We start from the raw sequence: 144,179 nt of genomic DNA on the forward strand, positions 1-144,179 counted from the left end.
GAATCAAATTCAGTTTAGTTTCTGGTTTTAACATCAGTTTAATTAAACCATCCTCTAATTTCGGTATTCGTTATTCCGTAGAAGCAGCTTGGTTTGCGGTCCGTAAGAAGCCTTATGATGAAGGAAAGGTGATTTAGATTGCGTTTATAGAGATTTCGCTAATTTTCGCAAAACTGTTCAACAATTTTCCTGAGTCAAATAGTCTTCAAAGTCGGGCAAAAACCCGACCGGTGGTCTCTATGAGAGTGGCGCTTAAGCCACCGAATTATAAAAACCTTGAGGATATTCGCTGAACAGTTACATTTGGCAGAACGAGCATTTGGCCGAAAAGGTCATTTGGCTGAATGGGCTTATAGCGAACAGGTCATTTGGCGAACAGGTGATGCAAAATAGGACATTTGGCCGAAGTCATTCGGACGAAAAGTTGCGCATTTCTGTTGAAATGAATGTAAAAGAGAGGTAATAATGCACCTCTTTCTTCCGCAATATGGGTTTTATTTAACAACACTCACTGCATCTGAAACACTGCCGATGAACGAAGGAAGCATCCTCATTTCACGCTGCCTCGGCACTACCCAGCTTGTGAAGATGCCACTTTCAAAACTCCCCATTTAAAGTGTATAAACGATTGCTTTGTATTTGCCTTGCTCGTAAGCTTATCAAACAAAATATCGATTCGCGCTAGAGTCAAGGCGATTGATGGCCAGCAAAGCGTACATCCACTGCAAGGGTCAGGATTTTCCTGCAAGCACTGCACTGGCCTTTCTTGTGTACAAAACAAGAAACTGTTGGTCCAAAAAGCTTAGCGCCAACGTGGACGAAACTGGAGCACCGACAAGCGTGCTGAAGTTAAAGACGAGCGAGCGAAAACCCTGATCGCAAAAAACCAGTTGGTCAGGGGATTCTTTCTTACGCTGTCCACCCTCCAGCATCGCTGGAGGCCTTCCCCGAGCTACCGAAGCCGGTGAGTGTGAATCAGACAGAAACGTCTGGGTAAAAAAAAACAGCCAGCAAGCCAGCCCATTGCATTTTTTTATTCTTTATTAACGTGATTTATAAGTTGCACGAATTTCATCACTACAGCCTGTTGCAAGCACCGCAAGGACGGTGTCTCCTATCCCGCTGCAAAAGCAAAACGCGCGCTGCTCATCATCGTCGTCGTTACGCACACAACCAAGCAATTCTTCGCGGATTCCTTGAAGCTTATCGGTCATTGGGATTCCTTATCGTCTAGGAGATCCCCAACGCGCAAGATCATTTGGTAAGAAAACGTCGAGGAGATTCCAGCAGAATTAAATCTTCAAAGCGATTACGTAGAAAATCGTTGAAGAATTTTGATTTGTCAAGGAATTCCTAAACCAATCTTAAAATGAATCTGGAGATATTCCGGAGCAAATCAACGAGATATTCTAAAGAAAATCCTCAATGGATTTTAAAGCGGTATTTTCACAGATTCCTAAGGGTATTGCTTAACAATACTGGAAAGAATCCAGTAGGAATTCTTCTAGATTACGATTGAATACTTCTCTTGATGAATCTGAAAAGAATTCTTTAGAGATTGACGGAGAATTCTTCTCGGATTCTGATGAGAATCCTTCTCGGATGCTGATGGGAATCTTTTCAGAATTCAGAAACAAGCTAATTTTTTCTTCCACTATTTCTATTAAGTGCATGATAGGTGAATATGAGAGATAACTCTTTAGTCTTCAAACTTTTCGGTAATTCATTATGCTAAAAGTTGAAAACTGATATCACTGCTAACTAACTTATCAAACCTAGGGGGTTAATTTTTTTCTAGGGAGTGGGCTAAGCCCCCCTTATTTACGCCAATGGAGGGAACCCATACTAACCTTCATAAATGTCTCTGGAAGGAAATTTGTGTTAGTGAGTTGGGTAAATGGTGCGTTTTAACTATACGCATAAACGCATGAGTAAAGTTTCTTTGCAGTGCCAGCATTTCACCTTTAAGGCTCAAGACTCCATCACAATGTTTTGAAAATAATGACTGTATCGCTTGTTTGCTCTTGTCCCAGCAAGGGGAGACGGAGTCTTATCGTTAGCGCCTTGTGGTCCGTGAAGCAACAGACGTGCGTGTATGCGGACTGTAGGTTGTTTAGCAGACCGGCGCTTACGTAGATACGATCAAGTCGAGATTGTGCGTTTCGATTGGCGTATGCAATACGCGGACACAGTTTTCCCACGCATCATGCAGCTGCAGCTGTTGGACGGCTTCTTTTAGGGACGGGCTTGTATTCGGGCTGGACGAGTCGCATGCACGCAGTACGCAGTCGAAATCGCCAGCGAGAATGACGTTTGTGGTGTTGTGGCGAAGGTAGTACGGTAGCGTGCCATTAAAAAAATCTTCTCTGGCCGCTCGATGCGCAGTACTGGAGGGAGCGTAGACGTTGGAGATAGTCGTGTCGTACACCAGCAGCGCGATAAACCGGCTATCTAGACTCTTTCTGGATGTGCTCCTTCACCGCAACAGCTGTGCCTCTCCTCGTGTGGTCTACATTAGCGAAAACGACAAAGCCAGGCAAGGAAAGCTGTTCGTTCTCGACTTTGTTGTTGTTTATTGAGTGATTTCATCAACAGACTACAATTGGCCCTAATGATGTATGTAAATATTAATTAATGCTAATGACATAAACGCACATAGTAAAGGAAATGTAACATAGTAGCACTGCCCATGATCGCATATTTGTAACACTCGCATTTTTGTCCAATTAGTAGAAAGCCTGCGTATCGTTCAGAAAACTCAATTTACTGCATCTAATCCCACAAAAATAAAATAGACTTTACAATCTTGCTTATCTATGGTAAACTTGACATAATTGAGTTTGTGGGAAGGATTGACACACGATTTACAAAATCAACCAAAATGCAAATGTTACAAATATGCGATCATGGGCAGAGCATTGTCAAGATAAAAAATTAAAACAAATAAAATGCAGCCTTATCGCATACAATCAACGAAAAAATTTAGAAAATCTACGACGAAGAAGATTCCGTGTCAAGTTGAAGTCGAACATGGAAGAAACTCTATTAAACCTTCTCTGGAGGCCATAGATTGCAGTCTCTGCACCGTAGTTAGTACGACGAGCCTCAACATCTAACTGTTCTGTAGCAATCTTGGTTGAACGTTCATGTTGATTTGTTGTAAAATTCTTTCGCAATCTATTCTTCCTTCAAGTACATCAGCTACACAGGGTCCTCCTTAGCCGTGCGGTAAGACGCGCGGCTACAAAGCAAGACCATGCTGAGGGTGGCTGGGTTCGATTCCCGGTGCCGGTCTAGGCAATTTTCGGATTTGAAATTGTCTCGACTCCCCTGGGCATAAAAGTATCATCGTGTTAGCCTCATGATAATACGAATGCAAAAATGGTAACCTGGTTTAGAAAGCTCGCAGTTAATAACTGTGGAAGTGCTTAATGAACACTAAGCTGCGAGGCGGCTCTGTCCCAGTGTGGGGATGTAATGCCTATAAGAAGAAGAAGGGCTCTGCCCACATCCCGGCGAATACACACTGGCTCTGAGGCAATCAAGCGACAGCGATCCTCGTAACTAGGAAGATGCAGCGGTTCTCTCCAGTTTAGTCTTCGAAGCGCAAACCGCAGGAAACGCCGTTGAATAGATTCAATACGTTCTACGCCGTTGTTGTAATACGGGCTCCATACTAACGAACAATACTCTAATGTAGAGCGCACCAAAGAACAGTACAGCGACTTCAGACAATAGACGTTCGTGGAATTTTTCGCTGTTTTCATGACAAAGCCCAGGGTTCTAGACGCTTTGTCGACAACGTATGAAAGGTGATGTGAAAATGTCAGTTTTGAGTCTAAAATCACACCCAAATCCTTCACGTGATTCACCCGTTCGATTGTAGTCGGCTCTTTTTTGCGTGGAAATGTGATAAAGGCAGGGATGCCAGATACAATTTTTAAATGTCTGTGTTAATCTCAGTAAAATGTCTGTATTTGTCTGTATGGGGCTTCAGAGGTATTATACATATACTAGATATAGAAAATTACTCAAAACCATACATTTTCGATATCATCGAATATCAAGGCTTCAATAATCTGAAATTCGAAATAAGTTTTCGTTCCATGAAATAATTAATAATGTATAATAAAAATAATTGTAATTAATTTAGTTTCCGTTTGCGATTATCCAGCTGAAATTCAGCGGCCACTCTCCATCTTTCGAGTCCTCCAGGATTCACAAAACGCCAATTTCAATTCTGAGTTTTCAGCCTCAGAGCTGCCTTCGCCCTCTCAATGAGTAATGGAAAATCATCAGGTCTCGGTAAGGTTGGTTATTTCCTCATCAAAAACTCTCCCAACTCAGCCAAAATCTGGTTTTGGGGTTGATCAACCAAGCATGGTCTGATCGAATCTTTCCGGATGAATGGCAGAAAACCCAGACAACCACACATCGCATAAGAATGTAGGATTAAAATCGTTTACCGATCCAAATTTCATCAAAATCGCATTGTGGTGCGAAGCTCATCAGTTATTTATGAATTTTCCTGCACTGTAGGCTATTTTATGAGTTTCAGATACATCTGTTGACATCGCATATTCCTACAAACAATCTCAAATTAAATCGGATTATCTGTCAAACAGAGATTGTTATCACAAACTACATCGTAAATGTATAACGAACAAACGCGCATAAAAATCGTGCTTATCGCATACACTACCGTGCAACGTCGGATAAAAAATACATATATATCGCCACATATATATCTTGGAATGGTAGTCCGAAGCACCTTCTTTCCCCGCAAAAATATCCACAAGGCCACATGGAGATCACCTAACCAAGAAACGGAAAACCAAATCGACCACGTTCTAATCGACGGTAAATTCTTCTCCGACATCACGAACGTCCGCACTTACCGCAGTGCGAATATTGAATCCGACCACTACCTCGTTGCAGGTATGCCTGCGCTCAAAACTCTCGACGGTGTACAACACGCGTCGAAGTCGGACGCCGCGGCTTAACATTGGGCTGGCTACAAGACGGTAGACTAGCCCAAGAATACGCGCAGCAGCTGGAAGTGGCACTTCCAACGAAGAGCAGCTAGGCGCAGCATCTCTTGAAGATGGCTGGAGAGATATTCGATCTGCCATTGGTAGCACCGCAACCGCTGCACTTGCACGGTGCCCCGGATCAGAGAAACGACTGGTATGATGGCGAATGTGAGCAGTTAGTGGAAGAGAAGAATGCAGCATGGGCGAGATTGCTGCAACACCGCACGAGGGCGAACGAGGCATCGATATAAACAGGCGCGTGAACAGACAAAACTCGATCGATTTTCCGGAGGAAAAAGCGCCAGCAGGAAGATCGAGACCGTGAAGAAACGGAGCAACTGTACCGCGCTAATAACACACGAAGTAGTAGTAGTAGTTCTATGAGAAGTTAAACCGTTCACGTAAGGGCCACGTGCCACAGCCCGATATGTGTAAGGACATAAACGGGAACCCTACGAACGAGTGTGAGGTGGATCCAAAGGTGGCGGCAGCACTACGAAGAACACCTTGAATGGCGATGTGGCAGACGAAGATGGCGGTATGGTGATGGACCTGGGAGAACGCGCGCAGGACATAATTCTACCGGCTCCGGATCTCCAGGAAGGAGGAGATTGGCCGGCTCAAGAACAACAAAGCCCCTGGGGTTGACCAACTACCAGGAGAGCTATTTAAACACGGTGGTAACGCACTGGCTAGAGCGCTGCACTGGGTCATTACCAAGATTTGGGAGGAGGAAGTTTTGCTGCAAGAGTGGATGGAAAGTGTCGTGTGTCCCATCTACAAAAAGGGCGATAAGCTGGATTGTAGCAACTACTGCGCAATCACATTGCTGAACGCCGCCTACAAGGTACTCTCCCAAATTTTATGCCGTCGACTGCAAGGGAGTTCGTGGGTCAGTACCAGGCGGGTTTTATGGGCGAACGCTCCACCACGGACCAGGTGTTTGCCATTCGCCAAGTACTGCAGAAATGCCGCGAATACAACGTGCCCACATCATCTATTCATAGACTTCAAAGCCGCATATGATACAATCGATCGGGACCAGCTATGGCAGCTAATGCACGAACACGGTTTTCCCGATAAACTGACACGGTTGATCAAAGCGACGATGGATCGGGTGATGTGCGTAGTTTGATTTTCAGGGGCATTCTCGAGTCCCTTCGAAACCCGCAGAGGGTTACGGCAAGGTGATGGTCTTTCGTGTCTGCTATTCAACATCGCTTTGGAAGGGGTAATACGAAGAGCAGGGATTAACACGAGTGGTACAATTTCAATAAGTCCGTCCAGCTATTTGGTTTCGCCGACGACATAGATATTATGGCACGTAATTTTTAGAAGATGGAGGAAGCCACATCAGACTGGAAGAGGGAAGCTAAGCGGATCGGACTAGTCATCAACACGTCGAAGACGATGTACATGATAGGAAGAGGTTCAAGAGAAGACAATGTGAGCCACCCACCGCGAGTTTGCATCGGTGGTGACGAAATCGAGGTGGTAGAAGAATTTGTGTACTTGGGCTCACTGGTGACCGCCGATAACGATACCAGCAGAGAAATTCGGAGACGCATAGTGGCTGGAAATCGTACGTACTTTGGACTCCGCAAGGAGCGTCTTCGAATAGATCGAATAGAGTTCGCCGCCGTACCAAACTGACAATCTACAAAACGCTAATTAGACCGGTAGTCCTCTACGGACACGAGACCTGGACGATGCTCGTGGAGGACCAACGCGCACTTGGAGTTTTCGAAAGGAAAGTGCTGCGTACCATCTATGGTGGGGTGCAGATGGCGGACGGTACGTGGGGGAGGCGAATGAACCACGAACTGCCTCAGCTGTTGGGAGAACCATCCATCGTTCACACCGCGAAAATCGGACGACTGCGATGGGCCGGGCACGTAGCCAGAATGTCGGACAGTAACCCGGTGAAAATGGTTCTCGACAACGATCCGACGGGCACAAGAAGGCGAGGTGCGCAGCGGGCAAGGTGGATCGATCAGGTGGAAGATGACTTGCAGGACCCTTCGTAGACTGCGTGGTTGGCGTCGTGTAGCCATGGACCGAGCCGAATGGAGAAGACTCTTATATACCGCACAGGCCACTCCGGCCTTAGTCTGAATAAATAATAATAATAATATATCGCCTCCACTTTTGTACGCAAAAAGCGTTTTCGCGACTGGTAAGCGATGAAATTTGTGCGCATAGGCATTGCATAACAGAAAAACAATTCTATTATGCATGCATTCTGGTTGTCTGGGAAGCTTCGTTGTACCCATCCACAAAACCAACATTTCCTCTCGAGATGTCACAATGTACCGGCCTATTTCTCTGACAAGAGGTGTGGCAAGGTTTGTAAATCAGCGGCTGTAAATTAGAAGTCTATAATATGTTCGGCTTTCGCTAACAAGAGTTCTATCTGGAAGATGAACTGCACAACGCCTACAACAAGAGCAAGCACGCGGATCTAGAATATTCCCAAGGCCTTCATCAGAATTTCTAACAGTGGCAAGAATGGGGATTTTTCGGCAATCTTCTTGCTTTTGTCCGGAACTTGGTAGACTCTGACAACTAGCAAATACGTTCGAGGACACGTCCTCATTCCGCTGGTTGGGTGACTAACCCATCTCCAACAAAAAGATTGTGGAAGTTCTCGGAGTCTCCATTGATCGGAGACTTTCGTTCCTTTCGCACTTCCGCGAACTCAAAGTAAATAGTCGGACCAGAGACAACGTGGTTCGGACATCCTCATCGAACCAACAACAAGAAGTCCTTCAATTCCTACGTTCGAGCCCCTCAGAATTGTTACTCGCAACACCAGCCGCGTCTGCCTGTGCCGAAGCTGGCGTGCTGCCTTTTTGACACCGTGCTGTGGCGGCCATCTGCCGCTAGCCGGCTCGTTTGACGTAGCCACTGCAGGAGAATAAAAGATTCCTCTCTTAGCTGAAGGGGGCCGGAATCGACACACTACGGCCTGCGGAGAATATAAATAGTTTGCAATTTCCGCAGGGGTGACAATTCCGTGGCTCTTAGAAGGTCGGTGGTTGAGCCACAGATAGCCACAACTATGAACACAGGTTTACGGATGGGTGAAGTCGGCATTGGGGTCACTGGGGCCGGTTTCACTATCTCGGACCGCCTCCCAGATATGTGCTGCATTTTTTCGGCTGAAGCAGCCATGGCGCCGTCATCTACCTGTCCAGGGAGTCCATCCTCGTACTTTTAGACTCTGCCAGCGCCATCTCCACATTCCAGAATGATAAGCCTAAGCACAACAGGATCCAAAGCATCTTAGCGAACATGCTCTCGAACACGACCTTCCCTTGGATCCTGGGGCACTGCGGAGTGCCTGGCAACAACAAGGCGGGTCTCCTTGCCGAAGTCGGACATCAGGGCCGGCATTTCACGACATCCATCCCGTTTGGTGATGTCAAAACCTGCATGAAGATAATCATTTGAGAAAACTGGGAAAAACTGGACAACTACATCCGTTTACCTCCGGAAAATTAAAGGGACCACAACGGCGTGGACATAGGTTCCCTATTCTAAAGAACAGCAGATCATCTCCCGGCTCCGAATCGGACATAGGCGGCCTATTTCCAATGTCTGTGACGTTAGCAACTCTGTGGAGCATTTTGTCAGCGGTTGCTTTTAAAATCAAGTTTTTCCATTCAAGTGTCCAAGTTCACGTTCGAATGACTTATAAAATCTTTATGACGTTTGTACAATTATTCCAAAGAATATACATTTAAGCATATTCCAGGCTTAATACTTCAAGAATTCCGAACGAAAAAATCTGGGGTCCTCAGAAAAATTGATTCGATTTTCTTTGGTGTTGTTCTTTCAGGATTCCTTACGTAATGTTTTCAGAAGCTACATTAGGTTTTAATTTATACTGGAATCATCGTCGAAGATTCTCAGGTTTTCATTATTTTTTCTGCTTCGGTTTTCCTCCAAAGATAACAAATGTCTGTAAAAGTCTGTAACATCAATCAAAAGTCTGTATAATGTCTGTAATCTGCATGATGTCTGTATGCAAGACCAAAAGTCTGTATAAATACAGACATGTCTGTATATCTGGCATCCCTGGATAAAGGAACATTTTGTCGGATTAACAACCATCCGGTTCGTAGTGCACCAATCAGCGAAAGCATTGATTTGACATAGGAGAGTATGCCAATCAGTAACCGAGCAGATACGTAGGAATATCTTGAGATCATCAGCAAATGATAATTGTGGACCCTTAACAGCATGATGGACATTATTGAAGTACATGATAAAAATCAGCGGTCCTTGTGGTATACCCGACGATGCACGAAAGTACGTTGATCGATTGTCGCCTAATGCGACCGTTAGTTGGCGGTCAGTAAGATACGAGCGAAACCATTTCAAAAAATTCCCACCGATACCTAATCGGTCCAGTTCTTGCAGACACACGATATCGAGGCTTTGGCTACTGATGAAAGTACGGATCGGTTTGAGTTTCGTGGGGTTCGTGATGGTTCCGATGTTTATCGAGGCGAGATTGTACGACGTACAACGAGAGCCATTTATGGAAGAGAATCCATGTCCTGCTCGTCGTCACCATCGCAGACGACCTTCCGAACGAGCGATGCATCGAAGAGATAACGACGGCAGAAATATTATCTGCTATCAGAGCAAGTGCGCCAAGAAGATCCCCCGGTACCGATGGGAACCCACGAGAGTTCTACATCCGCATGTTCAACGTCACCCAACGAGAGTTGAACTTGCTTCTCAATGAAGCACTCAACGGAAACCAACGTTGCAACGGTGAAGAAGAAAGGTGTTGACAACACGGCACGCGCATGTCGCTGCTCAACAGCGATTATAAACTTCTCTCCCACATACTGAAACACCGGCTAGAGAGCCCATCGTGTTTTGAGCGACGGAAAGAAATCTAGACCAGCATTTGAAAAGGGGGTAACAGCCAAAATTTATTCCTTCTGATTCTTTGTCTAGATATATAGCTTTATATAGGAATAAATTTTGGCTGTTACGCCCTTTTCAAATGTTTGTCTAGAAATGTTCGAACTCAGAGAGTAACACTTTCCAAACCACTCTTGCTCTTAAAGATCGAATCACCAGTCTCCGTCATCACCGTCGCGTTGGTAAGCTCATTAGCTTTGATCTCGAGAACAGGGACGGGAATGGTTGATTTTTCATTTTACCATTAATTCTCGCTTAACAATTGATTAGGGCCTACAATGAAAAGTAAACAAATTCAATTTTAACACCCTTCGATAAAACAGGACACATCGAAGAAGATGACATAATGGTATCATTCGAAGTAGCGGCATTGTTCCCTAGCGTTCCAGTGAAAGATGATCTGAATCTTCTAGAGGATTGGCTGCTAACACAAAGGACGGAAACAACATGGCGAGGAAAGGTGAAGATGTACCTAAATCTGGCAAGGCTATGCATGACGGAGAACTACTTCACATTTCGTGGCAACTACTACAAACAGACGAAAGGAGCACTGTGCGAACTGTTCATGGCGAATCTGGAGAACAACCTACAAGAACAAGGAATACTACCCCAGAAGTGGTGGAGATACGTCGACGACATTTTCAGCATCATCAACCGAAAGGATCTACCCAGGATTTTGGAAGCGATAAACAACGTGCATAAGGACATCAATAGGGAAGCAAATACAACATTGAGCCTCGAAATCTACAGGAAGCCCACGAACACCATGAGAGTCATCCCATATACATCGAACCATTCGTACCAACATAAAATGGCAGCATTTCATCACATGATCCACAGGATGCAGACGATACCCCTGAGCGAAGAAGGAAAAACGAAGGAACTACAATACATCTTGGAAACAGCGAAGATCAACGGATACCAGGAGAGGACTATACGAGCGATCATCAACAAGAAGGAAAGGACCATACGACGAAATGGACATACAACGCTGACACCGGTAGAGGAGCCACTCAAAAGAGTTTCGGTCCCATATGATAAACACATCACCAACCAGCTACGCCCTCGTCTAAGGAAATTCGGCATCGATCTAGTATTCTCCAGTAGAAGCAACCAACTCAAGTCTCTATTGGATTCAACGAAGGATAAAGTAGAAATGTTGAATAAGGCAGGCGTTTATAAGATAAGTTGTTCCCAATGTGAAAAAATCTATGTAGGCCAAACAAAAAGATCATTAGATATAAGGTTCAAGGAACATATGGCGGAAGTGAGTAAGGCGAAAAGAGAAACGATAAGGGATTACATTACGAATTTAGATCTAAGGTAGCAGAGCATGTGTATAAGGAAAATCACCCAATTACGGCATCAAATATTAAAATCTTAAGAAATGTCTCTTCCCCATGGAAACGATGTAGCTCAGAGTTTGGAAATCCACCGACAGGTGGATATCTGGGATAAGCCTTCCCCAACTTCGGGCCGATAACGGGATTTTTTTCCGAACCGTCATCGGCCCGACCTCAGAGAGAGAAAATTTCCCCTCCCGAAAAGCCTTATCCCGTGTTTACTTTCGAAAAATGGCATAAACAAAGGGTCTATGAATGACAAGCAAATGCAGAATGATTTATCAAGAAGGCCTATTCCGGAGAAAAAATGAAAAAAGACTTAAAATTTTATTTTAACGATTTCGACACATTTTTGCATGTATTCGATGCAATTAAGGTTGTGGATGGATAGATAGTGTTGATTATGTGCTTTTAGGAGTATTTGCTGCCTAAAATATCATAAACTTGGGAAATAGGAATAGAAATTGTGATGCATTTTTTTCGAACGGCATTTTCTCAATGTTTACGTTTTGGCTGTAGGCCCTTTTCAAATGTTACGCGAGAATTCTACTATACGCAAAATAATCTTCACGTCATGTCTACGTGAAAACCTACGTGGTTTTTTTCCACAGCACTTTTCACGTAACGGATAAGTGATTCAATGGTGAAGGAACTCAGTACCACTAAATCGGATGTCACAGGCATTCAACTTAAAGTCTACGTGACTTTTTCAATGGGTTATATGAGGAACATGAATAAATAATATTTGTTTTGTTTTTATTAAAAAAAAATGAAACAGCAATATTTTTGATTTCTCTCTTTGATTTGTATTTCTATTTATGTATTAAAAAAAACTTTCCCACATTCGAATTAATTATTACATCATCAATAATAGTTTGCGATGATTCTTATGTTCGGCCACCGTATGTCGCAAAAGAAATTGATCCAGACACATATGAGAAACGCGATGTTGTATTTTGGATGAATATGAGTACGATGCTGGCGAATGCGAGGGCGAGGAGCGTGTGAAAATTGTACACATGGCAGTTAATGATGTGTATTGTTGAGCTGCAGCTGGAAAATGTCCATCCATGTTCTAGCGATATTTTCCTGCAACATGTTTTTTGAAACTAGATGAATACAATTATCGCCACACGAATAACATGGACATCTGTAGCAGCATTCAGCAATACATACCTTATGAATCTCGATGAACAATTAATTCACGCTATTTAGAATTTTTCAAAAATAATAGATTTATAGAAAGCACTGATTTGATGAAAACTTTTGACATACGAAAAGTTTTGACATGTAAACATTAAGCTGAGTGAGGTTCTCTCTCAGCTTATGCTTCAGTGAAGTGAAATTCACGTAAATCATATCGTTTATTTAGGTTAATTTCAAAAAGTTTCAGTCAAGGTTCATGTTACACTCCTTACTTTTCATAGTCATCCGGTAAATTGAGTGGAGTGAGTGAATTTAGTGGGTACGTGATTTTTCACGTACTATTAATGTGTAGATTATTTTGAGTTAATAACAGAAAAACAAAACGACGGCAGCCGCAGCAGCAGCCACGCCAAGTAGACGGCAGTCAGCTCATGTTGTTGCCTTTCTCGTACAACTAAGTTGCACCGAAAGGCTATCATTTCACTCCAAATTCGAACTTTTGATAGAAGTCCCGGAGACCCATAGTGTTATCACAGACAAACAGACATATCACTTGTGAAAATCTCATCGTTCACTGATTTACTGGCTAATTTAAATAATTATTAGTTGGCCAATCGATCACTCGTGGCGCGCGCATCGGGTTTGCTCGAGTTTGACGTTCGCTCATTACCGCCATCTGGTTCGTGATTTGCCCAACATAGTAAAAACAACAGATGTCGTTAGTGTGTGTACGACGATGAATTTGATGAGTGAATGTTCAATGTGTTATGTCTGTTTGTCTGTGGTGTTATATACCATTCGACTCAGCTCGATGAGCTGAACAAATGTCTGTCTGTCCGTGTGTGCGTGTGTGTGCACAAAATGCCATAAAAAACATTAGCCAAATTTTCACATAGAAACTCTTAACCGATTTTCTTGCAACAAGTTGCATCCGACAGAGACTAAAGCGCTGTTGATCACTATTGAATTTGATAATGATTGCAAATTGCAAAAATTAGATAATATTAAAATAGTGATGAGACATAGTCACATAGAACAATAATGTGTTATAAAAATGCCTTGCATCTATGAATATTTTTAGTTTATCCGTGGCTTGCTCCCATTACAAGTTTCATCGTACTATGAAGATGCTCGTGTTGCACGCATTTAGGCGTAAGTATACTCTTCGTTCAGTTTCATAGTTACTATGAAATTGTCCGAAATTAAAAATTCGAACATAGGAAATTCGAGAGACTTTTGGCAGCGCCATCTATCGTCTACTAGTGTAAATTTTCTATCACAACATTAGACGGCGTAATTGTTTTGCCTTTCTTGTACATCATCGAGGTGTAAGCGTAAAGGCTACATTTATTACCTTTTTGCGCGAGAAAGGTACCATCGCCGCTAAGTGGATTAATCTGTTTTTTTTTCTGTTTTCTCTCCCCACAATTAATGTTTTCGTACAATAATTTCACAACGTATAACCGTTTTTGGTGAGAAATAGTCATTTCATTACTCCTTGCTCATTTTAGAGGTAAGAACAAAAGATATTTTAGTTACCAGCTAAACATTGTCACTGTCGTCGTTGTCCGGAACATCTTTTGCTGGCGAGGATAGGGGATCTAAATATCAATGAAGGAAAAATACATACGATTTGACAGTTAGGTACCACACATGTTTCGGACAGCAGAACAAAGGGAACCGAAGCGACAATCTTTATCTTGTAACTAAAATATCATTTGTAAGAACGAATAAATAAGTACCTACGGATAGCACAACTAGTAGGCTTTGCGCCACATGTAATTAAACTCGATTCTGTGCTGTTTGCTCTGCGCACGAGCCGAAACAAAAAATCTCATCCAAATGGTGACCGCACGCCGGCACGACTCTAACGTAGCAGCAAACAGTTTGCCATATCAGCAAAAAAAAAATGTCACGGTGTCGCGTACATTTTTTTGAAAAACTGTTTCGGCTTGTTTGGTGCATGAAATTTGACTGGATAAAATGTAAATATTCGCATAATCAGAGTGTTTTAATGTACATTTAACATCACTGCTCGAAAACGCCTACGATCGGGTGCGCCATTCATTCCTATTCGACACCATGCGGTCGCTCGGGTTCAACGAAGAACTCATCGCTCTTTTTGTGCGCATCGCCAGTCGGTCCACATCAATATATGGTGTCCACATCCCGGCTACTCATCAACGGGCGTCTCTCTCGTTCGTTCGAGATTTCTCGTTCGATGCGGCAAGGGGACCCGTTGTCCATGCACCCGATGTGCTTTACTACAGGTGTGAGCCAAACCCTAAAGTAGTATTTGTTCAACGAACATTCGCTCTTTTGGCCCACACCTTTACTGAGTGTATGTCTCATTTGGAGAATTAAACTGAAATTAAACTTAAAAGTGACATTTCAATAATTATCGAATAACCCTGCTCGCAGAGCAAGATTACTTTTGACAGATATCGAATAATTTTCTGGCAAGACTGGCCAGATATATCAGCTTCCACACTGATATTCTTCCCTCCCCCTTCATACCGGAGCTTGGCAGAAGGAAGGTCGTGCGATATGTGCCATCACAAATATTGCCCTCCGCTCGCTTTCAAATTGACTTCTATAAAAACATTCTTCTTGCCTGCCGTATCCTAACGGAACTATCAATTCTAGGGTGAAACGTCCTATCGTTGTGGTATGTCCTAATGTTGCGGTAGTGTTAAAATAGTCCATTCTGGGTATAATAGCATTAAAAACAATAAGGGATACGCTAAAACTCTTCGAATTAACGACTAGAACAGCTTTTGTTTGACAAAAAACTGTTGTTTGCGATGCAACGGGTGGTAGACGAGAACTGCACACACTGTGGAAACCAAACGGTCGAAACACTCCATCATAAATTTTGTTCCTGCGCTCGTGTCGTCCAGGCATGGACAGTTTTACAACGAACGAAGGCTAACAAGAACAACGAATGGGTGTCTTCACCCAATTTTCCTTCGAAGAACTTTCTTAACCTGTACTGGCTGGTATAGGAAAACCTATGCGAGTGGAAATTCTTAGGATTTTTATAAATTACATAAACTTTGTTAACCAGTGTAACGATAGGATCGATGTGAATGTGAGAGAATCAAAGATCTTAGGTGAATCGCATAAAATGTCTTGAAAACTGTCAGGTTTTTTCTGTCTACTGAGCTTCATTGTAAGGTACAGTATGGTAAGTAGCTAAAGGAAATCGTATACTATTACCATTAAATATAAAATTAAGTAAATTTTACAAATTATTTATTAAACGTGGATTACTTAATAGGTACACTCACACGATTTGCACTTTTTACACGGCCTTGTAAAACAAAAATCCGTGTAAAACCAGAATCGGGTGTAATATAGTTTGCTGAACATCACCGAGCAAGTTCGATTTTGACGTTTATTTAACTATCTGTAATAAAAAATACTGGAAACCAGAAAACCGTTCTATCTGACATTCATCAATCAAAATTAATGAAACATGTTCAAACATATTTTTCTATGTATGAAGACTAAGGTCAACTCTTTATCTTTATCGATTGAACTGCACTTCTTTGTACAGTCGACTCTACATCTCGATGTTCCATATGGGTCTTCCACGAAAGGCTGAATCACATAAGGCTGAAAACTCGTAAGGCTGAACACGAAAGGCTTAAAAAGTAAAAATCTCACATAAGGCTGAAATAACAAAAGGCTGGAACTCGAGAGGCTGAAAAATCGTGAGAAACCAATTTTAGTGGAAGAATTCACATTTGACGTTATTAGGGGCACAAAATAAAATGATCCGCAACCTTCTTGCAACTTCTTGTTGTCTTTCAATTCTTTCAATACCGAATTCTTATTTTTTAGTCTACACAGCTAAAGAAATGTTGAGGTAACATAGAAACGAACAAGACTTTATTGTTCTTGGTTCTTGTATTTGGTTTTTGATTCTTGCCAAAATTACTTTCTTATTTTTATTTTTAATTTATTCTTTGTTCTCCTCTCTTCTTTTTTTTGCTTCTTTATTCTCCCTTTTTTCTTCTTCCTACTTTTTTATTCTTTTTTTTCATTTTTTCTTCTTCAACCCTTCCTAGTTCCTTCTTTCTGTTTCTTTCTTGCTTTTTCGTTCTACCTTTCTTCTTAGTTCTTCCTTCATAGTTCTTATTTTTTAATCCCTCGTTCCTTCTTCTGCCTTCCTTGTTCCTTCTTGCTTCTTCTTTTTTTTTGGTTTCTTCTTCCTTTATTTTTATGTTCATTCATTTCTTTTGCTTTCTTATTTCTTCCTTTTCCTTGTTTTTTTTTCTTTTTCTTCTTTCTTCCTTCTTTCATTATCTTGTCTTTCCTCTCTTTCTGTCTTCTTTCCTCTACCTTATTCCTATTTCAAGTTTCTTCTTCTTATTTCCTTATTATTTTTTCTCTATTCTTTTTTCATTCTACCTTCTTCCTTCTTCTTACTTCTTTCAACCTTTTTTCTTTGCCTTTTTTCGTCCTCTCTTCTTCTTTCTTTTCTTCCTTCTCCTTGTCCTTTGTTTATTCATCTTTCTTTCTTCTTTTGTTCTGTTTTCTTCCTCTATTTTCCTTCCATTTCCCTTTTTGCTTCTTTTTTCTTTTACCTTCTTCCTTTTCTTTTTTCTTCATTCTTGTTCCTTCTTCATTCTTCTTTCTTCTTTTTCCCTTCATCATTCTTCCATCTTTATGCTTCCTGCTTCCTGCTTCCTTCTTGCTTCTTCTTCTTCTTGCTTCATCATTATTCCTTCTTCTACCTTTATTTTACTTATTCCTTCTTTTTTTTTCTTCTGTGGTTTTTCTTTAATCTTTCATCCTTTTTCCTTCTACCTTCTTCCGTCTTCTCTCTCATTTCTTCCATTTTCTTCTTTCTTTTTCCTTCTTCCTTGATTCCCCTTGCTTCATAATTATTCATTCTTCCATCTTTATCTTACTTTTTCCTTCTTCCTTCTACTATGTTCTTTCTTCAATCTCTCATCTTTTTTCTTATTCCATTCTCCATCTTCTTTCTCTCTTCTTCCGCCATCTTCCTTCTTCTTTGCTCCTTCCCTTTTTCCGTGCAATTTTCATTATTTATTCTTTATTGTTTACTCTTTTTTTCTTTATTCTTTGCTCTTTATTCTTTATTATTTATTCTTTATTCTTTATTCCTTATTCCTTATTCCTTATTCTTGATTCTTTATTCTTTATTTTTTATTCTTTATTTTTTATTCTTTATTCTCTATTCTTTATTATTTATTCATTATTCTTTATTATTTTTTCTTTACTTTTTATTCTTTATTTTTTATCATTAAACATAGTTGGTACCGCATATCGTATAGTTGCAATTCATTTCATCAAAAGATATTTTAGTTACTAGATAAAGATTGTCGCTGTCGTCGCTGTCCGGAACATCTCTTGCTGGCGAGGATAGGGGAGCTAAATGTCAAAGAAGGAAAATCCATACGATTTGACAGGTATGTACCACACATGTTTCGGACAGCAGAACAAAGGGAACAGTAGCGACAATCTTTATCTAGTAACTAAAATATCTTTTATTTCATCCCATCAATTTCAGCCTTTCGATACATTTCAGCCTTCTGATACTTTCAGCCTTATGTGATTTTCAGCCTTTTGAGACTTTCAGCCTTCCGGGATTTCAGCCTTTTGAGTTCAGCCTTATGAGTATTCAGCCTTATGTGTTTCAGCCTTTCGTAGGACACCCGTTCCATATATCTATCTCTTCCTATGTCTATGGTTTTATCGGTCCCTTCAATCCACGTACATTTTTGTTGCTACAGTTCGATGTGTTCCTATCACATTTGGTTAGGGATTTTACTCTCCCCATGTCGATACATTCAAATTTCCAGACCTGTTTGGACAAATCGACGTTTGAATCTTTGTTTAAAAAATCACATACGTCCTTTTGAATAAGTACTCTAGAAAGGGCTTATTTATAGCTAAAAATTGGATTCTTCCGCTAAAAAACTATCTCAGCTTAAGAATTAAGCGGAGGTGAAGATATTGGCCCTAAGTGTTTGCACTGCAGAACAGAATGGACCTTACCTGTACAAAATTTCAATTCTGTAAATTCTTTGACTTATTTGATGTTATCTTTTTTTTTTGCATGCCCTATTCATAAGCATTATTTTTTTCAATTACAACGTCCTTCAATGATTTCTCACATATATTTCCTAATAACAAAACACTGTTTACACCTATAATAAAAGATATATTATGTTTACTTTCTAATGTATATTCTAGCGTGTTACAAACGGTTACAATGAATATTCAAAGTAGTCGTATGAATCACTTTTTCCAAAACTAAACATACATTTTCATCGACTCTTCAAATTATACAAACTGGAATTATTCCAACAGTGGACAACTTTACCCACTATTCCGACAAACAAATCAGCATTGTTATGAAACTGAGCTTTGAGACACTATGTGAAGCAATTCCGGTATACTAAAATTGATGTCACGCTGTCTAGCAGAAGTTACCAATACCAGAGTTTGATAAATAGAAGTCATACTGAGAGAAAAGCGACGTGTACACAAAGCTGCTTGTGTTTGAATTAAATAAATCGTCTACTTCAATAAAAGCCTTTGTGTCACAATGGTTGCTTTGCCTAATTTAACGATTTAAGAAGAAGGTGGAGGAATAGGCCCGCTGGTAACGGGTGGACCTGGAGGACCTTGCGGAGGTCCGGATATTGGAGCGCCTCCGGGACCGGGCTGGGGTGGTGGCCCTTGGGTAGGAGGCAGAGGTGCCTGCTGTGGGGGTAAGGGTGGTGGCTGTTGGGACATTGCCCCTGGTGGAGGATGATGTGGGCCACCAGGCGGACCGCCAGGCATTGGTGCACCAGCTGCGGGATGTCCCGGATGCGGCGCCATTGTCGGAGGCTGCGGTGATGGACCCGACACATGCTGCGAGGACGGCGGTTGACCAGGCACCGTCTGAGACATGATGCTATTTGGAGTAGAACCGTCGGTAGGCATCGTAGTAGGGGGAGCAGAGATTATTCCGTTGCTGTTGGGAGTGCTGGCGCTCGGTTGAACTGGAGCTCCAGGATGTCCACCGGTAGATGGCACTGGTGGCTGCTGCTGAGAGTCTAGAAAACGGGTAAAGTAGGGATGTTATTATGGTTCGTTGAATGTGAATGGTAGTTTATATTTCTATATCAGACTCACTAGTTCCAGGTGTTTGACCTGGGGCGGGTGTTCCTTGCGGAGCAGCTGCACCTGGAGGCTGCTGCCATTGACCTTGCTCTAATTGGAATCGCTGATGGGCCTGCTGACGAGCACGGAACTCGGCAGCTTTAAGTTGTTCCAAATGGAATTGTTGACGTTCTTGAATTAATTGCTGTCGCTGGTATTCCAGACCTTCACGTTCACGTTCCATCGTCGTTTCGAGTTCTTCAAAGTGTCGTAGTTTGATCTCAAGTTTCTTCATTTGTGTTTCAACCAACAATGCAACCAAACTTTTAATTTTTCTCTCCTCGACAGCAGCCAAGTGCTTAGCTTTGACGGCTGCCGCAGCCAAGGCAGCTGCAGCGGCTGATTGAAGATTACCTTCGTTAAATACCTTTGGATCACCATTTTCCTTGGACAGTTCTAACGAAGTTTCCTTCTCCTTACCCTTGTCTGCATCTAGGCCCCCATCTGGTTTTTGCTGATCATTTCCTGCCGCAGCATTAGAATCAGTTGATTTAGAATCATCTTCTTGTAAGGATTTATCGGTTATATCTTTGTCTTAGAACGACAATTCAATAATAAGCAAAGACATCAATAAACCAAACCAATTGAAAATGAAATGAGTATGAATTGAAGATAAGCACAGTAGAATCAATGAAACGAGAGTGAAAACAAATAGAGTTACGAAATAAAAACCTTGAAAGCCGAAAGATGTTTAATAAAAGAAACCCAAACAGCCAAGTTGGGAAGAAGTCTGCAGCATTTGCAGATATTCGTAGTCAAAAACTCACCATCATCCTTCTTGGAGGCATCCTTCATTTCTACATCGGTTGATCCGGAAGCTGCAGAAATCCCCGGTGTAGAAGCCGCTCCGGGTAATTTACCTTCTTCATCGTCTTTATCCTTGTCAGAATCAGTGCCGGCTATGCCGCTCGTTGCCAGTCCTGCGTACGGATCAAATTTACCACCGAAGCTCGTTTTTTCAACGTTCTTCAAATGGGCATCCATCATCGTGGCAGGGACTTCATCCTGGAAAGCAAGCAAAACGGAATAAGCGAACAAAAATCGTTCCGAGGTCGAGTCAGAATGATGCCAACTTTGCGATTTTATTGAAGTCAATTTTCCTATAAAGTTCCTATGTTATAATGCAATGAAGAGCAGTGGCAAGTTTTCGTATTTAATAATCAGGTTTACCTTGATTGCAGCAAACTCTTCCATGGCTGCTTTGGCCGCACTAGCAGCTATTCTTGGGTCGACCACTGAAGCCAGGAACGCAACCGTAGACATAATTGGGTTGCCGGCCTTGCTGAATGGGATTGGTTGATACGACAACGGTCCCAAATAAGTGTTGTCATCCTCCAGGTAGGGGTCTTCGATCGGAAGTCTCAAAAAGTGGAGTATGCACTCGTCTTGGGTACGTGATCCAACATGCTCGCAAACTTTATTCCAATCATCCTTGTACATTTCCAGTCCTTCCAGCAGTAGAAGCGTTTCTTGTTCTGTCCAATCGCGAGACATGCTTGCGGCGGTTTTGTTGCGCATTGCGGACGGTTTCTTGGCATATTGATCCAAACGAAGCCCAAACTGACCACTCGGATCTACAGCAATTGCTCCAGGTTCAGATTTGACGATTTCCGAAGAAAGCCCAGGGGTAGCAGCTGCAGGAGTACCTGGTGTAGCAGGATCATCTTTCTTATCGGATTTCTTATCCAAATCTAACAGGTTCTTTGCAGCAGATGGTTGAGCAGTTTTAGGAGGATTGAGGGGTTGCAACCCTGATGGAGTGTCACTTAGGACATGGAAATGAGAGGTGGGCGGAGGACCCATAGGAGTTGGACGGGAATCAGCATCGATTTGATAGTTGACCAAGCCCCATTGCTCGAGGAACGCGTGCACTCTCATGATGGCACAAACATCCCCCGCAAGATTTCGTCGACAGGCCGTACTTGTTAGGTATTCAGTTGGGTTTAGTCTGTAAGTGTCGATCATAAAGTTGCGATAAGCCAAATAGATTTCCGGTGTTTTTGATTTATTTTTTCCATTGAAGAACTCCGGAAGCGCTCGCTTCTCAACGACATGGATCGAATTGTAATCAAACCAAGCCGAATATGATGGGACAATAATGTGATGAGTTTGTTCGGTAACGTTATCCTCCAAATCATCTTTTCCATGCGGAAACTCTTGAGTATTGCTATTGTCGCTGGTCTTGCCTGCTTGACTGTCATCACCGGCTCGATCAGCATTAGCCCTGTCAATTTCTTCATCCAAATCCGTCATAGTAGCATACTTTATGGGCATCATCTCTGGATCCCGTTTCGGTTGCGGAGTTGCAGGACCAGAGGCAGAATTGCTTGAACTTGCTTTCACCTCAGTCAGATTCGTTTCTGGCTGTGGGTCGTCCATGTCCTTGGTCATATCTTCTGATTCTTCATCATCCGCACGAGGCTTCTTCTGAAAAACAGCAGGTGATCGACCGCTTTTTCTTTTACCACCTTTAAGGGGAGGAGAGGGAGATCGTTTGCGTTTCTGGTGAACAACTTTCGCTTTCTTTATTTTATCGTCAGGTCCAGACATCAAATCTTCTACACCGAGTCTAAGTTTATGAATCTTTTTACGACCTGCTTCGTCAACCTCATAATCCTCTTCTGTCATCCATTCATTGTACTCATCCAAATCCGTAACCCACGACAGAGAAACACGCCAACGATCTCCAGGGGACATTGGAGAATCCGGTACATTATCCTATCGAAAAATAGTAAAGATCATTATCATGCTATCAAAGTACACCCGATTCTGTTTTTAAACGGATTTTACACGGCCGTGTAAAAAAATAATTACATACAAAAATTTTGCAAAGTTGCTCCATTTTGCATGATTCGTCGAGAAATCATAAAACTTTTTTCACACGGATTTTAAAATTTTGAACTGAAAACTTTTTTACACGGAACGTATCCCCCGTGTGAAAAAAGAATCGGGTGTATACCCATTTGAATCACAACTCACAGGTAAATCAAAAGTATTAGGCACCCAGGTATCGTACGACTCTGGGAAATAATACCAATGAATCATCACATGTTTATCGCGGCGAAACATTGGCCGTGCATAATCCTCTGGCAGTGGGTCCACCGCCGGATAAATGATATGCGTCGCTTCCTCTTCGTCGAGGGTCATTTCACCCTGATGATTCGTGACGATGTCCGTTATCCGATTTGCGGTGGTTTTGTCCACTTCCGGCCGCACGTACACAATCGGCAAACGCATGCATTCGGCTTCAATCAGTGCCGTTTCCATATCCAGCAGCATTTGGATTATAGGGTCCTTGCGCATCGGGTTCTAAAAGTGTGAATCATTTGATCAAAAGGAAAATAACTCATAAATGGAACATGCTAACCTTGTTTACTGTGAAGTCGAACTTTCGCCAGCGTTGTTCGGCCTTGTAGCGATACATCGTGGCAAGGATGTGACACAGCGCTCCACCCGGCTTGAAATCCATGAAACACCGCATCTGTACATAATGAAAATGAAAGATGTATTTCAACCATTAATAAGTAAATGAAATTAAGGGTCCTTCGAAACGTAGGGAATATTATCGATCGAATGGGTAATTATGTATGCATGCTGAATTATGTAAAATGGCTTAGGTCGAAATAAAAACCAATCAGTGCCTGTTTTGTCGTGTTTCTGCTCAGTAAACAGATAGTTCGCGCGGAAAGCAAAACGATCGGCCGATCACCGAAATTCTGTTCCGCATTGTGTGGGTGAGTAAATTAATCAGAAAGTTAAAATTTGTTTCTTGTCCAGTCGTGGTTCTCCAGTAAGCAGAGCGATCGGCCATCGGTAGGTCATCGAAATTTAGTTCTGCTTTGTGCAGAAAGCAAAACAATCGGCCGGACACAGCAATTTTGTTCTGCATTATGAGGGTGAGTAAATTCATCAGAAATAAATTGAAAATTTAACCGTCTAAGACGAGTTTAGTACTCTCAATTTAATTCCACCAATTATTTCGATATCTTTGCAGATACGTATTTCGACCACAACTGTGTGGTCGAAATAATTGGTGGAATTAAATGGAGAGTACTAAACTCGTCTAAGACGATTAAATACATTCCACTAAAAAGAGCTTAAAATATCCCACAGACCGTTTACCAAAACGAACCCTGCCACACTCCCTACCCCATATTTCCAACATCCCAGTGATTTCTCGTGGAAGTGCAGATGACTCGTCGGCTTCTATCAAAGCGAGTATCACGTCAACAATTTCCTACCTATTCCTTGATTGACCTACATTCAAACACATTGACGATGATGTTAGTCCCAAACTTCATCTGTTGGTTCTCTGTGTGATTACAGCTGACCTGGCAATAACGGAGTAGCGTGGGCGGTCAATCATGCTCATGCTCTTGCGCTAGAACTTCTCCATTATCCTGCATGCTGCAAACATGACCGATTTGCAGGGAAATTGTGCAGTGCCCATGGGGGCTGTCAACGGATGTTCCAAAGGTGCGACCTTTCGCCTGACATGAGTTGTATTTCTGCTAATCCGTTCGAGCATCTGGTAGGATAGCGTTTATGACTACTAAATGGCTGATTTTAGATGGAATAGCGTTAGTTAATAACCGTTTCCCAACTGCACTTTCTGACAAACACCGTGAGTTGTCGTCCGGTTCCGGTAAGCTTGGGATATTCTGCTGGTATCTTCTTCTTCTTCTTATTGACATTACATCCCCACACTGGGACAGAGCCGCCTCGCAGATTAGTGTTCATTAAGCACTTCCACAGTTATTAACTGCGAGGTTTCTAAGCCAGGTTACCATTTTTGCATTCGTATATCATGAGGCTAACACGATGATACTTTTATGTCCAGGGAAGTCGAGACAATTTCCAAACTGAAAATTGCCTAGACCGACACCGGGATTTGAACCCAGCAACCCTCAGCATGGTCTTGCTTTGTAGCCGCGCCTCTTACCGCACGGCTAAGGAGTGCCCCTGCTGGTATAATGGATTTGGTTGTTCCTGTGCATCGATGTCCACATGAGGGGAAGTGAGGTTATCACGCGACCCATTTCGTTCATGAATTTGTTTGACATTGTCTTCCTGGAAATCCTTGTGAGGAGAGCGAAGTTATCACGCGACCCGATAGAGCATTCATTAATTTTTATTTTGGAGGCTGCTAACGGGAACTGGTGAGAAGTTCTTGATCAGGGCTGACTTTGACCATCAGCTTTTTTATCAGCTTTATCGGGTATATGAGCTCCGAATTCAAGAGGTGACTGCTGCAGTTGTTGATTTCTGTTATTTGAATCGTCTTCTCGATTTTGCTTATTGAGATGTTCGACTCCGATGTGCTTTTTGGGATACATTGTAGAAATATAAGGGATTACGAGTAGGGGAGAAGCAGTGACAAGTACGGTCATTTAAGACAGCGTTTTACTCTCCTCGGACGGTTTGATTGACGAAATATCATAGTCATCGGAGGACGAACGTTCGTCAATTATGTTGAAGATGACGGGGGAAGGTTGGGAGATGTAGTTGTTTTGGGAAATAAGCATATCTTCTGTGTCGGAAATATACATAGCTGAATTATCGGGTTTCATCCGTTTTGCTTCTGACTCAAGGCTGTTTGTTACTGCAAGTTTCTTTCTCAGTTTTGGTTTGGCTCCCGTGTTTAATGTTCCTGTAGATTGGTAAATGCTCGGATTTACTTTTCGGGAGTTTTCAGCGATGGAATCCGAAAATGTCTTCGTTGTTGACACTGACGATGTATTTTGATCGCCTTTTCTTCTGTTTTTCGCTTGTGCGGGATGACTGGTTGAAGGAAGCGTAAAGTTTCTTGAATGCATCGTTCTCATTTCTAAGGGCATGAATCTGCTCCTATTTCTTCGCCGCTGATGATTCGAGTGAGGACACCCTATCAACGATAGTGCCATGCTTCCTCACGGTGTCTAATCTGGACCCTTTTCGGATGGTCTCTTTCCCAGGTCTCTTCCAGCGTGAGAATCCTTTGATCTCGGAAATCTGTTTGAGTTCTCAGAACGTCATGTTGTCCTGCTTACATCTTGCCTTGGTATGACCGAATTGGTAACATTAGTATCACATCATGGGTGCGGGGTAGAAGGGCCGAGCCTTAATTCTCATATAAATAACCGAAATCAATGTGTTCGAGGCGTGTTGTCCCAATGACGGTGAGTATTACCGTGGGAGTTGATTCTCTGCCCTCACTGGTCTTACGGGTAATACGTTTGACATCGATTATGTTCTGGTCCTTCAAGCATGCTAATATTTCTGCTTCCTCGTAGATCTTCAAAAGCGCCTGGCAACTCATTACACAACGGGTAGAATTTAGTCCTGGATGGAGGGTTACTTTAACCATTGTGCCGTCATGTAAAAGGGTTGTGGAGAGCAGTTTATCGATATGCTGTTGACTCCTAAATTTTAGTGCGATAGAACGCCCCTGCGCTTCAAAAAAAGTAATCCTACCATTGATGAACTTTTCGATTGATTGCCTTACCACGAAAGGATGATCAGGCTGCTATCGTTAACTGGTTCCATTTGCAATAGGGGAACAGGTGGTAAAATGAACACGTTAAGGACTTGCGTTGAATTCAATCATATAACGAGCATAATTTGCAATTTTCACCACTTGGTTCAGCAGTTTAACTCATATTCTTATTGCACTGAACAATTTTTTCGCAAAAAAACATTGTTTTATATAGTTTTTCATCGAAATAGAAAACATCGAAATTTCGTATGTACAAAAATAGTGCGGGTAAAATGAACACTGCCTGGTGGTAAAATGAACATCGCTTCTAAAACCCTTTTGAAACATTTAATTTTCTTTTTTATCTCTAGCACTGTATATATAACTAGTTAAGGTTATGAGTGCCTTTTGAAAAACCTGGTATAACTTTTGAAAAGCGCTTAATTATCAATATAATAAAAAATAGAAAAAAAGGTTTGAAATATAGATTTTTTTAAAATTAAATTTACATATTCAAAGTTTTATCTTGGTTATTTGATATGGTTTGTTTCTTGAACTTCCGCTTCACAATTGCACAACTTTTATCATAAATTTGTGAAAGTTTGATACAAGTGTTCATTTTACCCCCATACGTACCTTGTAATAAATAACTCTTTCTCTAACTATGCAAACCAATAATTTTACTATTTACCCCTGCAACATCTTTGTGAAGGTTGTCCTATATGCCGCTGTGGTTAGAAAACCTCTTCCCCTATAGCGAACTTCCCATGCTTGCTGAACGGGTGCATAGGGAAGGTGACTATAGGGAAGCAAATTCCTATTATGGACCCCCAGGGGGTCTACTATAGGGCGAATTCAGTCAGACTTTAAAATGTTAATTTCAACGAATAACATCGTGTATTTGAGTGTTTTATGTATGTATCGTGAAGAGGAGATGCAGAACTTGGTATTAGATGTCAAGCAGAATAATTATGTTGAAAATTTCTATACCTTATGACAAAACCCAGATTAATCCACCTAGCAGTGATGATGCCTTTCTCGTGCATTATAAAATATATTGAAAAAATCACATTAGAAAGGTCAAAAAAGCTCTTTGGGGGAATAGATCACATTTTTTCGATCATTTTTAATATTTTTGCCTTGCCACCATTCAAAAAAAAATTGTTCTTTGAATTTTCAAGGGGGACCTTTGGGGAAAAACAATGATTTTTCAATAATTCCAAAAAGCAATGATCAGGCCCATTTCCAATAGCAAACAATTACCCGTCGAATGCAATTTGTTGCGAGAAAATCGAATAATTCTAAGTTCTAAAAAGTGTGCCTACAAAATTTGTACACATACACACACATACACAAAAAAAAACAGACGTCACCTCAGTTTGTCGAGCTGAGTCGATCGGTATATAACACTATGGGTCTCCGGGCCTTCTATCAAGTTTTTTTTAGCAATCATATAGCCTTTCGGTACAACTTTGTTGTACGAGAAAGGAAAAAATGCATATGTTACAAAATATGCGATCGTGCGATAGTACAATGATTAGCGATAGTAAATACAATGATTAGCGCAACGGCGCGTTTTGAAAAATACATATGGATTAACTTTCCAGACGCGTTGCTGCGCCTACAATTGTTTTAGGGCTGATTCCCACGTAGTGTTTTTTCACCAATGTAATATTAAAGTTCAATAAAACTAGTTGTATGTCATACATTGATTTTGCATCCCTTTGTGTAATAATTGTTCAAGTAAATTTGTGAAAATGAAACCAACAATTCACATAAATATAAATGAAAAAAAGCCGCATAATATGGAAATAAGGAGGTGTATGAAAACGAATGTTATGTTCGAATCACCCATATGCCCAAACTACACCATCATTCCACCCAAACCAAAAAGCAGTTAGCCTTAATGACACGCCTCTTCTTTCCTTCCAAAGCATGAAACAAAATGGCAGCAAACGTAACGAGCGCACGAGAAAGCATGTACGTAGGTATGCGATTTTTATTTCCAACGATGAAACTTTTACAGCTGTGTTGATGCGAGCGGATAAAGTCATCGGCTTCGGGTCTCTAGCGCGTGTATGTTCGTCCATTAGTTTTCGTGTTCCACATTTGAAGCTTTGGAAAACTTTGCTTGAGAGGTTATAGCCTATTCAGATTACGCCATTAATGACATAATAATTGGCGTTTCAGGGTAAATACGCTTTATGATGTCATTATTTACGTAATATTCCATACATTTTGCGCTGTCAAAAGATACCCGCTAAAAAGAGTCATGAAGAATTTATTACGAACAATTATTACGAGAGAGCTTTCGTTCTAACTGGGATGCAGGAAGAAATTCAACAAAACCTGAGACGAGACCTGCAAAGACGGCTTCTTTTTCCTTGTTTTGACACTTGTTCTTCTTTTCATCACAGTTGATCATCGATTCTCAACTGTTTCCTTGAGTGTTTCACCTAAATCCCGGGTAGAATCTTCTGAGCACAATAAAAGTGTTTGTGATTTACGGATTTGTAAACTTAGATTTTCCTATCGGAAATTAAATCACGTATTCATAACAGTTCAATATTAAGCCACAAGCTGTCCGGCTTTTCTAGAATACTTTTCAAAGTGAAAAAGTACTCGTAAAACAAAATCATTCGGAATACTTTTTGAGGGATACCAATACTTTTACACAAAAAGGTGCTGGTTGCATCTGACAATTCGTGACAGCGCTTGCTGGTTGCAGATGAAGTTACATTTTTTCCTCTTTGCAAGTCCCGTCCCAGAACAAAACAAAACTGACAAGCGTCACGCTCTCTTTGCCAGAGAGAAAATTCTCTCTGTTTTCATTTCGTTTCGTAGTTGACAGTCATGCTCTTTCTGTCGCAGCAGGGTCGAATGCATGGTAGATGGAAATCTTCTGAGCGCTGAAGAATAGCTCGGATTGTGATGGTTTTGTGGAAAGCATTTTATATGATGAAAAATAATGATGATAATTATTTATTCTCCACTTATTCAACATGAATTGTTTAAAAAACAGATGCTCTCTAGAATTAACATGAAGTATTTAACTTAAACCTAGATTTAATAGAACAAATCGAATAAATTTTCAAAGTTCAAGGGCCAATGCGGAAGACAATTTAAAACGTAGGAATGGTTGTAAAATGAATATATTTGATGAATAAACATGATTTCCTAAATTGTTTCAATTCTACTCCTTGAATGGCTTAATATACTTTGGATTTCAACATTTTTCACGTGGGACAACTGTACGATTTGAATGGGATGTATATATAAAGTAGAATAGCCTTAAATAAAACATGGATTGGTAATGCATTAATTCATCCAAAATCCAGTTTAAATTATATCACATTCACACGATTCGATTTAGTTAGAAGCTGTATCATTGATTGTCGAGTAGAACGCAATGGTTCAGTCTCCATTTTTGAAAAAAAATTAATTTGCTAAGTTGCCCTTCATACATGGAGATACTGGTGGAAATACATTTTAGTTCGATAATATTTCTTGAAAATTGGTCCAATCGTCCTTTTTTTATTCATTTGTGAGAATTCCCAAAAGTATCTACATTTTTCTATCAAATCTTCGTTCGATCATAGTACAGAATCAAAATACTTTTTAAACTTAAAAATAAATTGAGGAATAGTCTGATTCCCCGAAGAACGGCGCACCCAACTAATGAATGTAGCTTCGCTCATTATCCTTAATGAGAGCTTCAAATATTCTTCGAAAATCTCTTTTCATATTTTTTTAAATATTTTTTTTCGTAGAAGCTTTATTCAGAAAAAAATGTTCGATTGTCGCCACACAAATGCTTGATTTCGCAAATTAAATTTTAAAACTCTCCTTGAATTCAACCCTGTATTAGCGTGCAAATGAGGAAACATGGAAACGTCAAGATATATTATCTTGCTGCAGTCTGAACACCTCGTAATAATTGGATACCCTCTCACTTAACAAAGTCATAAATAGCCCAATCTGAATAGGCTATTAGCATCATCAATAAAGCACGAAAGAAGCAACACAAACATTCATGCTGTCAGTTATATACACGGTGCGAAATTCATTCACCGCATGCGGAAATGTTACACCCTTAATTTGTTTTACTCAATATTGTGCGGTTACTTGCTAAGTTTTTTTAAAACTTTATTAAAGTGTTATTTTAATCTCCAGATTATGTTCAACACCGTACTTGCTAAATGGACACGGTCGGTTAAAGTAGCTGTTCCTTAAATAGTTCGTTCAAGTAGTCGCTAGATTATTCGCTGTTGGTTTGAGCGAGACAGAGTATATGGTGGTATATGTAAAAAAAAATTAACCAGCAATCTGCGGTGTATTGTTCAAAATGAACGTTTATCAGCAATGGACTTTCTGCTGTTCTATAGATCTCGCATAATTTATCAAAAGGACCTAAGTAACATTTCATGAAAAAAATTTACTTATGTCCTTTTGAAAAGTTATGCGGGAAATGTAATAAAATGCGTAAAGCCAAAATAGAACTTTTTGGGAACTTGCAAGTGTTCTGATTGTTTAAGTTGACTTTTTGTAAATTTATTGGTCAATATTTAAGAAGTGCTGTAAAAAGAAAAGTGCATACTTAGTTTTTCCAAATTTGATTCAGACTATCTTTTGAAAAGGGTCAAACTTGTTTTTACTGATTTTTTCAAATGGATATAATCGAAAAACGACCCTTCCTACAAAAATGTGTTGTATGGGTGACTATCGCAAAATCAGTCAAACTTTCTAATAAAACTTTTTGAAAAACTCAAAATTGAACCCTACACTAAAAAAATCGATTTAAAAAATTAAAAGTCGATTTGCAAAAAAAACGCCCTTTTCGATTTGGACGAAATTTTGTCTCAAGATAGGTGATTATGTTCCCTACCAACCGTCCATACATCGCAAGCTGGGCACTTTGAGGGGAAAAAAAATTTCTAACAAAAACTTTTTCTTGACGGAATTGATTTTTTCAGTGTCTTTAAGGGGTGGATTTAATATATGTATACATATATACTCATATTAAGTATTCCTGTACAGTCAGGCAGAGTACAATGTTTTGGTCGTAACTGGTCGCAACTAAAGAAGCTAATAATGGAATATAATATTTTTTTGAAGATATAAACCCATTGGCGTAACTACAGGGGGGCTAGGGGGGGCTATAGCCCCACTTAGAATCAAATTAGCCCCCCCCTAGAATTTTTGCTACAGAGAGTGTTTTTTTTTTTCATTGTATCTCTACGAAACACTACAGCAAGTTGATTACATTTTATTAAGGCTGTGAACCATTCCACCGATTCGTTTAACTTTTAGTTAAAATTTGACAGTTCGATGGTTATTTCGCTGTGGTTAAAAATAACCCTGCTCCGGAGCATGGTTAGATTTGACATTTCGATAGTTAAACTTTGTTCACGAGAAAATTGGCGCCAAATCCATTTCGTTCCAAATAACTATCAATCTGTCAAAACTCAAATGGGTCGGCTTCGGAGTAAAATTTTAACCACGATGGGAAAATAACCATCGGAATGTCAAATTTTAACTAAAAGTTAAACGAATCGGTGGAATGGTTCACAGCCTAAGTTTTTGAACTTAGAATAATTCTCGCCCGATTTTTGAAAACATCGAATGTCAAAAGGAGAGGTCTCCGGTCCATCAACCCCATAACTAAGGGTATCCTACAACAAACGTACGTATGAATTGATATGAAATTATTTACGTTTTCCTTTTATGAACAAAAAGCCAGCCAGGCGGTTGGTGCGGTTTGGCAGAACCCCGACCATATATAAATAATATCTGGCTTTCTAACATAATCCTGAAAGATGCTTCGCATTCCAGAAAGAATTATGGTTAGAATCCATTCGAGAACTGAGTACAGTATGGCCAGGCCATATCGTATCCTTTTCTTTCTTATTATTTGTCTGGTAAAGTTCGTCAAAACTTTGAGATTTCAGGGGACGTAAATGAAATTTGAACGAATTCATACAACTCTTATGACTTCTTATGAAGTCAGGGCTAATGATAAATATCGTTTGTTATATCCAAGTCGTCGAAAGATAAGTTGAAATGGTGAACTGGTAGACCAACTTTTGAACAATATACATTAGTTTGGTTGAGCGTCGGGCGAAAACGATAACTTTTGTTAAAAAATTGTTAACTGTTGAAAAATAGAATTTTGAAAAGTTAGCCCCCTCTAGAATTTTTCGTTAGTTTCGCCAATGTATAAACCCCTTTTTAATATTACTCTTAATTTAAAAACAAACTATATTTAGTGACTAAATTAGACAATGTATCATAAAAATAGATTTGCTTGGGGTTCTATAACGATGGCTTTCATTGGTTTAGTTTCAGATAAAAATACACTGAAAATAATTCCGACAAGAAAAAGTTTTGTTAGAAAACTTTTTTCCTTAAGAGTGCCCAGCTTGCGATGTATGGACGGTTGGTAGGGAACATAATCACCTATCTTGAGACAAAATTTCATTTAAATAAAAAGGGCGTTTTTTCGCAAATCGACATTAAATTTTTTAAACTGATTTTTTCAGTGTAGGGCTCAATTTGGATTGTTTCCGATATTTTCACTAGAAAGTTTGACTGATTTTGCGATGGTCACCCATACAACACTTTTTGTGGGATGCGTCGTTTTCTATTATATCCATTTGAAAATATTAGCAAAAAATTTCAGCTCTTTTCAAAGGATAGCCTAGATTAAATTTGGAAAAACATTTTTGTTTTCATTTCGGATCATCTGGTGATTTTTCATTTCTCATTTTTCATTTCTTACTTCTTACTTTTCACTCCTCACTTCGCACTTGTCACGTCTCACTTTTCACTTCTCACTGCTCACTGCCCATAGGGGAAAGAAATGGCAGAAATGACGCTTAACTTTTAAAAGGAACATATGTCACCTTTTTTTCATGAATTAATTTGTGTACTGCAATCAAAAGCTATCATATTGTTCTGTTGATCGCAATATTAAAATTCATTCATGAAAATATCTCGAGCAACATATGATTAGGGCCGAAAAACCAACAAAGTTGAACCGAGAAAAATGAGGTTCAAATTTTCTATGACTAATTTAATTCATTTATTGAAGTAGAAACTCATTTCATTGCCAAAACCATGTCAATACTATACGTAAATGGTTATATTATAACAGCAGATCAAGATTATTTGAAAAACCATTCGAAATCTACAAAATTTCAGCTAAAACGAAAATTGCGCCGTTTACTCGCATCACCGGCAACACGTCTGGTTTTTAAGCCGTTTGCTCAAAGCTACTAACACCATCGGATTTGTTTAGATTTGTTAGCCAGAGCAGTTCTGCTATGCGATATATCGAAAACCTAGTAAGAATATACATTTTAAAATAACTTGAAGCTAGTTTTTCTAAATAAACAATATAAAGTGAACGGCCTAAAAACCAAAGCAAACATTCCGCATGGTAGTTAAGGGCGCCAACAAAGGACTTAAAAACCACAATGGTGCAAATGGTTCATGAGACGTTCACTCAAAATAGCAATTAATGTGTTTCTTAAGAGATATCAAGTACGGAGTTTTAACTAGCATGAAGAATAATTTACAAAGCAATCGTTCATGCCAGAAAATCAAAAATCATGGTTTTGGTTTATAAGCCGTAATCATATGTTACGCGAGATATGTTTCTTAGGTCATTTTGAAAAAATAAACGAGAATTTTCAGTGTATACATGAAATCTTAAAATAGGTACTTTTTAACTCATTAATGGGTTTCTATGTTTCTTTGGGAAGTTTTTTCTTCCGTGTGAGCTGTGTATTCTGTGCTGTCAGTGTGCCGGTTTCGAATAAATTGTGTCTTGGGAGAACATAACCTAGAAAATCGATAGCTTATTTGTTACGAAATAATGATGTCTCATAACTCTTTGAATATTTACTACTTTTTGAGACGTGCCATCATTATGAAATTCAATAGCGAACAAGAAGAAAACATTCCCCATCGAATGCAACTTGTTGTAGCAAAATCGATTCAGGTTTAGTACTAGAAAAATTGTCTAATGTTTCAATGTGCACACACATACGCACACACACACACACACGGACAGACAGACATTTGCTCAGTTTGTCAAGCTGAATCGAATGGTATATAATACTATGGGTCTACAAGCGCTCTATAATATGGGGGACACACTTGTGGTATTCGTACCATGGTACAAAAATCTTGAAATGAGTGCCATACCAATTATTGTCTTCATTAAAGATATCCTTGAAATTATTTTCTTGTCGACTTGTACCATGGTACGAATACCACAAGTGTGTGCCCCATATAAAAAGTACGTTTTGGGAGTGAAATGAAAGCCTTTCTGGTACAACTTTGTTGTACGAGAAAGGCAAAAAGAGCAAAATTTCGGTACTAGAGGGTCCACTATTGGGCATTTTACCCTATTTTGTCAATAACTTAGTCCAGCGGCTAAATTTTAAAATGCCAAACTAAACTTTGTTTGAAGTGATGATCGAGTCTCTTTGAAAAATCACTTTAATTAAATAAAAAAAAAACATTGTTTGAATTCTACCAAAACGGAGTTTAAGCACATGTTGCTGTAACTTCTACTAAATGAGAACAACATTTTAACCAATCAAGTCTAAGTTACTGCAAGTAGCGTTATACCTTCGACATAAAAGTTGTAGCAAAACCTTCGCACAAATAGTCATTTTCATTTCCATTTTCATGATGTACAAGGGGTTAACTGGGCCAAGTCACAAGCATGAATTTTTAGTTCATACTTTCCATAATACATCGTATCTATTGGGACGAAAATAGGCATCGCAACCTCCTTACACATGGGTGTTTTCGGTTTTGCGTGATACACGGGAGGGTATCATAGCCTGGAGTAAAAGCATAAAGTGGAAAATTCATTGATTATGACCCGAAGTGTTTAAAGTGTTTAAAGAGATATTAAAATATTGCATAGTATCTTAAAAGTTTACTTTAGTTATGATGACATGATTTGGTACGATGGTTAGTTTTGTACATGTTGTGGGTTCTTAGTTTAGTAAATGACGTGACGTAAGAAAAATGCTTGAGGATATCATTTCAAGACCAAATTCTCAAAACTACCCATACGCTGCTGCAAACAAACATCAACACGCACGCGAGGGTCTCCAGATCGACGCTCGAGTCCCCGCCCACAAAGACAAGTCGCTCCGTGTTCAAACGAATGTTGCCTTAAGGTGATTATACAATCAAGCTATGTGGTGAATTTCAAATTCACCACACGATTTTCTACTCCTATTATCAAAATCAAATCCAGCGTAATAGTTTTCGTACAATGCTAAAATTAAAGTCGATTGTTTATCATGAGTAAGCAAACGATCTACGGATGTTTCATCCCCATGGGCATTATGGTTCTCTTAATTCGTGCTCTTGAAAAATCACTAGAAAAAGCACGTGGTTTCCAAGATGGCCGATTTGTGGCTTTTTTGTATAACCACCTTAATTGACTGCTCCATAGCGGGCACAGATTCTTCCCGAAGGATACTCAATATAAGTTCCACCGGGAAGCCAAGCACCAGAGACTGAGGAAAATCAGATAACCCAACATCAGGCGTCTGTTATTTAAACAGAGAGTTTCAAAGAAACAAATGATTTAAATTGAGGAACATATAAAAGCTTGTACAAAAAAATCTTCTCAGAAAAGCAAAAACGTAAAAATAGAAAGGGATTTCAAAAATTTCTTCAGTGGAAGCTAGATAGCAAATGTGAGCATGTTTTGAGATACTAATAGATCACTTGTATGCATGTATGTGTGCGCATGTGAGCAAATTCCAAAATTTACTACCATAAAAATCTCGCTAATTTTTAAGGTATTGAACAACTTTAGTTTTACTAAATTAGGCATCCATAAGGCGAAATATATGTTATTATTGAACGCTCAAATCAATGACTGAGTTAGTTAGTTCTGGATTAATTAATATCGAGGTCTCTGGAAATTAAGAGTACAATATATGCAACCAGCGTTACAATAGTTACTAACCATGTCACAATAGTTATTCAATCCGACGAGCGCCTTATAGGTAGGCAGCATGAACTACAGTACGTTATCACTCGTTGAGTTGTCACTCAACCCATGACATCCGCCTTTGGGTAGGCAATTATTTTGTCACTTTCACAGTAAATCGCCGTGGGAAGCTGTGTAGTTTTATCTCGTTTTAAATACTGGAGTCTGGAAAAAATTTCCTTATAACTAAGGAAGGGTCAAAATCTCACTGTAGGTGGATTAATCTGGTTTTTTTTTTCATACTGCGTTTCATTGATGACAGCGGGCTATGTCTATTGATGATGATGAAACCACGCTTGTCACCGGCTCGCGCTGAGCAATTGTTTGACACTGGTGCTAAGTTTAGTTAGACGATCCAAGTAAATTGAACAAGCCGTTTGAATTGAACGTCTAAACACTCCAATTCAACTCACTTGAACAAAAAGAAATTTAAACAAAATCAACTTTTGGCAAGTCAATTGAATTCAACTGAGTTCTTAAACTCACTTGCCTTGTCAAAACGTAGCATAATTTAAAATTCCACTGGATTTATCTGGCAACAAAATAAGCCAATTTGAAATTCACACCGACCACGAACGCAGCTCACCTTCAAAACCTTTTTGCAAGCTTCGTTATATAGACTTGAACTTGCAAGAAGCAATGCAAGTTGTACAACATGAACAGCCTTCCAACTATCACAGTTCACTCAAGGATTTGTATTCGATAAAGGCGAATCTTGAGGTGGTTCAAAGTTGCCTTCTTTACCAAGACAGAGTTGTTGTACTGAGAAGGCATCCGCAAACTGTTGCATGCAAACCATATCCATCGGCATGGTAAAAGCGCGACAAACAATTTTTTTGCGAGGTATTAGCTATTGAGAACTTCGTTGAGACATGTCATATCGAGGAGTTGCGTCGTCGAATGGTCTACACATGTACAACTCCCAAGCTGAGTAAGATCAGACAGGATGCCGACCGAAAAGTATGGGTATACCATCACTTACGAAACGGAAGGCCGCTGTAGGTCGTGCAGATGACCGATGAGGAGTACAGTTGAAGTTCGCTGGAAGAATGGATTGCCCTGGGTATGAATGAGAAGCCCAAGAAGGTGAAAGCAAATGCCGCAAGAAATATGACAGCGTAGTTCTCGGGGCCTCAGTGGAGTACCCCCAGAGAAAAGGGAGCACCTGGGCGCATGGTAGGTAGCCATCAGGTATCAGGTATCAGAACGTCGGCTCAGGAGGCACGTTCCCCTCAATTTGGGAGATTTGTGCCATCGCCTTCACTGGCCTTTCTCATCATTTACCTGACGGAAAAGGAAGTGAAAAGGAGAAAGGAAGAGGAAGTGAAGTTGGAAAGGAGAATGGTAGGTAGCCAACTCGCGATGCCGGAAAGCGTGTATACATCGTAGACCAATATACAGCGGAATTCGTCTCGATGGCATTCTCTGTTCTCCTTAGTTAGGCCACCGGACTTCACACTGTCCTAGGAGCTTCAAGCTTCTTGCGGCGTGTCTCGTTGGCAAGTTTTGTCAATTTACCCCGCTGGACTAGGGTTAAAATGTTCCATGTTCCTATTCGTGTACGTTGTTTCGCGCTAAGAGTCGTTGGCGTAAATTCAGTCCGTATTCTTTAATTGTCGGATTCCCAAACAAATTAACGATTCGGGAACAGAAGGTTGTTGACCCAATGTTCCCTATCCACTGGGATGGACTGCCATCTTAGATATCACTTCCGGGGAATGGAATTTCTCATGCAGCAACTGGATGCCAAAAAAGACGATATTGGAGCCGCACCTCTTTGTTGAACAGACGCTTGATTAGACGGGTCAAATTTGTTTGATGTTGCACCCGACATCAGGACTAGGCTAGTGCGCTTTGGGCAGGTCTGCTTTCAGATGAATTCAGCCTCCTTAGGAGTCCAACAGATCTTTTTGTTAACGCCACATCCCGACACGCCCCACAGAAGCGTGAGTATTGAGCTATGACTAGATCTATCTTGGACACTCCTTTCTAGCCAGAAAGTGCAGAAAAAGGCGAAGCTGAAGGAAGTTTTGTTAGTATGCTCGTATTGCTCGGTGAGCACAAACCAACTACCAGTTTCAGCTACGGTCATATGTCTAAACTGTAAAAGTATAGGTGAGAACGTGTTGTTTGTATGCCTGTGGTCCGATATTGGGCGAAATGTGAACAGAGCTGCTCAACAGATTATGTCGAAACTACAACCCTACAACATTGATGGCGTCTTGAACAACAACTATAGTGGAGACTATGTTACACAGTGGATACCAAGCTTGCCCCGGTAACAGTGGACCCCGTGGGTGAGCTATACGGATCTATGCATGATCAATTTGATAGTGCGTTGCCATTGTGGTGGTGGTTATTATTGTCCGGACGGTGTTCTTAAGCGGGTTAGCGACTGAGGCCGACTGAACCTTTTGGTATTTATGAGTACATTTTCGGTAGTTTTTCAGAGTATTTACTACAGCGCATGTAGTTCGGTTCCCGAACTACCAATCCAGTAGTAAACATTCTGGAAAACATTCCTGGAAAATTGCTAAAAATACCAAAAGCTCGTTTTGTCCCAGGGGAAACTTTACCCAAGTTACTCCTATTAGTCTTTCTGGCCAGTAACGGGAGGTTCAAGACTAGTAAAGAGAAAGTGGGTCGGGAGCAAGTAAACCTTTTATTTCAAAACTCATCCTTACACTACCGAGGTTTGCATAACCAGGTGTCTGATAGCAGATTTCCTTTACCCTCTATAAAAAAATCAGTCCCGTCCCGAAAATCTCTTGTATCATCAATCTTTAGTGGAAAATAAGGTATCCAATGTGGTTCTCCTAAACGTAATTACACAATTTTTTTGAATGAACCGCGAGTTTTAAATATCGGAGGACAATTCCGCTATTGTTAGTACATCGTGCAAACAAGGTTACCTTCAGTGGAGTTATCCTCTACTACCACCAAGACCACCAAGGCTTCGGTTATTTCTATTTACCTAATGATAGTACTTACCGGCAATCTAGTTGTTGGTGGATCCTGTGCATTCTTCCCAAGTTTGGTTTCCTGGTATTGCACAAATTGAACAATCAATTGCGCTAACGATTCCTTCGTTGGAGGATCCGGTGCCAGATACTAAAATTACGAGTAATCAAAGTTATTTTGTGTTTGTATTTATTCAAAGAAAACCAATCCCGGATAGGTCGTGAAGCGGTTCCACAGGATTACTGACTGTTGAAACAGGAAATTGCTATCGAACTGCAAACTCATTCAACATTGAGTGTTATAAATAAATTCACAAACAAAAATTAATTTCACTTGAACCATCTGGTTTTACTGCGAACGAAAATCAATTTTCTTCTTTCGAAAGCCAAGCACTCGGACAGTAAAATCAAGATGGCTCATTTTCCACGGCGGCATCCGTTTTGGCAACCGATCGGATCTAAATAAAAATCCACCCACCTTTTTAAAGTTTTTCTGCAGCCATTGTCGCACGATTTCGAAACCCTGCAACGATTCCGGGGCCGTGAAGAATTCGGCACTCGGACCGCCGTCTTTTTTCGGCCCGAGGGAGACCATTTCCAGAGAAATTTTCTATTTTTCTTGACACTAATCACAAAACACAACACTTCGGCACGGCGGACGCTTCTCCGTTTTAAGGTTTTGGCTGCGTACTAGCGGGTGTTTTTTTGTTTACAGCAAATGTATGCCAAGATTCGGACAAAGGGGCTAGAAAGGTGGGAGAATGTAAAGTCAATTTGCAGCAGTCCGGCGGAAACATTACATAGCGTTCAATGCTGATCCATGAGCTAAAATAGATGACCATTGTCAAAAAGTGTATCGTCATTTATGACTGATTCATCAATGACGTCTCCTCGATGAGATCTTGCTCCGAAAAGTTTTGGGCGACCGACTTAATCCAAACACTATCATCTGCTTGCCTCTGAAAAGCCAGCTAGCACAGTAAAGTGGTTATCGAAATATCATTCTACGACGCTTTTCCTTCAAATTCAGCTGATTGTTTGCAAATTCCGGTTGATTGTTTAAAATATGTTGTGTTGTGTGGCAGCTGCTAGTGAGCTGAACAGCTGAATCAATCAAATGATTGCGTGTATTGTTTCGAAATAATTTCCGGATGCGCCACAGAAATGGACAATAATTTATTGAAAAATGGTGCAGCGAGATGTGCAAGGAGCAGTAAAGGTGGATTAAACAACGCATTTAGCTTGCGTATAGAACATAGGGATTCTCTGAAAGGCTTCACCCACCACAAGGAAGAAAACAGCCTTTCTGCAACCCCAGATAGGGAAATTAATATGATCGTTTGATTGTGAAAGTGCTATTGTTAATTGGATTTGTAATACCAATGTCGCAGTGTGTATTTGTAGTAATTTGTTTACCATGATGTGCTATTGGTAGCCAGCAGAGTGTCGTGACAAATGAGATTGTTCTTATAATGCCCCTGGAGGATCAATGTAAAGAACTTGAAGGACCGAAAAGAGTAATTAATTCAAGAAAAATAATCTACGACTCGTATCAGACAACATAATGGAAGATGATGCAGGAACCAATGGCGGTTCGGATCCAGATATGAATTCATCCTCTTCTTCCGGACGGGGATTTAGACCAGATAATTTGCGAGACATCCTGAACACAGCTATGCAATCAAATGTTGATTCGCCCGAAATTACTGGTAAGGCTTTTATTAAGTTATAATTCTAGAGGAAGTGTAATCTTGCAAAGTAGGTAAATCGTTATTTGTAATTCATTTAATATTAACGCTTCCTTTATTATTTTACAGTAGAAGCATGACTACTCATCTTGCCCTTTAGTGTATTAGAACCAGTTAAAAACAGTGTCTTAGTTAAGTTACATTTATCGGGATTACCGTTCTTTTTGAAATTCGCGTTCTAGTCTAGATGTTAGATGAGATGCAACAAAAAAGAACTGTGTATTGTAATATAGAAAAGTATGCTTGCTGAGAAAGTATTCAGTATCATTCTTAGGGTGCTCATCTTGCCCAGTCCTTCCCTATCAATATGCAATCTACAAAATACTCCGTTACAACACAACGCATATCTGAATTGATATCCAGCTCCTGTAGAAAGTTCTCAGAAAAATGATGCATAACTAGCTACGTGAATGCGAATAACATTTCACAATATTGGTTGACAAAAGAAAAACACATATCAATACCAAGTTTTTAAAACGACCTATCTGCTTTTGTAAACAAAGATTCGAACGTCGATTTGACGAATCTGATAGCACTCCGATGAAAACCAATACCATCAATAGGTAGCATGCGACGTTGATTGCTGGTTTAACGGGTGTTGTACGTTGTTGACGATTTTAAGACGGAATGTCGCACCGCTATTCAATGGCGGATTCATCCAGCCATTTCGGCTTTAATACGACAATTCACCTACGGATTGGTGGGATCACAGGAAGCTGGCCCAAGAGGTCTTGGGTGACGACGCCGTTGGGGGCGGAAGTGACCCTTCAACTCTGCTTCCTCCGGTGACATTTTGACCAGCAGAGGGCGGTGCCACCCGCTTACTCACTGGTCTTATAATGTCACCGGGAACTGCTCCGCTGGAACCTACTCCTGTAGGTCGCATCTTGGTCCAGTATTCCTCCTCGCCGGTCCACCTGCGATGTGCCTCTGTAATATCTGCCGAATAAACTCAAAATTTTCTGGTCAATTTAGCCATATCTATAGACATATGAGACACTAGTGTTACGCTAGTGATGGATAGGTAAGCTTATACAACCTTTCTGGGCTCTGTTGCTACATTTTCGACTACACTGATTATTAGCGTGGCGTCGTAATAAATTACCTACATGATAGCTTGCATCGAGCTTTCCAAAGTGTTCGGAATTCTTACAATCACTTAACGCGGTGAACTGGAAATTTTACGATACGACGAATGGATTTATTGCTCACTTGTTATACGGAATAGAAATAACACCACAACACGGTAGATGCGATTGGACTGATAGTTTGTATTCGACTGACTATTGCGAGATTCTTGCTGTCTTATATCTAGGTATAGGATCAGTACAGAGATCGTGTGTAGAGAAACGAACATTTTAGGGAGCCTTTGCCGATTACTATCTACCTGTGGTGTAGGTGAGTGATCGGAATGGTGTGGGAAAAAATCTCAACTTTTGTTCACGAATTTAGTATCATTAGGGTGTCTCAATCAACTAATTACTTAACATATGCCGGCCACCGTTAAAAACTAGTTTTTTAACCTATCTACCCTAAGGTGACCGGGACTGGGATCGGAGATCTACACTAATACAGTAACAATCGGCTACAACACGTGACTAATCGGTTTTCATATACACTGGACGTTGCCGATCTTACGATCAGCTGTTGATAAACACTACTTCGGCTGTCGATCTTGCTCGGCTGGCTGGCTCTGGGTCCATGACTGATGCATCAGGGTATTCGTTCGTCGCCCGGGTCTGCGTCGTTCGTCCTTCCTTCCTTCCTTCCGTCATCGTCAATCGAATGTCCAGCGCTGTGGTTGTGGGTTGTAGCGCCCGTGCCCACGGATTGTGGCACTCGTCCAGCGGCCGGTCATGATGGGAGACAAAAATTCCTTGAGCTTTTTGAATATTCATTAAACAAACAAGACTTACATAGACCGGAGGCCCGTAGGCCCCCGGTTGTTGCGCAGAACAGAAACTGCGATGAAGAGAGATGTCATCAGTTGTCATTAGCGGGCTCGTGGTGTACGAGCGACGATGGATGATCTATCGGCAGCACGCAGATTTTGGAAATCGCGCGCCGGTACTCTCCGTCCTTCGTCTTCACTACGACGACGCGAATGTTCCCGTCATCTCCCCTGAAGATGTGGGTCACTCTGCCGTAGCGCCATTTGAGGGGTGGAAGTCCGTCTTCTTTCACCAGAACTAGAGTTCCGATAACGATGTTGTCCTTCTCGCGGGTCCATTTGGTTCTAGGCTGCAGCCCGGACAGATATTCTGTGGCCCAGCGCTTCCAAAGTCTGCGGAGAAACTCTTGAACTTCCTGCCATTTGTCGAGTCGATTCGGAGGTACATCTTCCAGCGAAGGTTCCGCAATGGCTATTAGCGGACGGTGTATCAAAAAATGCCCTGGTGTTAGGACATCCTGGTCTTCTGGGTCCGCTGATAGTTGGGTTAGAGGTCGCGAGTTCATACAACTCTCGATCTGGGTCAAAAGTGTGGTTAGTTGCTCAGCAGTCAAAACGACGTTTCCCAGTGTTGCTTTGAGGTGGGTCTTCAGAGATTTGATGCCCGCCTCCCACAGGCCACCGAAGTTCGGGGAGCGAGGAGGGATAAATTTGAAACTTATGCCGTCTTCGGCACACGCTCGAGATATGCTGGATTGCTGCTCCTGACTTCGAAATTGCCTAGCTAGTTCTGCCAACTCCCGAGACGCTCCGAGAAAATTCTTTGCGTTATCGCACTGGATCAGTTTAGGTTTCCCTCTTCGAGCCACAAAACGTCGGAGGGCAGCTAGAAACGACCCCGTTGAAAGGTCCCCAACGAGCTCTATATGAACTGCCTTTATCGATAGGCAAACAAACAAGGCGACAAACGCCTTGATTGGCTTGGTTTTACGATCAGGATGGCGATAGTAAACAGGCCCACACAAATCTACTCCGGTACTCAAGAAGGGCATCGTAGGCGAGACACGTTCGACTGGTAAGTCGCCCATGATTTGTTCCGTAATGCGAGGGCGGCAACGGAAGCAGTTAATGCACGAATGAACGATCCTTCGCGCTAGGTTTCGGGCACGTAATGGCCAGAACTTCTCCCTGAGGCTTGAGATGAGCAGCTGGGGTCCTGCGTGCAGCATTTTTAGGTGGTAATATCGTGTGATTACCTCGGTGAAAGGGTGGTTCGATGGCAAAATATATGGATGTTTCCGGTCAGCAGGGACCGAAGCATGGCGAAGTCGACCACCGACTCGCAAGATACCATCATCGAGAAACGGTCCGAGATTTTTCAGTTTAGACGAGGGTTTGACTTGTCCAGAGTTGGACACCGAGGCAAGATCATTCTGGAACGATTCACGTTGAGCGATTCGAACGAGGCACCGCAAGGCATCGTCCATTTCCACGGTAGATATACCACCAGACCGCCGTTTTGTTCGGTTATTGGGATTCGAGTTGAACTGGAACCTTTGTATCCAGGCAACTATTCGCAGTAGAGCATTGTACGAAGACCGCAGCGTAAAAATAGGATTCGGAGGTACGGATTGGATAGCGAGAGCGACCTTCCGTTCTTCGAGTTCTTCAGGGTTGAAGTTTTCATCATAGGTGGGAGTTAAGGAAGGCCAAAACCGCGATGACTTCGACAACCAATCTGGTCCGTGCCACCACGAATTGGTAGCCTTCAGTTGTTCGGGGTCCATTCCCCGCGAAATTATGTCCGCTGGGCAGGGATTGAACTTATCATTTCATTATCATTTAGTATTCAGCCAATAACTCATTCCTCAGGCGGAATTTTGAAAAGTGTTGTATGGCGAACTTCTAGCGCTGATTCCCCTCTACAACTTTGTCTAAGGGTGCATTGCTCTATGTCTAATATCCACAGCGCGAAACACTATTATCACTCAATATACTAAATGATAATAAGTGTTATTATCATTTAGTATATTAAAAGATACTAGCGTTTCCCGCGGTGAATATTAGACATAGAGCAAAGTACCCTCAGTCAAAGTTGTAGAGGGGAATCAACGCTAGAAGTCCGTCATACCACACTTTTCGGAATTCCGCCTCTGGAATGAGTTATTGGCTGTATACTAAATGATAATGAAATGATAAGTTCAATCCCTGCCGCTGGGTTTTCGCATCCAGGAGCATGAGCCCATCGTCCGTCAACGGTTGCATGTTGAACCTCCGACACCCGATTGGCAACGAAGGTTTTCCAACGGGACGGAGTAGCGGATAACCAATGCAAGACTATGGTGGAATCCGACCAGAAAAACGTTTGAGCTTCGAGATTGATTGCAGCTTGCACTTTCTGGAACAGATGGGCGAGGAGTAATGCCGCCGAAAGTTCGAGACGAGGTAAACAGACTCTTTTCTGCTTCCGAGAATCAGCGAGAGGAGCTACCTTCGATTTCGCTGTCAAGAGATTCACGCTGATAGTGCCATCGTTGGATGCCACACGGACATAAAGGCAAGCACCATATGCTTTCAGTGAAGCATCGCAGAATCCATGAATTTGGATCGATGAGGGTTCGACGAGAGGAACTACCCAGCGAAGCACCGAGAGATTCCGGAGGGCGAGAAGGTTTTGCCGGAATTCGTGCCACCTTTGTTGTAATTCATCGTCCAAGGTTTCATCCCATCCCTTTTGGCTTCTCCAGACATCCTGGAGGAAGATTTTGGCCTGCACGATTACAGGACCAACTAATCCCAACGGATAAAGTTTAGCCGCGTCCGATAATACAATCCGTTTGGTGATATTGGGAGATTCGTTCCATTCGGGAACGTCGAAGAGAAATTCGTCGGTGGTTGTTTGCCATTTTAACCCAAGGGTTTTTATCGGAGCCGAGGATTCCAGATCACAATCGTTCTTTCATCTCGAGCGAGAATAGCTTGACAGTTCGAGGACCACTTCCGAAGACAAAGTCCAGCTGATCGCAGGAGATCCCACATTTGAATACTTAACTGCTGGCCTTCTGATATTTCGTTGACGCCGGTTAGAAGGTCATCCATATAAAAGTTCTTAGCAACTGCCCTAGCGGCTTGTGGGTGAGAAATTTCTCCAATCTTGGCGAGTTCCATAAGGCTTCTGGTGGCAAGGTACGGAGCACATGACGTTCCGTACGTCACGGTGGAAAGTTGAAATGTGCGTATTGGTTCGGATGGAGAATTCCGCCAGAGTATCTTCTGAAATCGCCGATCCAACGGCGAGAGCCGAATTTGTCGGTACATTTTTTCGATGTCCGACACAATCGCGTACCGAGACATCCGGAAGCGTAAGATAATCGACACTAGGTCATCTTGGACGACAGGACCTACCATAAGTCCGTCATTCAGCGAAACTCCTGTGCTAGTAGCACACGAGGCATCGAATACTACCCGGAGTTTGGTAGTCAGGCTATCGGGTCGTATGACACAATGGTGGGGCAGATAATACGAGACAGTGTGAGTTTCTGCGTCTTTCGAGTCCGTGATGTCTTCCATGTGACCAAGTCGATGGTACTCCTCAATGAACTCCGTGTACGCATGCTTCAGTTGCGGGTTGGCATTCAGACGCCGCTCTAGAGCGAGAAAACGGCGAGTGGCGATTTCTTTGGAATCACCGAGTGTTGAAAGGACTGCTGATCTTTTCGGAAGCTGAACGACAAATCGTCCATTATCATCACGGCTGGTGGTTGCAACAAAGTGAGCCTCACAAAGCGTTTCTTCGACGGAAAATGTACTACTGGATTGACAAGACTCTAATTCCCAGAAGCGTGCCAACTGATTTTCGAGTGAACTGATGCTACAGACATGCACAAAGCTGATTTGTGCCGATGGTGTCGATCCAACTTTACCGGACACGACCCATCCGAGAACGGTTTTCTGCAGCACTGGTAGATTGGAACCTAGACGAATTAGGCCTTCTTCGACGAGTTCGTAGTAGACTTCCATCCCTAGTATTATGTCGATAGGGCCAGGCTGATGGAAGGTGGGATCAGCTAGAACGAGATTAGCAGGTATGTTCCACTCTTTGGTGTTGAGTGCCTTGGCCGGTAGCTCACGAGTGATTCCTGGTTGGCAATGCGACTCAATCCTTGCATCGACGAGGTACGACGAAACGACAGTAGCATTTCCAACTCCTCCGATCTCCTGGTGGGTCTTCAGTCGCCGAAGCTTCAATTTTTGCGAGAGTTGCTCCGTCATCAAATTAATCTGCGACGCAGGATCCAACAATGCACGAGCCCATACAGCATATCCATTATAATCAGCAATCTTCACCACGGCGGTTTGCAACAAAACGGTCAAGGGGACACTGCGAACATTCCCAAGTAGAGCCGTCGGTACGTAGCTGCTAGATTCACCACTGGTGGATGGAACAGCTGCAGTAGATGACAGGCGAGGCTGAGAGGTGGAGGGCTGAGGCTGAGAGGTGGAGGACTGAGGCAGAACTGTAGTACTTCGAATGGATGGTACATGATTGGGAGGAGGAGGAGGCATTTGAGTGGATTTTGGAATCGAATCACTATCTGACGGACGAAGCGTGGTATTTTGGTGCAACATTGTATGATGTTTTTGTCCACATACTCGACAACAGCTGGAAGGACACTGTTTCATAATATGGGATGGCGAGAAGCAATTTATGCAAAGCGAATTTTTCTTTACTAGTTCGAAACGTTGGGATACTGGCATTTTGCGAAAAGTTTCGCAGTGGAAGGGAGAATGCGACGACTGCTTGCAGAAGGAGCATGATTTCAGTGAAGTGCTTGCGGTTACAGCATGACTCAACTTTGTTTTCAGCGATCGAATTGGTTCCTGTTTAGGCGGATCCGGAATACGAACTCTCGACGATGATAGCGACTGCAATATAGCACAATGTCCACGCAGAAATTGAAGCACGTCCTCATACTCTGGTACTTCCGTGGATGCGTGATGCTGCTCCCATTGTTTCAGCGTAGCACCATCCAAGCGTGCGCACAGCATATGCGCCAGTAAAACACTCCAGCCATTGGTTTCTATCCCCATTTTCTGAATCATATTAAGATTCCGCTCAAACTCATCGATGATGCGCGCCAAGGAGTCGTAACATTCCTTGCGCATAGGTTCGATTGAAAGCAATGATTCGATATACGTTCTCACAACAAGTTTTTTGTTATCGAACCTCTTTTCAAGTAGTCCCCAAGCTACTGAATAATTAACCGAGGTAATTTCTATCGATTCAATCACACGTTTCGCTTCTTTAGTTAGCGACGAAACGAGGTAGGAGAATTTGTCGATTGGTTTTAATTGGGGATTAGAATCGATTAAACTGACAAAAGCATCACGAAAAGTCAACCACTGTGTTAAGGTACCGTCAAAGGTAGGAAGTTTGACCTCCGGTAACCTTATTCGAGCGAACGACGAATCTGCAAGCGTGCTCGTTTGCCCAACGACATTTTGATTAGATGAAGATGGCATAGGTTCAGGGGTACGCATTTTAGAAACAATAAACCCATACACCTTCATATAATTGCATTCGAAATCATCTCTAGCCTTCCTATTTGCATCTTCATTCACGGAAATAGTTTCCGATGCATCCGCAAATTCATCGTTATCTTCACGCAGCTCTAACTGTAAACGAATCGATTGGAATTCGGCAAACACTTTTTCCAACCGCTGCAGCCATCCTTCAAGAAAGCCTTTGTCTCTTTGCTCATCGTATGTGGTAGTCAGGCTAATGAGGTTGTTCATTGAATCAATGCAAAATCGCTCCTGACGAGACAGAGCGCGCAAACTTGGTGCCATTTTAAAGGGTCAGAAAATCCACCGAAAATCCCCAAAATCGACCAACAGAACAGAAAATCTCAAATAATTCCTCGAAAGAACGTTGCACCACCACAACTTCGATAGCGACGAGCAAGGACAGTTTTAAACTGCGTCAGGATAACTCAACTCACTCCCAAAACCAAAAGCAATTAGTGATAATTGATCACCTTGTAGTAGTCTAACTTTATTTGCCTCAAAACGATCCCCGCAGCCGGGCTGCTATCATGCATGCGTAGCGTACTTACAGTCTGCGGCACAGAAGAAGGGTTGATTGTTTCACCTCCTTTGTGCGGCCCAACAATAGTTCAGTTTCGTAGACCCAAGCCAAGCCACCAAAGCGTGCCCAAGCCACCTGACGATCGATCCAGCAAAACGATTGCCTTTCTTTCCGCACTTATTTCCAATTTTTATCCGAACTGTGCGGAATCACTTTCGAATCTTCATCCCGGTGGGGACTTAACTTGCGGTTGTCAGTTGCGGCAAGCGCACACAATGTCTGATCGTCCAGCTGTTAAAGCAAATGCGGTGCACTACACTGTGACTTCGCACACAATAAGTGCGTTATTCTTTATCACTTGTCACGATTAGACAGTCTTTCACGACCAAGCTTCACAGTTTCACGAGTTTCACGCGCGCGCAGTGATCCGGCTCTTCGAAGGACCAACTTTTATGTTCGGAATTCTTACAATCACTTAACGCGGTGAACTGGAAATTTTACGATACGACGAATGGATTTATTGCTCACTTGTTATACGGAATAGAAATAACACGGTAGATGCGATTGGACTGATAGTTTGTATTCGACTGACTATTGCGAGATTCTTGCTGTCTTATATCTAGGTATAGGATCAGTACAGAGATCGTGTGTAGAGAAACGAACATTTTAGGGAGCCTTTGCCGATTACTATCTACCTGTGGTGTAGGTGAGTGATCGGAATGGTGTGGGAAAAAATCTCAACTTTTGTTCACGAATTTAGTATCATTAGGGTGTCTCAATCAACTAATTACTTAACACAAAGTTTTATGCATTTATAGACTATGTCACATGATTTTTGCCTTTCTCGTACAACAAAGTTGAACCGAAAGGCTATTAAATTGCTCCAAAAAAGAACTTTTGATAGAAGGCCCCGAGACCCATAGTGTTATATACCGATCGACTCAGCTCGACGAACTGAGGTGATGTCTGTATGTGTGTATGTATTTTTTTTTTCTTCCTAAACAATGGAGGGGGAATCTGCTCAACAGACATCCTGGGTTGACCAGGAAGTGCTGGGTTAGGGGCCACCTCCAATGAGGGAGGCAGGGCTGCATCCCCGACCAGCTAAACCGTTTCCATTGCCGCCAAGCCCATCGTCCCTTCGGTACAACCAGAAAGTAATGCTTCAAAGGGGGGCCAGTGCATGACGCACCCTCGAGGTTAGCTGCGTGTCCTTGCAGCATCGAACATCGTGACTCGCTTTTTTAGAAGAACACCATGGTATCGTGCCAGCGCATTGCCGGCTTTCCAGGTGGCCTTACCACGCCCTATGTCCTCGGAAGGTGGGCAGGGTCGACTTCGCGCCTGCTTCCCTCTGCACGACTGGTATCAAGAATGATGATGCCGCGTGCACCCCAAATTGACCTTTCTGCGATATGGCCTATTCGCCAGCACACAGAGGGATTTGCCGACGCGAGGCCTACGCCTGCCCCAGCCTTGACGAGGACCCCTTTCCGTCCTCGGGCTCGGAACCCGCCCGGTTGACCGACGCCGCGAAAGCGACGATACCATGTTGTTCTTCGCGCGGCCACTTGTTCGATAAAAGGATCGAGTTCGACCACAGAGCATGACCACCGGTATGACCCATGAAGCCGACTCCGATCCCTTGGACCACCTCTTATTTGCGCCTGAACTAGCCATCCTTGAGTCCACGCGCCACCTTCTGTGTAGCTCCGAGACGATTTGGGCGATAGCCGATAAAACGGCGTTCCAACCAACTTCGTCTTTACACATCCTCCGAACTAGGTTGTCCGGGGTAGTGTCCAGACCGCATGTGGCAAGCATGTGGTCACGCATTGCGCGAAAACGTGAGCACACGAACAACACGTGTTTCGCCGTTTCCTCTAAACCTGCGCACACCAAACACTCGGGCGAAGCCGAGCAAGCCAGCTGCGTTACCTGCACTTTGATTTTGCAGCACGCTTAAACGCCGGGCACATCGAACCCCCCATGGGGTGCTTGCTGTTCACAGCTTTGCTGGAACAAATCAAACAATTGGGAGGGTTCGTGCAGCATTGTGCCTTATGTCCCTCCAATCCGCAGCGTCGGCAAAGATTGCTTCTGTCAGGGCCTTTGCAGTCCCATTGCTTGTGCCCCGGTTCCAGGCACTTGAAGCAAACTTCGGGTTGCTCGTATATGCGCACAGGGCATACCGACCATCCCACCTTGACGCTCCCTAACTTGACTACCTTGGAGGCGTCCGCTGCAGATAGCCGAACCAATGCTACCTGCGTCCCTGCCGGACCTTTCCGTAGCCGAACGGCTGCGGTGGGCGTCTCCACTTCACACTGTCGCCGCAGTGCCGTGACGAGCTCTTCGACTTCAGTGATCTCGTCCAGATCTTTAACCCTTAGATTCACCTCCGTCGTGAGTGCCCTCACCTTGACCGTCTCGCCTAGGACCTCCTCCGCCAACTTCTTGTAGGCGGCGCCCTTTTGCGAGACGCCCCGCTTCAGCTCGAGTATCATCTCGCCCATGCGGGTACGTCTTATTCGACGTACGTCGGCGCCGAGTTCACCGAGCTTGACGTCACTCCTCATCGCCTTCAAACATCCGAGTACTTAGCCTCGTCCGCCGTGATGACTAGGGCATCGCCCCTGGAGCGATTGGCGCCTACCCTAGACTTCTTGCTACCCTCATTCGCCTGGGCCTTCTTTTCGGCCCTTGACGTCTTTGGTTTCCTCTTGTTCTTGACCAGGGTCCAGGAGGCGTCATCCCCCTCTATTTCCCTGGTCTGGTGCGGCTGAGAACTTTCATCCTGCCGTAACCCCTTTACCACCGTCTTTCCTGAGTGGACGGACCTTTCCAGGTCCTTCCTCCCCCAGTTTTGGAGGTACCTGACCGGGGTTCAGCATCATATGGTGCGTCAGAAATAGTGTCAGGGTATGTTAGAGAGAGCACCCAAGTAAGTCTCATACGGGAGGAGTGCCTGTGTTAGCGTTAATGAGCGAGTTAGTTTAAGTTTAAGTACTGCCTATCCCCAGAAGTAATGCTGGGAGGCAGTTCATGGGGGAACCAGGGTATTAGTAAAGAGGGTAACTCAAGTAACATTCCGTTGCTTGGATGGGTTTAGTGGGTCCGGCGTTCCGTCAATCCCACTCCCTTTAAGTGTCTGTTTGCAGATTTGCCTTTATCCCTCTAAATAAAAAAAAAAACAGGTGTATGTAATTAAGAGTGGCGACATGTGCCGCATTTGATAGGTATTGGAACACGATTGTGTATACAATCCATAAGTGCCTTCTTGAGACGACACACTAGCTCGGGGTCACCTTGAAAAATGCCTTCGGCTTTTTGCATTAAAGATTCTTCCTGTCCATTTAGAAATGCGGTCATTACGTCCATTTGATGGACGTTTGGTTCGCAACAGAACTCGCACCCTTGTCTGCTTCCCTTGAAGACGTACTTCACAGATGCATCTTTCAGGCTACTCGGTGATCTTCGTCATCTTTCGCATTTCCAAATGGCCAAACCGTCAAACATGTCTTGCTGTGAAGCCATAGCATTAACTTCGCACAATCCATCAACAACGTCCGAACCTGATTCTTTACGAAACTCGATGTCCAACTTGTATAGTTGACCAGCGCTTCTACCAGTGACAACCACACGATCGTTCTATAAAACTGACACACTTCCCTTCGAAATTTTCCCGGCGACGGTATCCAACAATTTTCATATTTTCAGTTACGTAAATTTTATTCTATGTTTCCAGTATGTTAATATATAAAATACCTAATACTAATGAATCATACCTTGTACTAAATATGTTTATATAATGCATATAAATGTTTAAATAGTAGGGTGGCCGTCTTGCCCCATATGGTCATCTTGCCCCATATTTCGCTTTTTTGTTATTCTTTATAATATTTTCTTTTTTTATGTCTTTATTAGGGAGACTTTCAGCCCGAGACTGGCTGGTCTCCGATTTCGCTTTTGCCGACGCCTTTTTCCGCCATTCCGTCGCTTTTGTTTCGTAATTTGAACCATGGGCCTACGCTCCACGTACTCCTACGACATTTTTTTTTCATTTTCCGCCTCGAGCTTATTCAGCTTATTATTACGTTCAGAAAAAGAAAATATGCAATTCTTTTTTCTATAACCGAACATTTTACCATTATTGAAAAATATTGCTTCGAATACATTTGAAATACACATTTAGGCAAATTTTACAATAATAAAATAACTTTGTTTTCTTATTTCAGATTTAGATATCGAGCCTCGTTTATTTGCAACCGGAAGTATGCATGATTACATACCTTCTCTAGTTCTACCACGGGTACGGAATGCTCCAAATTTCTACGATGCTATTCCGTATTTTCCACCATCGGCAAATCCCGAGACGGCGCGTACCAACTACGGGCTGTACGGGCCCACTAGCTATGGTTATTTTCCATCTCATCACCATCACCACCATCATCATCATCATCCGCCCCATGTCCAACAACAAGCGAATCGGTACTCACCAACGTTTCATCATGGATCCACTAGTGCACGGCCATCTCCATTTTTCCCCCGTCATTCAGTTAATAATGGTGATCCGGTCGCTGAACACGGCACCGTTCCCAACACGGTCATAAGGACGCGATCCTACATAAGACCCCCAAGAACCTCCGAAGAGATCCCGTCTCATTGGAATTCATATAATTTTCACCAAACGCCTCATTATGCAGGCGTAGGCAATGGCGATCGCGATGTTCGTGTTGGATTCAATAGGAAGCGGCATCATAACTGTGATATAAACAGCAGGCCCAAAAAACCCAACCAACCAGAACGATCTCATTCCAATCACCTACCCGTAGGGACGGTAATCGTCAGACAAATCAAAAGAGAGTCTCCGCCTAGTCGCTCACGAGCCCCCGTTAAATGTGAACCTGTTGAAATAATCCAACCTCCAAGTGAACCATGTCAGCTATTACCCGTCAAGAAAGAGGAGAAAGTCGAATCGAAAAACAATGTAAAACAGGAAAATCCATGCTTGTGTACCTATTGTACGCCAAACTGTTCGGTAGATCAACAGAGTTGTACAGCCAACCACCAGAATGTGATTAAGAAGGAACCAAAAGTAGAATGTGCCAATCTTCTGAAGCAGGAACCTCAAATTAAGAAAGAACAAAGCTGTAAGGTTGAATCCAACGAAAGGAAAGAGGAGGTCATTCCTCCGGAACCGGTTGTCCCAGATGAACCAATGCCTGGTCCGAGTGGTCTAAATCGACATCTGGTTGACCAGATTCTTGAGCAGGGTGAATCTAAAAACTCAAATCGTCGAACGAGACGCTATCATCGGTACTCCTACGACGACTATGACAGTGACGACTCTGATGACGAAGATTCGGACGAAGAAATAGCAACGAGTGTTCGAAATTCTCGTGATATTGAAGATTTCAGCGAACTTGCTGGAGTGGAAGTGGAACCGATAAATACAACGGATATCATTAGAGAAACTGATACAGATGGGCCAATTTTGGATGATACATTGAATACGAGCCTACAGGTGATAAACTCTTCTAGTGCAAGCAGCCTAGAGGAAATAGCTAGTCAGAATAACGGAGCTACCAGTACAGTGGATAGCACTGGGGTAGTAACCGATCATGAGGAAGTGTCGAATGAAAATCAGCAAGAACCAGCCCCGCAGCGAACAAGCGACGTTCTTTCAGCGCCAGACTTGCAGTTGGATTGGGTCACCGATACGAGTAGTATAAGTGACGAAAGTGATGTAGTGCTGGTGGATCAGGAAGGCGAGAATGGGAGGGATCCGATCGACCTGACTAATGAGTCTGACGATGATGGTGGTTTGGCGGCTGGTGAAACTGTTGAAGATCATCGTGAACAAGATCAGAATAGTCTCGGACGATCGCCATCATTTCCACCCGATCAGAAAACGCGTGGTTTGCCCAACAGGTGTTCAGGATTCATGGCGTACGGTGCAAATGGCGGACGAACGTAAGTATAAATATGTATATTTTTGTACTAAAACTAGTACTTTTTATTATTTGACAATCCTGCTAGTTGCAATAGTAAATACACTTCTCGTTTTTGGTTTTCTAAAGCAAGGTTTGGCTCCTAAAATTCTGAATTATGGCGCATTTTTTGGCTCTGCTGTTGCTAAATAAATTCCATTCTTTTTCCTTTTTCGTACGCGTGCACGATGTCTGGTCCTGAGGGCCGTCCAAAAAATGTACCATGCTTTAAGGGTCATTTACAATCCACGTGGATAGTTTAGAAGGGTGGTTGGTAAGTGTACAAGGTCTTTCCCTACTTTCAGAATTTTTATGGACGGTTGTTCATGAAAAAAGAGGGAAGGTATTATATTGTATAAAACTTCTTCTAGTATATCGTGAACGACCTCTTGGGAGAAGACGATATGAAACTGTGACATAATTAAAATATTCAAGGCCCGTAAAAAAGTGATGAGGAACCATAGCAAACCCATTTTTTTGTAAAACTCATAATTATTGTAACATGTCACATGGCGATAAAATTTATTCTAAGTATGAAACAAGTACAAATATCAATCAGAAGCTTCGTTTGCTTCGTCGGAAGATCACTGAAAAGCGATGTTTCCTCTTCGGTAACAACAAGTTGAACCATTAGACCATTAGTTCATTAGAAAAGTTTTCTTTTCTTCTTCAATTCCTTGAGGAGCATTTTTTCAACGTACATTTGTATCAAAAGAGGACGAATCCTTTACAACCAACTTAAATTGCTTCTTGAAAAACAACTTGCAGTATTTAAGGTGTTGATTGTATGTCATACCCCAGAAACCCATTGCCCAGAAAGTGATTCCCCAGAAATTAATTCCCCTGAATGCACTACTCCCCAGAAAACCATTCCCCAAAATACCACAATCCCCAGAAAGACATTCCCCAGAATGCCCCTATCCCCCGAAAGACATTTCCCAGAATGCCATTTCCCAGAATCCCAGAATGTCCTAATCCCCATAATACCATACCCCAGAATGCACCATCTCCTAGCTTAGACTACATACTTCGTAATTGCTTCATCCCGGCCAAATGCGTGCTTTTAAAGAAGGAGTCATCTACTCTTTTGCCTTATTCCGGGCAAGTGCATACTTTTAAAGAAGGAGTCATCTACTCTTTTGCTTCATCCCGGGCAAATGCGTACTTTTAAAGAAGGAGTCATTTACTCTTCTCCCTTTTTTCCTGGCAAATGCATATTTTTGAAGAAGTAGTAATCTACTCGTTTGCCTTTTTCCGGGTAAACGCATACTTTTAAAGAAGGAGTCATCTACTCTTTTGTCTTATTTCATGTAAATACATACTTCTAAAAATGGAAATCATATATTCTTACTTATAACCTGGGTGGTGCGAATAGAATCGATTTGGTTGTCAAACTGAAGCCAAACTTTTCTATTGTGCCGGAGCCAAACATTGAAGATTGTGGTTATGTTCGTTTCAGATCCTATATTGAGAAGTATTGTTATTATTTGGGAAAAAAATAAAAATAAACTTAGATTGAGTTTTTTATTCTTTGTAACAAATATTTTCACATTATATTTCAAGTGGACAATTAGTAGGAATGCAATTAAAAAGCACTCGTTACTAATTTTCACGAGATACAACAGCTGATTGGAGCAGGAATTTATGTAAACCATCGTAAAGTCATGTAGAGTCTCGCGCATTTGTGTGCCCTTATGCAGCGTGGAAAGAGAAATTCGAAGAGCGGGAAATTTTTGACAGCCAAGCAACTGCAAAATAATTTTGCTTATGGAATTGATTTCAAAACATCCCTCTACTCGCTTGAGAGCAAAAAAGCGGCTCTATCCGCAGTACCCAGCTTATAACCAGAGACCGGCGGAGTGAAAAACTGTCGAAATGGCAACGTATGAAAATGCATGAAATCGTGGAAATAAAACTGCCATCACTTGAACTTTTTACTTGCTTCTTATGAACGCAAAATGTAAACAAGTCGAATTGGAACCGCTTTTGACGGTTCGATTGGAAACAAGATGGCGTCTTCGCCGATTTCTTATTCTAGTATTTCTAATTCTTACGACCCATTGCATTTGATACTCTTTTCAACGATTATGCCAAATGGTCATTATGCCAAACGGCATTATGCCAAATGGCATTATGCCATATGGGCTTCCCCCAATATGAACAACGAGTATAATGGATTATATACTCCTTCGTATTATATGTGAGCCCTAACAAACATATCAAATGGACTCCATACCGGGCAAATTCGTGCTTTAAAATAAGGCCGCATATGTCGTTTTGCCTTATTCCGGGCAAATGCGTACTTCGATAAGTATTTTTGCATAGAAATATAGTATCTAGTATTTTTAATTTATAGAAATGACAGCGAAAAACATAGTTTCTTAGACTGATACCTTTTTCTGGGGAACGGGTCATTCTGGGTTTTTATTTCTGGGAAATGGGTCATTCTGGGGATTTCTTTTCGGGGAAATGGTGCATTCTGGGGAATATCATTCTGGAGAATTGGTCGTTCTGGGAAATGGAATTCTGGGAAATACCATTCTGGGGAACTGATTCTGGGGATTGGTATTCTGGGCATTGACCTACAACCAAGGTGTTTACTGTTGATGATGTTTGCTTATCCAAGTTCATGACGGCCCTTTTCAAACACCACTTTTCGCATGGAGTCCACGTACGGGCGTGGCTTCAGTGGTTTATCGTATACTGCTAAACGGTGAGCTTTGAAGAAGTCAGTTGCTTTCATATCAAGTACGTCAATATTGTTCTTTGCATTGCCAACCACAGACTTGAAGTTTTCATAACTGACGACACGTTCATGGCGCATTTTGGAATCAAACGCCACATGGAAAGAGTCATTGGCCATTAACGTATGTCCCGAATCAAAGTTTTCCAACAGTATGCACTCGACCTGAATTTCATTACTGTTTATCAGTAGGGTAATATGATGGAATAAATTCCAGTTCTTATTTTGCGAACAACAATTATCCAATCAAAAGATAATTGTCTTCAGGTCAGCGTACTTTATAATAACTTTGAAATAACAGCTAAGGATTTTTTTGGCTGTGCGACCATTAACTGACTGGGAATGCTCGTATGTAGGGGCCAACAGGCGCAAAGCTCTCATTGAAGACCAGCAGCCTTTACGAGAAAATAATATTCTTGAAGCACCACCCACCGTGGAAGCCGTATGACCTAGAAAATAAGTTCATAACTTTTAAATAATTGAGAACTTACTTTTTGAAAATCCAAAGAAAAACCACTTCACCTGGTAGCACTTTGTCACCATCATTTCGATAAGACAGTTGTAATTCCTTTGGACGTTGAAGATGTAACGCATGTCCTTGTCCCTGACAAGGAAACTACGCTACTGCCGCTAAGAATTGGTTGGTCAACCTCTGGAACAACAATCAACTGCGTCATTTTTTAAATCGAACCCGAGGAAGTCCTCTACCGATTCCGCGCCACTGGATTGTCCGTATTGGTTTAAATATTCCACACCAAAGAAATACAATCGTCGCTAGCGAAATGTAAAAACAAATTAACAACAACTATCTCTCAATTCACGGTGTGACAAATATGCGTACATTTTTCGCCTGGCCAGTGAATTTCGCGGCATAAGTGTCACATTCAGGTTTTGATTGAAAAAACGTGGAAAAAATAGTTGTTTTTGGCAATGTTTGAGTCCGGCCCAACGAATATGAATATTCTTCTATAGTTTATTGCGTTAAAGTGAATAAAAAAGCGAAATTTAGCGATAATAGCATGAATACATTTTGAAACTTCAAATGCGTTTTTCTCATTTTTCTCGTTTTGTAACATGTGACATTTATGCGTCCGACGGCAGTTTACCGCTAGCCTATATTCTAAATTCCTATTCAATCTCTTGGAAATTAGGGAAGTCGTACTGAAAGCAATTGGTATAATCATTTAGCATTAACTGTTCCAAATAATCAAAAGCCCTGGTTAAACGTTTTATTTTCCAATGTATTTCATAGGTTGCCGGAACATCTCACTCCTTCGCAACAGTCAAACCCATTTTATCGTATCCGGCAGTATCACACTTCCCATTCACCTGTCCCGGCGCAAAGGCATTTTCGAACATTTACACACTACGGAGGCAGAGAAGGTGGATACTCTCCTAGCGGTCGGCGTTGGTTTCCAAACGCGCGGCCACCTCGCCAAGATACGGGCATGATGCGACCTACTCCACTGCAATCGACGAACTACCCTGCGACGTGCCAAGCACAAGATTTGCACCGTCCGACGGTGGAGGGTAGTACGACGGGAACATCTCCCAATAGTGGTGCGGTAGATAATGGAAGCAATAGCAATACTGGAATTGTGATAGAAAACACGAGTAGTGGTAGTTTTAGCCGGCATCCTTTCATACCGTACGCTCCTCTGGATGACATAAGTAACCATGCAACTAACATGAATAATAGGCATGGATTCCAGCGTAGTGATAATAACAACAGCAATGATCAAAGGTTTGGATGTGGACATACGTCACACGACAGTTCCACCGACTATTCTAACAGGCTAGGTCCAAACAACAGAGAGTACGATGGGGCACATGGCCGACGCTTCAACGATGACAACAATCAATACGAATCTGGTAGACAAGCCCCTCCTCCACTGGGGAGCAATCATCCGGAACCACGTGGCTATCGTAGCTTCAATTACATGAATCGATATCTGCGCTCTGGAGGACGGCCACCATACGCAGTCCACGAACAGCTATGGAATCGACAACATAATATGCAGGAGGCGCATCGTCGCATGCTCGGTGATGTTTTGAACAATTCTAATGATCGAGTATCTCCCATTCACGCAGCGCTGAGATCCAGAAATAATCTTATCAATTCATCGTACAACAATGCTGCTGGTCCTAACCCATCGCATTCCGGAGGGCCTGGCCCTAGTGGATCCGGTGCCCGAGAAGAGCTTTTTGATGATAGCGGCACGTATTGGGCGGATCGTAACTTTAACCGCTACGGGCTCAACTACCAGCAGGATTTGCGCGTGTTCAATCATCGTCCTAGGCGGGTTTCGTATCACACTACTGTCTATCCACCGATGCGGTTCGTTAAATGAAATTCGAAAAGAAAACTTTACATATAATGTCGACATTTTTTTCGTTTCAGGCGTAACGATCACCAACATGTTCTTCACCACATGTATCATCACTTCCAGCCGCAGGCAATTTTGAACAATGCACCTCAAGTTCATTTCAGCATTGGGGTAAGTAACGGTCGTTTTACAACATTTAGTACCCAAACTCTTTATATGAATGTCTTACAAACCCATTAACGCTAACCTGGTTTATAGTCTATTCAGACTATGAGCTTTATCAAAAAATATCTCTTTTTGGAAACCGAGTGTTGTTCAATTCTGATACATATAGTTGGGTAGAGAAAAAATCATAAGGGTTGTATACAAGACACGACCGCCCGACGTAAACTACGTGAAACAGTTTGGTGAAATGAAGAATCTAGTGCCATTATCCATGAGTATTACAAAATTACTCTTTGGATTTCTTATGAAATTTACATTTTAAAAGGAACTAATATATTTATGTAATTAAAACAAATTTATTGAGTTCTCGAGTTTTGTATAATATGAGTAGTTTAGTTTTGTTTGAACTAATTGTTCTTTTTCGAATTTTTTGAAAAATATTCTAAATGAGCTTAACTAAACTTGGGTATTTCTAAATTTAAATTTATCAGGTTTAATTGCACTATTTACTGTATTTAATCATTAAAACTTTAGAAATGAGGATAACTACCGTCAAATCACTGAAGACGCACACATGTTTTTGTAAAGACCACGCGTCAAAGCGCACTCGTGATTTCGCTACTGACGGCATCATTTCGATTGAACTGTCTCCATCTCCATCTTTCGATTGATTGTTAATAATCCGCCTTCCCAATCACAAGCTGCAACAAAATCAAATAAGATCATGAGAAAATTTCACCTGGCTGCCACTGATGCCATCCATACGAATTCATACTTGTAGCATCTCCTCCCGGGGCGCACTCATGATTCTGATACGGACGGCAACATTATGGCGTCACCAAGTGGTTAATTTGCTCTTTGAACAATATTCGCCTCACCTCTTCCTTTGCATAGGATGGTGGCCCTGAGAAGAACCGATTGATTCGTTCAGCAACTCTGCCGATGCTGGGACCGCCGCCCGCGACAATTCTAATGAAATGCCACGCGCGCGGGGGAGAGCAGTTTTCTTATCATTGATAAAGATGGCTCATTAGTCCCGCCTCTTTGTTGTCCGGTATGGCTGCAAATATTGTGTAACCGTCAAGCACTCACCAAAGGGGCGTGGCTACAGATTAAACTTTATTGATTACAAGAAAGCAGCTCTCCCGCGCGCGCGAGCCATTTCGTTCGAGATGTCGCGGAGAGCAGACCGTGGTACCACCTTCGGCATCGGCGGAGCTCCTACCGGAAATTTTATTCCCGGCGATGGTGTGGGTCGCGGGGTCGTCGTCATTAACATTAGCAGCGCTCAGATTAAATTTTCTTGTATGAAGTAGGGGGAATGACGGCTTTGGCAGGTTTTGTTCTATTATTGTCGGGGGGGTTTTTTGTTGACCAAATTTTATGAAATTCGGCCACAATATTCTTTGATATGCAAAGAATGTTTAGGCCAAATTTGAGCATAATTAGTTACAGAAAACCCCCTGACAATAATAGAACAAAAACTGCCAAAGCCGTAATTTCCCCTACTAACGATTGGCTACCATCAATGAAAGTAGCTCTACTTGAGGCGAGATGAATTCTGATCAAAGTAAAACTTAATTGCTTAGTGATGGCAGATTGTTTTCCGTTGGTAGTAGAATCACGAGATCCCGATTCAGAGAAAGACATATAATTTTAGTAGATAGTCATCCATGCGAATACATTTTTGCAGCTTCTCCGTTTGACGCGCGCTCGTGATTCTACATACATACAGAAAACATACGATGATTCAACTCATCCATGAGTTTTTAGGTGCTGAGTTGGGCTTGATTTGAATCGTCCATAAGTTTTTATCACAGCAGACCAAACACAGGCGTTATCGCTGGAACCGCGCTGGTCCGTTCTCCGTGACATCCAGAATGAAAATGACGCGCGCACGCAAAACATGGGGCTTTTTATACACAGGGAAAACGAAGCAGTGGATCAAAAGGCCCGTACCTTACTACAATCTGATGTCCGTGTAAGGGATTTATGAACGGAATTGAATTTTTCACCCGGTTTCAAAAGAAATAACATTTTCAATAGTTTAACGTTGGTAATCAATAGTATCAATAAAATTGCTGGAGAGTTTCCGAATCTATTGATAAGCAAATCTCGAAAATCCATCGAAAGATAAAGACGCTTTTAGCGTTTGAAATTTATCCTAATTTTGTGACGGTTTCGAATTTGGAAATTCCGATTTTACACCCTGTATCTGAGTCTTCCCCTTAGACGTAGTTTACGTCAAAAGGGTATGAAATGTGGCCAAAGCAGATTCGATGGATACGGGGAATTGACTGATATCCCATCGTTATTAGCTGGTTATGGAACAACTTCTCGGGAGGGCATCTGTTGTATAATTGGTAATACGTCAGTGTACCTAATGGAATAGTGTGGGTTCAAGTCCCACCGGCAGCCGAATCTTTTTTCGCAATCTCTCATAAATAACGCCTTAAAATGGCAAACTTTACTATGTGTATCAAAATAAAACATCTTTTCCAAAAAAAGAAAAAATCTGATTTCCCTCACAAGCCATCAATCAAGTAGAAAAAAATATCATTTTTCGTATGTATAAACATCATTATGGCTCATCTATTCTGTTTCGCAGCTTCGTCCAAGTTTGCTGTCCAGCTTGAACCGCTTTGTTCGCGTTATCGAGGATAGCTGTTCTAATCGTGGAGCGACACAGGTTTATATAGACCTATTACCAATTATTAGATTATTAGACGTCAATCAACACATTATATTATTGTTTCAGGAAATGATTGAGCACAATACCTTTCCCCACAAGTACAAACGGCTACGTCGAGCCAGCGAAACGGACGAAGATAGCGAGAAGTGCACAATATGTCTATCACAATTCGAGGTCGACAACGACGTCAGGTTGGTTAAGCGATGCTCCACCCCCAGATTTTCATTAATACTAATTCTACTCCCATTTCTAAAAAAAGGCGTCTCCCGTGTATGCATTTATTCCACAAGGACTGTGTCGACCAGTGGTTGGTGACTAACAAGCACTGCCCCATCTGCCGGGTCGATATCGAAGTGCACCTTACCAAAGACTACAACATATGACGACCGGACGGAGACGGCCATCATGGACAACCCACTCACCGAACGCGCGTTGGGTTTTATGATAGCGAAGGGCACCGCCGTCGCTACTATCCGCATCGCCATGTTTTTCCTCCGGTGCAGCGTAATAATTATGCCGATTCGAATTTAATACCTTTGTCGCCGCGGCATCGCAACGTTGCATTCGGAGGCGAAAACGAAACAGTCTACTTTTATCTTTAGGAGTCCGTGGGCTGTTAAGCGTGGTGACTCGGCGTTGCTACAAGCCCAATAAAACTAGTATTTGTAATGTCTCTATTTTTTTTGGAGTAGGTATTAATTTACTGAAATGTCTATTTGCAGAGGTCGTTCGTCTTTACTTAGGCTAAGCTATAAAAAGTGTTTTGCTACGGCAATGGAGCTAATTTCGATTTATTTTGATTTTGTGATTTTCCATTATTGGAATGTAGAAGTGATAATCAAAATTGTCTGCAGATCAAACAAAAGATATTTTTTCATCGCAGTGCCCACATAAATATGTTATTTATAATCACTTGTATGTAATCCTGATAATAAAGTTCTTTTTCATGTTAGATAACAGCACATTTAAAAAAGAATTCCTATGATGACTGCCCTTAAGTATCACCGAAGTATGAACTTTTTTGCCCTCAAATTATTATTCATTATGTTATTTAAGTTTGAAGTCTATCAATTCATTTAATTTATTCAGTTTACATCTAAAGAGATAACACTGAATCAACAATTTGACGCCACAATACACGGTTCGAGGCCGCATCTCTCCATCCTCGAATGCGCCACTCGCTTGCTAAGTCGTTTTGTACCTGGTCTGTCCACCTCGCTCGCTGTGCTCCACGCCGTCTCATACCTGCCGGATCGGAAGCGAGCACCATCTTTGCAGGGTTGCTATTCGGCATTCTTGCAACATGCTCTGCCCATCGTATCCTTTCGGCATTAGCTACCTTCTGGATACTGAGTTCGCCGGGGCGAGCTCGTGGTTCATTCTTCGCCGCCACACACCGTCTTCTTGGGGGCAGCAGGGACAGCATGGACCATGTCCAAGGGCTTGACGACCCCTCCCCAGCTGTCTGCGAGTCAGGGAGAACTGCCTAGGGCGTGGTGGGATTTAGCAGTGGGCTCTGCTAAAATCCCTCCCAAAAAACCACAAGTGCCCGTAATCAGACTCTATCAAAGCGACTGTGTGCCGCTTCAAAAGCACAAGCCCAGGGAGTGCCAATTGGCATGGGAGTGTCCCTACTCCGGTAGGGTAGCGCGTGAGCTGCTTCGGCAGGGAGTGAGTGATCTGGTTGTGCTGAGGCAGGAGTGTCATAGCGTGTCGCCGCTATTGTCACCTCGAAGCGCAGCAGAAGTCTGAGTATGGACTGCACATGCTGAGGTAGGAGTCGAGGTACCCATCGACACCTCGAGGCATTGCAGTGGAGTGTTAGAGTGAGCACCCGAAAAAGGGTCACATGGAGCGAATGGTCTTTGGAGAAGCTGCTTCGGCGGCAGGGTAGTAGTGGGTTGTACCCACACACCTACAGTTGTGCACATGTGGTGCATGGGGAGTGTCCCTGCTCCGGCAGGGTAGCGTGTGGTCTGCTTCGGCAGTGGTGTGATTGATCTGCTCGTGCTGAGGCAGGAGTGTCGTAGCGTAATAACTGTAACTCCCAGGCAGTTACCGCTATTGACACCTCGAAGCGCAGCAGAAGTCTGAGTATGGACTGCACATGCTGAGGTAGGAGTCGAGGTACCTATCGACACCTCGAGGCATGGCAGTGGAATGTCAGAGTGAGCACCCGAAAAAGGGTCACATGGAGCGAATGGTCTTTGGAGAAGCTGCTTTGGCGGCAGGGTAGCAGTGGGTTGTACCCACACACCTACAGTTGTGCACATGTGGTGCATGGGGAGTGTCCCTGCTTCGGCAGGGTAGCGTGTGGTCTGCTTCGGCAGTGGTGTGATTGATCTGCTCGTGCTGAGGCAGGAGTGTCGTAGCGTAATATCTGTAGGCCCAGGCAGTTACCGCTATTGACACCTCGAGGCATGGCAGCGGAGCGCCCGGGAGAGCATCCAAGTAAGACTCAAATGGAGTGAATGGTGTGCGAGCACCCAAGTCAGTCTCGCGTGGGACGAGTGCCTGTGTGAGCGATAATGAGCGAGTACGCTTAGTACTGCCATCCCCCCAGAAGTAGTACTGCGAGGTAGTTCCTGGGGGAAACGATGGTGGAGCCCAAGGGAGTTTAGTCGGTATTACCGGTATGGTCGAGTCCGACACTCCAGTACACTTCCGTGTGGTAGTTTGGCAACTACAATGCACGTGTACTGGGTTAGTGTGTAAATGCATTCTCCGTTGTAAAAAAAAAAAAAAAACACACCGTCTTCTTGCACACCGCCCAAGATGGTCTTAAGCACCCGTCTCTCCAATACTCCGAGTGCTTGCAAGTCCTCCTCGAGCATTGTCCGAATCTTTTTTGATCGCAGTTTCTTCTGGAGCCCATAGTAGGCCCGACTTCCACAGATGATGCGCCATCGTATTTCACAACTAACATTGTTATCAGCCGTTAGCAAGAATCCAAGGTAGACGAATTCCTTGACCACCTCGAAGGTATCTGTAACGTAGTATTTAGCGTGCATTCTATTACTCCTTTGAAATGTAGACCTCCTTATGTATACGACAATGAATAAACAGTTTCATGCTAGACAGCAACGCACACACATGGTGTCAGAAGATACTGGTCGAAAAAAGTGAAAATATATAGCGAAAAGTTTCAAAATTTGACGGAAAGCAAGTTCAAAGCGCGATCGGTCGGGAGACAATGAACCCGGAGCGGAAGCAAGTGGAAAATTACTGGGAAAGTGCGAAAATTTCAAGTGAAGAAAAGTGAACATGGCGTCAGGATCCTCGACGGGCCTCAAGCCACCGAAGCCCCTAGTGTTGAGCGAGAACATGGCCGACCAGTGGCGAAGCTGGTATCGCCAATTTAAGTGGTTTTCAGTTGCGACTAATCTTGAAGAAAAACCGGGTTCAGTGCAAGCGGCTACGCTGCTTAGTGCAATTGGCGCTGATTGTATTCGAATTTTCGACACATTTGGTCTGCGTCCTGAGCAAGAAGAAGACATTGATTTGATTGTGGACAGGTTTACTGACTATTTTACGCCGAAGTCGTGTGTTACCTACGAACGTTATCATTTCAATAAACTTGAACAAAAAGAAGATGAGTTGTTCGACACTTTTGTGACGCGTGTGCGTGAGCAGGCGAAAAAGTGTGCGTTTAGTGTCCTACACGATTCGCTGATTAGAGACAGGTTGATCGTAGGAACAAAATTTGTTAAATTGGTTCCACAGTTGCTCAATGATGAACTAACGTTGCAAAAAACAATTGAATTATGTCGGAATTATGAGCTAACCTCAATGCAATCAAAAGAACTGCTCAAAGAAGAAAAATCGAAGTGGTCAAATCGGTCAAACGATGGGAAGTGAACAGAAGAAATAATGAGCGTAGTGATAGAAGAAATAGTGAGCGTGCAGGTGATGAAACCGTGGACTGCAAATATTGTGGCTGGAAGCACAGAAAAGGCGCTTGCCCAGCGTTTGATAAAAACTGTAATGCGTGTGGACTGAAAGGACATTTTGCGGTGATGTGTCAAGGAAGAAAAAAAGTGGAAAGAAAAGTGAATGAAATCAAAGAAGCTGTATATGACGATGAAGATTCTGGAGCGGAAGAAGAGTTTTACGTGCACATGGTCGAAGGTAACGTGCACACGGGTGATGATGAAAGTGACTGGTACGAGACCATCGAAATTCAAGGAAAGAAAATCACAGTCAAGCTGGATACAGGAGCTCAGTGCAACGTTCTACCAGAAAGAGCTCTTCGTGAGCTTTCTCTTTGCATCAAATCCTCAAGAACAAAAAGCTTGGTCACGTACAACGGCCAAAGAATTCCAGTTCTTGGTGAGGTTTCCACGGTGTGCCTGATAAAAGGTAGGTCCAGTCCAATTATATTCAAGATCGTGAAGGAAAATGTCACTCCACTGCTGGGACGAAAAACCTGCTCATCACTACAGCTAATAACTAGAATCCAAACAGTTGAAATTAGCGATGTCGATCTCTATGAAGGGTTGGGGTGTCTACGGAATTTTGTGTACGATATTGACCTTGTAGATAATCCAAAGTGGGACATCAGACCTTCGCGTAACGTGCCTCATAGCATCAGAGAGGCAGTTAAAACGGAGCTTGATACGATGGAAAGATTAGGGGTCATTGCTAGAATCCATGAGCCTACCCCGGTTGTGAACGCTATGGTTATCGTGAGGAAGAATAGGAAACTTCGGATCTGCATAGACCCTTTGCAGGTGAATCAAAATTTGTTGCGAAGACATCATCCTCTCACGACGCTGGAGGAAATTTCGTCGCGCTTGACGAACTCCAATCGATTTACAATTCTGGATTGTAAAAAGGGGTTTTGGCAAATCAAGGTTACAGATCGTACATCGAAATATCTCGCCTTTGGTACACCGTGGGGACGATATTGTTGCAAACGGCTTGCTGGGCGACATCGAAGGCGTCGAGTGCTCAATGGACGACATCCTCATACATGCAGCAGATTCAACAGAGTTACAGAAGTTGACGAGTACGGTAATCAGTCGGATCCATGGTGCGGGGCTCAAGTTGAATAAGGAGAAATGCCTGTTCGATCAGTCGTCGGTCAAGTTCCTGGGGCATATCGTCACAGCTGAGGGACTGCAAGCAGACAGTGATAAATTGGATGCAATACGGAACCTTCAAACCCCAGCAAACAAACCGCAGCTGCAAAGAGCATTGGGGATGATTACGTACCTGAGTAAGTTTATACCAAACCTATCTGAAATAACTGCTCCGCTGAGAATATTGCTCACGAAGAATGTAGTATGGGACTGGAATATTGAACAACAGCTTGCCTTTGACAGAATCAAACAAATGATGATTTCTCCTCCCATCTTAGCCTACTACGACGTGAATGCACCGGTAACTTTGTCAGTAGATGCCAGTTCGAAAGCCATGGGAGCAGTTTTGTTGCAGCGAGGCAAACCAATAGCATATGCTTCGAAGTCCCTTTCCCAAGCAGAGCTCAATTATCCGCAGATTGAAAAAGAGGCAGCAGCAATTCGTTTCGCCTGCAATAAATTTCATCAGTACATATACGGAAAAGATTTGACAGTTGAAAGTGACCATAAACCTCTAGAGTCGATCTTTCGGAAGCCTCTTGATCGAGCTCCACCGCGGTTGAAGAGAATTAGACTTGATGTCGCGCAGTATCACCCGCGTGTGGTATATGTCAGAGGAAAAGACATTCCAATACCAGACATCTTGAGTCGCGATGTGAAGAACAACCCTACGGATGATGAAGAAGAATTCGAGGTCCACATTGTGCTACAGATGTCGAAGAGATCTGCCAACGAGCTGAGACAGCACGTCGAGACGGACTACGAATTGCAGCAACTAAAAACGGTAGTTACAATGGGCTGGCCTGAAAATCGAGATACTGTGGATCCAGTGGTACGCAAATACTGGTGCTTCAGAGATGAGCTGTCGGTGTACGAAGGATTGGTTTTCAAAGCACATCAGGTAGTGGTACCTCGGTCGCTTCGTAAGAAGATGTTAGTAGCAATTCACAGTGGTCATCCGGGATTGCATAGTGGCGTTAGAAGAGCGAAACAGGTGCTGTTCTGGATAAACATGGCTACAGATATCCAAGAGATGGTAGACTCGTGCGCCGCCTGTCAGAAGCACACTCGTAGTAACGTGAAGCACACCATAGTATCGAAGGAAGTTCCGTCGCTACCTTTCGAGAGAGTAGCAACCGATCTATTTTATATGAAAGGCAAGGAGTACATCATGATGGTTGACAGCTACTCTGGGTTTTTCGATTTCAAGGAATTATCGAATACGTCGTCCCGAGCGGTAATTGAGCAGCTCAAGGAATGGTTTGCGGTTCATGGTGTACCTAGAGTGCTTGAATCAGACAACGGTCCACAGTATTCGTCGGAGGAGTTCAAAAAGTTTGCCAGCGAGTGGTGTTTCGATCATTGCACATCTAGTCCAATGTTTCCAAGAGCTAACGGACTGGCTGAGCGATTTGTGCAAACCGCGAAAGGTATACTGAAAAAGTGTGGTGAGGACAAGTCCGATGTAAAACTTGCCTTATTACACGCACGTAACACACCACGGACGAGTGAATTGGCAGCACCAAGTGAAAGGTTAATGGGAAGACTTCTTCGATCAAACTTACCAGTTACTGAAAAGAGATTGGTTCCCAAATTGGTTACCGGAGTCACTGAAGCACTATTGGAAGAGAGAAAACATCAAAAGCAGTACGCAGATAAAGGAGCGGTGGAATCAAAGGAATACGACAAAGGTGAGTCAGTGTTACTTCAACATCACAGCGACAAAACCTGGCAACCAGCGAGGGTGGTGTCGTGTTCGGACGGAATACGATCGTATATTGTATCAGATGGAGAAAGAACGTTGAGAAGGAATTCCCATCATCTACGTCCTGTAAAAGCCCTGGACAACGCAGAGCATCAACAGAATCAAGATGCAGTACAACCAGCACCAGGAGATGAAGAGGTTCAACGTGCTGTCCTGTCAGAGGCTAACCTCCGTGCTGACCCATCTCCCAGCGCACCGCAGCCTAGAACGAGCCGCGTCGGCAGAGTGATTAAAAATGTGAATAATCCAGATTTTGAATATTATTGAATTTGTAAAACAGGAAAGATGTAACGTAGTATTTAGCGTGCATTCTATTACTCCTTTGAAATGTAGACCTCCTTATGTATACGACAATGAATAAACAGTTTCATGCTAGACAGCAACGCACACACAGTATCCTCGTCTATCATAACACTGCTTCCCAGGCGGGCCCTGTCGCGCTCGGTTTTGCCCACAAGCATGTATTTGTCTTCGATGCATTTACCACCAGACCAACTTTTGTTGATTCACGTTTCAGGTGGGTGTACAGTTCTGTCACCTTTGAAAATGTTGCGCCGACAATGTCCATATCATCCGCGAAACAAATAAATTGACTGGATCTGTTGAAAATCGTACCCCGGCTGTTACATCCGGCTCTCCGCATGACACCATCTAGAGCAATGTTGAATAACAGGCACGAAAGTCCATCGCCTTGTCTTAGTCCCCGGCGCAATTCGAACGAACTGGAGTGTTCGCGCGAAATCTTCACACAGTTTTGAACACCACACACCGTTGCTTTGATCAGTCTGGTAAGCAGTTTTCGTCCATAATTTTCCATAGCTCTACGCGGTCTATACTTTCGTATGCCGCCTTGAAATCAATGAACAGATGATACGTTGAGACCTGGTATTCACGGCATTTTTGAAGGATTTGCCGTACAGTAAAGATCTGGTCCGTTGTCGAGCGGCTGTCAACGAAGCCGTTTTGATAACTTCCCACGAACTCATTCACTAATGGTGACAGACGACGGAAGATGATCTGGGATATTTCTCACTCTCCAGCTTGTCGCCTTTCTTGTAGATGGGGCATATAACCCCATCCTTTCACTCCTCCGGTAGCTGTTCAGTTTCCCAGATTCTGACTATCAGTTTGTGCAGGCAAATGGCCAGCTTTTCCGGGCCCATCTTGATGAGCTCAGCTCCGATACCATCCTTACCAGCTGCTTTATTGGTCTTTAGCTGTTGGATGGCATATGCTAACTTGTCCTTAACTTACCTCAAGGTGGGGGCTGGTTGGCTTCCATCGTCCGCTTAACTGACGTAGTCATCTCCTCCGCTGCCTTGACTTTCACTGCCTGTACTCTCAGCGACATTTAAATGTTGCTCGTAGTGCTGCTTCCACCTTTCAATCGCGCCACGAAGCCTTTGCGGGATGCGTTGAGCTTTTGATAGAACTAGCGTGTTTCTTGAGAACGGCACAGCTGTTCTTTCTCCTCGCACTCCGCTTCTTCCAGACGACGTTTCTTCTCCTGAAAAAGGCGGGTCTGCTGTCTCCGCTTCTGGTTATTTATTGATCTTTAAAGGAAAAATGGCGAAAAAATTATTCCGATTTCGTTTTTATGAAATCTTGAAGTTTTCTCCGAACATCACTCATCATATTTTGGACACTCTGTTGGATTACCCTCAAGATAACCTGAGCGGCCATTTTGTTCCACCATCTCTTCATCTCTGTCGCATCCTTAGTCACCCTTCAGCTCTCCTTCAACTTCTGCTTGACAATTGCCCAATATTTCGTAATTGGGTCTGAGAGATGAAACTAAGGGTAGTTGGGTGTATTGACATCCTTTTCGAAGAAATCCACCCCGATATCTCGATACCATTGCAGCACTTCTCTGCTGTAATGACAGCTTGCCAAATCGTGCCAAACTTTACAGGGCTTTATGGGCTTCTATGTACGGAAGAATACGCTTTTTTAGACACTTCTACTTGCGAATTCATATAGTTTTGTTTGTCACGAAAACCTGGGATTTTTAGTTCATTAGTTTTTTTTGCGAAATTAATGGGCAAAAACTTGCTCGGGACATCACCTCGTCCAGTAGCTTCATAAAACTTTTGTCCGGAAGGCTGCATAAAATCCAATTAAAACGATTTTGTGATTTTTTAATCTGACCACGTCGTACTTTTGAAGCAGGTTTTTTTTGACACTTGACTACCTAGAAAAGTGCAAAAAACGGCATCCATTACTGCGCGTGAAATACTGGATAACATCCTTCAAACAAAATGAAACGCGACGAAATTTTCAGTACTAAAAGAGGAGACATTTCACAACAAACTGCCAATTTCGACCACTAGAAGCGCTGCAGCAAAATAAACATTGCATCCCAATCTTGGTCCCAATATTAAATGATTCAAGGGGTTGGGGGCCATCCACAAAGTACGTCACGCTCCTAGGAGGGAGGGGGGGGGTTCCGAACAGCGTGACGACTCATACAAAAATTTTAGAGGTTTTATATAAAAAGTGTGATGAAGGGGGGAGGGGGGGTTGAAAATAGCCAAATTTTGCGTGACGTACTTTATGGATCTTCCCTTTTTCAAAAATTACGTCCATAGTTTGATGGGGGGAGGGAGGTCGAGAATTTGTGACAGTTTGAGACAGGGGGAGAGGGGGAGTCTCGTCTTGGTGTTACGTCCAAGAAGAAAGTGTCTAATTACATTTTAGAAACAATTTGATTACCTAAAAAATGTTGAAATTTGCTATTAAAAGAGTTAATTATTCTCACTAAATAAATTTCTTGTTAAAAAAGTGTACGAAGAAGACGAATCATTATGTAAATTACACCTGTACGTACAGGGGGTGGGTGGGGGGCCAGTGAATGGAGCAATCAATAAGCAAAAACTGCCTCTATGAAATGAACAGATCGCGCCACCGTAGACATGTTCTGTCATATACACACATGAATATAAATATGCGTTGTTTTGATGCGGTGAGTGCAAAACGAGTTACAGTATCCCCCCGCTGATCCGACAAATGTGTGGCCGGACTATCGGGGTTTCTCTCGTTAATGCGACTGTCAAATCCATACAAATGAACCAAAACAAAATCACAGCACAAATTGAAAAATGACTGAAAAACTGACAACATAAGGGATCGTTCAAAAATTACGTCCATTGTTTTTCGGTAATTTCAACCCCCCTCCCCCCCTCATGTCACAAACTGTCATAAATCATTGACCACCCCCCTCCCCCTGTACGTTCATGTGTCATTTTTATTTGAGCGATTATTTAGATTTTTCTTTTTTGTACACTATTTGTACAATAACATAGTACCACAGATAACAGATATTGAAGCTAGAACAAATTTTATTGAAAATCCTGTGTAAACTTTTGAATTAATATACGTTGGCCCACTACTGCCATCTACTCAACTGATTGCGGCAGTACCTAAGGATGTAGCTGAATTACAACCGTCGAACGCAGCCAATGCATTTGGCAGCCGCATTCGGGCTGCGTTTTCAATAACAATGATCCTTGCGCCATCTCCAATCGATTGCCAAACGCGATCCCAATTTAAAATACATTTGAATTAACGGTTGCGGATGTTTACACACGTATGGGATGCCAGCCTCAATATCTGTTATCTGTGATAGTACGTTATGTTCCTTATTTTCATTTCATTCATTTATTTAGTCTACATCTATACAGATAACACTGAATCAACAATTTGACGCCACAATACACGGTTCGAGGCCGCATCTCTCCATCCTCGAATACGCCCCACGCTCGCCAAGTCGTTCTGCACCTGGTCTGCCCATCTCGCTCGCTGCGCTCCACGTCGTCTCGTACCTGCCGGATCGGAAGCGAACACCATCTTTGCAGGGTTGCTTTCCGGCATTCTTGCAACATGCCCTGCCCATCGTACCCTTCCGGCTTTAGCTACCTTCTGGATACTGGGTTCGCCGTAGAGCTGGGCGAGCTCATGGTTCATTCTTCGCCGCCACACACCGTCTTCTTGTACACCGCCAAAGATGGTCCTAAGCACCCGTCTCTCGAATACTCCGAGTGCTTGCAAGTCCTCCTCGAGCATTGTCCATGTTTCACGTCCGTAGAGGACTACCGGTCTTATTAACGTCTTGTACATGACACATTTGGTGCGGTGGCGAATCTTTTTCGACCGCAGTTTCTTCTGGAGCCCGTAGTAGGCCCGACTTCCACAGATGATGCGCCTTCGTATTTCACGACTAACGTTGTTGTCAGCCGTTAGCAAGGATCCGAGGTAGACGAATTCCTCGACCACCTCGAAGGTATCCCCCAAGATTCTTTTATGTACAGGTTATCCGACTTCGTCAGTAGATGGGAATAACCAGCGCGGGGGGGAAACATACATTTTCAGTGCAAAAAGTAAACAAACGAGCATAAATTCCATACAAAAATCCAAGATGGCTGAGTTGGGGATATTGACAAGTCGGATAACCTGTATACATAAAAAAAATCTTGGTATCCCCGTCTATCGTAACACTGCTTCCCAGGCGGACCCTGTCGCGCTCGGTTCCACCCACAAGCATGTACTTTGTCTTTGACGCATTCACCACCAGTCCAACTTTTGTTGCTTCACGTTTCAGGCGGGTGTACAGTTCTGCCACCTTTGCAAATGTTCGGCCGACAATGTCCATGTCATCCGCGAAGCAAATAAATTGACTGGATCTGTTGAAAATCGTACCCCGGCTGTTACACCCGGCTCTCCGCATGACACCTTCTAGCGCAATGTTGAACAACAGGCACGAAAGTCCATCACCTTGTCTTAGTCCCCGGTGCGATTCGAACGAACTGGAGTGTTCGCCCGAGATCTTCACACAGTTTTGCACACCATCCACCGTTGCTTTGATCAGTCTGGTAAGCTTTCCAGGGAAGCTGTTCTCGTCCATAATTTTCTATAGCTCTACGCGGTCTATACTGTCGTATGCCGCCTTGAAATCAACGAACAGATGGTGCGTTGGGACCTGGTATTCACGGCATTTTTGAAGGATTTGCCGTACAGTAAAGATCTGGTCCGTTGTCGAGCGGCCGTCAACGAAGCCGGCTTGATAACTTCCCACGAACTCGTTCACTAATGGTGACAGACGACGGAAGATGATCTGGGATATCACTTTGTAGGCGGCATTAAGGATGGTGATCGCTCGAAAGTTCTCACACTCCAGTTTGTCGCCTTTCTTGTAGATGGAGCATATAACCCCTTCCTTCCACTCCTCCGGTAGCTGTTCGTTTTCCCAGATTCTGACTATCAGTTTGTGCAGGCAAGTGGCCAGCTTTTCCGGGCCCAACTTGATGAGCTCAGCTCCGATACCATCCTTACCAGCTGCTTTATTGGTCTTTAGCTGTTGAATGGCATCCTTAACTTCCCTCAAGGTGGGGGCTGGTTGGCTTCCATCGTCCGCTGAACTGACGTAGTCATCTCCTCCGCTGCCTTGACTTTCATTGCCTGTACTCTCAGCGCTATTCAGATGTTCCTCGTAGTGCTGCTTCCACCTTTCGATCACCACACGTTCGTCCGTTAAGATGCTCCCATCCTTATCCCGGCACATTTCGGCTCGCGGCACGAAGCCTTTGCGGGATGCGTTGAGCTTCTGATAGAACTTGCGTGTATCTTGAGAACGGCACAGCTGTTCAATCTCCTCGCACTCCGCTTCTTCCAGGCGGCGTTTCTTCTCCTGAAAAAGGCGGGTCTGCTGTCTCCGCTTCCGTCTATAACGTTCCACGTTCTGCCGGGTACCTTGCTGCAGCGCGACCGCCCGCGCTGCGTCCTTCTCCTCCAGAATCTGTCTGCACTCTTCGTCGAACCAATCGTTCCGTCGACTTCGACCCATATACCCGACGTTGTTCTCCGCTGCGTCGTTAATGGCTGCTTTGACTGTATTCCAGCAGTCCTCAAGAGGGGCCCCATCGAGCTCACCCTCTTCCGGCAACGCTGCCTCGAGATGCTGCGCGTATGCAGTGGCGACATCAGGTTGCTTCAGTCGCTCTAGGTCGTACCGCGGCGGTCGTCGGTACCGAACATTGTTGATGACGGATAGTTTTGGGCGCAGTTTAACCATCACCAGATAGTGGTCAGAGTCGATGTTAGCGCCACGATATGTCCTGACGTCGATAATGTCGGAGAAGTGCCGTCCATCAATCAGAACGTGGTCGATTTGTGATTCTGTCTGCAGTGGCGATCTCCAGGTGTACCGATACGGGAGGCTGTGTTGGAAGTAGGTGCTGCGAATGGCCATATTCTTGGAGGCGGCGAAATCAATTAGTCGTAGGCCGTTTTCGTTCGTCAGCCGGTGAGCGCTGAACTTTCCAATAGTCGGTCTAAACTCCTCCTCTTGGCCAACCTGAGCGTTCAAATCTCCTATGATGATTTTGACGTCGTGGCTTGGGCAGCTGTCGTACTCACGTTCCAGCTGCGCGTAGAATGCGTCCTTATCATCATCAGTGCTTCCGGAGTGTGGGCTATGGACGTTGATTATGCTGAAGTTGAAGAACCGGCCTTTGATCCTCAACCTGCACATTCTCTCGTTGATCGGCCACCACCCGATCACGCGCCTTTGCATGTCGCCCATCACTATGAAAGCTGTTCCCAGCTCGTGTGTGCTGCCGCAGCTCTGGTAGATGGTATGATTACCTCTAAACGTTCGCACCATTGATCCCTTCCAACAAACCTCCTGCAGCGCTACGATGCCGAATCCACGGTCCTTGAGCACATCGGCGAGTATGCGTGTGCTCCCGATGAAGTTGAGAGATTTGCAGTTCCACGAACCGAGTTTCCAATCGCTAGTCCCTTTTCGTCGCAGTGGTCTTCGCCGATGGTTCCGGTCCGTACTCTCTTGTTGATTGTTCGTTGCTTATGATTTTTTAAAGGCTGGCTTGCAGGGCCTGACACCAAACCTTCTAAATTTCCGGAGGGCCATTCCTCCTTATTTCCGGTGGACCATGGTGCACAATTTCACTTAGAGTCCCTCGCTGGCACTCGGACGATGATCAGCCGCCCCTAACATGGAGAACAGACGCTGTTGTGAGCCGATCCTGACATGGAGAACAGACGCTCAATAAGATTTGCACCTCCGGAGAGGAGCAAACCCCCCTTCCCTGTCAGCATACGACCATAGTTCCCACCGGGGTTGGTTACCCGATCTTCCCTAAGGTTGCTCGTATCCCGGCCAGCACCGCGGGGAGATAGGGATAGGAGTTGCTGGGTAAGAGGCTAAGGACCGCGAGATGGGGTCTATTTTATTCCTTCAGGTACGCGAAGTACCAATGGTACGCTTTACCCAGCATTTGCCGTGCCACGTTATGTTCCTTAATAACAGTTTGAATATATGTTTTTAAAATGCAAATTGTTCTTGAAATGCTTTCAGGATTTTTTCTTGTGAATGGACGTCACATAAGACGAACCCCCTCCCTCCCCCTGTCACAAACTGTCGCAAAACACGGACCCCCTCCACCCTCAAACCTTGGACGTAATTTTTGAATGGCCCCTAATGTGTTCAAATGAGTGTTGATACTTTTTAATCCGGAAAATTCCGAATTAGCGAGATCCGGACTAACGAGTCGTCCGTCTAGCGAGGTCCGGATAAACGGGGGGATACTGTACCTTGATTCAAGGCAAAATTTTCAAAACGACTTATCTGCCTTTGTAAACAAAGATTCAAACGACGATTTGACGAATCTGATTGCTCTCCCACGCAAACCAACACCACCAATAGGTAGGTGAAGGCACAGATAACAGATATTGAGGCTGGCATCCCATACGTGTGTAAACATCCGCAACCGTTAATTCAAATGTATTTTAAATTGGGATCGCGTTTGGCAATCGATTGGAGATGGCGCAAGGATCATTGTTATTGAAAACGCAGCCCGAATGCGGCTGCCAAATGCATTGGCTGCGTTCGACGGTTGTAATTCAGCTGCATCCTTAGGTACTGCCGCAATCAGTTGAGTAGATGGCAGTAGTGGGCCAACGTATATTAATTCAAAAGTTTACACAGGATTTTCAATAAAATTTGTTCTAGCTTCAATATCTGTTATCTGTGGTGAAGGTTTCCGCTACATGTTGATGGTGTTGGTTTGCGTGGGAGAGCTCTCAGATTCGTCAAATCGTCGTTTGAATCTTTGTTTACAAAAGCAGATAAGTCGTTTTGAAAATTTTGTCTTGGATTGATCCATTGTGACAGATTGTTACAACAAGGGGGTGGGGGGTTAAAAATGCCGAAAAACTATGGACGTAATTTTTTAACAATCCCCAAGCTTTATTATGAGTGACACGAAATAAGCGTGTATGCCTCTAACGCAGCCATAATCTCCACAAAGTCATACTATGTATAAGAACCTTGTCAATAGGTATCCATTGAACTCACTCCTAATTTTGCTCAAATTCTATGACAACTCGCGATGTCAAGCTTCGAAAAGCAAAACATTTAACCCACCGTGCGCACGACGGACAGCTGTCATCATCAGCAAGCTCTGCTTTTCAACTCTCTTTTTCGCGTGTGTGACAACGTTCGCCATTTGTGTGTTCCGCGAGTGACCGCTTTTGTCGTCGAGAAATCCGTCGTTGATCCAACGGGAAGCACTTGAAACTATCCCGATCAGCATCCGTAGATACCATGCCGAAGAATAAAGGAAAGGGAGGAAAGAACCGTCGTCGTGGTAAGAACGAAAACGAATCGGAAAAACGTGAGCTGATCTTCAAGGAAGACGAGCAGGAATACGCACAGGTCACAAAAATGCTCGGCAATGGCAGGTTGGAGGCGATGTGCTTCGATGGTGTCAAGCGGCTGTGTCACATCAGAGGCAAACTCCGGAAAAAGGTATGCATTCTCTGCTCGAAGTAAGGTTAGCGAACAAAGGCATTGCTTCCTGGCAATAAACCTTTGTCTTGAGAAAGCGTTGCATTTCAGGTAGAAATAAGTTCGTAGTTTTCTATTTTTTTCTTGAGGGGGCCGAGCGCTGAGATTTTGCTGACAGAGCAAAAATGCCCCTTCCTTGAATGCAGTATGTTTGCAAAAAAGACTTATGACGTCGATCAAAATGTTATTTTCTATTTTGCTTGGTTTGTACACCTATTCACTTGTGTTAGATTGAGGACTTGTTTAGGGATTGATTTATTAATATATGTCAGTAATATAGGGCAGAGGCGATGACTAAAATGTTTGTTGTGAAATAGGGACAGAAGAACTATTGGCAAGAATTGAGAATCTACCGTGATAATTGGAGCTCAATTTTTATTTCCTTCCATTTTGTAATACATAATATCAGAATAAGAATCTTCTGTATATCTGTAACAAATGAGATAAACAATTTGGCATTTAAAGGCAGTGAGAAAATATCTTGATAAGTAGTTATTCATACAATACATACAAATAAAACTACCCTACAGAAGAAAAGTCAAGGTAGTCTTGTCCGTCAAAATAATCTTCTATCACCCTTATGCTTGTTAACAGTAAAGCATAATTTTTCATAACGACGTATGTAACAATTATGAGGATTCGAGAAATCCTTTGCAGAAAGTTGGCAAAACTTTTTCTAAAACTGTTTTAAAACTAAATCTTTTTTCAATACTTTTTTCCGCTGGCATGCGTCATTACATGACACGTAATAAGCGTGCTTCACATCAAATCTTAGTTCATTCAAATTCACTGTGAAAAACGATAAAATTATACATACACCGGTATGCTGCACGCACGTCGGTGTACATTGGTCGGTTTTCCATAGTGCACGATTGACGCAACTGCAGTTTTGTTTTGTTTTGCTTTTTTTGGTACATAGGTCGCTCTTAGTTCCCGTATGTTAAAGCGACGTATGTAACAGTGAGACTTCAAAAATTGATTTTTGACATACGTCGATTCGTAAAAAGATTGAATTAAAGAATTTTAAGATCTGAAATCAGTAAAATCGATGCGTATTATATAAAGCCGCGTGTGATTGTCACGTTGTATTAAAAACCTCGTTTTGTTTACTTTTGTTACATACGTCGTTATGAAAAATTTTGCTTGAGTTGTTAATGGCAAGCAATACTCTCGAAAGAATCCGATTCGTTCTAATAATTTTCCTGTTTGCTTTTGCGGGAGTGAAAGATAATGTGCATCATCTGTTGTTCGAAAGAGTATTTAAACGTATATGTCTAAAGCAAAAAAAAATCTTTGTTTAAGAGTAAGGTACAGTGGAGCAAGTGGATGAAGGAAATTGTGTAGTTCATGTTAATGAAGTCATAAAAGTTGAATATAATTTTGAAATTGATCATATTTATGACAAAACGAATCATCTATCCAATCTTTATATGCATGCGAATTCTTCTAGGATTCAAAATATTTGGAAAACCAAGAAATCTGTTTGAATATTTCACTTGCCCCACTTGTGGGGTAAGTGAAAAAATAATTTCAAAAGAGGATTTTTCAATATAAGAACACATTTTCTGTTCATATATTTCATGCAAACGATAATTATATTGAAAAACCCAGATCAATCCACCTACAGTGAGATTGTGACTCTTCCTTAGTTATAAGGAAATTTTTCCGGATTCCAGTATGTAAAACGAGATAAAACTACTCAGCTTCCCACGGCGATTTACCGTGAAAGTGACAAAATAATTGCCAACTTAAAGGCGGATGTCATGGGTTGAGCGACAACTCAACGAATGATAACGCACTGTACGTCATGCTGCCTATCTATATAAGGCGCTCGTCGGATTGAAAAGTTATGGTGATATGGTTAGTAACTATCGTAACGCTGGTTGCATATATTGTACTCGTAATTTCCAGAGACCTCGATATTAATTTATCTAGAACTAACTAAATCATTCATAGATCTGAGCGCAACTCAATAGCGTTCAATAATAACATGTTTCGCCTTATGGATGCCTAATTTGGTAAAACTACACTTGTTTAATACCTTAAAAATGAGTGAGATTTATATGTTAGAAAATTTTAGAATTTGCACACATACGCACACAGAGATGCATATAAGTAGTCTATTAGTCTTGTCTTGTCTTGTCTTACTTAGCACATGCACAGCCAGTATTGAAAAGCATCCTGGAAATGTCGGTTGTATTCCCGTGCATTTTCTTGTATTCATTAATATTTGCAGCATATCATAAATATGACACAAGTATTGAAACGGCCAGGCCCACCCATTTAAGAGAAAATCCAGAACTTCTCGGTAATCAGATTATTTAGTAATAAATAACATGATCAACGAAGAGTTTTGAATCTACGAAAGTAGTATAAGTAGTCTATTAGTGTCTCAAAACATGCTCACATTTGGTATCGAGCATCCACTGAAGAAAATTTTGAAATCCCTTTTAATTTTTGCTATATTGAGAAGATTTTTTTTGTACATGCTTCTATATGTTCCTCAATTAAAATCATTTGTTTCTTTAAAACAAAGCAGTAAAATGGGCATATTTTCATATCATATCATTTGTTATAATTATATTTTCAATATTAAAGTGAATTTGTTTCAAATACCATACATTTTATTTAATAATTCACGAGATTTATTGATAGATGAATACGTAACACACCTGCGTAACGCATTTTTTTTTTCTTTTTTATGAATCCTGTACACCTCCGGTGGTGCAAAGAGCCGACTTGAAAGATCTCCATCCTGAGCGTTGCCCAGCTATCGCTTTAACCTGTTGCCAGGTTAGATTTCGGTCAACTTCTTTTATTTCTTTATTGAGGCATCGCCGCCAAGAGCCTCTGGGTCTGCCTCTGCTGCGATGTCCCGCTGGGTTCCAGTCTAATGCTTGTTTACAGATTTCGTTTCCGCCCCTACGTAGAGTGTGGCCGACCCAGCCCCACTTTCGATCTCGAATTTTTGTTGCTATCGGCCTCTGGTGACAACGACGATGAAGCTCGTTGTTTGAGATCCAGTTGTGAGGCCACCATGCCCGAATTATGTACCGCAGGCATCTGTTGATGAACACCTGCAGCCATTGAGTGTTCTCCACTGATACACATCATGTTTCGCTAGCGTATAACAGCACAGATTTCACGTTCACAGAGTTGAAAATTCGTAATTTGGTGCGTTCACTTATCTGCCTGCACGCAGAAGAATCTTGTACGATTGAAACAACTATTGCGATTGTTGCATCAAACCACGTGAACTTTGTTGTATGAACCTTCAAAGTTGTTGTTTCAATGCTGATTCACTGCTTTATTCAACTGAACATTATTGTTGTTTCAATCCTGCATCGCATGATTGGAACAATAATAATATCGTTCTTTTGACAACCATTCCATGATGTGGAACTGTAGAAACTGTAGAAACTGATCAACATAAATCATCCTATCTACATGAAGTGAGAATGGAGCAGAGGTAATGTGAATGACTCTCACTCCGCATGTAACAAGATCGATTCTGTTTCTGTCACTTTTTCCTCTTTTGTGATGTCATCGCATTGCCGATAAAGTAGTTTCGCAGCATTTCCGATAGTAAAAACAACCAAGAATATTGTTGTTTTCTTATGTATTATTTGACAGTGACAGCTGGAAAGCATGGTTGAAACAAATATGTAGAAGAGTTAAATCAACCATCGCGTATGGTTGATTCAACCCTATTTTTGGTTGTGTCAACAATAAATATTGTTATTCATAAATCAATGCAAAAATATTGTTGATTTGAGGCAGATTCATGTTGATTCTACTACATTTTTTTCTCCGTGTGTTTTCCCAGATATTTCTTAAACTCGCAAAGGCAGCCCTTGCTTTCTCGATCCGTGCGCCTATGTCGATCTTGGTACAGCCGTCTGACGCCATTTGGCTATCAACATATTGGAAGCTTTCAACATTATCCACTAGTTGCACGGCTACTGTGAAACTGGAAGAAGTCACCGTGTTTACATCTGTCGTGTTCGGAGGAGACGGCTTCATTCGAATCAGCCGTCTCCAGCTGCTGCCTGATCCGCAGCAGCTCAGAAGCATTACTTCTTCCCGCGAAATACATCACAAAACTGAAGGCTAACTCCGCTCATCAGTCACTCACGTCCAATGTATATGCCCTCTTGTTCAGTTTATATTTATTTTACCCGTCTCAATCCCTACAACATCCAACGATTTGGTTTTGTTGACGTCGATGACTAAACCTACCGAAGAGGAGCGCTCGGCAAGGTCGTAGAGCTTACTCGCATGTCAGAGCGCCGTTGCGCGAGGAGTGCAACGTCATCAGCCAGTTCGAAGTTGTTTAGGTGCTCCATGGTTAGTCAGCTTTGAGCATCTCGGCTGATATTCGATCGACCCCTGGGCAGGCCTGGTAGCGAGTCACTTTTTAGTGACTTGGTCACTATTTTGAGGCTGGTCACTAAAAAGTCACTATTTGCATCCAAAAGTCACTAAAGTCACTATTTTTCAGAAAATGGTCACTAAAGTTACTATTTTTGCACCCCCTATTGGAAAAAGATCAAAATAAAAATCATTTGTACCTACTTTTATTATTAACCGAATCAAATGTAAATCTAGTAGCAATGTATAAATTTGAAGTATTATGCTAAAAGCGCCAAATGTACACCCACAATGGAATGCCAAAAATGTCCTCAATTGAATCGCTAGAAATTAAGACTTTGATCCACAAACGTGACCATTTTGTATGAACATCAGCGAATGCTTTATAATTGTTTCCGGAGGTGTATTATGAGAATCGCCAGGTTACTTTCGATTTAGGTTAACTATGGTCTTGCTCTTCACGAATGGAATTTGTTAAAATACTAATTTCAGAACTAGAGTACAGAGTACAGAATTGAGTTGTGTAGAATCCAGTTTTTTTTTATTAAAAAACTGTTACAGATAAACATAAATTTATTCCTGTAAGGGCCAATTTCTTCACCTCCGCTTATCTCTTAAGCGGTGCTTACCCATACGCTTAAACCTGGTTTAAGGCCTAAGCGGAGGTGAAGAAATCGGCCCTAACTAAGATAGTGAACACAGTTTTAGCTGCATCACATGACAACGCCGATGTCGAGCGAGGTTTCTCTATGTCAGGGAAAATAATAAGCGATAATATGACTTAAAGTACTTTATAATTGTTTGTGATTGTTGTCAAAAGTAATTCTGGCACAGGCCAGGCTAGACAGTGTTTTGTAAATTTTGTAAATTCGTATTCTAGCTATATAAACACATATATACAAATACTTTTATGTGCATAATATACATAAAAGTATTTGTATATAGTCCCTGTTTTGTAAACGTATGTTGGAAGCATAGAGAACAGTCACATGTGTCACGATATGCTTAAAAACTTATATGAATGGTTAGGCATAAGTCAATTAGAAATTTCCCTCAAATAACAAGGTTCATAAAAACGTTCCTACAGATTTTTTACTGCACGAAGCCACAACTCGTCAATCAAATATCTAATATTAAGCAAAAATTATTGTATTGCAAACAAAAAATCAGTTAAGTTAGACCTTGTATGGGTACCTCATACAACAGTTAAACAATATAGCTAGCTGATTGCATCTTAAAATTTTATAAAATCTCAATTATATTGATAATAAAATTTAAAAAAATGGGCTATGTTACGTTGCCGGAAAACTCATAAGGCAAACCGCCTTTTAGTTGGCAGCTCTTAGAGAACAACGCAACACGCATCGGCGAATCAGCATTTTGGTATGAGCCGTGCATGGAGACGCGTATTGCATTGTAAACTTCTTCACAAAGCTCCTACTGTTATTGGAAAAATCTACCTGTTGCTGCAAAAATCGTATTTTAAAAATTTCTTCATTATTTTAATTTCTTTAAGTTTTAGTTTAGTTTAAGTTTAGTTTTTTTTAAGCTTTGTGAGTTCAAATAATTCTAAGTCTAGGAATTAATTAAATCATTGTTTTTGCAGTTTCACAATGCTGTAATTGCTTCAAAATCGTTGCTGAAATTATAAACTTGTAACTCACTACCTGTTTCCGTGACGGCGGATATATACTTTTTTGTGGTGTGACTAAATATGATTTATCATGGCTTCTGGCTTAACCAACGAATACCTTCCCCAATATCCAACTCCGTGGTACTTATGAGGGTATCGCTAAGGCGATAACCTCTTGCTAAGTTCCATCCTTTTTCTGGTTACCGTGAAGATAGGCGTAGTATCTTCATGCTCTTAATTTTTTTAGTTTTTGTCTTTTCTTGATTTATGATAGCATTCTAGATAAGGATTAAGGATAAATATGAGTATCGCTATATAGTTTTTAGTCTACGAATTACACCGTAACAATGCTAATGCAACTTGTAGCTCACTATCTGGTTATCAACTTTATACAAAAGTTACTATTTGGTCACTTTTCCTGAAACTGAAAAAGTCACTATTTGGTCACTTTTTTAGTCATCGTTGGTCACTAAGTCACTATTTTGAATGGCATTCATCGCTACCAGGCCTGCCTGGGGCTTCTGTTTCATTTGTATGGGATCCCCCTTTCCAAAGAAGGCATGGGTCTCGAACCATCTTAAGAACCTTCCCCGGCCCCAAAAACCTCTGCATACAAATTTTCACGCCGATCAGTTCAGTAGTTTCGGAGTCTATAAGGTTCAGACAGACAGAAATTCATTTTTATGTATGTAGAAGAAGAAGATATTGCACTCGAGGGGGTGATTAGGAGATCTGGTGTGCAGAAGAATGACACTATCATCACATGGTCGCATATGCTTCTGATCTTTGCGGACGACATTGACTACATTCGATCGCAGGGCAGTAGTGGAGGCTTTTGCCCTAATCAAGAGGGAGCCGGTGAAGATAGGCTCAATCATCGACTCTACCAAGACGGAGTACATCTTTACATGACATGTGACAATAACGTTTCCTGTGAAGTGAAAAGACGTATTGCTGATGCGAATATTGGAAACAAAATTTGCTCTGATTCGTAAGGATGTTAAAAGAGGCGGACAGGAAAGTTTTTGACGTTTTTCAGCTACGTACAATTCTCGATGGGAAACTAGAAAAAGATGTGTGGTGCAGACGCATGAATCACGAGCTGTATCAAGTGTATAAAGAAGAAAATATTGTGAATCGTATAAAATACGGCAAACTCCAGTGGGCCGGTCACTTAGTGTGAATGATGGAAGAAAGAATAGCTAAAACAATATTCACCAGAGATCCGGATAGAGGCTAGTGACTTCGCAGCAGGCCACGAACACGCTAGCTGCTGCACGCGGTGGAATCGGACCTGGGAACCCTAAACGTTTATGAAAACTGGAAGAACATCACCCAAGATTGACAATTGTGGAGCTCTACAATACGTCAGTCAAACGTTGTTTAGAGCATCTTGTGGAGTGTCTTCACTTGTCATAATACGATTTTGTACTATCCCATTTTATTCCATCACTTCAAGTGGACGAACGATTTATTGAAAGTCGCAGCATTATTGGATGTATTGTGGCTATCTGCTTAGATTGCATCAATTATGCTCTCACATTTCTCAACAAGCGATTTCAAAAAACTCACAACTTTCTTCCCGGAGTTCTTTATCGGAGTTCCCGGAGGACCATTTAGCGGAGTTTTGCTCTCACATTCATAACAAACCACTGTATTCTAGGACGATTTTCAAGAGTTTGTCTTTACTATGGGTGTTCCGGACCTTCAGTGCCAGATGACCAATGGTGGTCAATGCGTTGTTCATGCAATGATTTTACTCTCACAATGCTACAACCAGTAATAGTTTTTACGACGGATTTCCAGAATTGGCATTACGCCAACAATAGATTTATAAAAAAAAAATCGCAACTTCAAAATATAATCTTCCACACCTGTTCATTTCTCCTGATGTTCCAGCACTTTATAAAAACTACTTAGCGGCCATCCGGGATGAATGAGTAGTCCTTCCCCTACGGGGAACCTGTCCTGGAATGGAAACTATAAAGTCTGGTGGCTCTAAAACAACTAGAAACAAACTGCTGAGGCAATTTCAAGAAGTTTGATGCCCATATAGTTGAGGTTCCATTGAAAAATGTTTATGACCATTCTTGGCCCCACTGGGAACCTGTTCCGAAATGGCCACTCAAATTTTCACACATCTGTTGGAACCAAGATAATAAACAACAGTCTGCTGTAGACGTTTCAAGAATTTTGACATCCATATTGTTGGGGATCCAATGAGAAATGTTTTAGGCCAACCTTGACCAAACACCCCCCCCCCCTTTCCCCACCCGGGAAACTTGTTCCTAAATGGCCACTCCGGAGTCAACTTGTCAAGAACACACGCTGGAAATAATTTCAAGAAGTTTTATACCCATATTGTTGATGTTCCCTTGAAAATTGTTCATGGCCACATATGACCCCTCGAGGAACCTGTTCTGGAATGGCCAATTGAAGATCTGCACGTCTGATGGACCCAAATCAATAAAAATCAACCTGCTGATGAAATATCAAGAAGTTTGATACCCATATTGCTGATTACTTACCGAAATCCACGATCAGTGTAATCTATGCAGGACATGTTCCTAGAAATCCAGATTTCCCGGTGATCCGAGGGACCGGACCGGTCCAATCCTAAAACAGCATGATAAAGGACAAAATTCTGAATCGAATTAGCCCAAAACGGTTGAAAATGGTTAAAAATTGCCAAAGATTTAAGCATTTTAGTTTCGTGGGTACCCGGGTACCCTTGCCGGCCATTTAAAGGGTAAAAAAATGTCGGAACCCCTCCCTCCACCCCTCCTTAATCAAAATTTCAGTTAACCCGTACAATCGATTTTGGCCGTCATTATTGTGGATATGACAGAGTTTCAACCTCCTACTATGAAGATTCATTTAGATATCGCGAATTGAATTCCAAAAAGGTACCCGGGTACCCAGCCGGCCGCACAAGGGTTAAGTGGCTGTTGTCGGTGACAGCAGAATTGTGTAAATGCAATTTTCTCCTCATTTTAACTCGCTGTCGACAAACCTGTTCTACTACAAAATTTAAACAAATTCTATTGAACGCTGCCGATGCTGATGACAACTGCACGATGATTTCAAGCTAAACCGCAAACGCGCGCGTGAGAGTAGCTTTTTGAATTGACTTGAGACGATGGCTGCGCCGGTAGCGCTCCAACTAAAATCTGTATGGTCGTCGGTGGTGATTGAGAAAAATGTTTGTTCTGAAAACAGTTTAAAATAATGTTTGGTTGAAATTCGCCATTGTGTCATGTATTCAACCTAATGTTCATATGATATTACGATTCTCATTGCACTAAGAGGTTTTACGTAGTTTACGTCGAGCGGTCGTGTCTTGTACACAACCCTTCTGATTTTTCCTCCTGCCGACGAATCCGCGCAATGCCCAGGCGTATTTCGCCGATGAGGAGGTGATGATCGGCACTACGTTTATTCTGTACATCAAGAAGGCTCCGTTTCCATTTTCGGCTGATGCAGATGTGGTCGATTTGATTTTCTGTAAAGCCGTCACGGGAGACCCACGTGACCTTGTTAACCGGTCGATGAGGGAAGAGCGATCCCCCGATCACCATTTCGTTATTACCACAAAATTCTGCGAACAGCTCTCCGTTTTCGCTCATTTCTCCGAGACCATGGCGTCCCATAATGCGCTCATGTTTCGAGTTGTCGGATCCGATCTTCGCATTGAAGTCGCCCAAACAGATTTTGATATCACCCTTCGGAATTCTATCTAAGACGGCATTGAGTTGACTGTAGAAGGTCTCTGTGTCTTGCAGTTCGGCAGCATCGGTTGGCGCATAACATTGGATTATAGTAAGGTTTCGGACCCGTGTTCTAAATCTGGCAACGATTATCCTTTCACTTATAGGTTCCCACTTCATGAGCGCAGAGTGTGCCTGGGCGCTTAGTTGCCTAGTAGGAAGCCAACTCCGCGATGCCGGGGAGCGTGTTCACCTCGTAAACCAGAGTATAGCAGAACTTGTCCCGACGGCGTTCTGTGTTCCCCAAAGTTTGGCCAACGGACTTCACTCAGTCCCAGGATCTCAAGCTTCATGCGGCGTGCCTCATTGGCAAGTTGTGCCAATTTACCCTGCTGGGCTAGGGTTAAAACGTTCCATGTTTCTATTCGTGTCCGTTGATTCGCGCTAAGAGTCGTCGCCGTAAAATCAGTCCGTATTCTTTCATCATCGGATTCTCGAACAAATTGATGTTTCGGGAACAATAGGTTGTTGGCCCAAGGTTCCCTATCCACCGGGATGGAGCTGCCATCTTAGGTATAGCTTCCGGGGAATAGCATTTCACACTCAGCCGCTGGATGCCAGAACAGACGCTGTTGGAGCCGCACCTCCTTGGTGAACAGACGCTCGGTCAGTCGGGTCAAATTTGTTTAAAGTCCCACCCACCACCAGGACTAGGCTAGAGCGCTTTGAGCGGCACACGGTCGCTTTGATTGGACCTGCTTGGGGACACATGCAGCTTTTTATAGAAGTTCAACAGAGCCCACTGTCGAACCCCACCACATCCAAGGTAGACCCCACGGGATGCACCCTCTCACTCTAGTTGATGTCAGAAGGACAACAGTGCCCAGGCTGCACTACCAGCTAAGTACGCAACCCTTAGCTGGCAATCAATTGTCATCGGAATACCCGTGGAAGCGTGAGTATTGGAACTTGCGAGACCAAGAGCAATGTTAGGCGCCCTGATAAAGAATCTGTGTAGCCGCCAGACATTCTAAATACTCACGCTCCTCTAATGTGAACGTGTACTACTGTACTATACACATGTGGAAGTGTTGGCTCGACAAATGAATTGCGAGTGATTTGACTATGCGTCCAATTTTAAGAATTTTGAGCTCATTGAGTAGGGCACTGCACGGAAACATCTCTTTCGTTCCTCATAAATTTTGACGTTTACTGGCCTTGTTGTTTTCTAATTTCTTTTCAGCGAGAAAGAGACAAAGTAGTCCGTGCAGTGCCCTGTAGCCGCTAGGTTGCGAAGGCCGACGATGGTCCTTCGTACCTTAGTTGGTTAAAGCACCAGTCTAGCGTACTGAGGGTCGTGGGTTCGAGTCCCATCTAAGGGAAAGTGGTTACCTCCAATACATTGTTCAAATCAATATCTTCCACATAACGTACATATTCACATATGAGTTTTCACAACAGTGTCGTCATATTTTTAAATTTTTTCCCCTATATGTGCGATTTTCTTTATTTTCCTGGTGCATGGGGCCCTCCTTAGCCGTGCGGTAAGATGCGCGGCTACAAAGCAAGACTATGCTGAGGGTGGCTGAGTTCGATTCTCGGTGCCGGTCTAGACAATTTTCGGATTGGAAATTATTTCGACTTCTCTGGGCATAAAAGTATCATCGTGTTAGCCCCATGGTATACGAATGCAGAAATGGTAACTTGGCTTAGAAACCTCGCATTTAATACTGTGGAAGTGCTTAATGAACACTAATCTGCGAGGCGGCAATGTCCTAGTGGGGGATATAATACCAATGAAGAGAAGAGAAGATGGTCACATAGCTTCTAGAGTACAATCAATATCTCAAAAGCTTTTCGGACAAAACAGCAGTTAAAACCTCAAGACTTTTACAGCGAGTCAGGAGTCTGTTAGAATGTTAGTGCGCAATGCTTATTATCAAATAACCAAGGCATGTAAGGGGCCGTACACATATTACGTAAGCACTTATGGGGGGAGGGGGGTCTGCCATTTTCTTACGCACCATATAAATAAAAAATCATTTGCATGAAAAAAATCTTACCAGGGGGGGGGGGGGTCGAAAAACCCAGAAAAAAATGCTTATGTAATATGTGTACGACCCCTAAATAAAAACATTGCCAATGACAACAACATTGTCCTCTCTTGTAAATGTTGGGACAAACTCAACTTGCAATAAGCGTTTGTCCCAAACTGCAACAGAATAGGACAATGATCGCCTGCCGAGCATTTTGAGAAGAAGTCGGTTTCCGATTATGTTTTTGGTTTAATAAGTATCGGTTATCATATAGACATAAACTTAACCATCTGTTGACATGATCTGTGTTTTACTTCTGAAATGTACAAGTTATCGCAGTTTGAAAAGTTCACAACAATTAGCTCTCCATGTTTGTTGCAAATAAAATGGAACGCAACAATGTCTTTAAGCAGATGAGGACAAAGAGTTATCACTATTCTCTTTTGTCGCTTGTTTTTTGCATTTTTCAGCGACAATTACATTCCTTGCAAATTACTGAATTGATACTTACAAATGATGTTGTACATTTTAGATACCAAGGAACTATTCTCTTCGTTCGAATAAAATCTATTGTTTTACATAATCTTCTTATATATAAAAATGAAATGGTCTGTGTTCGTATCCGCATAACACAAAAACGGCTGGATGGATTTTTTTCATTTCTTCAGCAGAAACATTCGTTATAGTTTCCGACGGGTTTATATGATATTTCCTAATGCGAAAATTACGAGTAAAGTTGAGCAAATCGTGAAAAACTAAAATAATGATTTGTATGGAAATTTAGCATGGACAGTCCACAACGCGCATTTTCGCCTACTATGCGGGACAACGCCTGCAAGGTCGACTAGTCTCTATATCAGGGCTGGTAGCGACCGATGCCGCTCAAAATAGTGACTTTAGTGACCAAAGCTGACGAAAAAAGGGACCAAATAGTGACTTTCAGTTGCAGAAAAAGTGACCAAATAGTGACTTTCAGTTTCAGTCAGTTTCAGTTTCTCGGCGAAAATCTGCGTGAATGAGCATTCTCTTCTCGTGAGAATGAGTGAAAATTACGATGACTTGATTAGCTGAACACCGACTTAAGGAAGATGCAGAGATCTCTACGATTTGTCATAGGTGCCACGGAAGTTTTTGGAATTTTTAGTGCGAAAGGAACAACAGTACGGATCATGTTGGTAAAAACAGGAACGAAAATTATGAAGATTCGTGTAGATTTTCCAACTTGCTGTGCGTATGTATGAACGATTTTTGCAATGAAATTCGGCAGCGCATGCACCCTTCAAAATTGGGGAGACTCTATGAAATCTACTCAAAAAATATTTTCAAGTCTCCTTACATTAAGGCAACAACCTAAAATCCAAATATCCTGAAATTGTGGTGGAATGTTGACATTTTTATCAGTGAAGATCATTTAGGATATGTATGGCTTTGTGCTGTAAAAAAAATGATTGGGAAATTTTGCGTGGCCACCAGTGGCGTCGCGTAACCTCACTTTTTACCTGTACACTGACCCAAAAAGTGAAAATTTTGATATTTTGATAGCCCAAATGGGAAATAAAATTATCAGAGTGGTTCATACTAATCAAAATCTAGTTATTCTAGGCATTTGCACCCACCAATTTATTAAATTTAAACTCAGTGCACAGGTAGATTGAGGTTAGGGAAACGCCACTGGTGGCCACTAAAAACATGTTTAGGAGAGAGGTTGTAAAATAACTCGCCACATAACAATCATTTGTCTAGAAAATCGATTATAAAAATACGCTACAACAATTCTACTTTAGTTCTCGGTAAAACAGGGGAGAATCAAGTCTCCCACCCGAGCAGCACACATGTTACACAAAAGTTTCTGTGACCCATATGCAACCGAATTTATTCACATTTGAGTCGCCGCAACCAAATAGGTTTGAATTGTACTGCTATGGCAAGGGGTCAAGTCTCCCAAGGAATCAAGTATCCCCACTTTCCCCTACTGTATAAAGTTTGAGTTTGAAAAAATCAAAATCGGCAGGTCTCCTGCTTGCATGACTGTATACCAATTTATAAATTGGGACGTAAAACACCTACAATTAGCTACTTGTGAAATGCTAATAAGAGCAGCGAGTTAAATAGCTGGCGAAGTTTCAGAACGATCATTAAATTTTTTCCAAGATCCGTAATTTCAGTTCCACCATGGACAAAGCATCATCCGACGGATACATAGAGCTTTTATTAAAAAAAATCGTAGTCAATAGTTTCAAAATAGTTGAAAATAGTGACTTTTTGCGAGAAAAAGTGACTTTAGTGACTTGAGGTCGAAAAAAGAGACTTTTTAGTGACTAGCCCGAAAAAAGTGACCAAGTCACTAAAAAGTGACCCGCTACCAGGCCTGTTATATATAAAAATGAAATGGTCTGTGTTCGTATCGTATCCGCATAACTCGAAAACGGCTGGATGGATTTTCTTTATTCCTTCAGCAGATATGTTCGTTGTAGTTTCCGACGGGTTTAAACGATATTTCCTAATGTAAAAACCACGAGCAGGGTTGAGTAAATCGCGTAAAACTAGAATAAAGATGCATATGGAAATTTCGCTTGGGGAGTTCAAAACGCGCATTTTCGCCTACTTTGCAAGGCAACGTCTGCTGGGTCGACTAGTATGTACTAAATTGTTCAAAACCTTAACAGGCCTTTTAAATTTTTACCGGGGAAAACGTTGGAAAACCGGGTCCTCGATCCGGGCACGTTGCATCCTTCGTCTAGCCCTAAGGCAGGTTGCTCGAAGGGCTGCGAACTCAGGATTCCACCAGACGCCCGATATGTCTGCTACCAGCGCATTCCCGCTTAGATTGTCGGTGTTGACCTCCAGACCCAGCGCCGTGTCGAAAACTTCGTTGCCTAAGTGGTTGAGGTCTTGACGGCTATTGCCAGCAGGTCCACCCATAACATGGTTACGAGTTTGTTTCTTGCCGGCACAGATAAGGCATTATTTTGAAAAACTCATTGCTCTAGCGGCAGTCGTCGAATCTTGCTAAAGTAGTTGTCTTTATGATATGATCCCATGGTTATCTACGGATGCATACGGCTACGGTAGATCAGCGCTAGGTAAGAAATATCATCCGAGCCTACTTCCGCCGAATAGGCATAAACTGTATGGCAGGATTGGACAGCATGCTGCAAAATCCAACACGGTTTTATGAGACGGAAGACAGTCTGGCCATTAGCCCACTCGCCGTTTCAAGTCGGTGACACCGGCTTTACTAAAAGAGTAGAATGACGGCTGGAAGCCCTCGCTTTCCCAATATAGCAATATATAAAACAAGCTCCGTTAACGCGCAGCCTGAATCATATTTTTTCATTTTCATTTTGCAGCGTTTGGTGGGGCAATGAGAGCGCAAGTCAATCCAAAGACGATAATAGAGAGGGTAATGGCAGAAGAGTCCGTGCAGACCACTTGAACGCCATGGGGTAGGATACGGATGGGGTGAAGTGAGGTTCGGATTTGGAATCGACTCGACACTAATGCAAAATGTAATTGAATGCAAACTAGTCAATGATCAAAGGCTAAAATGATAATTTCAAGATTTCTAGTACAACGTTTTTCTAGTTATTAAAAGCAATGTTTAAAATGCAGTGTCTTCTTTTTTGCCTTAGAAGCATCTGATGTGGTTTGAAGGCCACTGAGTCATATAGTACAATTATAAGTTATTTAATGTGTTAGCTTTTTGTGACCACATTGAAAATATAAAAAAAATATTGCGAATTAGTGTTCTATTTTTAACTTTTATTTATGCAGAATGAAAATTAATTGACTTTGTTTGCTCTGAATGTAGGTTATGCGTTCGTCAAATCACTTTGTTTACCTAAGTCATTGTTTCGTCAATGTTTTTAAGCTGTGTCGACACTACAAACTCAATGTAAGTTGTATAATGTAAAAGTGGAAAATGCTAAAGAACTTAGTTTGTTCCATTATATTTTTTTTGTCAAGGTTGCCTATAACTTTAAACTGTTCTAACAAGTAGCTTTATCGTTGATTAATTACGGTGATTATCTATTAAGTTCTAATCAAGGTCAGGTATAGGATTCACTTTTCGGTGGCAAGCTAAAGCTTCATCACGCCTATTGCCTATCTGTTTGTAAAAATTATCGAGAATGAAGCCGTTATAAGATTGTTTATTTACCATCATTATAATGTGTGGTATTTTTTATTATTGCTCTTCGAAGTGAGGCATAACAAAATAAAACTGGCACCACGTTGCTAGTTTTGAAAAAACTTCTACTCAGTGAATCCAGCAGTCGATTCCCTACGAATATCTTGAATACTTTGTTTTTGCCTTTCTCGTATACTAAGTATACGTAAAGGCTATAATTTCACTCCAAAACCAAACTTTTGATAGAAGGCTCGGAGACCCATAGTGTTATATACCAATCGACTCAGCTCGACGAATTGAGGTGATGTCTGTTTGTGTGTATGTATGTATGTGTGTGTGTGTATGTGTGTATGTGTACAAATTTTGTAGACACACTTTTTGGAACTTAGCATTACCCGATTTACTCGCAACAAGTTGCATTCGACGGGGAATGCGGTCCCATTGTTTGCTATTGAAAATTGGCCTGATCGGACATTGCATTTCGGAATTATTGAAAAATCATTGTTTTTTCCCAAGGGTCCCCCCTTGGAAAAAAAATTTTAAAACCGAAAAAAATTTTTTTTCTAGAATGGTGGGAATGCATAGTAATTAATGCAAAAGTATGCAAAATGATAGAAAAAATGCAATCTATCCCCCTAAAGTGCTTTTTTGACCTTTCCTATGTGATTTTTTCAGAACATTTTACGATGCACGAGAAAGGCATCATCGCCGCTAGGTGGATTAATCTGGGTTTTTAATAAATGCCTAGCTAGCTAAATGTAAGCGTGGCTACGACTCAGCGTCACAGGGAACGCATCAGAAAAGTATTGCCGAAAAGAAGAGTACTCACATCATTATCACTGATGAAAAGGCCTCTGCCTGACTGCACTACCATTCAAGGCTCCACGACACAATGTCCGTTGGATCACATGCAAATGCCGTAAATTAGTGTGTCAATGCCAGATATGTAACGCGGCACCAAACAAAAATAGTCAACATGTGATACCACCACGACAGGATATGTCTCTGGTTGCCATCTCAGTGCTAATGGCGTAAGCCGACCCACCGCGGCAAGGTAACATATCCGAGGGGAAGGAACGCGCAGCCTGAATCATAATTGAGACTTAATTGGCATCAGTCTCAATGCGTTTCTTAGCGCTCCCGAGATGTAGTCCAGTTAGGTTGCCCAGCTATCGTTTCCAGTAGGCATCATGGGGAGGCGAACTACACTACCAACGATTGTTCTGGAGTAGCAACTACGAAATGTACGATAATCAAACCCAAGCTCAATAATAGAGCCTATTCCCTTATCAGTTCTACTTTTAAAATAATTTCAGTCTTTTTGATGTACCTACGAGTAAGACACCACACTGCTAGGTGAATTTATTGTTTTTTTTTTTTCTTTATTCTTCCTCGCATAGGTTTGGATTAATCAGGGCGACATCATCCTCATCGGCTTGCGTGACTACCAGGACTCGAAGGCGGACGTCATCCTAAAGTACACTCCGGATGAAGCGCGAAATCTCAAGACCTATGGTGAGTTCCCGGAGTCGGTACGCATCAACGATACAGTCACATTCGTCGACAACGACCTGGATGACGATATCGAGTTCGGTGATGAGTACAGTTCCGAAGAAGAGGTTGACGCCGTCGATGCTATATGATCGGTCGGCGCCAAAAGCAGCACAGCTCTCGGCGGCAGCAGCAGTAGCGGCAACATTCAATAGTTTTGCAGCATATCTGCAACAGTTTGCGGAATAAGAAATCGAAAACAGCTGAGCTAAATTGATTCAGTATCCCAAGTTCAATATAAAACATCCACAACTGGTTTTTGTTGGAAAACTATAGAAACACACTGAAGTAGGAAGCATCAAAATTATTAAATGAGACGGGCAAATATGTACACATGCATTGTTTTATTTTATTTTAATGCATTGTATTTAGTATGAACTTTGTTCTCGGCATTCTCGCCGTCGTTGATTTAGAGAGAAACACCCATCCCGAAGTTGTTCGTTCCAATAGTAAAGTTAATAAGGTATTTAGTTATTTCGTCAAACTTGGTTGAAATGCATGACCCCCTCAGTTGCTTTGGCTTCTTCCACTAATCGTATAAAACAAATATGTCAACATTGTAACCTACCAGATAAATATGAGCGACTGTCCTGCAACAAGAGAAAGTTAAAATAAGGTGGCTAAGGCTAAGGTGATTTTTGGAAACACGTTGAAAAACACGATATGTGTCACTTGTGGATTTAGTTCAATCCGACGTTGAAGGGGATAGAAATCATGAATGGGGTTCAAGAAGTGATAAAAATATCGTGTGCATTAAAACCTAATATTCAATTGTTTATACAGAAAAAGAAGAAAAATTAAACAAATACGGATCACGGAAAAAAGGAGGAAAACAAAGAAAACCAGTGTTGTCATTTCGATTCGAAATTCCATTTTAGGCCACGAAATATATTATTTTCTACTTCTGGCTCGATGTTTTGTGGCTTTATTTTATTATTCAAGAGTGGGAATTCAAAATTTGGAATCCCGGAGGATAATTTAAGAAAACTGATGAGTTTTAGGGTTTTAGGATTTATCAATTTGATAATTTATTTTTTATTGCTCTGAATTTTGTAATATTTGATTTCACAGTTTGTGCTTGAGCGATGCAAAGGCATTAGATTTTAAACAACTTAACAATGAGTGTTATAATGAGCATTATTAGCACTCAAATCGTATAAAATACAGCACACTTAAGTGAGATGGTCAATTAGTGCGAATGTTGGAAGAAATATTAGTGAAAACAATATTCAAAGGAGAACCTGATGGAGGCCGTCAACTTCGGCCACAAACACGCTGGCTGCAAGCAGTAGAAACAGAGCGGGGACCATAAATTCCCAGTCGGCGCGTGCTGAATCGGTGTCGTCCGACTCTATTCTTCTACAGATTCACGGAATTCGCAATTCCATTACGCTGATTAGAAGGTGATGATCGGATGCGCAACATTTATGTCACACACCTAGAAGGCTCCGTTTCCATTTTTGGCTGATGTAAATGGGGTCGATTTGATGTTTGGTAAAGCCATCACGGGAGTCCCACGTAACCTTCTTCATCGGTCGATGATGGAAGAGCGATCCTTTGTTACCACAGAATTTCGCGAACAGATAATTTGGCGTCTATGGCGTCCCATAATGCACTCATAGTTCGAATTGTTGGATCCGATCTTCGCACAGAAGTCGCCTATAGATCTTGATATCGCCCATCGAAAGTCTATCTACGATGGCATTGAGTTGGCTGCAGCTAGGTAGGTACTTGTTCTCTGTCTGGCAGATTGGCAGCATCGGTTGACGCATAAGCCGTAGAAAGCCAAATCCACGATGCCTATGTTCACTTTGTAAGCAGCTGATTTTTTTGTGTTTCAAAATTTGAATCTCAAGTTTCATGCAGCGCGCTTTCACAGACAAACAGACGTAACTTTTCATATACATTGTTTGAAATATCACCGTCATTAGTTTTATAGAAAACACTATCTCTTCGATTCTGCCGATGTGTCTGCAAAACTATACAAACGAAGCAGTGGATTTGTAATATCCGTGATGAAACTTTCTTTCACATTAATAACACACATTGTTTGGGGAACACATAGTAAGGCATCTTGTTTTTGGTCTTATTAGAGAACGTATAATTTTTGCTAATCCGATAACGTAAAATATTATCTACAAATATACAATTTTAATAAATATGTTATTCCTACAAAATTTGGTATGCTGCTGCTAATACAGTTTTCTTTTTACACAGATAGTACGTACATGGCAATGGTAGACTTGTGGTCTGAACTTGTAACAGCTAAAATCCAGCAAGGATGGCACGGACTTGTAGCATAACCTTAGCTCACGATCGCAGCCCTTGGATAGCAGCTTCCGTCGGGCACCAAATTTGCACAGCAATTGACGATCGAAGGATCACAAGATTGGCAGCATGGGCCACCTGCGAACCCGGATTCACAGTGTTCGTCCACAAATTCTCCGGGTGGAGGATAGCTCATTTTGGCCGTCGTTTCCGATTCCATTGGCAGTGGAGGTGGCTGATAACGAGCTCGCTGGGCCCATGGGTATATTTCCTTTGGCGCCGGACAAACTGGCATGTAGCTCAACTTGTTGGTTGTATCACTCTCCATCGGGACTGTAATGATGAGTGATGATTAGAGTTCGAATATAAATCAGAACTGGAAACTTACTCTCGGGTCGTTTGTACGACAGGATCGGTTTGCAGGACTTCGGTGGCTGGACATTCTCTTTGTTAGCCGGGAAGGAAAGGCGATTCACGGTGTTACTTTCCAGTTTTCCATGTGGAATGTGCAGCAGATTCTGAGGAACAATTGGTTCACGCTTGGTACCGCTTTTGCAAACATAGTCGTGTCTGGTGGTGGTGATTTCCTGGATAGGCCCATCCCCAATCAAGGGTGCAGGTCTAGGAACAATTGGAGCAGGACGTTCCGTGTTACAGTACGTAGGGAAAGATAACTGAAAGGTTGAGAAAAAAATAAGTGACTCTTACGACGTGTGCGAATTTGTAGAACGTGTATATGTAAGGTAATGTAATTACCGAAGTTTGAATTTTTAAGGATCTCAAGTTTAACATGCAAGGAATTGCGTTTGCTATATACAAATTGAATAATCCATGCGTGACGGTGAAATAATTTGATTTAGTCAAACCAAGTTGTGCATAAATTAAAACCGATTTACCTTCCATATTATGCATGATTGTGTTTAAGAGTGTGCTGTGAATGTGGTAGATTTTGATCGGAAGGTCTAAGCTGAACTCGATCAAAAGAATTTGGAATGATCCACCACGAAGCTGGGCAATACCTTGTAAACGGTGTCATCTTCTAGCTTCTGATGCGGTATCCGTAACTGTTCCACGGGACGGATTGCTGGAGGCCGTTCACCACAACCGTTGTAGTAACTTTCCTTGTAGACTGTCTTTGATTCGAACCCGGAATCAGCAGGTACATGTAAGTTATTAAAAGGCGGAATCATTTTCGGACGCTCTGTGCCACAGCTAGTCATGTAGCTCTTCTTGTATGTAGTGTCGTGCTCCATTGGAATGCACGGTGGCTGATATCCAGCGCGTTTGGCCCATGGATGTTCCTCCTTCGGCGCTGGACACACTGGAGGGTAGCTTAGTTTAGCTGTAGTTTCAGAGTCCATTGGTACTGTAGAATGTTTATAATTAGTGGAAATGAAAATGCAGAAAATTTCAAATAATACAAACTTTCGGACCGCATGTATTCTCGGATTGGTTTACAGGACTTGGCTGGTGTGAAGTGCGCCATGTCGGGGCAACTGTATGATAGTTTATTCACGGTTTGCTTCTCGAACGGAGCGCTGACGCTTCGGATGTGACCTTCAGGAACTATCTTGTAACGCTTGGGAGTTGTTTTAGCGACATAGTCATGCCGGGTAGTAGTTATCTCTTGTATAGGCCCGGAAGCAATCATCTGATTGCCAGTGGGCAGGATGGGTTTTTGCCGTTCCATATTATTGTATCCAGGGTACGAAAGCTATGAGAACAAAAAAAAAATCATCGTAAGGTAACAGCTGGTAACAAGTAGAAAAGTAAATCATGATTTCAGAAATAGAATGCCAACACATAGAATACATATTTTTATTGAAAAATAAGTTTCAATCTGCCGTTATAGTTTGAGCTTAACGATGTATTTATGAGCCTAATAAAAATTACATTTCCTTGGTTAATCTGGAACTTTTCATCTATAAAACATAACATAAAACGAAGATAATGTTTAGTAGAGAACCCTGAAGAGGCCGCAGGCTTCGTAAAAGGCCGCGTACACGATGGCTTTTTGCACTTGAAGAGGACCTGAGGGTGCTCAATGTTCAGGGCGACTGGAAGCGATTGGCCCAGGATCGAGTCCAGTGGAGAAGGATACTCCATTCGGCGTAGGTTCATCGAAGAGCTGTACTGCCGCTAACCGCAAGTCAGACTTATCTGGATATGGCATCCATATCCAGATAAGTCTGACTTGCGGTTAGCGGCAGTGTAGCCCATCAAGTAAGTATGTACATAAAAATGAATTTCTGTCTGGCCCTGACTCGGAAACTACTGAACTGATCGGCGTGAAAATTTTCATGCAGCGATTTTTGCGTCCGCGGAAGGTACTTCTTTTCTCCTTATTCCTTCTTTCTATTTTTCCTTTCTTTTTCCTTTTTCCTTCTTTCTTTTTTAAACTTTTCTTTTTTTCTTTCTTTGTTATTTCTTATTCTTTCCTTTTTCTTCCTTCTTCCTTCCTCCTTCTTTCTTCTTCCATCTTTCTTTTATTTTCCTTCTTTGTTTCTTCTCTCATTTTTCTTTTTCCTTCACCTTGCTTCCATTTTCCATATGTCTACTTCCTTTTCCTTTCTTCCATCTATTTTTTTCTTCTTCATTCCTTCACTCACCTTTCTTCTTACTTCTAACTACTTTGTTCTCACTTCTCACTTTTCACTTCTCACTTCCTCTTCTTATCCTTCTCACCCTTCCTTCTTCTTCCTTGTGTCTTCCCCCATTCTTTTTTCCTGCTTGATTCTTCCTTCTTGCTTCACTATTCTTTTTTAACACTTTACACTTCCTCTTTTTCACTTTTACCTTCACATATCTCACTTCCCACTACTCATATCTCACTTCTCACTTTTCACTTCACTTTTTTCTCTCTTCTAACGCAAATCTCACTTCTCATTCCATACTTATCACTTCTCGCTTCTCACTACTCACTTCTCATTTCCCACTTCTCGCTCCTCACTTCTCGTTTATCGTTTATCACTACAGTCAATCCTTCATGAGTTCGATGTTCTATGACTCGAAAACGACTCATGGAGGCAAATTATTTCAAATTGAAAAATATTTTTTTTAATGACTTTGATGGTCCCTTCAAACAGCATTCCAATGATTTCAAATTCCACATCTCGAGTCGATGGTCCCTTCAATATCGACTCAAGGAGGTTGGACTGTACTCATTTCTCACTACTTTTCACATCTCTCTCCTCACTTCTCAATTCACGTTTGTCATTTCTTACTTTTTTATTCTCACTTCTAACTTTTTACTGCTCATATATCACATATAAATACTCACTTCCTAATTCTCACATCTCACTCCCCACTTGTCATTTGGCCCAATCACTATTCGGCCTGATGATCGTTCGACCTAATGACCATTCGGGTGATTCGGCCTTCAATCTAAATGAACTTCGGTCTAATGACCCAGCGTATAGAACTAATCAAAATAATTGAATATGTACATATTGTTTTTTATAAGAGTATTTGTATTCTTTTTCATTGTCTTCTATATTCGTCTAGTGCGAATAATTAGGAACATTGTGAGCCTAATCTGACGCATTATTTTTGATCAATACGCTCGAGCTTCCAATATTCAGCTGTAAAGGAAGAGCTTACTCCTAACATTCAAGGTTGAAAAATATAAAAACTCAAAATAATTTTCTTAACAAAACTAACGAGTTGAAGCATATCCTTGAGGAGAATGAAATACACGTGGCGTTCATCACCGAAACGCACCTAAAACCGAGGGTGAACGTCAACATCCCGCATCGTGAGACTCGGCTGGCCGACCAGCGGAGGTGTTGTGGCCATAGCTCTACGGTACAACACCAACCATCGCCTGCTGCCAAGTGGTCTGTTCATGATGAACCTAGGTCGTGGTGCTGGTGCCTCAGCTTGCCTGTGGTCAACCTAGTAATTGCCGAATTGGCCTCTGCGATTCCGCCGGCATGGCAGAACAGTGTTGTATTCTGTTGCAGGACAGATACGGCAGCACCTTGAGTGAGGACTGCCTGGGTAGCGAGTGGCTAACAGTGAGGAACCTCCTGTAAGGTAATCGTGTCATAACTCTGTTGGTATCCTTGCGGCTCGAGTGGGCGAGTATTGTAGCACATTTGGTGCTTTTGGGTTGTGCACTGAGGTACATAGGAGAGTAGGGGTGGAGGCGTTGTGTACATGTTCACACCTAGTGGGAGCGCATACCTCAATAGTCCCCCCGAATAGTGTTTAATTGTGGGCCGGTGGTTGTGGATGGAGATGAGGGAGTTGGTTTTAGTGGGCCGGAAGTAGTTGTTGGCCACAACTACGAAATAAAACACAGTTTTATGGAACAAAAACTTACAACTATTTTATTGTGACCGAGTCGTTTGAAAGTATACATTCGAATGACTGAAAAAATTGGCAAAAGCTCTAAGGTCGTTACGTCTCTACACAGAAAAAGTCTACACGTTCAAGGGCGAGCCGATATCCGATGTACATTCTAACACTCCTCCTCAACGTATATCGGCTATACTAAGTCATCGATAAACCAAGGGCTTTGCTGTGCTGCGTCAATTTTGGTAAACCGAGTGGCTTAGTGAATAGATCAGCTGTGTTCTGCTCCGACGGACAGTACTGAAGTTTTACATCTCCACGATCGCAAACATCCTTTACGTAAAACTGACGTGTTTCTATGTGCTTCGATCTCTTCGATGTTCGACCGGCGTTCACGAATGAAATGCACCCTTGGTTATCTTCATTGACGATAGTTGCGCTGTCTAACTTTTCGCCGAAGTCCAGTAACAGCTGTCGAAGCCAAACTGCTTCCTGGCACGCATCGCTGAGAGCTACATATTCAGCTTCCATAGACGACAACGAGACGCAGGTCTGCTTACGACTGCACCAGGAAATCGCTCCATCACCATACATGAAAACGTAGCCACTCGTTGATTTACGCGATTTCGAATCGCCCGCCCAATCAGCGTCAGCAAATCCCAGCAAGCGATGATTTTTGGTCCCGTCAAAAAATAATTTCCAATCGCAAGTTGTATGCAGATATTTCAGAACTCTCTTGGCAGCCGACCAGTCCGCTTGTGTTGGAGAACTCACTTTCTGTGTTTTAACGGGCTTCGAATTTGAAAGATCGTATTTGTCTGCGAGATTTTTAATATATCCTTTCAGACTGATCGAGTACTTTCCTTTTTCAGCTGCAATCTCCATGCCCAAGAAGCTACGTAAATCTCCTAGTTCAGTTATTTCGAAATTTTTCTTTAGCTGACTTTGGACATCCACGATAAGTTTGTTATCTTCGCAGGCGATGAGAATATCATCCACATAAATGAGGACGAAAATCCATTTTCCATCGACGACCTTGCTGTACAGTCAGGGATCGGCCTTTTCTTGTTGAAATCCGACTTGCAACAATACCTCATGGATACGTTTGTTCCAGCACCGTGCTGACTGGTTTAAACCGTATACACTCTTTCGCAACCGACCAACTATTTTTTTTTCCCACATGCACGAATCCGGGAGGTTGGCGCATATGAATTTCTTCCTCCAAATTTCCATACAAATATGCTGTCTTCACATCAAGATGCTTGAGCAACATATGACGTTGAGAAGCCACAGCCAATAACGTACGGAGCGTTGCCTGTTTGACAACTGGTGCGAAGACCTCGTTATAATCCAACCCGTAACGTTGATTGAATCCTTGTGCCACCAACCTGGCTTTGTGCTTGACGACTTCTCCAGATGCATTTCGTTTGAGCTTAAAAACCCATCTGCAACCAAGTACCTTCTTATTCGCTGGTGGCTCTACCAGCTCCCACGTTTGATTTGAGTAATGGGAACTGATTTCACTTTTCATTGCTTCCATCCAAAGTTTCTTGTCCGACCTTTTCATTGCTTCGTTGAAAGTTGATGGTTCAGCTTCACACAGTTTGGCAAGTTTTGATTCGTAACAAAAACGTTTCGGTGGTACCCCTTTATTACTTCGTGCTGATCGTCTCAGAAATCCAATGAAAAACTCCTCCTCGCTTGATGTGCCGTCGTAGAATGATTCATCTATTTTTGCGAAATCGTTTCCAAATGCTTCCAAATTTGGATGATTCTCCTGAAAAATGGCCGAATCAGGAGCCGTAACTTTTTCGTCGAACTTGACTTCGATTTCAGATCTTTCTGGTTTACAAATCGGATAGTCTTTATCGGTCTCACAAAATTTAGCATCTCGACTTATATGAATTGTATCTTTGCTACGATCCAAGAATCTAAAACCTTTCCTGTGCTCGTCGTATCCAACAAAAGTCATTGATACAGCCTTCACGTCACACTTTTGTCGCTTTTCTTTGGGTACATATACCAGAGCTTCGCAGCCAAACACATGGACATGCTTATAGGATGGTAACTTACCCGTCCACAATTCGTATGGCGTTCTAGAAACTGGGGCTGCTGGAAGACGGTTTTGAAGAAAATTCGCAGTCATCACGGCCTCCCCCCAGTATTTCTTCTCCATTCCAGCCTCAGCGAGCAGGCAACGCATCATTTCTAGTAAGCTTCGATTCTTTCTCTCAGCAACCCCGTTCTGCTGAGGACTGTAGGGGACCGTTTGCTGCAGTATGATACCATTATCTTTCAAGAAACGCTGCAATGACTTCCCTGAGTATTCTCCACCGTTATCTGCTCGTATAATTTTGGGCTTCTTTCCAAACTGATTGTTTTACCTTCGCAGCAGACTTTACAGACTGATCGAATTCCACAGTCAACTAGCTTCAGGTGCGTTCCCATTTCCTCTCGCACGATGCGCTCGATAGCTCTCGGTTCACGATGACTGAGTTTACGGTGCCACGTATGCTGACAGTTATCTTGATGTTTAACCGCAGCCAGCAGAGCCTTTCCGTGTTTCTTTAGTTGGTACAAACTAGCAATAATGTTTCCATTCTTGATCACCTTGCAACCATTCTTATCAAAAACCACTTCACAACCTTCGTCCGTCATCTTGCTGACCGAAAGTAGATTCCCTTTCAGAGATGGTACATGCAGAACTCCTTTGACCAAAATGTTCCGAGAATTTCCTTCTCCATCAACGCCAGTCAACCGCACATCACCAGATCCACACGATGAAACCTTGCTTCCATTCGCCAATGTGATCGATGCACCAACATTTGACACTGCCTTGAAATTAGAAACGTCGCTTGCCATATGCGACGTAGCTCCAGAATCCAGATACCATGCAACATCATTGTTTTGTATCAGTTCACCACTGGTAAAACAAAACTCTTCTTCGTTCTCCTTCGCTAACTTTGCTTTCTGACTCCTTGGTCCTTGTATTTGTATTCTTTCTCCTTCCGATCCTGTGCAAGCTTACGGCAATCCTTGCGAAAATGTCCCTCAAGCTTGCAGTAGTGACACGTTTTCTTCGTTTCTCGCTTTCCAGAAAATTTTTCACTGTCCGCCCTCAAAGCTTTGTTCTGGAGAATTGAGTTTTCATCACGTCTTCTCCACTCGTCCAAGAGCTTTCCTTTGACGTACTCCAGATCCAATTCGTCGTCTTTCCTGCTTTCTAATGCGACTATGAGTCCATCGTATGACTGTGGTAAACTAGACAGCAGGATTGCCATCAACCAGAATGGGTTCAATGTGTCTCCCATGCCTTCCAAACGTTGCGATAATTCCATCACACTTGCGATGTGATCGGCCATGTTTCCACCTTCGTCAAGCTGCAAGCGTAGAAGCTTTCGCAACAAGTGTATTTTATTCACCAATGATGACCGGTGGTGAACTTTTCGCAAAGCTTCCCACATGTCTTTAGCGGTTTCAGCTTTCATAACGTGCGTTAGCTGATTGTTCTCCAATGCAAGTCCGATGATTGCTCGAGCTTTTCCATCTTTTGCCAGCCAAGCAGCGTCTGGTAGAACCGGCTTCTGGCAAGAGACCATGTCGTGCAGCTCCTCCTTGATCAGAATCAGCTCCATTCGGAAACGCCACGTGGCATAGTTTGTTTCACTCAACTTTTCCACTACGAATTTTGCGTCCGCCATCTTGAATTTTTCAAGCGCACTTTCTCTGACTTGTTGTTAGCGAAAAAACACTATTTCAACCAAAATTCTATTTGAGCCAAATTCTACCGCACTCGCGCCACGGAAACAGATCTGGGCCTATAACCTGTTGGCCACAACTACGAAATAAAACACAGTTTTATGGAACAAAAAACTTACAACTATTTTATTGTGACCGAGTCGTTTGAAAGTATACATTCGAATGACTGAAAAAAATGGCAAAAGCTCTAAGGTCGTTACGTCTCTACACAGAAAAAGTCTACACGTTCAAGGGCGAGCCGATATCCGATGTACATTCTAACAGTAGTGACGCCAACCCCACACTTACCTGGGATACGTCTCACCAGTGAGTCTGGTTTCAGACTTGTGTTACCCTCTGTAATGAAAAAAACCCTGATGGTGCCTTTCTCGTGCAAAAAATACTAAAAAATATGAGTGAGTGTTTCTTAGCGTGTTTTGTGCATAATAAATAGTATTTTGACCATACTTCTGAGCCCAAATTTCAATCTGGCCTATTTTCAATAGCAAACAATGCAAAAGAATTCCCTGTCGAATGGAATCTGTTGCGAGTAATTCTGCCAATGCTAAGTTCCAAAAAGTGTGTCTACATACATACATACATACATACATACACACATAACAGACATCACCTCAATTCATCGAGCTGAGTCGATTGGTATATAACACTATGGGTCTCCGAGCCTTCTATCAAAAGTATGGTTTTTGAGTGATCACATAGGCTTTCATATACTTAGTATACGAGAAAGACAAAAAGCATCTAGTTGAGTGTCATTGAGGCCATGAGTGTCGAAGATACCACATCTGTGAACACAACCCAAGTAGCACATGTAACAAACAAGCTACAGCGACTTATATATAACTATGCATCTGGTCATAAACAAGGTGCTGTAGCCAAAAGTGGTTGAATTATGTCGCCCTTCGGAAGGACATCGTCAAGCTAACGCGGAAGCAGGGGTAGTACATCATTGCTGGGGCGCCCTGAATACCAAGCATCAAACCTGGGGCAACATTCGCCTCAATCGTAACGGTGCCATTTGGAGCAACGATATGCAGAAAGGTCACTACACAATCCTGAGTTCGGATTCTCCAACCGACTGAGTCGATCCGGTGCCCATGCCACCAACATGAACGACCATATCTCGCAGCCGGACATCTACCAGGAGCTCAGTTCGGATCACTTGGATTGATTGAAGCAGATGAAACTAGAATATCAATCGCAGTTCAACTACGATAGCGACGAAGATTAAAGCATTCAGTCGTCAGGAGACGAGGCATTGGATGATGAGTCAGACGAGAAGGAATCGGATTCCGATGGTACACAACCGGCGAGACACGAGAAAACACGGAATTTCTAAAGCTCAGTTAGCAGCAAGAAATGGAATAACAAGAAAACTACCTTTGTTCATTGGCAGACTCGAAGAATGGTCGATATTCGTTGAGGCGTTTGAAGCATCGACGGAACCACATGCTTAGTGACGTTGAAAACCTTGTACGCTTTCAAGAGAGCCTAAAGGGTTCAGCCTTAGAAAGTGTTCGTTGTCAGCTACTACTTTCAAAATCTGTGCCAAGAGTTATTAAGAAACTGTGGCAGATGTACGGAATACTAGAACTACTCCAGTGTCAACTTGATCGGATAACAAAACTGGACGTACCGAAAGCAGAAAAGCTTGCCAGTTATGTCCCCTTTGGCAACGCGGTGGAGCAATTGTGCGAGCACCTAGAGATGGCTGGTCTGAAGCAACATATGATGAACCGTCTTTTATTGTAAGATTTGATTGATAAGCTACCGGACAGCGACAAGCGCGAATGGGTGCGTTATAAGAAGAAGATGCTAGTCACATTGTGTACACTTTCGAAATTCCTTTCGCGAATCGTAACTGAAGCGTGTGAGGCCAACGTTTCCCTAGAGCTCAAATCTGATCAGAAAGTGGTCATCTACAGCATTGCCGAAAACTCAAGAAGGAACGAGGGTGCTGAGAGGTGCCAAAAGCTGATTGTAGTCTGCCATCGTGTGGACCATCGTTTGAGATACTGCGAAGATTTCAGAAAACTATTGCCGACCGATCGTTTCAAGCTGGTAGTGCCTACCACTGACCATCAACTGGACGTCGGTAATTCCAGAAGCGACAACGACTCCGTATGTACAAACTTGTGGATTTCACCTTCTGGGACAGTATAGACTGTGAAGGACGGAATTTGGGAAAAGATACGCTTTTCTACGTGATGTACCTTTCCATTCATATACAGGCGATTGTCCCAGATTACTAATCGTATTGAACAACATCCATGTCATTGCTCCAGAAGAAACCAAGATTGGTTCTCCTGGCGGGCTGGACCGTGTATGGTCCCCAATTAAGGGAAGTATTGAGAGAAACTTTTCTGTACCATCACAAAGCAGTAAGCAATTAGGAAATCAATTATATCATAAAAAATCATTACGCACTAGAAGAATCTGTGGTGGCAACTATTCAGGAATCCAATGAAGAGAAAAGAGCCCGTGATATCCTTGAACAAACAACGAAAAGAGTAGGAGACCGGTTTGAGACAGGATTCCTAGATGGAAAACGGACCTCATCGAATTCCCTAACAGTCTACCGATGGCTCTATGTCGTCTGGAGAAAACGCCCGATCTGTACGAGAATGTTAAGCAACAAATGGTCGAGTATCTCCAGAATGGGTATACGCATGTGGCACCGCGGAAGAATTGGTTAAAATTGATCCTCGCCAAATGTGGTATTTGCCTCTAAATGTGATTCTAAACACCCAAAAAACCGGCAAAGTTCGTTTAGTATGGGACGCCGCCGCACTACTAGACGGCTTTTCATTGAATTCACAGTTGCTCAAAGGACCTGACATGCTCACTTCGCTAACTTCTGTCGTGTGCCATTTTCGAGAGTGACCAATCTCTTTCGGTGCAGTCCTCCGTGAGATGTATCACTAACTGAAAATACGCAAGGAAGATAAGTCGGCACAGCTATTTGTTTGTCGGAGGAACCAAACGGAAAAGCCAGACGTCTACATAATGGAGGTGGCACAAAACAGATAGACATCATAGAACAAACAGCAAAATTCAAAGTGAACTCTTTGTGTATCAACAATTGACGAACGGTCCTCCCGTATATGCAAGGCGATAGAAAGAAACAGAAAAGCATGCGCTGCTGCTCTGTCTTATGCTAATTGTTGAGTAAAGCTTGACTTCCACCGCTAGGTTCGCTAGCGTTTCAAAATCAGGGAAGGACCACATTCTACGGCAAAGATGCCTATATGTTATGTGGAGGTGGCCACATTCGGTGCCTCTAGTTCTCCCTGTTCGTCGCAGTTCGTTAAAAACCTAAACGCCCATGAGTTCATGCATGAGTATCCTGACGCAGCGAAGGCAATCGTCGATCGCCACTAATGTCGATGATTACCTATTTCGACAGCGCGAATTACGTGGAAGAAGCCATTCAGCGAGCAAAGGATGTTACGTTCGTACATGCTAGAGGAGGATTTCAGATAAGTAATTGGGTTTCCAATGCAGAGGAAGTGCTTCAAAGTCTCGGTGAGCAGCAGTCCATGACGGAAGTTAACCAGAGCCAGGACAAAATTACAGAATCAGAGCGTGTCTTGGGAATCATATCAACCTTGTCATTCTCTACTAATCATCGTCAGGATCTAGGAAGATTTCTCTATGGTACAGAAAGGCCAACGAAGCGAGTGGCTCTGTTATTGTTCAAAATTTTTGGTGGCTGGGCTATGAATGGGACAAAGCTATTGATGACGTAGGTTGGTCAGAATGGAAGCACTGGACCGAGTTATTGCCAGTTGTGGCAGAAATTCAAATTCCGCGCGCGTATTTTAGTGGACTTCGTTCGAATGAAATCGATTTGCTGGAGCTACACGTGCTTATACTGATGCAAGTGAGCATGCTTATGGAACAGTATCGTACTTCAGAGCAGTTGTAAATGGGACCTACAAATGTGCATTGGTGATGTCGCGCTCCAAAGTAGCACCGTTGAAAAGACAATCCATCCCTCGCTTGGAGTTAATGGCGGCAGTTCTTGAAGCGGGGCTCACACACACGATTGAGTTAATTCATTCTATACCAGTCAATCGTCGCTTTTTCTGGACAGATTCACAAACTGTTTCAAGCTTGAAACGTTCGGATCAACATAAATATAAACAATTTGTGGCATTTCGTAATGGGGAGATTTATGAGTTAACTAACTTAATGGATTGGCGCTGGATACCGAGCAGACAAAATATAGCCGACGCATTGACTAAATGGGTTCGAGGGCCTTATCTAGCCATTGCTTGAGCCTGTCTCCATAACAAAGCTTCTGCTTTCTGAGATTCTTTCTGTTGTAAAGGACAGCAAACAGTTTTTTGGTGAGCTGGTATAGCCATTGCTTGATTGGGGCAATGGCTATACAAGCTCATCAAAAAACTGTTTGCCGTCCTTTACAACAGAAAGAATTTCAGAAAGCAAAGGCTGTGATATGGAGGCAGGATCAGGGGAATGGGCTTCCCGACCAAGTCTGTATCTTGAAGAAGAATCAAACACTATCAGAAAGAACGGCGTTGAGAATTGAGAAGTCAAGTTTGTTGGATAAATTTACTCTCGTCCATGGACGAAAGTGGCGTGTTTCAACTTGTTCTACACAGCTGTGCGGCACCCAACACAAAATGAGCAAAAACAAAACAAAAAGCATCACTTCTCTGTGGGGCTGCCTATCCGATTCTGTTTTTTCGTACTTGTATACTGCCGTCATACGCATATTTGTCCCATGTTTACTGGGATTCCCTATATACATGGGACAGTAATGCGTATAACGGCAGTATACAAGTTTGATAAATTTGTTATCGTGGCTTGTTATATATTGAGAGCGATTTCTGCTAACCCTGGTGAGGATTAAAAGTGGCTTCCTCGGGGGGTATGCGATGAAAGTAGCGGCGGCTTCAGCGGAAGAAATGCTGCAAATGCAAGAAAGACCGGCCGATGTCGTGAGGTTCAACCGGTGATCCAAATTCCAATTCCACGACTTGAAACCGACCCATGCGTAAACCTATGCTCATGGTTGATGTATTTGCCATACAAAAGTTCTGCCAGTGACCCTCCAAGTGCCTCTCTATTGTCTCCTCAGCGGGAGCGATGCGCTATGGAGCTGGTTATAGTGGCTGAGTGGGTGTGGAAGAAGCAACCCAGAAGCAGCTCTAACATACTGATTGAAGGTCGGAGAATCGTTGAGGTTACAATCTGAAAAGCATGAGAGTTCTGGGTCGTAGAGTAGGCGTCTGTCAATGATAGCCTAACTTATCCGTATACGGTGCGGTCCTGTGAGACTTGTATCGGGTGCGCTCAAATTAGTATGAAAACAACTTTTTCTCATTTTTTGATTTCTTATTCGGTTCTATTTGATGCCCTGATGCTCTGGAAAAAAATCCAGACAAATCGGCCAACATTTGGGCAGTGCTAAACTCGTTGAAAGTTTATATGCAAAAATGTATGCATAAACATCCAAAGACAATTTACAATGTTATGAAAACTCATATGTGAATATGTACGTTATGTAGAAGATATTGATTTGGAAAATGTATTGGAGGTAACCACTTTCCCTTCGATGGGACTCGAACCCATGACCCTACAGTACGCTAGACTGGTGCTTTAACCAACTAAGCTACGAAGGACCTCCGTCGGCCTTCGCAACCTAGCGGCTACTGAACGAGCTCGAGATTCCCAAATTGGACGCATAGTCAAATCACTCGCAATCCATTTCTCAAGCCAATACTTCCACATGTGTATAGTACACGTCCACATTAGAGGAGCGTGAGTATTTAGAATGTCTGGCGGCTGTAAAGACAATTATTTGCTGTTAGACGGCACAATTTACAATGAAGAACTATGATACTCATTCAGATCTTGAAGAATGTTATGCTGAAAACCGCGAAAAGATTAGTGTTTGCCTGCCGAAATTATTAGCATTTCTCTGAAGTGGAGATTGAGCAAATTTTGTTTCTTTTACCTTCGAAAAGAATTAAATTCACCCATACAACACTCCAGTAAAATGCTAAAATCTTTGCCTATTAAATGCTAATCTTCTCGTGGTTTTCAGCATAACATTCTGTGATATGGAAATGCTAATATCATCTTCCAAACTTAAACGCACATGTCCATGATAGAATAAAAGGCGAAAGTATAGATTTGATAGTTCCGTTAGGATACGGCCTTGGGGCCCTCCTTAGCCTAGCGGTAAGACGCGCGGCTACAAAGCAAGACCATGTTGAGGGTGGCTGGGATCGATTCCCGGTGCCGGGCTAGGCAAATTTTCGGTTTGGAAATCCTCACGACTTTCCTGGGCATAAAAGTATCATCGTGTTAGCCTCATGAGTCATGATGTACAAATTCAAAAATGGTAATTTGGCTTAGAAACCTTGCAGTTAGCAACTGTGGAAGCGCATAATGAACACTAAGCTGCGAGGGGTCAATGTCCCAGTTAGGGATGTAATTCCAATGAAGAAGAAGTAAGGATACGGCAGGCATCAAGAATGTTTTATAGAAGTCGATTTGAAAGCGAGCGGCAACATTTGTGATGGTATAAATCGCACGACCTTCCTTCTGCCAAACTCCCGTATACGGGAGGGAAGAATATAAGTGTGGAAGCTTACATATTTACACTGGCTAACATTCTGTATTTACTTCTACAAGAACTGAATGAGTAAAAACTGAATGAGTATGACCGATTTGGCTGAATATTTGTCCAGTGCATGAGGGCATCAAATAGAATCGAATTAAAGAGCGGCCCATCAAAAAAGTTGAAAGTGTTTTTTTAACCCCCTTAGTGCGTAAAAATCAAACACTTCATCGCTTTTACGATTAGTGATTCTTGATTCTCGGGCCGAACAGTTGCTTTCTTCCCCACGGGTCCCTTGCTCGATTAGCTCCTGTTTGTTGGCTGTTTGATTGACGTGCCGTGCCATACGTATCCGCATTTTTCCTAACCAGTACTCTAGTTACTATCATTCATTCTATCACCATCAATCTTCAACGCCTCACTACTATCATGACGATCTCAGAACATCAAATATTACCAAAAGCTATCACCTCATCGCACAGCAGTATTTATCATCATTCTATATAGGAATTAAGTATTGTGCCTTTCAACAAAATGACAACTTTCGTGATGATTTTCCAAGGCTCTCATAGATGTGAAAAATTTCTCCGCAGTACAAATAGCACGTGCTATCCAAGCATTCACCGCCGGAATGCACCACGTGGCGACCAAATTTTAAAAAATATCGAAGTAGCTTTTTTCTGGAGGTATGTTTTTCTTAGGCGACTATCTGGCGCGTATTTTTCATTGCGACCAAAAATGAGCGGAAGAGTAGATTTTTTTTATGAGCGGTACAGTATTTTGTTTTAATTATAATAACTCCCTTAAGCAGCTTTGCAACGTACCATTCCGTGTCACATCCACTTGACTAATCTGCTGACCACTCTCAGAATCCAATCGCTTGCTCACGATGCACAACGGCAGCGTCACCACGATCCCTTCTTCTTCTTTTTCAATGGCTCAACACTCCAACTGGAATTTGACATGCTTTTCCTCAGTCAGCAATTAAGTTTTTCTGTGCCCGCCATTGCATGAGTATGAATCTTGTGAGGCAAAGTACAATGGATACACTATACCCAGGGTGTCGAGAAAGTTTCCAACCTGAGAATATCCTAGACCGGAACGAGAATCGAACTCGCTATCTCCGGATTGGTAATCCTACGCCTTTGCTTGCAAGGCTACTGGTGACCCCTGGACGCAACGATCTGATTCAATTCGGCATATTATGTCTTTTGAACATTTGAAAATCCAACATTAAACCCTGCCGATCGGCGTTCTCCTGATAATATTTGCCTTGCCATATTCACATAATCACTTGCAGTTATGTATAACACCGTTATATTAATCGTTACCATTACTATTTGCTTCTCTACTTCACTGATTTAAAAAAAGTCTATATGAATATCTGCCTCAGTTATGTACTACTACTATTCACATCCCAGTTCAATCTTCTCATAAAAAATATCAGCAGATTATTAACTAATTGATCCTTGACCACCATGGACCTCCACCTAAAATTAGGTGTCACATTTGAAGCTATATATATATTTTTATAAGAAACTTTTTTAACTCAAGTTTGGCCAAATATTTTAGTAATATTTTGATGCTAAAATTTATTATTACGATGATATTATTAAACATCGAAGACGTAATGTTTTTTGGAAATTGTTGGGAAATATTTACAATGCCCATGATTTTGTTAAAATTGATGACGACGTAATTTTTTTTTTCTGTAATTGAGCAACTGTTGAATATGCTTACCGAGGTAACGGTGTTCTTCTCCAGACACCCAGGTGCCATCGCTAGATTATTCCGGGGCGGTATAGGAAGTGGGCGCGCATTACAGACGATCGTCGCCGGGTCGGCATTGAACGAGGTTTTGTATACGGAGTCACCTTGAAACTCCACTTCCGGCGGTTTGTAGCACGAGACGGGCTTGCAGGGTTGCCGCCTTGCTGGTTGGACATAGCGCTGTTGTGATGGAAAAGAGAGAAAGCCTAGTGGGTGCGATTATCGACTTAATATGGATAGCATCAAGGACAGATTCAATTGGTTCTGCTTACAAAGTTAAACTATTGGAATCTTACCACTTTCTTCATCGGAGTGCAGTCCGGGCGGCCACAAGAACAGTTGTAGCAATTTTGCGGCATGTTGCCCTGTGACCGTTGCCTTGTGACGGTAGGGTTGCCGCCACAGCACTCGGTCATGGCTGGTTGTGATACGCTCCCGGTAGCACACGCTGTTACGAAATCACACGGAACATCATTGTCCGGAGTAATGCATCCGATACAGTCGGCGGGAAGGTTAACACAAGTTTCAGCTCCAACAGGTTCTTCGACAGGTTCGGGACAGACATCGGGTGTAAGGTTGCTTCATTTTTCCCACAATTGGCGCAGTATCATGATTAGGCGATTATCGCCGGTGAAGTATAGGATTTATTTGGTCGATAAAAACTTCATTAGGCGGAAGAATAAACGTGAAACGAATTTGCCAGAGCTGGGTGCGAGGTAGTGAAAGGCCGGATAGGCAGCTGACCTCGACAAAGCCTCCCAGGCGGCATCCCTTTACGAAAGCATGTTCGATGGTTTCGTGTAGAACAACTTACCCAGTTTCGCAATTTTCCATTTCAAATCTTGAGCAACGGACAATAGTAAAAGGTAAACTTTTGCAGGGCACTAGATGAACAATGGGATAGACGAGGGAGGGAGATTACGGAACTAGTAATTTGAAACCAATTCTCCGGACGAATTAATTTGCGCTACACTACCAAACGGAAGAAACGTGATAGATTTGACAACTTTCGTGTGAAAATGGTTTTCGATAGGCAGCCTTGCAGACAGGTTTGCTGCGATTACGATGCGTGGGTAAATGCACGCCAGATAGCGAAGCAATGTTGCTGTTTGTTTGCAGGCTTTCATGAATATATATTTAGCACGTGGCGCAAAGCTAGGTCATGTCGCTATGAGATAGATATTGATTCAAATAAATATATTGCATGATCACAATATGGCAGTAAAATCAATGTGACCCAAAAACAAGTGGGTGGTAACCTGATACCAAAATCAGGTTCATATAAATTACAACACTTCTTGCTTTGTGCACTACAGTAGTAGCTGCAGTGTTTCTCAAATTGGTGTTAGATTGTACTGGAGCTTATCTAAACTTTTTCTCGTGTTAGACGACCGTGTAATTCAAATGGGAGGTATGGAAAATTCTCACTCGTATTGCCTCACGTCATGCGAGACGTAGAACAAGTACATTTATAAAAGTTGCAAATTAGTTCACTTTAACCAGTGGAAAACTGCCCCAGGCTAATAATTGAAATTTAAATAATGGGCTGCAAAATGGTTGGTTGACATCAAGTAAGGAGCGTCCAATATCCCCACAAGTTCTTAGTTACAACTTAGCTGGTAGTGCAACCTAGGTACTGTTGTCCTTCTGACAACAGCTAGAGTGAGAAGGTACGTCTCGAGCGTCTGTCTACCAGGAGGTGCGGCTCAAACAGCGTCTTCCTGATATCCAGCGCCTGATTAACGGAACGCCGTATCGCGTCAGCTATACCTAAAGTGGCACCCTCCCAGCGCGATGTAAGTAAGGCAACCACGGTATGGTAGCTCACTGAAGCCATTCAAATACCACGAAAAATTGAGAAATGAGAGAACGATAACGTCATTTTTGGAAACCTATCTGGCAACAAAATAAGGACTATGATTGGGAACTCGGTACCTGGAATGTAAGGGCCCTAAGACCCAAATAAACATGGACGAGTGAGCCTTCTGGCTCGTGAACTACAGAAAATGGGAGTGAACGTGGCCGCTATACAAGAAATCCGGTGGCTTAGATCCGGAGAACGTGCATTCAAAGCCGCAAATCCCATGACCAACACTGCATTCGAATATAACATCTATTACAGCGGCGGCGAAAAGAAGAGCATGCAGTTGATTGTGTAGTAATGGGCAAGCAGATAAAGCGAGTAATGGGCTTCGGATCTGAGTGTTAAAGATACGGGGCGGACCGCATTGTACTCTTGTGCTGTGCGGTTCACTTTTCTCTTTGCTGAAGGAAGTTTTTAATACAGTCAACTCTCTACATCTCGATGTTCTATATCTCGATATCTCTCCCTATGTCGCTGGTTTTCTTGGTCTCTTCAATCTACATATATTTGGACTTTCTACATGTCGATACCGTCCCTATATCGATACCTCTCTATCTTGCTGTGTTATGGTCATATTTTGTTCAGGATTATCTCTCCCTATGTCGATATACATATTCATATTTCTAGGCTACTAGACCATCTTTGGGTAATAACAAATACATCAAAAACAAGAGATGACATTTCTCGCGCTTAGTTTCATAGGGGCGTAACTGTATTAATCGATTTCTCTTCGTCGATGTTTTCTTTTTATTATTCTACCAAATTGCGCTAGTTTGTCAATCATTTAATGGGTTGGTGTGATAAAGGATGATTGTACTTGGCACCAGAATCAATAATCACGGTTGTAGCTTTTGAAACAATTGAGTTATTAACAAAATACAAAATCGATTAAGAGAAATCGATCAATACAGTTACGCCCCTATGAAACTAAGCGCGAGATTTGTTTTATTGTTGGTTTCCATAACAAGATTTTTTCGACCTAGTACCCATTTAATTTTTTATTCCATTCCTCGATCTCTCCTTATTACGATTATTATGTATTATTTATTCAGATTAAGGCCAAAGTGGCCTGTGCAGTACATAAGAGTCTTCTCCATTCGGCTCGGTCCATGACTGCACCAGGAACCAATCACGCAGTCTGCGGAGGGTCCACAAATCGTAATCCACGTGATCGATCCACCTTGCCCGCTGTGCATCTCGCCTTCTTGTTCCCGTCGGATCGTTGTCGAGAACCATTTTCACCGGATTACTGTCCGACGTTCTGGCTACGTGCCCGGCCCACCGCACTCTTCCGATTTTCGCGGTGTGAACGATGGATGGTTCTCCCAACAGCTGATGCAACTCGTGGTTCATTCGCCTCATCCACGTACCGTCCGCCATCTGCACCCCACCATAGATGGTACGCAGCCGAATTTCTCTGCTGGTATCGTTATCGGAGGTCACCAGTGAGCCCAAGTATACGAATTCTTCAACCACCTCGATTTCGTCACTCGTGGTGGGTGGCTTATGTTGTACTCTCTTGAGACTCTTCCTATCATGTACTTCGTCTTCGACCAATTGATGACTCGTCCAATCCGTTTAGCTTCGCTTTTCAGTCTGATGTAGGCTTCCTCCATCTTTTCAAAGTTACGTGCCATAATATCTATGTCGTCGGCAAAACCAAATAACTGGACGGATTTCGTGAAAATCGTACCACTCGTGTCAATCCCTGCCCCTCGTATTACTCCCTCCAAAGCGATGTTTAATAGCAGATACGAAAGACCATCACCTTGCCGTAATCCTCTGCGCGTTTCTAAGGGACTCGAGAATGCCCCTGACACTCGAACTACGCACCTCACCCGATCCATCGTCGCCTTGATCAACCGTATCAGTTTATCCGGAAATCCGTTTTCGTGCAATAAGCTGCCATAGCTGGTCCCGATCGATTGTATCGTATGCGACTTTGAAGTCGATAAATAGATGATGTGTGGGCACGTTGTATTCGCGGCATTTCTGCAATACCTGACGTACGGCGAGCACCTGATATATGGTAGAGCGTTCACCCATAAATCCTGCCCCACAAACTCTCTTGCAATTGGTGATAGTCGGTAGCATACAATTTGGGTGAGTACCTTGTAGCCGGCGTTCAGCAATGTGATTGCGCGGTAGTTGCTACAATCCAGCTTATCGCCCCTTCTGTAGATGGGACACACGACACCTTACATCCACTCCTGCGGCAGAACCTCATCCTCCCAAACCTTGGTAATTACCCAAAGCAGCGCTCGTGGCACGTGGCCATTACGTGAACGGTTTAACTTCTCATAGAACTTTCGTGCGGTACAGTTGCTCCGTCTCTTCACGGACTGGCTGGTTTTCGTGCCTAGTGCAACGGTTGCGGTGCTTCCAATGGCGTATCGAATATCTTTCCAGCCATCTTCAAGAGACGCTGCGCCTAGCTGCTCTTCCGTTGGGAGTGCCACTTCCAGCTGCGGCGCGTAGTCTTGGGCTAGTCTACCGTCTTGTAGCTGCCCAATGTTCAGCCGCGGCGGACGACTCCGAGCATTTTGATCAATGTGGTAAATATGAATGCGTGAGTAAACTTCATCAGCACCTTCTTATTTATCACATTGGTCAGTATGCTCGGAACGGTGGGTGCAGTTGACCTCCACAAACGGCTTTAGCACAATTCCATTTAACTCCACCACCTCGTAATACTTTTACATATACGTATTTCGACCTCAACTGTAAGGTCGTCTTCAGTGTCTCGTACTTGACTCGACTTGAAAGAAACAATCGATTGTTTTCTTCAAGTCGAGTCAAGTACGAGACACTGAAGACGACCTTACAGTTGAGGTTGAAATACGTATATGTAAAAGTATTACGAGGTGGTGGAGTTAAATGGAATTGTGCTAGACTCGTCTTATGACAGTGAAACGTTCCACTAAAAAAGAGCTAACTAATTTTCTCTCCAACAACGTCAAATCAGAGAATAGCCCACAGGCAAAGGCGGCCCTTCCCGATCGCGGAAAACTGGATTGCAGCTGCGAATAGGGCTTATTACGGACTTCGTAACCAACGTAAGTCCCGTAGTCTGTTAACGAAGACAAAATTCACTTTGTATGCTACTCTTCCTAAGTCGTGTGGTGAGATGCAAGGATACAAAGCAATATCATGCTGAAGGCGGCTAGGTTCGTTTCCCGGTCTGGTCTAGGCAATTTCGGGTTGGAAATTTTCTCGACTTTACTGGGCATAAAAGTATCATCGTGTTAGCTTCATGATATACGAATGCAAAAATGGTAACATGGCTTAGAAACCTCGCAGTTAATTACTGTGGCTTTTTTTTTTTTTCCAATTTCGTTTATTTGGTAGGCTCAGGCGTGTATAACACTTTACGGAGCCATGGTTCTTTTTGATATATCCAATCAATATCATTTTATTATACAGTTAGTAAGAGAGGGGTAGAAGCCAGCGTACTCGTGGTGACTTGAGGTTAGTTTACAATGTTCAAGGATGGGCGGGGCTTAGGATTTGGGATCAGGAAATTTCAGCTTCTCATCTGGCTTTTGACGTCAGGGACGATGTGGCGTGTCGTCGTGCTCGAAGAATGGTTCGAGTGGGAGCATCTTCCGGATGGCAAGAGCATGGAGCTTTACGGAACAAAAAAGGCAGAGACAGAACAAATAAACTTTAAAGAAAGAAAAAAAAACAAAATGTTAGATTTTGATGTCAGAAGCACAAAGAAAACTATAAATGGCCTGCATATAGACAACATCACGATCTCCCAAAACACCGCGAACTTCCCTGAAGGGTTGTTTACCTCGGGCCACAAGGGTATCCAATAATTGCTCTCTGGAGGCGTCATTTTCCGAGCAGGACCAAACTACGTGATCGATGTCATCATAACCAGCTCCGCACCTACATAAGTTGCTATCGACAAGGTTTATTCTGTACAGATGTGCGTTTAGTGAATAGTGATTAGACATAAGTCTCGACATCACGCGAATGAAGCCTCGACTTAAGTCCTCACCTCTGAACCACGCTCGCCCAGAAACTTTTGGAACTATGGAAAATAGCCACCGTCCAAGTTCGTTGTGTGTCCAATTTCTTTGCCAACTTTGAAGAGTACTCTGACGGACTAATGGGAAAAACTCGTTGCTCGAGTATTGTCTATCATAAACTTCACCTTCCTGTGCGCCCACCTTTGCCAGCGAGTCTGCCTTCTCATTGCCGTAGATTGAGCAGTGAGATGGGACCCAAACAAAGGTAATCTTGAATGATCTTTCGACCAAAACACGCATCTGCTCTCTTATGTTTGTAAGAAAGTAAGATGCGTGCTTAACAGGTTTCATCGACCGGAGTGCCTCGATAGAACTAAGACTATCCGAGAAGATGAAATAATGGTCTACGGGCTGATTGGAAATTATCCCCAAAGCGAAGTTAATTGCTGCCAGCTCAGCAACATAAACCGAACACGGTTCCTGAAGTTTTCGGAAAGTGGTTGAAGTTACATTGAAAACACCGAAGCCAGTGAATCCGTTAATGCGAGAACCATCAGTGAAGTATCTGTTGTTGCAATTGACATGTTCATATTTTTCTGAAAAAAGGGAGGGAATAGATATTTGTCGAAGATGATCTGGTATTCCTTGAATAGCGTATTTCATGGACAGATCGTATTCAATTGAGGAACTGTCATTGGTGAAGTGAACTCGAGGTGGATTATAACACGGAAGACAAAGATCTGAAGAAATGTAGTTGAGATAGACTCTAAGGAATCTTGAACGACAAGCCAGTTCAAGCATTTTATCGAAGTTATCTAGAACAAGTGTGTTAGTTGTTCCACATTTGATGAGTATTCTAAGTGAGAGCTCCCAGTAACGGTGCTTCAAAGGAGTGACTCCAGCAAGCACCTCCAGGCTCATGTTATGCGTTGAATGCATGCAGCCAAGGGCAATACGCAAACAACGATACTGAATTCGTTCCAATTTGATCAGGTGGCAATCAGCTGCTGAGAGGAAGCAGAAAGAGCCATACTCTAAAACAGAGAGAATAGTCGTTCTATAAAGTTTGATGAGGTCTTCCGGGTGAGCACCCCACCATGTTCCGGAGATAGAACGTAGAAAATTTATCCTTTTCCGGCATTTTTCTATCAAATACTCAAAATGGAGTTTCCAAGTACATTTAGAATCAAACACGACCCCAAGGTATTTAGAAGATAAAGATTGGTTGATGTCATCATTCAACAGTTTTAGTTTCAGTTGAGCTGGGTACCGCTTCCTAATTACTGTGGCTTAGGGAACACTAAGCTGCGAGGGGACAATGTCCCAGTGGGGGATGCAATGCCAATATGAAGAGAGGAGAAGAAGAGAACCCGAAGAGGCCGTAAGCTTCGTAATAGGCTGCACACACGATTTGTTTTTGCAGTTAAAGAGGTCCTCTAGACAGGCTCTAGAAATATCAAGTAAGTGAGGGTAGGTCGTAAGGCGTGGCTATCTAAACTAATTTTTAGATGCTTCATATAAAAAGTGTGACTTAGGAGAACCGGGCAGGATTGAAATAGTTTTGTAATTAGAAGCATTGGCGTAAATTTGGAGGGGGGGAGAGGTGGGCTTGGTGAGCCTAAGCCCTCCCTAGAAAAAAATATCCCTTGGATTTGAAAAGTAAATGGCAGTGAAATCAGTTTTCGGTTTTGAATTACTGAAAAAGTTTAAAGACAAAAGAGTTGTATCCCATATTCATCCTATCATAACGAAATAAATGAAAAACCAATGAGCTTGAGGTGTGCGCTGGGCGACGGTGTTCATCGCCATTTTACTCAACAGCGGTGGCATTTTTTTCCGAATTTTCTCGGGAAACTTTTCAGAATATTCAAGGGAACTTCTTCCGAAAATTCTTCAAAATTTCCACGAATATTCTTAGGAAAATTCTTCAAAAATCTCCAGAAATTCTTCGGTCTTTTTTCGATAATTCTCTGGAATTCTTGCGAAAAATTTCCTGGAATTTATAAAGAAAGTTCTCTCAAATTTTCTTAAAATTTTCTTCAAAATATCCACGATAAAATCTTTATATATTCTTCCGCAAATTCTACGAAATTTCATAGAGAAATTCTTCAAGATCTTTTCGGATCATTCTTCGCAACTCGAAAAATTCTTTGTAAATTCCATGGAAATTTTTGCTAAGTTTTCTCGAAAAGTTCTACGAATTTAATCCAAAAGTTGTTCGGAACTCCTTTGAAAATTCTGTTGGGAGTAGTATAAAAATTGAGTTTTTATCAGTAACGAGAAATGAGTAAAGTTCCCTGGTAGACAAGGTAGTGAAATGATGGGGAAGTTTGTTAGGAACATGGCTTGCTCTGCATTTCAAACAGGGTACAAATGCTGCAAATGAGGCTCAAACAGCCTACATCGTTCTTCGCGTCCCATTCGGAAAAGACGTTCGGTTGGAAACTCATCCAAACCAGCCGAAAACATATAGGGTAAAACGACCTATTATGGAGGGGTTAAGCGCCGTGTCAAAACAAAATTGATTTCGAAAATTCTTTAAAAATTACCTGTTGATCTTTTTCCACATTGCAGTCGTCGAATAGGTTGCTCGTTAGCTATAGATTCGTAAATATTACGTCAATTGTGCTAAACTTATGTTGTTATGTTTTTAACACAATAAAAACAAACTACCGCAATAATAGGACGCAGTTGCCTATCGTTGCGACATTTTTTCAAGGTCAGTCCTATTGTTGCGGTATTGCATGCAATTCTTATGGAAATCGATACCACAACAATAGAACCATAGCACTACCGCAATAATAGGCTCAAAGGATTCAAATTTTTAATGCAAATTGTTGATTTTTTATAATTTTGAAAGGAATTTTGTCAAACAAAAGCTGTTCGAGTCGTTAATTTGATGAGTTTTAGCGTATCCATAATTGTTTTAATGCTATTATATCCAGAATGGATTATTTTAATACTACCGCAACATTAGGACATACCACAACGATAGGACGTTTTACCCTAGACGGTGTTCAAGACATGAACATCTCCAGCACACAGCGCCGTAGCGTGCGGTTGGCTGGATTGCCCTCGCCAAGGGTGCCAGCCCTCAGGGTGGCATCGAAATCAAGAGTTACATTATGAGAAACAGCACAATTTTATTAGTTACAGGGACTAGCCAAAATAAGAAACCGACTACAAAGTTCAAAGGTCAAAGGTGAGAATATTTTGAAGCAAACAAAGAAATTTTCTTTCTCCTGAAATAAACAGTTCTTAGTTTTGACTGCTATTTCGGGTTTTCAGACTTCCGGAACCGGTTACAAGGAGCCAAGAAAAAGTCCTAAAATATTATATTTAAAAAGTTATTTGAAAACTATTTAGTTGAAAACTAGTTAGTTAGATTTACTACTTTGCTTATCATTTGTCAAGTAGATTAGCAAAGCTTATCCGCACTCCTGCTTTCGATGGCGATTCCGATATCTTCAAAGCATTTTATTGACCCAACAAAAGTCCTATAACAGTGCCTCTATTTTAAATATGGAATTTTCTTGATCCGAAATCAGATAGCGATTTCGCTCATTGCCCAATCTACTTCAGAGTTGTCCCTGTCCCAATTATCTTATCTTGTCCCTGTCCCTGATGCCTTGTTCCAATTATCTGCAATTCGTCTATGATTTGTAACGATTTTCAATTCTTCCTTCCCTCGAGCAGCGAACTTGATTGTAACTGATTGTAATCTGGTCACATATGAGTTGCAGTAACCTACATGGTGCGTACTGCTGGAGGATGTACTTTAAGGTGAAGGTGGGTTGAGTACCAAAACAAAGCTTTGAAAGTATTGGTACAATAAAAACTATCATATACTGTAGTAGTATTGGTGTCGTATTTATAAAAAACAAAGAATATTAGTAGGGTGGTTCAAAAAACGACCCAGCACCACCACGCTCACTCGATTTCGTCCCATGCTTCGAGTGTCCTCCAAAAAACGATTTGAACAAAAACTGGTTGAGCGCAAGCCGGTTCAAGTTTATATTAAAACTAGTATGGGAAACTGAACCTTTTATTACGCTGGCTAAAATGCCTTCCCTCCAAACGCTGGTGAAAAGAGAACCCGCATAGCTGAAAGCAACATTCCAGAGACTTCACTGAACGAAAACCGCATCGCAGGAAAGATTCATTGATTTCGTAACGCAAAAATAGCATTTTATACCCCACTCACCCCCATGTCACACTTTTTGTTTGAAGCATCTGCCCCTGGTGCGATAGTGATATCTATCGCATCAGGGGCAGATACTTCTAGTCTAGTCTACTAGACTAGAAGTATCTGCCCCTTGTGCGATAGATATCACAGATAAATTCTGGGTACATATTTTGTTGAATTGCACGTTTCACTGATGTCTGCTGAGAAGCCTAATTATCATGCCAAATATTCGCAACCTCGATTAAAATCGACTCCCAACTATTGGAACGACCATTCAATATGGATTGTCTATGGAGTTAAAGCTCTTGAATATTTCTTCCAGTCATATGGTCTCCCCCCTCGCCATCGCCCAATGACGGAGTGCCAGAATCAGAATAATGTTAAATTCAAGCTCGCCATATAAACTGTCATACAAACCTGAAACGACCTGTGCACGGTAAGCCTCTATTCAAACCAGCCCAAACCATCGGATGACACCCAAATTATAAATCATAATCGACTGAGCGTGGCGGAGCAAAATTATTTTTTGAACCACCCTAGTTATTAGTTTACTGCTGCCGGTGTTGTTGTTGACATTCGCTCCGCGTTCAGTTTTTAATCGTTTTTTCGGGCAAAAATAGCAGTTTATATTAGTGCTGTCCAATGAGCAGCTTGAAGTAGCTCGAAGTTGTTCCTGTCACGCTCATGCCCGTTTGTTGACAAAAAAGAACGAGCAGGACGGGAACAACTTCGAGCTACTTTGAGCTGCTCATTGGACAGCATTATTAAGTTTTCGGTTTGAACAAGTGACTGATTTCGAAAAGTGATGTTTAATTTGCATTCCATCAACATTTCGGGGTGTTCATGTGCGGAGAAGTGAGTAAAAACTTGATATTTTCAGTGCCCTTTGAGAAGAAGTGAAGTGCAGTGATAAACCCACCAAATCGCGAACGGCTAATAAATTGGCACGAAACTGCTGATTTATGATATTTTTCGAGCCGAAATACATAGGACTCTTTGGATAAACATGTTCATTATCACGGGAAGTGAATAAATATGCTGTGAACAGGTTAGTAATTTGAATATTAAACTTTTGTTCGATGCTGTTCGATGCATTCGAACGTTGGTGGGAGAGGAGTGCGGGAGGTGTCGGGCTGATCCGTAGAAGGTCCGGTGCCATATTGACTGCCATCGTGGTACTCTTCCAACTATGTCCTTAAAGTAAACCAGTTCATCCAATTGAGTGCAAGAAATAGCCGTTATGGACAGTATGAGCAGATAGAAATCATAAGTGAAGTTGCAGTAAGGCCTCGACTTTGCAAAGTTCCTTACATATGTTGCCATATTTTGCAAATAATAAAGAAATATCACAAAATTTCAAAACTTTTCTGGAGCATACTGCCCAATACTGCTTGTTATTTGAAGCATCTTCAATCCACTAAACTTTATCTTACTTTTAGTTGAGATTGAAATTTTTTACGGGAATGTAAAATTTTGCACATTTTTACCTTTCTCGTACATCAAGGTGTAACGAAAACGCTATATATATTCGCTTCCAAGACGATTTTGTGATAGAAGGTCCGGAGACCCATAGTGTTATGTACCAATCTATTCAGCTCGACGAATTGAGATGATGTCTGTCTGTGTGTATGTGTGTGCGTGCGTGTATGTATGTGCGCAAAATAAAACTCACTCATCTTTTAGGCACTTATCTTGATCCGATTTGTTTGCAATAATTTGCATTCGACGGGGAATCCTGTTCCATTGTTTGAAAATTGGCCAGATCGGACTATAGGATCAAAAGTTATGGACAAAATACGATTTATATACAAAAAAACGCTAACAAATTCTCATTAATTTTTTTGGCATATCTAATGTACGAGAAAGGCACAAACATCGCTAGGTGGATCAATCAGGGTTTTTTTTTCTATTTATGAGAGTGGCGCTCAAATAAGATTTCGCCAAGGGCGCCGGGAATCCGCGCTACGGCTCTGTTTGGACAATATTCTACCGAACAGAAGCGAAGCTGATACAGCACATACAACCACCGAATTAAAAAGTACTTCATGCCAACTTGCTAAAGCAGATCATAATAACGTTGACGACGAAGTACAACGATCGTTCGCTAATTGAAGCACGGCCTCAAACCAACCATCAAACATCGGGTTTTGACCCAATTAAAAAACGCCCATAAGAAACCCTAATTAGCGATGCTGGGTCATTAGGCCGAATGGTCATTAGGCCGAACGGTCATTAGGCCGAATCAGAACTGGGGAGTGAGTAGTGTGAAGTGAGGATGAAGTAGAACGTAAGAAGAATAAGGAAAAAGGAGGAAGAAGTAAGAAGGAAAAAGGGAGAAGGAAGAGGGAAGAAAGAAGAAGGATGAAAGAAGGAAGACGGGAAAAAGAAGGAAGAAAACGGAAGAAAGAAGAAAAACCTAGATTAATCCACCTAGCGGTGATGGCGCCTTTCTCGCGCAAAAAGGTAATAAACGTAGCCTTTACGCTTACACCTCGACGATGTACAAGAAAGGCAAAACAGTTACACCGTTTAATGTTATGATAGAAAATTTACACTAGTAGACGACAGATGGCGCTGCCAAAAGTTTCTCGAATTTCCTATGTTCGAATTTTGACTTTCGGACAATTTCATAGTACTATGAAACTGAACGAAGAGCATACTTACGCCTAAATGCGTGCAACACGAGCATCTTTATAGTACGATGAAACTCTTAATGGGAAGCCACGGATAAAATATTCATAGATGCAAGGCATTTTTCTTAACACATTATTGTTCTATGTGACTATGTCTCATCACTATTTTAATATTATCTATTTTTTGCTATTTGCAATTATTATGAAATTCAATAGTGATCAACAGCGTTTTAGTCTCTGTCGGATGCAACTTGTTGCAAGAAAATCGGTTAAGAGTTTCTATGTGAAAATTTGGCTAATGTTTTTATGGCATTTTGTGCACACACACACACACACATACACACACACACGCACACACGGACAGACAGACATTTGTTCAGCTCATCGAGCTGAGTCGAATGGTATATAACACTATGGGTCTCAAAGACTTCTATAAAAAGTTCGATTTTGGAGTGAAATGATAGCCTTTCGGTACAACTTTGTTGTACGAGAAAGGCAAAAGAAGGAAGAAAACAGAAGGTAGAAGGAAGAGGGAAGAAGAAAGAATCAAAAAAGAAGAAGGAAGAAGGAAGAAAGGAGAAGGAAGAGGATAGAAGAAAGAAGAAAGAAAGAAGATGGAAGAAGAAAAAGGAAGAAGAAAGAAGAAGAAGAAAGAAGGAGAAAGAGAGAAGGAAGAAGTAAAAAGGAAAAAAGAAGAAGGTAGAAGGATGAGAGAAGGATAAAGAAGGAAGGAGGAAAAGGGAAAAAAGAAGAAGGAAGAAAGCAGAAGAAAGAAGGATGAAGGAAGACGGAAGAAAAACGGAAGAAAGAAGAAAGAAGAAAGGAGAAAGAAGAAATAAGAAGGAAGAAGGAAGGCGGGTGAAAGAAGGAACAAAACGGAAGTAAGATGAAAGAAGAAGGAAGAATGAAGAAGATAGAAGGTAGAAGGAAGAGTAAGGAAGAAAGAAGGAAGAAAGAAGAAGGAAAAGGAAAAAGGAAGAAGGGAAAGGAAGAAGGAAGAAGGAAGAAAGAAGAAGAAGAAGAAGACAGATAGAAGAAGGAAGATGCAAGAAGGGAGAAGGAAGAAGGGGTAAGGTGAAGAAAGAACTTTTCATTTTTCACTAAGGGTCATTCGGCCAATTGACCATTAGGCCTAATGACCTTCGGCAAAATGGCCTTCGGCCTAACGATCTGAAGGCCTGACACCTTAATTAGCGAATGTCTACTGTAAAAGATAAAGTATCAGCATCGAGCTCAACTACAAAAGCGGTTTTCATCAAAGCGACTATTGTTCGACGGTTATCAAAACGAACAGCGGAAAAAATTTAAAAAAAATCGGTTCCTTTATGCGTTATAGCACGTGAGTCTGGTGAAAAAAAAGTAACAATACTTTTTTCAAATGAGCGTAATTGATGTTGACCTTCACCCAAAAAAATCTGCACGTTGTTTCCACCTGAAAAAGTACGTAGATTTTTTCCACCTGAAATTCACGTAACTTTCACCTGATTGTAACGTAACTTTCATTCGATTGAATTTTCATTCTACGAGAAAATCAGGTAAGTACTACCTAAGTTTTGGATAGAATTCACCGGACACGTAAGTTTCACCTGATATTTCTGAAGCATTTGCAGTTACGTGTGCACGTAAAATGTACCTGAAAATTCAGGTGGAAACAACGTTTAGATTATTTGGAGTGTTGGTTTTTTTGGATCGGCGATTGAGCTTTTATTTCAAACTGTTTTTGTTAACAAATGTAACCAAAAGAAAGAATAGATTGTGAACATTCCGTTAAAAATGTCAGTTGAACGAAATTTGCTCAATAGACAATAGAGTATGAGTCGTTTTAAATTTCAAGGTCTAATATAGTTACGCCTATTTAAAAAAGTTCCTAGATATCTACTTGGCTTAAATTTCAAATTGATTCATTCGCTAAAATAAGAGTGATAAGATGTTCGAGAATTTTTGAAAAGAAGCTCAAAATAGAGAAAATATATGGCGGGGCTATAGCCCCCCCTAGCCATCGGAGCCAGCTACGTCAATGATTAGAATTGCATTTAAAATATATGTTGACGTGCTGTTTTTTTTTAAATGTGATAGTAACAGAAAAGTAATTTTCAAATTCCTGTACATTTAGTTTGCCGGATAGAGTCGTTTGAGCACCACTCAACGAATGGAAAAACATCCCACCCTTAGATTGTTGTGATGTGATGACAAGAATATGCCCCGACTACGAGAAAAGCAAGAATACCATCATCGACCTCAATATGTTTTGTATTAATAGCCGTAGCATGGCGTGGAGGCATGAAAACTAACAATCCCAAGTTGGGTAAACGTAATATAGGTCCCAGGACTAACATGCCTTCGATACGCAAAGTTAGCACCAGCAGACGGCAATGTTGATGACAGCGACGAAGGATTGTTATTTATCCATGTCTTCTTTCAAAAGCTTATGCATGCAAAAACTGTAACTGCTGCTGTTTTCCATTTCCCATGGGTTCTTACCAGTCAGTCATAGGCCAGTACTGGCATGGGTTTTCGTTTGCATACCCCTAAATCAACAATGTCTGGGTAAGTGGGAAATATGCAATTCAAATGATGTATTCCAACAAAAATCGATTAGTTTTTCGGGACTTGATTTCCATTTTCGTAGACATTGCACACCGAGCTAGATTTCGAAACATAACAAGTATGAACGGTAAAATGTGGAATGCAAGGTCACGTTTAATGGCGTCCGGATCGGAAGAAGTTGAATAATTGCCAATTAGGAATTATTCATGGTGATTGGTATGTTTCAGTAGGAATGCCAAAAATTGTAATTTGGTCTGGAACTACAATTATATTGTTTTAGGGACTGTTCACAAATTACGTAACGCTGTAGGGGAGGAAGGGCGTATGTTCATTGAACAATGTTCAAACGTTCATACAGCAGTTGCCACGAAATGGAAGGGGGTTTAAAATCTACTTGGCCTATTTATGTAATTTATGTACAAGCCCTCTTGCAGTTAACAGCATGATGAGGTGGTGTCGTCCTAGCAAACACTGTGCTTGTTATAAGTGATGTAATTGTACCCTTATATTTTTTGGTACCCCCCTCCACCATGTCCATGAACGGTTAGCGACTGAAGTCGGTTCCAATTCAAGAAATAGTACCTGCCAAAGTTTTCAGCATGATTTAAACTCCGACTTTAATTTATATTCACAACATATTTTTTTTAAAATAATATCAGTCAGATTTATCCAGAAGTTACTCATTGAACTGAAACAGAGAAATGCGAAACCATGAAGTTGCTAAAAACGGCCCCACGTTGAATTATTCTACTTAGTATGCAAACACTTTCACTATCGGCTGACCTTATTCCACGAACATAAAACCGTTGATAGAGAAACACGCCACAAATCAATATTATAACACCTTTCTTATTTTTGGTTGTATCGATTCCATCAAGTTCAATCTGACCTTTAATAAACAGTCTTGATAGGTTTTCGTTCTTCTTTTGAAATGTTTTTTTAGCACCAACTGATAAGCGTGTAATCTGAAATTTAACAAGAACTAAATGATGAACACTCGCGGTAGCGCGAAATCGTCGAATGGATTTCGGCAATCCAAACCAAACGACAAAATAAAATCGGTCTTGTAAATACGGTTCGTTCCGGCTTCGCGGCGATGTGGACCGCACGACCGCCAAACACCGACTAGCGACCAGCCTGACTCTCAAAACAATTGGGGTTGTTGATGAGGCGGGCTTATGCCTGACCTGACTTCTGTTTGTGACCTCAACAACACCCATCCACGCGGTACCGCATTTTAGAACAGCAGAGCAAAGGCACATTTTCGGAGGTATGCCGCAAAAGCAGCAGTGTGGTGCCTGCAGAGTAAGGACACACAAAACAGAACGCAGAAATCAACAACTTTGCCATGCCACACGGACCGTCATTGCTTTATAGGGTGGTTCGGGTGTATTAAATTTCCACGTGTCTTCTATGTCCTTGTTGTGCCATCTGAGGGAACGTGGATAACCACCAGTGTTGTTAAATGTCATTGGCTTTCCTTTAGAAAAAAAAAACTTTTTTCAAAAGTTGGATTTCAATTCATTATAGGTAAGACGAACTTGTGGCGCCTAAATGTGCCTACTTCGAATTTGTCTAAAAAGGCATAGATGTAAATGTGTAATCCAAGGCGTGAGAGGCAAAATGTCATTCAAATGGCGTTCGTTATGTTAAATGACACGTGACATTTTGCATAGATTTTACTCTCTAGCCTCAGATTTTATATTTAGAGCAATATACTGCCGCTAACCGCAAGTCGAGCACATCTGTATATGGGCCTCCATATACAGATGTGCTCGACTTGCGGTTAGCGGCAGTATACGTTTGGACGAATTAGTCAAATAACATGCAATTGACATTTTACAACACTGATAGTCACCACCACCCTCACTTTTTGGCAGACATCTAGATTTCCGTTACAGTTGTCTGTATGTATAGCAGGCGCTAACTATTAACAGTAGGTATGGGAAGCGCATGTTGGTTCTCGGAGACGCGCCCGTGAACGGCACGGATGAGTGACTATCAACCCCTCTCGCCCCTAAGAGGCATTAGCTATATTAGTTAGATACATCGGATAGGTCGTGAATACACTGAAGTTTGAAGTAGAAAGCGAAATACGTATCTGTTGAAACAAATAATTGTACCTTGTAGTAGTAAATTTAAAAAGAAATGATGAATAAGTATGTAATTTTATACACAGGAACTCATAACATATAATTTATTAATATGATTACCTATACTGATATAATATACTTTAATACGGTTCGGCACTTCATCCCATAGCTCCTATTTCCATCCCATCAAAAACAAAGCAATGAAAAGGAATTTCGTTCGTTTCTTCTTCTTCTTCTTCTTCTTATTGGCATTACATCCCCACACTGGGACAGAGCCGCCTCGCAGCTTAGTGTTCATTAAGCACTTCCACAGTTATCAACTGCGAGGTTTCTAAGCCAGGTTACCATTTTTGCATTCGTATATCATGAGGCTAGCACGATGATACTTTTATGCCCAGAGAAGTCGAGACAATTTCCAATCCGAAAATTGCCTAGACCTGCACCGGGAATCGAACCCAGCCACCCTCATCATGGTCTTGCTTTGTAGCCGCGCGTCTTACCCCACGGCTAAGGAGGGCCCTTCTTATTTTTGTGATTTTTTTCAGCAGTAAGCACGCGTGTTAGCAAAAAGAAGCGACGAGATTGGTGCTGTATTTCTTTGTTTTGCGATGAGATGAATATATGTTCAGTGAGTTGGAAATGGAACAGTTCCCCTACTTAATATTACTTATTAGGTTCCCCTACTTATTATTAATATGTTGATACTCGGTTAGTAGGCCGTGACCAGGTTAGATGGTTTTTCTGCGCTTGTCATATTTTCTCTCTCTGCTTCCAGGAGCCTGTAGAATAATTGAAATTTTACTAATAATATTAGTAGAGTAGCTTGTAACTTGTATTTTTCCATTGCATAATGAATCTACAAGTATCAATTTACAAGTCTAATATTACAAGTAAAGCGCACTAATATTAATAGCAGAATTTACAAGTAACTGTTGCATAAAGAAAATACAAGTACACATTATTAGCGTTGGCTTGTAGTTTCTTTTACAAGTATGAATGGTGCTGTAATTTAATTTACAAGTAGCTTTTGTTTTATTATTTCAGCTGTGAAAAGTAAATATACATCGTTTTATTTTTTTAATGGCCTAATAGAGAAAGAAACTATTATTCAAAGTGCTTTAAATTACCATACAGTGAAATACTATGTACTAAGAATAAATTTCTCGTTCCAATACAAAACTGAGAATTATGATTTTTTCAAATAATTCTGGAGAAAACAGAAATATTTCAAGTGCTGACATCAAGTATTCAAATGCCCAATTTTGTGTAAAATGACTCTTCTTAATCCAATGACCTTAATTCACGTAAAAACATATTACCCAAAGCAAAGTTTAGTATCTTTAGTTTACCTAAAGTTGATTTTATTCAGCTCAAATGTGAGTTGTTGTACTGAACAATCTCGGGTGGGGCCATGCATCTTGCCCTATTTTTGACAACAATCATGGAAAAGAAAGGAAAAACTACTTGAATTTTTAATAAAATTTGATGCGATATTACCATCAGTAAGTATTTTGAGCTTAAATTTAGAAATGATTTAGGGTAAATCACTACTTGGGCCTATGGACCCGGTTCCCGGCTCACTGCACAGAAAACTAATGATTTATACTGTTTTGAAGCCGTAGGTTTATGATTGATAATTTTTAAAAAGTCTCCCGTTTATTTTTCACAATACTCAATATTTTTCAATCACTTGTTTTACTTCTAATTGATCCAATTGTAGAAAATAAAAATGTAGATTTCAAAATTTCGCTCTCCGATGCCACACTACTGAGCCGGAGTGATTCTTTCCAACACCTACCTGAAAATCGTCACAGTGCTCGATACAATCATTGCTTCAAGCTTTTAATCACCTCACCACACAATAATTCTAATCTCACGCACTTTGATCTTTTCTATTTGTTTCACTAGAACTAATATAAACATATTAGAATACATTTAAAAATGTATCCAGTGTTCAGAAAAGTGTGCTTGATAGTCATATAACTGTCGTTTCTGCCTCATACACAGGAGGCCTTGGGTTCGATCTCATGCCCATTTCATTCGCCTACTTTGTATGTTTTTGTATGTTTCTCATGTTACACCGATCGCTAGAACAGGAAATGGATTTCCGTAGCGTTTCCATTTCAATCCTGTACCTTCAACTTGACTAGTCTAACAGTAACTGTTAGAATTAGAAATGCAGAAAAAACTTGTTTCTTACAGCCAATTAGAATTTCGTATTTTGCGTTCCTATCACATCCCAACAAAGTTTTTTTTTAGCTGAAATAGCTTTTTTTTGCTAAATAAGACCTTTAACAGCGTTCAATGTTTGTTGGGATTGGCCACTCGTTATTAGTCTCAACATTATTATCAAAAAAACTGATCACACTAGCCAGAATTTAAATAGATTTACAGTACATCGAGTAAGGCAAAGTGCACTCTATGTACCTCATTGAGGTATTTTCAGGAATTTAGATGGCCACTACAAACACTACAAACACACGAATAACTTAGACAAGGTATTGATTTCGTATTCAATATCTCTCGAAGCATGACGTGAAAATTGTTATCGGAGACGCTAACGCTCAGGTCGGTAGAGAGGACTTTTTCCGTCCCATAATCGGTAGGGAGAGCCTTCACTCCGCTACCAATGACAACGGCCTACGGCTAGTAAATTTTGCTGCTGCCAGAGGGATGGCCATCAGTAGCACCTACTTTGCACGAAAGAACATCCGAAAGCACACCTGGAAACACCCAAATGGTGAAACTTGCAACCAGATAGACCATGTTCTGGTGGATGGGCGCCATTTCTCGGATGTTATTAATGTGCGGACATTCAGAGGTCCGAACATTGACTCTGATCACTACCTCGTTGTCAGTAAAATTCGATCACGGTTGTCAACTGTATCGAACGAAAGATCACAGCGAACGATGCGTTACAATATCCAGCGATTGTCGGCGGAAGGAGTATCGGCTGAGTACCGCCAGAAGCTCGACGAACGGATAAGTGCAATCAACGTTAGCGACAACACCAACGATCTATGGGAGTCGATCCATGGAGCGGTGAGCACAACAGCACGAGAAGTGGTAGGCACTGCACAGAGGCGACCCAGGACGGGTTGGTTCGATGTGGAGTGTCAGAGAGTGACAGACGAGAAGAACGTTGCCAGAAGCCGGATGTTGGTGTCGGGTACCCGATCGAATAGAGATCGGTACAAGGAAGCAAGAGCAGCCGAAAAACGAACCCACCGCAGGAAGAAGAAAGAGTACGAAGAACAAGTTATTAGTGAGGCGCAGGAAAAAATGGAGCAGAACGATATGCGGAGGTTTTATGAGTCTGTCAATGGCGTGCGGAGAAAGACAGCGCCATCTCCCGTCATGTGCAACGACGAACAAGGAAATTTGCTGGCAGATAAAACTGAAGTGGCTGCCAGATGGAAGCAACACTTCGAGACTTTGTTGAATGGAGGAAGTGACGGTGCATCGGTGAACAGAATAAATATTAGCGACGATGGACAAGCTGTGGAGTCACCTACACTAGATGAGGTTAAAAAAGCTGTCAAAGAGCTGAAAAACAATAAGGCTGCGGGGAAGGACCAGCTCCCGGCTGAACTTCTCAAACATGGCAGTGAGCAGCTTTATGAAGTTCTTCACCATATTATGTCGAAAATATGGGAAGACGAGGAAATTCCTCAGCTAGCTAGTTGGACGGCCTCATTTGCCCTCTCTTTAAGAAAGGGCACAGACTGGAGTGCGCCAATTACCGAGGAATAACCCTCCTTAATTCGGCGTACAAAATTATGTCCCGTAATCTGTTCAACAGATTGAGACCGCTTGAAGAGTCCTTCGTCGGCGAATACCAAGCAGGTTTTCGTGAGGGCCGATCAATGACGGATCAAATGTTTACCCTGAGACAAATCCTTGATAAATTCCGGGAGTACAACTTGCAGACACATCATCTGTTTATTGTTTTCAAGGCGGCGTACGATTCAGTGAAACGGAATGAATTATGGCAAATTATGCTTGAAAACTGATACGGCTGATTCGTATAACGTTGGACGGATCGAAATCAAGTGTAAGGGTTGCGGATGAAATATCGACGTCATTTGTTACCTTAGATGGATTAAAGCAGGGTGATGCACTCTCGAACCTACTGTTCAATATAGCGCTCGAGGGAGCGATTAAGAGAGCTGGTGTGCAAAGAAGCGGTACCATTATCACAAAATCGCATATGCTCCTGGGATTTGCGGACGATATCGATATTATCGGAATTGATCGCCGTGCCGTGGAAGAGGCTTTTGCGCCTTTTAAGAGGGAGACAGCGAGGATTGGACTCACGATCAATACCAGCAAAACGAAGTACATGGTGGCTGGCAATCAACGTGGGTTCATTAGTGGTGGTGGTGGCAAATTTTTCATCAACTTTAGGCTGACCAGATCATTCCGGTGAAAAAACGGGACAAACGCACTGGCAAAACGGGACTTGTCAAAAAAACCTTGTGATAAAATTCAAGAAAAAACCCAGAATAATCCTTCCCAGGAGGTCCTTCGTAGCTTAGTTGGTTAAAAGCACCAGTCTAGCGTACTGTTGGGTCATGGGTTCGAGTTCCATCGAAGGGAAAGTGGTTACCTCCAATACATTTTCCAAATCAATATCTTCCACATGACGTACATATTCACATATGGTTTGGCTACAACTTCCACGATCCATACACTATAAAAACATTATATATTGCTTATGTCAGATCGATACTTGAATCACAGATAACAGATATTGAAGCTAGAACAAATTTTATTGAAAATCCTGTGTAAACTTTTGAATTGATATACGTTGGCCCACTACTGCCATCTACTCAACTGATTGCGGCAGTACCTAAGGATGCAGCTGAATTACAACCGTCGAACGCAGCCAATGCATTTGACAGCAGCAATCGGGCTGCGTTTTCAATAACAATGATCCTTGCGCCATCTCTAATCGATTGCCAAACGCGGTCACAATTTAAAATACATTTGAATTAACGGTTGCGGATGTTTACACACCTATGGAATGCCAGCCTCAATATCTGTTATCTGTGCTTGAATATTGCAGCATAGTTTGGTCACCTTACACAGTCACGCATGACACAAGAATTGAGTCGGTACAAAAGCAATTTTTATTATATGCACTACGCAAGTTGGGGTGGACTCAACTTCCACTCCCGTCTTATAAAGCACGATGCATGCTAATTAGTATACAAACATTGAAGGAACGACGGGAATATGCGATGCTATCTTTCATTAATGATGTTATCTCGAACAAGGTCGACTCAGAGGCAATATTATCTAAATTAAATTTTTATATCCCACAAAGACCTTTGCGAAATCGAACTTTATTTGCCTGTAGTAGTCATCGTACAAACTATGCGAAATTCGGACCCATAAATCAAATGATGGCTGCTTATAATAAACACTGGAATGCTATTGATTTCAATACATCTAAGACTAAATTGAAACAATACTTGCGTACTCAGTAAATGCTTGGTGTGTATAATTTTCATATCGGATAAAAGTGTTTAGTAATTTTAAGTATCGGAGAACTATATTATAGGACTAAATCTGTATCAAACGGTCTATAAACATGATTGACGACAATAAACAAACAAATATGAGTTTTCATAACATTGTAAATTAACGTCCAAGTCGGGTGGTTTAATCCCCGGAAATAGGCAATTACCTTTGATTGAACCACCTAGCGGTGATGGTGCCTTTCTCGTGTATTGTAAAATGTTACAAGAAAAGCATATAAGAAAGGTCAAAATTGCACATTAGATTCAGTTATTTCCATCAATTCACATTCATTTGCGTTCATTTGAATGCATTACAGCAGTTTTTGATAGAATTTTTTTTTAATTTTAATTTTTTGTTTGTTGTTTGTTTTTTGGGACCCTTGGGAAAAATGGAGAAAAAAACAATGTTTTTTTTATATATAAATTACGCTAGAAGTAGCTTCACACCTCGGGAATCTCGTCCGTTGATTTTGTTCCCATGTTCTCCCAATAAAAGGATTTATGCAATTTCGTTGCGAAAAGTAAACGAATCATGGTCAATTTATAGTCTGGTTTACAGCTCGGACTCTCGGAGATCTCCGCCGGATTGTATTTTGAATCGGGCCGAATTGCTAATTTTTCGTAAAGGATTCCCATAGATCCCATAAAGTTCGTGAGGACCTTAAGTCTAGCCTTTAAACTGATTAAATCTTCCCTCGGTTTGAAACTGCCTTAAACTCGATTTTGTTCATTATTTCTTCATGTCGTCGTTTTTTACAGTGGATGATTTTGAAATATTCAGAATTATTCAGACGGACTTTGAATGATCCTTAATATTTCGAAAAGTATGAATTGATTGAAAAATATGTGGTAAAGCAGATTAGAAGAACAAATTGAATTACAACTTCAGGAGATTCAAAAACAATAAACGAAAATGAACTTAATCTTAAAATTAGAATGTCTATCCCTGCGCTTCATTTTATTGACGTTGAGGCATGACCTGAGATTCAAGAAATACTTGCGTACCCAAATCCGTTTAATCCACTGATGAAATTTGCCAAATTTTAATGCCTCCGGAATGAGCAGAAAAAAATCATTGAAATTAAACTACATAAAAAAATGTCCCGGAGACGCACATCTGTTACACATCTTAAAAAAGTCGATCAATGGAAAATACAAAATGGCATAGATAGCATTCTAGGCAAGCAACACTAATAACATACATAACATCTCTCATTTTTTTACGGGTTTCGTCCTCTTTCTTCGTTGAGACATGAGCCAGCCGAGGGCTGCAAATATTTCTTAACTTTCACTTTTTTTTCACTTTCTTTGTATTTGATTTTAGATTTCTGCGTAATTTTGAATTTGTTTTAATAATATGTTTGGGCTCTTTGGATGAATCAATGAAAAAACGGGACAAATTGAGGATTTTTTGGATTACGACGGGACAGCACAATAAGGTCTAAAAAACGGGACTGTCCCGTTAAATACGGTACGTATGGTCAGCCTAATCAACTTCAAACACATCCCCATCAAGCACTACCTCTGCACCAACACCACTAGGTCTTCCCCTATCTCTACCTGCCACCATGTACTTTGTTTTAGTAGAGTTAATGGTTAAGCCTATCCTCGCCGTCTCCCTCTTCAGTGGGATAAAAGCCTCGACTACTGCTCTGCGATTGATTCCAATAAGGTCGATGTCGTCCGCAAAGCCCAGGAGCATATGCGACCGTGTGATGGTAGTGCCGTTCCTCTGCACGCCAGATCTCCTAATAGCGCCTTCGAGTACATTGTTGAACAATAAATTCGAAAGTGCATCACCCTGCTTCAATCCGTCTAAGATCACAAACGAGGTTGGCACTTCGTCTGCAATCCGAATACTTGATTTCGAGCCATCCAGCGTTGCACGTATCAGTCTAATCAGTTTCGCCGAAAAAACATGTTCGGACATTATCTGCCACAGCTCATTTCTCTTCACTGAATCGTACGCTGTAAGTCAATGAAGAGATGGTGAGTCTGCAAGTTGTACTCCCGGAATTTATCAAGGATCATTCGCAGGCTAAACATATGATCCGTCGTTGACCGGCCCTCACGAAATCTTGCCTGGTATTCGCCGACGACGGACTCCTCAAGCGTTCTCAGTCTGTTAAACATGATACTCGACAGGATTTTGTACGCTGAGTTTAGAAGGGTGATCCCTCTGTAATTGGCACATATGAGGCCGTCCAACCAGCCGGCAGGCTGGTTCTTCATACTCCCATATATTCTGGATAATGTGGTGGATTGATTGATGCAGCTGCTCACTTCCGTGTTTGAGAAGCTCGACCGGGATCTCGTCCTTCCCAGCAGCTTTACTGTTTTTCAGCTCGTTTAGAGCCTTCTTAACCTCGTCCAGCGTTGGTGGTTCCACAGCTTGACCGTCGCCGACTATGTCCATCCTGCTCCTTAATACACCTTCATTTTCATCGTTCAACAAATCTTCGAAGTGCTCCTTCCACCTGGCTGCCACCATAGTCTTGTCTGTTCCCATCTCGGTCATTGCACATGACGGGCACTGGCGCAGTCTTATGCCGCGCGCCATTGACAGTTGCGTAAAACCTCCGCATATCGTTTCTATCCATGTTTTCCTGCGCTTCAGCTATCACACTCTCTTCGTGTTGTCTTTTTTCTGTGGTGGATTCGTTTCTCTTCTGCCCTTGCTACACTGTACCGCTCTCTGTTGGAACGGGTACGAGCCACTAGCATTCGACTCCTAGCATCATTTTTCTCATCCGTCACTCGCTGGCATATATTTTTGGGCTATTATTATACCTTTGACAAAGGTGGAAAACTCTATACAATATTTTATGGTAAAGAGCATTGATTGACTTCCTGGTCATTATCAGAAATGGTTTAGAAGAAAATAGTTGGTCTAGGACGAACTGTACAAAACGACCATTCACGGACGTTCCAGATTTGCGGAAAGGCCGTCTGGTAGCCACCTGCGGCTGTTGCAGAGTAAGACCTGTGAATTAACACTAAGACCACCATCAAAAATGTCTTGTCAAAAAATTGCGCTACTCTAGGACGAACCATCCAAAATGACCATTTTACGGATATTCCAAATTATTCGGAAGACCGTAGCCACCTGCAGTCATAGTTGATTAAAACTTTGAAATATCTCCAAGATCACCGTCAGAAATGGTTTAGAAAAAAATGCGCTGTTCTAGGACGAACTTCACAAAATTATCATTTCTACGGTCGTTCCGGATTATCCCGAAGGCCATCTGGTGGTCACGTGCGGTCATAGCAGAGTAATGACTGTGAATTTCCTCCAAAATCACCGTCAGTAATGGTTTAGAAAAATTGCGCTGCTCTAGGACGAATTTCACAAAATTACCATTTTTGTTCCGGATTTTCTGGAAGGCCACCTGGTGGCCACTGCGGTCGTGGCAGAGTAGGAGCTGTGTATTAACTCGAATATCACCGTCAGAAATTGTTTACAAAAATTTGCGCTGCTGTAGGACAAACCTTTTAAAATTACCATTTTACGGACGTTCCGGATTATAAGGAAGGCTGTCTGGTGGCCAACTACGGTTAAAGCAGAGTAAGAACTGTGGAATATCTCAAAAATCACCATTAGAAATGGTTTAGAAAAAAAAATGTGCTGCTCTCGTGGTGGTGCTAATATGGTTAGATGTAACATTTTCTTTATAACTTTTCAACGCAACGGTCGATCGTTATCAAATTCAATAGTGATCAACTAGGTTTTGCCCCTGTCGAATGAAACTTGTTGCGAGAAAATCGGTTGAGGATTACTATATGAAAAGTTGTCCAATGTTTTTCATAGCCTTTGTGCACACACATACACACGGACAAACAGACATTTGCTCAGCTCGTTGAGCAAAGCCGATTGGTATATAACACTATGGGTCTCCAAGGCTTCTATAAAAAGTTCGTTTTCGTAGTGAAATGATAGCCTTTCGGTACAACTTTGTTGTACGTGAAAGGCAAAAAGTGCGCTCAATCACCTTCGCTCAGCTTTGGTATGTTGATATGGTATACAATATCTCAATAACTTCAACTCGTAGAGACCAGAAGTTTTGTGGTTCTCTTATCTTATGTATCTACTCTCGAAAAAAATAGTGAAAAAATGATTGGTAAAAGTCGAATTTCCCAATAGTGCGTAGAGTGTGCGATTGGCGACGTGTAGCTAGAGACCGAAAAGAAGAGGGATGAGTTCTTGAGAATATGGACTATGTACGTTTTTGATAATTCTCGATAAGAAACGCTGACATTTAGGAAATGTTTTCAGAGACATCGATATGCGTTATCAAAAACTCGAAATAAAAGCATTTTGCTAAATTTTGAAAAAAAATATGCACGAAATTTCTGCAAACACTAATTGCTGAGGCTGCAACACTAATTGCGGCGAAATAGTATGTAGTCATGATATTGCCTTTCTTGTAATTAGACAAGACGTTTTATTTGTGATAACGAAAATCAAAAGGCTTTCGTGCGTTTCTGTTTGCTACTAAAATAAACGAAATAATTTCGAATTGTAAGATTTTTATTCAACATATAATGAATCGTTGATACGAAATCAGTACAAACATTTCTAAAGTCCGTTGTATGCTAATGCTATTCTAACTTTTCTTTCTGAAACTTCTAAAATGATTCAAATGGAAATTGTCAGAATTTGTGTGAAAATTGCGAATAGCGTGCGTGTCATAATCAACGTGAATAAAATATCACTCGTAATCAGTTGTGGTCCGCACGTACACATTGCCGGACGGCATCGAGATTCGTTCGATGTTGGAGAACAGCTTGTCAGCGTCCGCTTCGGAGACGGTCGGGAGGATCATTACCTTCGTACCGGGCTGTAAGAATAAAACATCATAGTGATGGCACATTTTGTTGTAATATGTGATAATGTGTTGATAATGAAGTATCCATTTTTGTGCAAGAGTAGGGTTCAGGAAGCGAATAACGACATTAATGGACCCTTCCTATGAGAATGTTAAACCAAAAACCTACCGTCCAGTTGGCGGGCGTGGCAATCACTTTTAGGCGGTCAGTGAGCTGCAGTGAATCGATGACACGAAGTATTTCGCTGATTTTTTGATAAGAAAAAAAGAAACAAATATTAAAAATTAAAAATTTTGCTGATTAGGAATAGGCATAACCCTCCAATAATTTATCAATGTTCTTTACGATATATGTAATGTCTTACTTACTCGACATTTCTTCCAGTCGATGTGGGATAGTACATCGTCAATCGAACGCGATGATCAGGACTAAAAGGTAAAATTAAGAACAGGTGATTTGATAAATATCACATATCTATTCAAGAGAACGATATGAGATTCTTCCTAACAAACACATAAATTTAGTATTGTTTCTGAATCTAAAGTAAAATCTTAGTAACTGTTTTGTAATGTAATTCCAGAAACCTCTTTAGATCTCCAGTCATCTAAAGAATCATGACAGGAAATTTTTAAAATTCCTACAGGAAATGTCTTAGATTGCTTTTGGGGAGCAACACAACAAATAGGTAGACCTTTTTTACTTCTAATGTATATATGATCGTTTAGTTATTCATCTCGATTTGTAAGTATTCAGTAAGTATTCAACATGAAGTTACCTGATAATGAACAAAGCACGAACAGTGTGTGCCAACTCCGGATCGTTTTTGTCTTTTTCATCGAGCATTCCAAACTTAACCGCCAATTCACGTGCCGGGTCAGCAATGATCGGATAGGGGAAGTTCCCGATGATATCCGGACAGTACGATTTAATATCCTATATGGAACACATATCAAAAATCTAATTGTTATTAAGCACTCAATTTATTCAAGGCGCTTCAAAAAATACTCACGTTAACCCAATCGACATGACACTTGAGATCATCGACAGAGTGGGCCAAAATCTTCACATTGCGCTTCTGGAAGTGCTCCTTATGGACAGCAATGCGACCCAGTTCCGTCGTACACACCGGAGTGAAGTCAGCCGGATGGGAAAACAGGACACACCAAGAGTCGCCCAGCCATTGGTAGAAATCGATCGGACCCTTGGTCGAATCGGCCTTAAAATTGGGAATGGTAGCTCCGATACGCATCTTTAAATATTTTTATCACTTTCAACTTTAGAACACAAAACTTTGGATAGATTGCCGTGATACGACTGATGGATGCCAAACTCAAGCGACAGCCTATTTAAGCGACAAAATTACATTTTAGAGACGCGTGCAGCATGGTCCTGAAAATGTGAGCTAAGCAACATAATGAGCCTTTTACCGGAGTGATAGATCCGAGCGCAATCAATCTATGCTTGGTATCACTGCCACTGGTGACGCGTTTAGCTTGGTCCAAAAGAGAGGGAGAGCGAGAGAAGCCAAATTTACTTCGAATTCGGTCGACTAGACATGAGATTTGGAAGCGAGTGCAAAACAACAGCTATTAGTGCGAACAGCATCGATGCGATGGACATTATACTATCGACAGACATATGATTTCTGTACAGTGATACACGTACCAAGTTGTACGCGTACAACAGCAGGATGACACACATATTTTTTACCATTCGCTGCGTTACTATAGTATTATTTGCGTTACATATAGATTTTTCTTACAAAATAATATAAAAAATATTTTCCATTTTTACATGACCTGTAAATATATTATTAAAATGTAAATAGGGGGAATGACGGCTTTGGCAGGTTTTGTTCTTTTATTGGCAGGGGGTTTTATGACTGACAATGCTCAAATTTGGCCTAAACATTTGCATATCAAAGAATATTGTGGCCAAATTTCATAAAATTTGGTCGACAAAAGCCACCC

General features: G+C 42.0%; 5 protein-coding genes across 8 annotated transcripts; 2 read left to right on the top strand and 3 right to left on the bottom strand.

Annotated features, from left to right (window-relative positions):
- Positions 1-18,638: 18,638 nt before the first annotated feature.
- LOC134227707 (SWI/SNF complex subunit SMARCC2) lies at positions 18,639-39,779 on the bottom strand. Its single transcript, XM_062709359.1, has 8 exons — positions 39,568-39,779; positions 39,121-39,240; positions 23,016-23,129; positions 22,628-22,957; positions 20,819-22,366; positions 20,416-20,653; positions 19,622-20,182; positions 18,639-19,542 (listed from the first exon to the last, which is right to left on the bottom strand). The coding sequence occupies exons 1-8, from the start codon at positions 39,682-39,684 to the stop codon at positions 19,073-19,075; spliced, it is 3,498 nt and encodes a 1,165-aa protein (XP_062565343.1). The 5' UTR covers positions 39,685-39,779; the 3' UTR covers positions 18,639-19,072.
- A 193-nt stretch (positions 39,780-39,972) lies between these two features.
- LOC134227708 (uncharacterized) lies at positions 39,973-63,581 on the top strand. Its single transcript, XM_062709360.1, has 7 exons — positions 39,973-40,798; positions 53,055-54,792; positions 58,805-59,890; positions 59,954-60,050; positions 62,653-62,733; positions 62,803-62,927; positions 62,996-63,581. Exons 1-7 carry the CDS (start codon positions 40,654-40,656, stop codon positions 63,117-63,119), a joined length of 3,396 nt encoding a protein of 1,131 aa, XP_062565344.1. The 5' UTR covers positions 39,973-40,653; the 3' UTR covers positions 63,120-63,581.
- A 14,424-nt stretch (positions 63,582-78,005) lies between these two features.
- LOC134226522 (eukaryotic translation initiation factor 1A, X-chromosomal) lies at positions 78,006-96,241 on the top strand. The gene is made up of 2 exons (XM_062707354.1): positions 78,006-78,406; positions 95,722-96,241. Exons 1-2 carry the CDS (start codon positions 78,203-78,205, stop codon positions 95,962-95,964), a joined length of 447 nt encoding a protein of 148 aa, XP_062563338.1. The 5' UTR covers positions 78,006-78,202; the 3' UTR covers positions 95,965-96,241.
- Positions 96,242-97,918: 1,677 nt separating this feature from the next.
- On the bottom strand, positions 97,919-130,706 carry LOC134226776 (stabilizer of axonemal microtubules 2). 4 transcript variants are annotated; one of them, XR_009983555.1, is made up of 8 exons: positions 115,372-115,847; positions 114,854-115,136; positions 114,528-114,737; positions 99,566-99,854; positions 99,160-99,506; positions 98,529-98,814; positions 98,101-98,473; positions 97,919-98,007 (listed from the first exon to the last, which is right to left on the bottom strand). XR_009983555.1 is itself a non-coding variant. In XM_062707755.1 (7 exons), exons 2-7 carry the CDS (start codon positions 114,971-114,973, stop codon positions 98,178-98,180), a joined length of 1,548 nt encoding a protein of 515 aa, XP_062563739.1. In that variant the 5' UTR covers positions 114,974-115,328; positions 130,548-130,706; the 3' UTR covers positions 97,919-98,177. The 4 variants fall into 4 exon arrangements, 3 of the variants coding, with proteins under 3 accessions (XP_062563739.1, XP_062563738.1, XP_062563737.1); XM_062707755.1 differs by lacking the exon at positions 115,372-115,847 and adding an exon at positions 130,548-130,706 and having other exon boundaries at positions 97,919-98,473; positions 114,854-115,328; XM_062707754.1 differs by lacking the exon at positions 115,372-115,847 and adding an exon at positions 130,548-130,705 and having other exon boundaries at positions 97,919-98,473; positions 114,854-115,219.
- An 11,192-nt stretch (positions 130,707-141,898) lies between these two features.
- LOC134228058 (peroxiredoxin-6-like) lies at positions 141,899-143,796 on the bottom strand. Its single transcript, XM_062709825.1, has 6 exons — positions 143,637-143,796; positions 143,219-143,551; positions 142,985-143,142; positions 142,578-142,637; positions 142,378-142,453; positions 141,899-142,220 (listed from the first exon to the last, which is right to left on the bottom strand). Exons 2-6 carry the CDS (start codon positions 143,456-143,458, stop codon positions 142,092-142,094), a joined length of 663 nt encoding a protein of 220 aa, XP_062565809.1. The 5' UTR covers positions 143,459-143,551; positions 143,637-143,796; the 3' UTR covers positions 141,899-142,091.
- Positions 143,797-144,179: the final 383 nt, after the last annotated feature.

Source organism: Armigeres subalbatus, chromosome 3 (assembly GCF_024139115.2).
Source record: "Armigeres subalbatus isolate Guangzhou_Male chromosome 3, GZ_Asu_2, whole genome shotgun sequence".
Lineage (NCBI taxonomy): Eukaryota > Metazoa > Arthropoda > Insecta > Diptera > Culicidae > Armigeres > Armigeres subalbatus.

What these genes read in the sequence shown, in the direction of transcription:
- LOC134227708 (XM_062709360.1), top strand. Translation starts at nt 40,654, where the DNA reads ATGGAAGATGATGCAGGAACCAATGGCGGTTCGGATCCAGATATGAAT. An exon ending in TGATTCGCCCGAAATTACTG is followed by an intron (nt 40,799 to 53,054) that starts GTAAGGCTTTTA and finishes TTCTTATTTCAG; the next exon opens with ATTTAGATATCGAGCCTCGT. An exon ending in ACTGTCTATCCACCGATGCG is followed by an intron (nt 59,891 to 59,953) that starts GTTCGTTAAATG and finishes TTTTCGTTTCAG; the next exon opens with GCGTAACGATCACCAACATG.
- LOC134227707 (XM_062709359.1), bottom strand. Translation starts at nt 39,684, where the DNA reads ATGGTCTCCCTCGGGCCGAAAAAAGACGGCGGTCCGAGTGCCGAATTC. An exon ending in TCGACTTCACAGTAAACAAG is followed by an intron (nt 22,958 to 23,015) that starts GTTAGCATGTTC and finishes TCACACTTTTAG; the next exon opens with AACCCGATGCGCAAGGACCC. An exon ending in TGCCTCCAAGAAGGATGATG is followed by an intron (nt 20,183 to 20,415) that starts GTGAGTTTTTGA and finishes TGTCGTTCTAAG; the next exon opens with ACAAAGATATAACCGATAAA.
- LOC134226522 (XM_062707354.1), top strand. Translation starts at nt 78,203, where the DNA reads ATGCCGAAGAATAAAGGAAAGGGAGGAAAGAACCGTCGTCGTGGTAAG. An exon ending in GAGGCAAACTCCGGAAAAAG is followed by an intron (nt 78,407 to 95,721) that starts GTATGCATTCTC and finishes TTCCTCGCATAG; the next exon opens with GTTTGGATTAATCAGGGCGA.
- LOC134228058 (XM_062709825.1), bottom strand. Translation starts at nt 143,458, where the DNA reads ATGCGTATCGGAGCTACCATTCCCAATTTTAAGGCCGATTCGACCAAG. An exon ending in CGTGCTTTGTTCATTATCAG is followed by an intron (nt 142,638 to 142,984) that starts GTAACTTCATGT and finishes TTTACCTTTTAG; the next exon opens with TCCTGATCATCGCGTTCGAT. An exon ending in CCACGCCCGCCAACTGGACG is followed by an intron (nt 142,221 to 142,377) that starts GTAGGTTTTTGG and finishes TTATTCTTACAG; the next exon opens with CCCGGTACGAAGGTAATGAT.
- LOC134226776 (XM_062707753.1), bottom strand. Translation starts at nt 115,391, where the DNA reads ATGGAAAATTGCGAAACTGG. An exon ending in GCACTCCGATGAAGAAAGTG is followed by an intron (nt 114,738 to 114,853) that starts GTAAGATTCCAA and finishes CCATCACAACAG; the next exon opens with CGCTATGTCCAACCAGCAAG. An exon ending in AGAAGAACACCGTTACCTCG is followed by an intron (nt 99,855 to 114,527) that starts GTAAGCATATTC and finishes TTGTTCTCATAG; the next exon opens with CTTTCGTACCCTGGATACAA.